Below are 138,223 nucleotides of genomic sequence, written 5' to 3' on the forward strand. Positions count from 1 at the left end.
AGCTAAAATGCGGAAGTCAATGGAGTAAGCCGAAACTGAACCTGAGCCCTGATGCAAAGAGAGCAAACGACTACTAGCCTCCTTACCCTGCAGTGGATGATCAAACACTCTTTGCATTTCAGATGTAAATGACTTGAGTGTGTAACAAACTGGAGAGTCACTGTTAGATAATGCTACCGCCCAAGCGGATGCCTTCCCAGAAAGTAGACTCATTACAAAAGCTACTCTAGACCTATCAGAGGAGTAGGTGAGTGGCTGCTGATCAAACACTAACTGGCATTGATGTAGGAACTGCTTACACATCCCTATCTCTCCTGAGTACCTGCTAGGTGTGGGTATGAAAGGCTCACGAGGCTGAGATGTCAGGGGACCGGTGGGAGCTGGGATCTGGAGATTTGAATCCGCCGCTTGGTCAGGATCTGGAGATTGCGCCTGGTTGAGAGGTTGAAGCGAGGAAAGTTGAGCAGCAACTTCGTTCAGACGACCACCGAGCTGATGCATTCCTGTAGTGAGTTCCTGTAGAGTGGACATAACTTCCTGAAGGGCGACGCCCTGCTGTCCGACAAGCACTCCTTGTGAAACAACAGCTCGTTGGAATCTTTCAGTCTCAGCGAGGACCTGCTTGATCTTCTCTGTCTCTGCGGGGTTCATGGTGGCCAGATAATTCTGCTGTGTTTAACTAAAGAACCCCAAAGCAGAGACAAGAGCAGGAGGCAAGTTGTACAGTTTATTTCACAAACAGGGTGGCAGGCAGTGGAGGCAGGGAGCTGGCCGACGAGGAGCAGGTCACCAGGAACGAGACTCCAGGAGAATCTGGACAGATGAGGAAACTGCATGTAAGCATTATCCCGGTAAGTAAAACACAAAGTGCTTCCAAAACAAGAAGCTCTGTAACACTACCGAACAGGACGGAATTATCTGGCAGTGTGGTGCTGAGACATCCAGGCCTTCATACTGTGGTTGATTAGGTAACGACGTGCAGGTGTCTAGTCTGCAGCACCAGGAGGAGTCAGCCACACCCCCTGCCACACACTGCTCTGCTGCAAAAAGAACACAAAAAGGGGGGAGGGGGACAGCACACAAACCAAATCATAACACTAATCCGTGCACCGTAGTTTCCCCACCTGTGTGCTACAGTGTATTTCACCCGGGGGTCGAGTCCATCGTATATTTCACCCGGGGGGAACTATACTGTAGACATTTATGTAAACACACCAGGTGTTGTTTACATAAATGCCTTGTTAGGTGTGCGGCAGTTCTTCTTCTTCTTCTTCTGTGTTCAATGGCAGTTGGCATCCATGACGCTTCAATACTGCCACCTGCTGGTTGTAGCTATCTATACTGTCCCCTCCGCTCTCGGATGGATTAGTCCGATGCTAACGCATCGTTTAGTTGAAGCATTGCCATGGTAACGCCTCACGAAGCCGTAAACAAATAGACGTTTTTCACTCGTTCTCCGCACTTCAGACGGCTAAGACGTGTTTTTTGAGAGCTGCTCCAGCGAAACAAACAATTGTTTGAGAGAGTTGAACCACTGCACATTCGGTAAGTACTGATAGAAATGATTTACACTGAGCAGGATATAATGTAATTACACCTAAATGACTCAAGTGGCTCGTTTTACACACATTTGATCATGTTAGCTAATATGTTTGTGATACCATGGATACAACTGAGGAATTGGCCCAAAACTTAAACTTTTGGAACATTTATCTAGAAAACCAACACAACATATTATTACCAGAGTCTAATCTGCACAAGGTTCAAGAATCTTCTCCCGCAATGTAACTTGTCTATCAGCCGACATGAAGTTAGCTTCACGTTAGCGCATATTTTAAATATGGCTTCAGTTTTACATGACTTAAAAGATAAGATGTTTGTAATGAGCTCAGCTTGTTGTTTCTGTGTGTGACAGTAGTCAACACATCTGTCATTTCCACAATGTCAGAATATTACGACCAAACCAATCAGGTGACAGTGATGGATCCAAACAACCACTTTGAATTTTCACTGGAGGCTCTGGTCAACCAACTGTTAGAGGCAGAGAACCCTCCAGCAGCGTGCAGAGCCGTACCAGTCCTGTCTAACTACAGTGAGGACCCACAAGACGCCTCCGGTACTGCAGCCTTTAAGTGCTGTGATGGCTCCTCCTAACAGCTGGCAGGCAGTTCAGAACGATGTGGCAGGGACAATTAGTCAGGGACAGGTAAGACACCCAGCAAGAGGCAGGGACAGACGTCCTCACCCGTTGACTTGAACACATTTAGAGAGTAGTCCTGGAAACATCTGATGATAAACTAACAAACTACTGACAGTAAATAGTGATATTTAGTGATAAACATTGCAGTTGTAGTTCACACATATGCGTAACTCTCCCTGTTTGAGTTTAAGACGTAAACATCACTGGACTTTATTTCCACATCAGTGTTTTCATTCCTCGTCATTATCTAATATTATGTAAATGTCAGACGTTGATGTTTGAGTCTACTTGTCTATTGATTGACTGATGTGCATCGTGCTGACTGACACTCACGTCTCCCTCAGCAGGACACACAGTATCAGTGGAGTGTTTATAACGGGTCCTCGGCTGCAGACGTCTTCCTCCCTGCCGCTCCAGTCCTCCCAGTAAGAAACTGAACTCTCCATGTTGGTCTTTGACAGTTTGTTCATTATAGTCAGTAACCCTCACTTCTCCCTCAGCAGGACCCACAGTATGACTGGTGTCTCTGTCACTGTCCCTCACCTACAACAAGGAGGACGTCCCCCCCGGATGTAGACCCAGTAAGATCATTAGTGCTTCCGAACTGCTCCGTACCGCTCTGCTCCGTCCCGGCATGTGTGTGCGGTGGAGACGGGGCTTTTCTCACACATTGTGATGGGGGGAAAAAAACAGTAAAGCAAATTGTAATAAAGGTGAATTTTGTGGTTTTTTTATTTGATAAATATATCAGGTAAGACCTGAAAGGAGAGATATAAAAAAAAATATATATATATACAAAAGAGGTATTGCATCTGTCAATATTTCATTTTAGACTTTTAACTTATATTTGTATTATTGAAAGTTAAACTCATGAGTTTTCTTTTGTAAGTTTATTATTATCAAATATGTGCCGACCTGTGTTTGATTATGTCCTGAACATTTTCTAATTCCGGTTAAATACAAACAAACTAAATGTATTTTTGTTTCTTTGAAGGGACATACTTTTAAAATGGAAAATTGCAGCCTCTTTGAAATGAACACAAATGGACACTATTACATTTAATTTATGACGAATCTGTAGGGAAAACTATTAAACTGACAAAAAAGGCTCGTAATTCATGATTTGTCACCTATGAATGTCTTCAATTGGGATATATTTCTCAGGGAGTTTTGATATAAGGTTATAAAGCCTAATGCAGGACGACTCTCCTCCACTGTATTCACAATACCAAAACAAAAGCAGCAATCTGGTGACTTTGTGAAGAGACGGAGTGAGTTTCCAAACAATTATCCATATAAATGTACAAAGAAATCTCAATAGAATAGAAACAGCCTCCATGCCGTTGCATTAAATGCAGCCCTTTAATGCACATTTTAACAAGTTTGAAAGACGCTGCTGAAGCTCAAATGAGGGCATTTCCTGCGACTGGTGCATGAAGCAGAGAAGAATCCAAATCCAATTAGTCGTATGATTTAAAGTGTGAAACCACCGATGTCCTGTTCTGCAGGCAAAACAGGAGGACAGTTGTCTTTTCTTTTTGTCAGTATTTTAAGTATCGATTTGTTGCAATTTGTTTTTTTTTTTTGCAAATTGTTTATGTACTTTATTGTTGATTTACAAATTCAGTACAGATTTAGATGCATGTTGCATCACGTGCTTGTTAAAAGGTTGAAATCTGCACACAAAGTTTAGATCAGGCTGGTTTGTTTCCTGTTTTTTTTTAAAGATTCATTCACAAACATTTTTTTTTTTTTTTTTAATCTGAGAAGAAGAAACCAGAAACCAGGTTCGATAAACGTTCCACATGCATGATGTTGAAGCCTGCAGGCTGGGGGGGTCCGAGCTGGTTGTGGGTCGAAGGTGTCCTGGAAGAGGAGGAGGAGGAGGAGGAGGAGGAGCATGAGGAGGAGCAGGAGGAGCAGGAGGAGGAGGAGGAGGGCGTGTGAAGGAAGCAGCCCTCTGATTTCCCCACTGACATCTCTTGTACGTTTTCAGTCCGAAACGTCACTTCCTGTATGTCGCTTATGTGACGTCACTTCCTTGCGTGATTTTGCGTCATTTCCGGTCACGTTTCCGCCCCGCAGATTTCAAGATGGCGGCGACCTGTAAATGAGTATGGCCTGATCCACTTCAGTTCAAATCCAGAGCCTGTTATCAAGGAGAAACACCTTCAGGACAAAACCAGCAAAAGCAAACTTACTTTGAGTTGTTGACATTAGTGTGAGGAGCAGCAGCGGGAAGGACAGGCGCCGTCTCTCTAGTCCTGCAGACAAAAAGACACCGGCTTTTCAATGGTGAGGAAGTGAAGACACAGAAACTAAAGAGCTGCGTTCACATGGTTTGATTTACTCACAGTGATTCAGCCGCCGGCTTTTCATAGGTGACGTGTTCATAGAGCGTGTTGACGGGTATATTCTCCCACTGGAAACAAACAACATAGAGTCAGTCCACATGTCATGGTGTCAAAAGTATCAACCTGTTTGTACAATCTGAGTGGGTCACTATGATCTTACTGGGTCTACAGCCGGGGGGGACGTCCTCACTGTTGTAGGTGAGGGACAGTGACAGAGACACCAGTCATACTGTGTGTCCTGCTGAGGGAGAAGTGAGTGTTACTGACTATAATGAACAAAGTGTCAAAGACCAACATGGAGAGTTCAGTTTCTTACTGGCAGGACTGGAGCGGCAGGGAGGAAGACGTCTGCAGCCGAGGAGCCGTTATAAACACTCCACTCGTACTGTGTGTCCTGCTGAGGGAGACGTGAGTGTCAGTCAGCACGATGCACATCAGTCCATCAATACCAAGACAAGTAGACTCAAACATCAACGTCTGACATTTAAATAATATTAGATAATGACGAGGAATGAAAACACTGATGAGGAAATAAAGTCCAGTGATGTTTACGTCTTAAACTCAAACAGGGAGAGTTACGCATATGTGTGAACTACAACTGCAATGTTTATCACTAAATATCACTATTTACTGTCAGTAGTTTGTTAGTTTATCATCAGATGTTTCCAGGACTACTCTCTAAATGTGTTCAAGTCAACGGGTGAGGACGTCTGTCCCTGCCTCTTGCTGGGTGTCTTACCTGTCCCTGACTAATTGTCCCTGCCACATCGTTCTGAACTGCCTGCCAGCTGTTAGGAGGAGCCATCACAGCACTTAAAGGCTGCAGTACCGGAGGCGTCTTGTGGGTCCTCACTGTAGTTAGACAGGACTGGTACGGCTCTGCACGCTGCTGGAGGGTTCTCTGCCTCTAACAGTTGGTTGACCAGAGCCTCCAGTGAAAATTCAAAGTGGTTGTTTGGATCCATCACTGTCACCTGATTGGTTTGGTCGTAATATTCTGACATTGTGGAAATGACAGATGTGTTGACTACTGTCACACACAGAAACAACAAGCTGAGCTCATTACAAACATCTTATCTTTTAAGTCATGTAAAACTGAAGCCATATTTAAAATATGCGCTAACGTGAAGCTAACTTCATGTCGGCTGATAGACAAGTTACATTGCGGGAGAAGATTCTTGAACCTTGTGCAGATTAGACTCTGGTAATAATATGTTGTGTTGGTTTTCTAGATAAATGTTCCAAAAGTTTAAGTTTTGGGCCAATTCCTCAGTTGTATCCATGGTATCACAAACATATTAGCTAACATGATCAAATGTGTGTAAAACGAGCCACTTGAGTCATTTAGGTGTAATTACATTATATCCTGCTCAGTGTAAATCATTTCTATCAGTACTTACCGAATGTGCAGTGGTTCAACTCTCTCAAACAATTGTTTGTTTCGCTGGAGCAGCTCTCAAAAAACACGTCTTAGCCGTCTGAAGTGCGGAGAACGAGTGAAAAACGTCTATTTGTTTACGGCTTCGTGAGGCGTTACCATGGCAATGCTTCAACTAAACGATGCGTTAGCATCGGACTAATCCATCCGAGAGCGGAGGGCACAGTATAGATAGCTACAACCAGCAGGTGGCAGTATTGAAGCGTCATGGATGCCAACTGCCATTGAACACAGAAGAAGAAGAAGAAGAACTGCCGCACACCTAACAAGGCATTTATGTAAACAACACCTGGTGTGTTTACATAAATGTCTACAGTATAGTTCACCCCGGGTGAAATATACGATGGACTTGACCCCCGGGTGAAATACACTGTAGCACACAGGTGGGGAAGCTACGGTGCACGGATTAGAACTGTTCAAATCGATTCATCATAATAACGATGGCGTTCTTTTGGCGTTGTCACGTAATGCCTCGGCGCATTAGCCGATAGCTTCTGGATACAGGCCGGAGGACGTACCAAGCATTGTTGCCAGATCAGATTTACAGTTTCCAGCCCAATCACATCTTAGAACCCGCCCATTGCAATAAAAACCAGCCCAAAACCACAAAGTTGCTTGTACCATGAACCAGACCAATGTATTTTTTTCTGGCCTGATTTAAACAAAAATAGCTAAATTGGGTGGAAAACAGCCCAATCTGGCAACATTGGTACCAAGCCTAGCAGGCGGTGTGAAGAATGTAAATAATGTAAATAAAGAATAGATAGATAGAGTTCAATATACAATATATAAAGAGCTTCTGTTTATCGCATTTATTTTTATTTTATTTATTTATTTTTTTCAGACCCAAGCCTTCACTAGTGCTGGTCTGAGTCAATAATATTTTTATGGCTACAATAACCATGTTATCATGCAGAAATGCAGTACAAAAAGTCTTTAAGCTATGAGAAGAAGTGGACAGACCATTTAGAATTATTTGATAAGTATTCATGGGCAAAATATAATCAACATCAATCTGTGATACAGGTCTTTTTCTTAGGCATGCAGAGAAGGCCTTGCAGGCCCCGACGGCCCACCACTGTCCAAAGTGCTGTGGGTGATTGGAGCCATTCCCAGCTGGTTGTGGGCAAATCAAATCAAAATCATTATTTATATAGCACTTTTTATACAGTGAAGTAACACAGTGCTTTAACAAGAATTAAAAACAGTGCAAAGATAAAATAGATGAATAAAAAGCAAATGAACACGCACACACACATGCAGACACACACCAGAAGTGAAAACATGCCTAGTGATATGAAGACATGGCAGGGCACCGAGGACTAAGGTGAGGAAAGGGCCACAATTTGGGCCTTCCACACTGGGGGTAGAATAGTCAAACAGCTCTCTCTGGCGTTCAGGACCTACAACTGAAACCTCTGTTTTGTCCTGGATGAGCTGTAGGAAGTTTGCTCCCATCCATGACTTGATATCTGAAAAACAGTCAAGAAGGGCATCAATCAGCCTTGTGTCATCAGGAGACACGGCCACATACAGCTGCGTGTCGTCAGCATAGCTGTGGAAGCTGACGCCATGTCTCCTGATGACGTCCCCTAGTGGCAGCATGTATAGATTAAAAAGGATTGGGCCTAAAATGGACCCATGGGGGACTGTAACGAACAGGAAGCTCGTTCCTTTATTTTGATGCACTCACAGCACTTTTTCAGCACTTTATAATGTTCATCAGCACTTTAAGAAGCACACAGCACTTTAAGATAAAGATATTTGCACATATTTAAATGAATTTGCACACAATTGTTGTTTTAACTTATTTATTGAATGGTCTGTTGTCGATAGGTCCGGCCACCTGTGGAGAAACACAACAATGAATAGAGCAATGTGCAACATGTGTATTTAAGAATATCTTATTATTTTAATTGTTGATGTGTGCTGTGAATGTTTGAAGATGTGTGTTGTGTGGTCTGTGAGGAGGTTCCACTTACCTTGTCTTGTGTTCAGGCTGGTGTCCGAGTAAAAGATTCCCCCTGGGATGGACACATTGAAGAAGGTTCCGGGCTGAACCAAGAGGAAGAGCAAGTGCGGGTGTTGCACATAGTTGTAGTAGGGTTTAGGATTGAATTTACTATTTAGGTGTTTGGTTTTAGAGGTATTGGTTAATAGGAGTTTTCTTTCATTAAGTTATAGTTAGGGTTTTGGTTTGGAGGATTTTAACTTGGTTTTTAGACACTAATGTTAACTTTTAGTACCTATGGAGTTTTAATGGTTTCACCCAGTTGAGGGAAGTGGATTTAAGGCGCCTTTTTACATCATTCACTGTTCTGCTGCTGGAGAAGCCACACTCCTCAATCCTCCAATGCATTTGTAGCACGTTGTAAGTTTTTGTTTTGGGCACGTGTGAAAATAAAAGAAAGAAAGATGTGGACCACCTGCAAAGCTGACTCATCCCTGATTTTACTCACTGCTCAAACCGCTCGCCAGCCAGTCTGAGGCCATATCAGAGATCCGAGGTCTAACAGGGACCCCATAGCTGATATCATGGGTTCCTTAGGAATGTGCATCCAAACTTACAAAGAAGTGTTGATCTGTGACATCAGAATTAAACCATTTAAAAACATTACCAGAGACGCCGACCAGATTCCTGAGTCTAGCTAGTAAAATGATCAACAGTGTCAAAATCAGCGCTAAGATATCAAATCAAGACTGTGAGTTGTTGGGAGTCTTGATTGTATCTGATGTCATTTAAAATCTTTAAAAGGGCGTCTGTGTGCTGTGGTTCTTCCAAAAACCAGACTGATGCTTCTCTAAAATGTTATTTGTAAGTAAAAAAAATTTTAATTGAGTAAAAACAATTAAAAATAAAATGTTTTGCTTATAAATGGTAAGTTTGATACAGGATGATAGTTATTTAGAACCTTGGGGTCTAAACTGCTCTTCTTCAGAAGGGCCTCACCACCGCCGTTTTAAAGGCGGCGGGAAAAACACCCGTCTGAAGAGAGCAGTTGACCATGTTCAAAAGCTGTTCCTCAAACAACCCATAAAATGACTTAAAAAGTGAGGTAGGAGTTGGATCTAACAGGCAGGTTGTTGGTTTAACTTGGGAGAAAACTCCACCAAGTGTTCCTGCATCAACCAGAGTAAAACAGTCCAGTGGTTCCTCTGGTGAAGAATCAGTCCAGGTGAGTTCAAAGGTACAGTTTGTAAAGGTGAAACACTGGATCTGATGTCATTTATTTTTCTTCTGAGGTGGTGGGCATAATCCTCACAAAAGGAGGGAGAGGGTTTTTATAGTTTTTATTAAAATTAGTGTTTGTTAAAAAGTCAAAGGTGGAGAAAAAGAGTTTGAGGTTATTTTTGTTTTCACTGATGACTTTTGAGAAATATGAAAATCTTGACTGACTGACTGACTGTTCTATGCTTTGAGGTGGTCCCGGAAAATTTGATAGTGAACCGTAAGTTTTGATTTCCTCCACCTCCACTCGGCAATCCTGCAGTTTCTTTTGTATTGATGAGTTTCCCTGTTTTTCCATGGTGCTGGTGGTTTGGATTTATTGATGATTCTTGTGAATCGGAGCCACCAGGTCGAGAGTTGACTTTAGTTTACTGTTAAAATCGTCCATAATAAAATCACATGGAGCGGGTAAAGCCTCAGCAGGGATATTTTGCAAAATTTCAGTAAAACGATCAGCCACCTCAGAAGTTATGTAGCGTTTCCTCACCGTTCTGACCGGGGCCTCCTGCTGGTTACAACCGGTGACATTAAAAAAAACACAGAAGTGGTGGGACACAGCAGGTCAACAACAGAAGTCACATCGATGGTCAGGCCAAAAGAAATGAGCAGGTCCAGGGTGTGACCTCTGTTGTGAGTCGGCTGTGTGACGTGTTGTTTAAAATCAGACATTGCAAGAGATTTAAAGATTCTGTGGACAATGAGTCCAAGTGGGTATCCATGTGTATGTTAAAATCACCAGTGATTAAAATTCGCTCAAATTTAGTGTGAATAATAGTTAAAAATTCAGAAAATTCAGCGATAAAACTGCTTGAATGATGGGGGTGGTCTGTATATAATGAAAGAGAGGATGGGGGTCTGCAATAAATAAAAACGTGACATTCAAAAGAGGTGAAGCTGTTAAAAGTCACTTTGGATGTGCAAAATGTATCTTTGGTGATGGATGCAGTTCCTCCTCCTCTCTTTCCATCCCTGATAGAGAATAAAACATTAACATTTGGTGAGGAGGCCTCGGTAAGAACAACTGGTGCATCAGTTGAAGGGTCTCCTGGTGGTGACTGTGGGAATGGGGTGGATGGTGTCCTGAGTTTCTGTGAGGAGGGAGGAGGAGTGGAGGGAGGGAGTGCTGTGGTCATGGTTGGAGATTGTGTTTGGTTTCACGGAGAGAAGAGAGTGAGCTTACTTTGTAGTTGGAGTTCTGGTTTACGATATCGTATTGGTTATATGTATATGAAAGCTGGACTCCACTACAGTTATGATAAAAACTCCCAAGTTGTTGGACTGATTTCTTCCTGCTCACTTCCTGCTTTCTTCCTGCCCACGTGGAAAGTCAGTGGTGGACCGTGGTCAGACCCAGCCACCAGGCCTCCTCGGGTGCTTGAGTCCATCCACCCCTCAATAACTTTCTTTTTATGGCTACAAAAACCATGTTGTCATGCAGAAATACAGTTTAAAGAGCCATTGCATCACAGAGAGCTACTTCTGTAGCCAGAATAAATACCATTACAGATGATATAAAGTCTGGAGTTCACAACTCTCCTTCTGCTGCAGCTGCATAGAAAAAGCGGCTGCTATTCCCAAAACTTGTGGGAGTCGAGGAGGGTGACAAACATCAGCTTTTCTTGGTTTTGAAAATAATATGATGACAAATATAATCCAACCTCCTGGCATAGAAGTTGTAGTGAGCACAACTAAACTGCACCTCCTTGTGCTTGGAGTGCTGCGGCGCAACAACCAGCAGATGGCCGTACTGCAGCGTCATGGAGGCCAACTGCCGTTAAACAAAGAAGAAGAAGAAGAACTTTTTTAATTGAACAAGAACATTTACAAACTTTAGTGGTGTAAATATGTCATGTAAAAATGTTACAGATGTGGTTATGTCTGAAAAGAGTTGCACAACGTGAGGGAGATATTTTAATATAAGCATATCCATGATGCTCACAGCTTTATTCATAATATCTAATGATAACGTCATCAGATTGAGGTTCACTTTCAGAGAAAGGCTGAGAACGGGCCTCTGGTCGGCTTTCTTCAGATTTCCTCTAAGTTTTTGTAAACTAAACACGGACAAAGTTACTCGTTCTGCCTGAACTCCCGTCGATTCTGGTGTTACCCGAGAGCGAGATGCCCCATCCAATATGGCGGCGACGCTGCATCACTCTGCAGTGCGGAACCAGGCAGCGACGTTTTAGAACGCCAGGACTGCACTCTTGCTTCCTGTTGGAAGGGGGGCGCTAAAGCGACCAAAGCTGAATGCAAGGCGCTGAGAAACACCGAGAAGAAGAGGGTGGGCGTGGGGGGGGTTCGGTGGTCTGGTTGCTGGGGGAAACAACAACACGCTAGCCATAATGAGGGTCCCTGAAACTCTGGTTTGGGCCTGTTTTCTCCTCCGACAGGTGAGAGACACGGCGTGGAGTTGTTCGTAAACGGTGCCGGGATGTGTTTTCGTCTCATACCAGCACGCAGTTGACATTTTCAGAGCCTCTAAACGTGGTGAAGGAGCTTTAGCTTGGATGCTATGACTGTTAGCTTGCGGACCGTGCTCACTTTTAAATGTTACATTAAAATCTGTGCGGATTAACTCTTCGGGAGCCAGAGCTTTATTTCTAGGAGGTATTTATGATCACGTCACCCAGAGGCTGTAAGAGGCTGGATATAAGTGCATATAACAAATGATAAATCTGTTCATTGTGATCAAAGGTTAGGGTTAAAATTATACAATGAAGACATTTACACAGTATAGTCTTCATTTTCAAAACCTCACCTTCAAAATTAATCGCCAGGAAAGTTTGTCTCACCAATGATGAGTGTATATGCACATTCTATTTGTGATAAGTTACCACAAATGTATTTTTAAAAAAAAAGGTTTAACGTTTGGTGGGATCTTTATTCGGCTCCTCATGGTGTGTGATCCAATTGAGCCATCACCATCAGGATTTCACAGCATCTTCCTGAGCAGCCTGCTGCCGTTCTTTATGGAGACTTTTATCTGCTGTCTCTACTGTCAGTTGCCCCCATCGTCTCCCCCGCTGGTCTGGTTTCTGCCCCTACCCTCGGCATTGGTGTGACAAATCTTGCTGGACGTCGTCAAAGGCATAATATTTACTGTCAGGCAGATTCAGGAAGAAACATACACAATACTTTATCATCAGTGAAAAAAATGTCTGCGGTACTTGCTCTTTTCTACTGTTTCTCCCTTTAAAGGCACTGTGGAGACCCCCGGGGCAATAGGCACCCCGACGTCCTTGGCTTGTGCACATAGAAACTATTACGTCTTCCATATCTAAAGACCTCCCAGAAGTGATGTAGAGGTAGTAACGTAATCTGAACTCAAGTTGTTAACCTGAAACACGTGATATGTGCAAGCGTAAATAGTGGGAAATTATCAGTGATAGTTCAAGCTTTACCTGGTGTGAGATGCAGAAGGAGATCAGGGGTATCACACATCACATCGTTAGAGGGGTCTTGTCCGGCAAAATTAATGTTCTACTGGTTTTAAAGCAGTAAAAATCCTCCCCACACCATGAACGATGCCAGAGAAGTGAAGAAAGTCTCTCCTCTCTCTCCCCGGCTTGTTTCAATTTGTAAAAAGTGTGTTGCTCCAACCAGCCAATCAGAAATCAAACCCTATATAGTGTCATCAGGGGGTTTAGCCAATCACAATCAAGGTAGGCTCCTCCCCTTTGACTCCTTCCACAATCAGGCAGCTCTGCTCTGGCACATGGCACCATGAGAGGAAGTACTTCCTCCTCTTCCCATAGATGGACATGTGTGGGCGGAGCCAGGCCAGCTCACACAGACACAGCAGATTATGCATGCAGCGCCTATGATCAGTATTCTAATGGATGAAAATCAAAGAAAAGCTGGATTCATGGCAACAAACCTTGAATGCAACGTTGTTGGACCAATGAGACGCATGTGAAAGAGTTGAACAGCTGGATGATGTGACCCCTTTGACTTTAAACACACACGACGTCAGCATCAATGCCGTGGTTCTCTGCCATCTTCAGTGAGATATTAAGAACAAGATCACGTAATATATTTAGAGTTTTGGGCCGTTTTATTCAGCACTGTTGCCCAGAAGGTTCCGATTCACACATTAGTGACTCCCTGAGTGTCATGGCGGCATTTATCAGAGAATCTCTGAACAGTGATATCTCACACTGTGCCAGAGAGGCAAAGACAGTAGCAACGTGTATGAAACCTGGCAAGTAGTACAATATTCTAAATGTTTGCATAATAGTATCCAATCTGTTGGTCGTATGAAATGTTGGAAAGAAAAGATGACTGTTTCCTGGACGTGCTGATGTGTTGGGACAGGTGGTGGCAGAGTACGGCATGGCCCACTTCAGCGACGAGGCCAAGGGCAAAGGAAAGGATTACTGCATATTCTTCAACTCGCAGTGGGCACGGCTACCTCAGGACCTGGACAAGACGGTGAGTCGCACCGTCACAACAGCTGGGATCTCTCTTGTTATCTGGCTTCAGTTAACCAGACTTGGAGGAGATAAGCGGCAGTTGGAGAAAGTTTATCAACTCTGGAGGTGAACCCCCGCCTCTGCAGTGTGTGAGTGTCCACAAAGGTCGCATGAAAACACAAGGCCGCTCAACCTCGTCTGTAAGATTGACTGAATTGTTGAAAAGTTGTGTTCTTCATGCTTCATCGACTCAATGTGAAAAGCTCTGCTGCTGCTGATGAAGCCTGTAGATGGTGTTATTACCGTATTTTCCGCCCTATAAGGCGTACCTAAATACCTCACATTTTCTCAAAAGCTGCCAGTGCACCTTATATATGGAAGAATTGCTCTACTCGAGACTGCTATTTGACAGCTGAACAACCAGAAGCTTTTATTTTGACAACTCCAACTTCGCAACTGGATCTTCAGAGCGGACGACACTCCACACAACACCTTAATCACTCATGGTTGCACACCAACATTCTAACAAACCAAAATAAACTAGATGAAATAATTACTCCCTAAACTGGGGAACAAAAACACAGCATAAACACAATCAACACAACACCAAGCCCAACAACAACCCACAATAACCTCCAACAACACAAAACATGAATTTGTCGCTGCAAGGCATGATGGGACATCATGCCTTGCAGCGACAAATTCATCCTGAGCTCCTCAGTGCAGCCGATAGAAACTCCCATAATTCATGCAGCTGTTTGTGGTGTTTTAAATGCAATTATTGGGGGTTATATTTGGTTTGTGGTGTTGGTAATAATTGTATTGTGTTGTGTTTTTGTTGCTTAGTTCATGTAGTTTAGTTTATTACCGGTAGTTGTAAGTTGTCAACCAGCAGTGAAGAAGGTTTTGTGTGTAGTGTCCTCCTGGCATAGGCTGCAGGTAGGACTATCAAAATGAAGCATCTGCACCTCTCTGGGTGCTAGAATCAGTGCAAAATGTAACCTAATCGCTTTGAGCTATAAAGGTTGCTGACCACTGGTCTATTCCATGCGCCTTATAATGCAGTGTGACTTATATATGAACAAAGTTGTAAATTATGTCAATTGATGTAGGTGTGCCTTATACTCCACGGTACTAATGGTGGTGTAAATCAGGGGGCAAGGGAAAGGTAATTAAATATTCTGACATTGTAAGGAAAAGTAAATTATAAAATTGGCCTCTTTTTAAAGATGTTCTTAAGTGCAAAATACAGAATAATTCAATCGTTGAACTTTTTTTTTTTTTAATCAGCTGAAATGTCCACCATCCACTCTGTCACATTACTTTCTTCTTTCAAGTTCAGCCTGGCAGTGTGGAAGCTGGTACTAACTGGCCAGCGGTCTGGTGGTGGTGCCGGAGAGGCTCCGGGGTCACATGGCGTGAGCGCCGACACATCAGACAGATCTGCTTAATGTTACAAGACTCTTTCGTCTCACAGTCTCGCCTGCAGATCTACGACCTGACGCCTTCGGTCCTGTGTTCGCCCGCCGACGTCCCGGAGGGAGGCTTTCCAAACCACATCGCCATGGTGATGAGGGGCAACTGTACTTTCTATGAGAAGGTCCGCCTGGCCCAGATTAATAGAGCCAGAGGGCTGCTCATCGTCAGCAAGGACAGGCTGGTGAGACACACACACTCATTTGTCATTTTATGTATTTTATTTATTTATTTATTCATTCATTCATTCATTCATGGACTTGCACATGTCGTTCTACATTTTGTAAACACTAATTTGGTTGCGTAAGTGTTGTTGCTTTAGGATGTGGTTTATGTTGTTACTATATGAGGTCCCCCCCCCCCCCCATCCACGTCTCCTTAAAAACCCATTGGACGCTAAAAGGCTCTCAAACCTCTAACAGTGTACACCGTAGCACAACAATAACAAATATTTGTTTTGTTTGGGTTTTTTTTGCAGACGCCACCAGCAGGAAATAGGAGTCAGTATGAAGAGATCGACATCCCCGTGGCGTTGCTCAGCTACGCCGACATGCTGGAAATAAGCAAGGTGAGCAGTGGACCAGCACACACTGCAACTTTAAGCAGGCCTGCAGCACACTGACCACAGGTGCTTTACTTAAATGGCGGTTTGCAGCGTCCTGTGCTCCACATCATCCATTGTGGGTGGGCTGCGTGGCACCGGCACCACCAACCAGCACGAGCACAGTCTAGAAAGAGGGAGCACAGCAGTGGGAGGGGCATCAGACTCTATGTTGAAACTTGGTGAACTGGGTCGCCCGCCTAACATTTCTAACTTCTGCAGACGTTTGGTAAAAGAGGACTGGTCGCCATGTACGCCCCCAATGAGCCGGTGCTGGACTACAACATGGTGGTCATCTTCCTGATGGCGGTGGGCACGGTGGCCATTGGCGGCTACTGGGCCGGGAGCAGAGACAGCAAGAAGTACGTAAACACCGCGGTCAGTCCAGGCCCTGTATGTAGAGACACAAAAAAAGCAGCTCGGACCATTCCCCCCCCCCCCCCCCCCCCCCATCCCCCACACACACCTTTTAACTTGCAATTTACAAAACAGGAGAAGAAATCCTTGTGTAAGTCACACCACCCGTTCCGTATGACCCTTCTGGTCCCAGCTCCTCCATTAAAATCAGATTTAATTCACCCAGTGAGTCATTTCTAGACAAAACGAGTCAGGATTTTCTTGGCAAAGACGCACGAGCGTCTGGTTACTCTGACTTTCCTCTGAGCGTGTCGGGTCATGGGTGGCCAACGTGGTATCCCCAGAGTGACGTGTCATTTCCTCCAGTGCACCAGCAGCTGTAGAGCCCATCGGAGGACGCTCTGGGGCGGGGTCACTGACCTGACCTACACCAACGCCACGGCAGTAAATAAACACAAACAAAAGAAACCCTTACAACTCTGCAGGACTGGACCTGATTTGGAAAGCAATCGAATTAGAGTTAATATTGTCATTTACGTCGATTTGATATTTTTGCTAATGTAACATTTAAAAATAAATAAATACAGCCTTTCTCTGAAATCGAAGCCTGTTTGAACGCGTTTCCAGTGTTTGTAATTTGTCCCACTAAAGGCTGCTTGATTTCTATATATGATGAAGACTGGCGCTGGAAGTGTCGTGGTAGATCAGAGCTTTCCTCCAGACACGTGCAGAAGTTGTTCGCCAGTGAATACACAACGCCTGCGATGCCGAGTTAATCAGAGCGCTTCCTCTCCCGTCCCTCCTGCAGACGTTACATGAAGGACAAACGGGACGACGGCGCAGAGAAGCACGACGAGGAGACGCTGGACGTCACCCCCATCATGATCTGCGTGTTCGTGGTGGTGAGCTGCAGCATGCTGGTGCTGCTCTACAACTTCTACGACTACCTCGGTACCTCGAGTCTCCAATCAGTTCATTGTGTTTATTCCTCGCTGTATTTCACTCTCCCATTCAATATGTCCTGGGCTGCTTTCATCTCCTCCCCCTGCAGTGCTTTGCGTCATCGCCGCCTTCTGCATGGCGTCGGCGGTGGGGCTGTACGGCTGCCTGCGGCCGTTCGTCCGGAGACTCCCCTTCTGCAAGTGCCGGTGAGTCCGTCCAGGTCTCCTTCTGTCTCCAGCAAAAGAGGATTTTCCTTCATCAGCCGGTCAGCCGACGGTCGACCCCTCAGTTATTCGTCTCGGAGAGTTCTGAAAACTTTTAGCCAATCTGTCCTTCACTCTTAGTTGCAGCCACGTCTGGGAAGAGTGTTTTTTTATATGTAAAAGCAAGTGAAAGTCAGAGTAAAACTGTGTCTTATTCCCGGACGTCACTCAGAATCTGCCGCGTCACAGACGAAATCTAATAAATGAAGGGGAAACAATAGTCTAGTTGTGAGGACGCTTCCTGTTGTTGCTGACGTAACCGGGCGCCGCCGCAGGATCCCGGAGAACAACCTGCCGTACCTGCACAAGCGGCCGCAGGTCCGCATGCTGCTGCTGGCGGCCCTGAGCGTCAGCGTGAGCGTGGTGTGGACGGTGTACCGCAACGAGGACAGGTGAGTGCACAGATTCTTCCCAGTCCATTTGTGGTCATCCTGAACGGGAGACAAACCTTCATGTGGACATGTTTCAGTATTGATCCTGCACTGGAGAGTATGTGTGGTGAGAATCAGCTTTAGCATCTGGAAACAGAACTTCCCTGAGGCTCTTAGGCCTCCAAGTGAAGACAGGCGGAATGTGAAGCTTGTCGTTGACCGTGGCGTTAGAAGACGCTGGACTGGTGTTGTGGTGTGTTGTTCAGGTGGGCCTGGGTGCTGCAGGACATCCTGGGGATCGCCTTCACTCTCAACATGCTCAAAAAAGTCAGACTGCCCACTTTTAAGGTCCGTCGACTCGTAAACCGATACGGATATTAAAGCACATTTCCAACAGTCTGAATTGACCTCACTCTCTCTCTCTGTCTCTCTTCTTCTTGCCCGCAGGCTTGCACTTTACTCCTGACGGTTCTGTTCGTCTACGACGTTTTCTTTGTGTTCATCACGCCCTTCTTCACACGGGTACGTCCTCACCGGTCCGGCCGCCTGCTCTGTTGCAACGCGTGCCGGTAGGCTAACCGGAGCGTCCTCTCTCCTCAGAATGGAGAGAGCATCATGGTGGAGGTCGCAGCCGGTCCCTCCGACTCCTCCACACACGAGAAGGTGAGCTTCTGTTCAAATCCGCCCTCCGTGCACTCCTTCTCACTGCAGCCGCGACGGAGGAGGAGGAGGAGGAGGAGGAGGAGGAGGAAGACGATCGACCAATGGAGACGAGGAAGACGTACCAGGAGGGTTGAAATGGACGTGGTGTTGCTCCTGGCTGAGGCTCGAGGCTCCAGCTCAGAACGCCTCCGCTTGATTGTTTGAAATTTACGTCCTTGCGTCACTTGTTCAAACAGTCGGATCTCTTTCGCGCTGAAGAAATGCCTTTGTGCTTCCTCACAGCTTCCCATGGTGCTCAAGGTGCCACGGTTAAACTCCTCCCCTCTGGCTCTCTGCGCTCAGCCCTTCTCCCTCCTGGGCTTCGGGGATGTCTTCGTACCAGGTGCCCCCCCCCCCCCCCACCAATCAGCTCATTGTTTCAACGTCAGTGTTCAGATGCGTCACGGTGACGGTGTTGACGTTCTTGTGTTCAGGTCTGCTGGTGGCGTACTGCCACAGGTTTGACATCTTAACACAATCCAGGATCTACTTCGTGGCCTGTACCATCGGTACGAAACACTGTGTGCTTTCCTCCTCTCAAATATCTTCTTTGTTCTCTTCAGCGTTCTTCAAACGGGCTCGCCACTCCTTTAATCCTGTGAAGAATGTTTGAGTAGTTTAAAAACAAATTGTACCAATTTCTTAAGTGTTTTACCTTCAAAACAATGTACTGTTCAAAAAAATGCTTAAAAAATGCTTATTTTAACTGTGTAACGTTAACCAAAGCGCATTATAGTTTAATTCATAAAGCCACAGGTTGCTAGTTTGAGACCCGTTGTATTTCTTCTGCCCGCCCCAGATTTACCAATAAAAAAAAAAAAAAGTATTTCTTTTTCTCATAAATCACTTCATCAACTTTAAACCTTCTGAAAACTACCAAATGTTCAGTAACTTCAAGGATTTCAACGTATTTAATTTATTTTATGCATTTGAGGGTTTTATTATTTATATATATATATAATTCCCAGAAAGTAAATATTGGGATTCGACATGTCTTAAACTAGCAACAATTAAGATGATTACATCATCATATGTAATCATTACAGCACAACATTCAGTCCTTTTTGTGGCGGCAAATGACCCGTCGACTTCCATTAATAAATACGAGGAGTTTTTAAACTATTCATGTGACGTGTGAGGGATAAAGAGTGTAAATCGTCTGCCTGTCGGCGGCCTCTCTCTAACCCCGCCGGTGTCTCTCGTCCCGCCAGCGTACGGCACCGGCCTGCTGATCACCTTCGTGGCGCTGGCCCTGATGCAGATGAGCCAGCCGGCTCTGCTCTACCTGGTGCCTTGCACTGTGCTCACCAGCCTCAGCGTAGCGCTGTGGCGCAGGGAGCTGCCCCAGTTCTGGACCGGCAGTGGATGTGTGGTGAATCACAGTTTATGACTGCCTACTGCGGAGGAGCAAACAAACAAACAAAAGAAAAAGACTTAAATAAATTTTTTTTTTTAAAAAGCCAGAAAGAATCTAGAGTTTGATATCATGCAGATTTAAGGGAGAAGCTTGAAGTTGAGTAAACGGTTTAAATTCCTTCATCTCATGCCTCTTTCTGTTTCACACTGCCTTTGGCCTCACTGTGGGGGGTGGTAGTTTGGCGCTGAGGGCTCAGCTGTCTGTCATTGTCCCTGCAGGGACTCAGTCTGGGCTCCTTCTCACTCCCCCATTAAACATCCTGGTCACACCCACACTTCCTGTCTGCTGTCGTTTGATTTCTGCAGAGATTAGACCAAGTCGTGGGATTCCTCAAGTGGTGCTGATGTAGATTAGCTTTTTTTTTTTGCTCCTTCTCTCATGATTCTCACACGTGTAGCAAACAGCTTTACATACATTTCTTGGGGGGGGGGGTTTCAAGGACTTTAATTTTCTTCTCTCATAAAATGTGACATCCAGCCGACTTTCTCAGACTTTTCTTTCTTTCCCCCTGCAGCCTGCCGTAGACCTCACACTGATCAGCTGCGCTCAGACGTCGGCAGCAGCTTCGTCCTCCACCAAGAGGCCCTCTGCTGATCGCGGGCCAGGGGCCCCCGAAGCTGCAGACCCTCCCCGGCCTCACCCGGCTCAGGAAGCCCCTCCAGAGGAGAGCAAGTCTGAGTGAAGCCTCCTCGCCGGTGAGACACATTTCCCCTCATATTCTGCTTTTTTTTTTTTTTTTTGCACCAACCCCCCCAGTTTATGAACAAAACTAGTAAGATATAGATTTAATTACTGCTGCTTTTTAGGTTTTTAAGGCGAGAATTCCCTGATTTTAGCTGGAATGACAAGTTTTACAGGTTTCTTCAACCAACAGTGATTCTGAACCAGTGGAAACAACCACACTAGTCTTTGCTATTCTATCATCTGTACACCAAAAAAAAAAAAAAAAAGAAGACTCCGAGCATTAAAATGAACAATGATTTTACTCAGTGGAGCATGTTAAATATTTTACATGTTAAGGGGAGTAGACGGCAGTCGGCATGTTTTGACCAGAGCACATTGGGAACGTTAAGTTAAATGTTCCATCGGTGAGTTTAAAAGCCGACTGCACTGAAGCTTCTCGCTTGGCACTCCACGTTTAGGTAGACGTAAACTGCTTCACGTCAACAAGTGTACAAAGTCCACCTACTCTTAAAAAATAAATTTGCAAAAAAAAACAACAAAAAAAACATGTTTGGCGATAAAAATGTACATTTACAACAGAATATTCCTCAAAAATACAAAACAGGTCCGTGTTTTTACAGTATCCCATCATTTCAATGGACGTCTCGATGTTCTTCCTCGTTTCCTGCAGCGGTCCCCGCCTCCTCCTCCTCCGCCGTCCTCCGCCTGCAGACGTGCGCCGCTAAAGGAATATCACCCTCTCTTTTCCTTTTTCCAAGACTTCTTTGGGGAAAGGAGGCGGAGCCGGCGGGCGGCCGTCGCCACTGCTCTGCTTGTTCGTGCTGAATGACTGCGACATCTTCACACGGTGGGCAGAGCCCGGAGCTCTGAAGGTCTCTGCAGAGAGAAAGAGGTAAAGAAAAGAAATAAATAGGAGGAGGAGCAGCCTGTGCACACACCTCGGCACCGCCACAATAAAGGTTTCCCAGCAGGTCGCGTGCAGGTCGAGAGCCTCAGAACTCGGCTCTCGCGTTAAAAAAAAAAAAACCTCGGTTTTATTCAGCCTGATCTAAAATATGGACTGAAAATATTAATTTCGTTCAGCCCCATCAGGGGATGTAAAAAGCAGAGAGTTGTGAAATATCCTCACATGTATTACTGTTCTTATTGAAGCTGGAATATTGAAGACAATCTTTCCAGATACTTTGTATTTTCCATCCGGACCAGTTGAATAAGGGAGATTTATTCCAGATACCAAGTTATTGTCACTGGTCTGGCCTGGAGTGAATTATTTCACCAGAGTAAAATATCACCGTGTGCGTCGCTCATGACATTTTGCTTTGATGTTGAATTCCACCACGTTATTTATTTCATCCGCATGAATACTAGAGTTTAGAAAATAAAACTTTTGATAAAGAGTAAGAAAAGCGTTTGGTGTCTCTGACAACTGTTTTCTCTCGCCACAAAAGCTTTGATCTACTTTCACCAGCGCGTCGCTCTCAAGTCAACGTCGCTGTTTTTTTTTTATTGATATTAGATCAGAAAGAAGATCATCAACAACAGACGTCACATTACATTAGTATTACAAAGTATTTATCTCAAGGTGCTAAAACTCCCTCACTGGACAAGCAGTGCGTCTCCACAAGGGGGCGATGTTCAGCCGCCGAGCATACTAAAACTACTGTGAGGGATGAAGTATGAAACAAGGAGAAATAAATAAAGCAATTTTAAAATAATTTTTTTCTCCCCCCGGTGTTGTGATTTGACGGTGCGTTTAGTGTTTCTGTACCCGAGTGTGAGACCCTGTGAGGGCTGTCGGTCCTCGCCGCTCTCAGACTGCCGCCTTCTTTCCCCGTCACCCGGATGGGAATCACCTCGCTCACCACTATCGAGGCTGCGTGAGAGAAAATACATAAACAAAACAAGAACAAACTGGACGGCTGCTCAACCGTGACCAGCATCAATCTGCTCAATCCCACTGTATGATCCTATTCTGCACGTCACGGACTCCCAACGTTTCCGTGATCGAAAGGTTCAGGATCAGAATGTTGTTCACTGGAGTTTGTTTTGTACAGATATACACACTAGAAGTGGCCTCTAAAAATGACACAAACTGCTTTTAACTGGTCGAATCAATGTGGAAATGAAGCCACTGCGATATTTCTTCATTATAGAAGGTAAGTACAGCAGATTTCACCCAGAAACCAGGGAACTGATGCAGGTTTCAGTGTGTATTCTCACTGCAGAGGACAATATATTTGACATTCCGAGCACATAAAGTGTGGACATTCTTGGTTTGTGATCACATCCGGACACTTCCACCGGTCCACGGGTGTCTCTGACCTGCGCTGTGCGCCCTCTGGTGGGTGGCCTTGGTCTTGGAGCCCTTGTCCTTCCCCTTGGACAGCGCCGCCAGCTTGGTGGGGATCTGCTGCTGCATGCTGGCCGGCTTGTGCACCTGGTTGGCGGCGCCGATCAGGTGGACGGGCTTGGGGCTGATGCTCTCCCTGCGCGGGGGGACCTTTGGAGGAACCTCCAGGGGGGTGGAGTGTTTCGCCGACGAACCACCTCCGTTCATGACGCTCCCCCTGAAGGATGGGTTACTGGAGAGGCTCCAGACCTGCGGGGGGGGGGGGGGGGGGGGGGGGGGGGGTGGAGCAGACGTCTCCTCTTTAATATTGGTTTATTTAACACTGAGCATGAAATGAGTCAATGCCAGTTTTAAAAAGACACGCTTGTGAATTTTCTGGCCTTTTGAAGTAACGGCTCAAGAACAGCAGCTTTCCTACAATTAGTCATTTAATGGAAACTGGGGCTCGATAGTTATCTGTGGTTAGAAAGAGGCTCCAGCAAAAGATTGTCCAACAGCGTCAAATACCAAGAAGAGAACGGAGAAGTCATCTTCCATTTTCTAAGACGTCCCAACACAAGACGAGCCAGTCATCAGAATCTGGTTATCTGCCAAGTGTAATCAGGCCTCTGAGTTAACGGCCCGTTTTAAGGATCTCTGCTCACGTGTGCGGGGTCGTCGTAGTTCCCGGCGCTCGGCATGAGCTTGGCCTTGATCTTGTCCAGCCGCTCCCTCTCCTGGCCGAGGCGCTCCCTCTCCCGGTCCACCGACTGCGTGGCCTCCCGCAGCCTCTCCAGGTCCTGCTGGTAGCCCTCCCGCTGCCTCTCCAGCTCCACCTGCTCGCCGCTCAGCTTCTCCTCCCGCCTCCGGCAGTCCTCCTCCCGCTGCTGCAGCTGCGCCTCCGCCGCCTCCGCCTGCAGCCGCCACTGCTCGCGCTCCTTCTCGAAGCGCTGCTGCTCCTCGCGGTGCTGCGCCTGCAGCCGGCGCAGGGCGGACAGCTCCTCCTTCTGCTTCTCCAGGTTGCGCTGCTTCTCCTGCTCCAGCAGCGCGTTGCTGTAGTTGCGGGCCGACTGCTTGCTCTTGGACTGAAAGGCGTTCAGCATCTCGATCCGGCTGTCCTGGTGCGCCACGATGGCCTGCGGGTGGAACGGTCGGTCACAGTGGTCAGTTCCTACGAAGGGGACGCTGTAGCTGGAAGGTGACCGGAGCGGCGTCTCACTTGTAAGCTGTAGAGCCTCTGAGCCAGCAGGATCACACTGTCGTACACCTACAACAGAGAAAGACCTGGTTATTTCCTCCGTCAATGGATGTCCGTGGCCCCCGAGGACCTGGAGAGTGTGTCACCTCAGCTTCAGGAAAGTGACCGGCGTTAAGGTTTGCATTAGCCAGTGAGGTGGAGTCGGTTTCATCGTCCGCCTGGAAGCAGAATAAATAAAGTCACAATGAGGCATTTGATCGTGGGGATCTTTACTCAGGCCTCACTCACCGACTGTTCCAGGCCTTCGGAGTGAATATCCAGCGGCTTGTGGTCCAAACCCGAGTGGCTCCGGTACACTGGGACCTCCTTGCTCTCGCCCGGGCCGTCGGCAGCTTCGCCGTCTGCGTGGAGGAAAAGGTGAAGGTGGTCACTGATGCGGACGCAGAATCATCTCCTCAAGAGGGACGTGATCCGTGATCCAGTCTGACCGTCGGGAGGCGCTGGGTTTGGAGCAGAGTCGGTGGAGGTGTGGGCCCTGCTGAGCTCGTCCTGCTTCTTGCCGTCATCCAGCAGAAGGCTGGAGTCCTTTATCCTCAGGAAGAGCAGGTTCTGCAGGTTCTCCACTGGAGACAAAAGGAACAGACATTTCGCTTAATCTCCTGAGAAGAGAACTTTTTCAGCCGTGACTGATGGAGGAGGGAACGTCATTGTTCGTAGGAACACGTTTTTCAGTCGTTGTTCTTTTCTATTACAGATCGACATCAGTTTATTTGTATTCATATCTGATGTTTTTGTTTTACTTTCTACTTATAAAGTGACTTGTGGAACTGTATTCATATTTATATAAAATTAGTATTGATTTATGTTGCTAAGTTTTTCAGTTTTTCCTTGCTGCTCCAGTCAAGCATGTTGGTTGGTGATCATTTGTTTCCATTTGTGGGTCAGAGAAGAGTTGAAGGTCCTCTCACCCTCGTCCACGGCGCCGTTGAGCAGCGTCTCCCCCTGCTGGAGGTCGGCGGCGTCTCCTCGGAACAGCAGGCCTTTCAGGGGGGTTTCCCGCTCCGTCACGTTCTCATAAAGAGCCGCGAAGACCTGCTGCTTCTCCGCCAGGCTCTGTTTGATCAGGTCGTCTCGCGCCTTCAGGATGTCTGAAGTCAGTGAAATGAAGACAATCTTTATTTCCTCCATTTTCTCAGCTCCGAGCAACGTGAAGCTGAGGAGATGAGTAGCATCCAAACAGTATGACTGTTGTGTATGAACAGGAAGAAGAAACAAAACAATCCCAGCAAGTGATCATCATTTCAAACCTTTAAGTGCCCGTTTGATTATGTGGTGATGTTTTTTCCGAACTCGAAAGTCCAATTGGTTTTCTAGACCAGTGTTTTTCAACCTTTTTTGAGCCAAGGCCCACTTTTGTCTTTGGAAAAATCTCAAGGCACACCACCACCCGAAAATGTTAAAATGTGAAATTCTGTAGCCTCTATTAACAATATAAAGTCATTCTCATCAAAGTTTTATCAACAGGAATCAAATAAACACAGAAAAAAGTATTTCCCAATTTCTTTTTTGCCTGGACCTGATGGATGAAGAGCTGAGATCCTGGTTCACATTCTTCCTTTTCAAAAACTTCTCCATCACTGTCACTGACACAGTACTTTGATACAAGATGGGAGCAGCAGCAGGAGATTAACCAGACTGACGTCTGTTAAGTTTCATTTCACCAGCAACGTTCTGTGCTGCCATCTAGTGGTGAAGAGTATTGTAGCGATCACGGAGTTGGTCGCTGCAGGGCATGATGGGAGTTCAGGTTATGTGCTGCCGGAGGTTATCGAGGGTTATTGTTGGGGTTGTTGTGTGTGTTGATTTGTGCTTGTGTTGTGTTTTTGTTCCTCGGTTCAGATAGTTCATTATTTCGTCTAGTTTGGTTTGTTGGATGTTGGTGATCAACCATGAGTGAGAAATGTGTTGTGTGGAGTGTCATGCTGTTATGAAGTTCCGGTTGATTGTGTTCATGTCAAAATAAAAGCCTCTGGTGATCAGCTGGCAGAAAATAATCTCGACTCAGAGCAATTCTTTCATGGATACTCGCCACAGTATTCATACACGATTACTCTGCACACTGCTCTCACAGCTGACCGCGGTCGTTAGAGCAAATATTTTTTTTAGAAAAAATGTGAAATTGAATCATTTCCCACGGCACACCTGACTATATCTCGGCACAGTGGTTGAAAAACACTGTTCTAGATGACAAACAAATTTTGATTCGTCCTGGATTGTTGTCAGAAGTTTGTGGGGTTTAATTTGTCATTTCTACTATGAGAATTAGTCCTTTCCTCATCAGAGGGCCTGTTCATTACAAAAACTCTGCTGCTTCACCTTGGAAGTACTGCAGCCGGGCGATCTGCTCCTGGTACAGCGTCTCCTCGCGGTGGCTGCGGCACACAAACATTGGTCTCAGCGCTTTGCGTTCCAGAGGAGGGGAACGCGTCGGGGCGCGGCGCTCACCACTCCACGGCTCCTCGGATGAGGCTGGTCCAGGTGGCGCGCTCCTCCCGGGAGCCCGTGTGGATCTCGTACATCTCGGGCAGGCTGGTGGTGCAGGCACAGATCAGGAACATGGCTTTGTCTTCGTGGGCCACTTCGCGGACGATCAGTCGTTGGAGGGGCACCACCGGGGGCTTGTTGTCCTGCAGCCGAAACAGTGGATCCGGGACGGAAAAGTAGGGCTCCAATCACTGGCATTTTTGATGAGGTGGCAGTCGTATTAAAAATAAATAAATAAATCACACAGTGGATCAGGACTCACCACGGCGGCGAACGCAAACTTCTGGTCTTTCTCCTGCAGGAGGAGCAACATGTCCGACAGCAGCACGGCGTGGACGTCTGCGGCGAGGTGACAAAACAAGCTTTTTGTACGGCGGCGAGATGCAACCCGGACTCTCACCGTCAAGGCTTGTTGATAAACTGGTTCTCAGATCCCTCTGGCTTTCACTCAATTCACTGCCGTTTGAAAACGGAAACTATGAACTCCTGACTTGACGAGCGTTCAAAAAAAGATAATACTCATTAACAGTTGAACTCTTGACCTCCGACCTTTGGAACTATTTCTGCAGTTTAAACACATTTCGTTGCGAAAATATGAGCGTAAGTTGTCGCGTGTGAGAACTCCTGTTTATTTGCCGTATGCAAGAACCAGTGTTCCTCACCCTGGACAAGTGGCGACCGTACCTTTGTGTCTCCCAGAGGACTTCCAGGTGACCGCCCCCTCGTGCAGCAGCGTCCGGTTGCCCTGGATCAGGTCCTCCCGGCGGAGCTGCCGGCCGTCCTTCAGCCGCCCGGGAGGTTTGGGCTCCAGGCGGAGGACGATCTCTCGCAGACGAGCCGCCTTCTCGTTCTCGCTGACCCGAGCGTCCACCTGGCCGATGCTGTCCTTGATCAGCGCCAGACCTTCCACCAGGGCCTTGTGCTCCTCTGTGTCGGCTGTTGAACGCCGTAGCAAAGGACTCGGTCCGTCAATGAGGGGTTGAAAAGGGGCAGCAGATCATGACATCAGTGAACAACGGAGGATTAAAAGCGAGCGAGTGAACCACGCGGTACTGCTGTCAACTTGACATTACGCAAGACATTTTAATTCATTCTTCAGTTACCTGTGAAAGAAAGAAAGAAAGAAAAAAAAACCCACGAAGAGATGGGTTGTTTTTTGTTTGTTTTGTTTTACCCTCAGTGTTCTGTATGATTCGCTCCACCAGGACGGGGTACTTGGTGATGCGCTGAGTCACCAACAAAAACAACTCCGGGATTCCCAACCTCCGCACCAACGGCAGCTGACCGATTTTCTGTGGGGGGAGGAAAGGTTCCATTTTACAAGCTTGATCAAATCCATACCTGCGTTTACTTGCTCACCAATCCTAATAGATATACGATTGAGTTAAACTTAGTTTTGGAACAGACGGCATTAGAGACCTAACTCACATAAAGCTATGCCTCAATATTTAAGACAAAAAGCTGGAACTTTGAAGGATTTATAACAAATTGATGGAATAGCAGTTTGTTATAGGTCAAATTTTAGACAGGGCAGTCTATTTTGTTTATAAATACTATATAAAAGTCATATATAGTGTTTCACAACACCTGCGGTGCGTTTTATATGGTTTATAGAATTATGTGTGTATAGTTTACATGCAATTATCTAAAAGAAAAGCGGTTACAACATATGACTAAACTCCATTATTTCAGACGGTCTTTCTCAGTGCTTTGACACATGCAATGTTATTTGATGGTGTCGGTAGGAGGAGCTGGGTGGTTGATGGGACAGAGAGGAGGCAGCGATGGAGACATGATTTACAGTCGTGACTCCTGCAGGAAGAATACTTTCCTCGTTTGTGAAATTGTTTTGTCAATTTTGATCATCCATTTATTTTCTGACACACCTCTTATTGTCAGTGTCTGTTGCTCAACCGTCTCAGGTGTGCCGACATATAATTACATAGAATTATTGGATGCATGCATCTGTATGCAAATGTACAAGGCGAAGCCCCGCAAATTAGAATATAATAGAAATTTTGGTCTTTATGACTTTAATTGATTCAAAACATCTCAAAATAGTAAAAGATTTCATGGGACGTTTTTAGTGTTTGACTGTTAACGTTCCTAAAAAAAACAACAACAAAAAAACCTTAAGTGTAAAAGTATAAAAAAGTTAAAGTTTCAAATATGCTTTATTTATTTATTTATTTATTTTAGATGGAAACTGAAGATCTGTGGAAGTGAAGCACGAGAGCGAAGCTTTTCAGCTTCAACATCCCGTTTCACATTGCTCATCGTTTTTTTTTAACATTTACTCATTTCAGTGCGGTCGGATCAGTGAGACACATTTGTCTTGTTTTAGTCTATTTTGAGGACTTTTTCTATTTTAACAAAATAATAAATAAATGTAATTTCAATTTTTCAGTTTCCTCATCAGAGTAAAGGCAGTTGACTGCTCCTGAAACATTCTGATGAAATTAATAATCATTTTATGGCAATTAAGGGACGGTGGAACACGTCTGAATGACTTTTTTTGTAAGAAAATCACTTTGCGCTGCTTTTTCATTTGATTTTCTGTAACTAAAGAGATCGACTGAATTCCATGTTTCCAAGGATCTTTACTATTTGGTCTCTCCAGACCTTCTCCCAGATATGAGCCTTGGTGAAGGAGGGCTGAGCCACCGTCTGCATCAATACGGTAAATTGTTTGTTTCCTCAATGACATCATCAGGTGAGGACTTCTTACTCTGTTGAGGATCTGCAGCTTCTTGTTGTTCTGCATCTGGTCTCTGTAGAAGCTGATGGCCTCGTTGGAGCGGCTGCAAAACGCACTGTAGCACTCGATCATCTGTTCCCCGGTTGCACCTGAAAACTGAGACCAAACAAGCAGATTTCTATCTTCGTCTCCAACACGTCACCCGAACGCGTGAAACTCAGCACAGATATAAAGCAGGTTAACGCAACGCCGCTCCGGGAATGTGGCTGTGACACAGCATCATTCCTGCTGCGGAGCGTTTCAGACATACCAGCCATTCCTCTGGACACCTGTGCATGTGCACGCGATGAGACGAGGGCAGAACAAGGTGCCGCCGAGCAGGAACCACAAACGGTGAGGCATTTCTAAAGCAGGCAAGGGCTGCACAACATATACCATATAACGTACTGCATTGTGTGATATATATATATATATATATATATATATATATAAATCACACAAGACCGGCTGAACTCTGATGAATTATTTTCCATATTTTGTATGTAAACATTCATTCAATCAGATTCCTACTGTCTGACAACAGACTGCACTTCACTTCCTTATTTTCACATTACAGCCATCCTGCTGACAAAAGGAATGGGAAAAAATTTATTAATTAATAGAATAATGAATCCTGAAAAAAATGCAAAAAAAAGAAAGAACCGGGCCCAGAAGAAAAGCGATGTTATTAAGAACGAACGTCAAAGACATTAACATCGCCGATGTTTGGTTACCGTCGCCTTATTATTCAACGTGGTCCCGTGAGCTCTTGATACCGTGTGTCTGTGCTGAAGCAAACCTGAGCGAGCGCTGTGGCGTGCAGCTTATTTTCTAAACACGAGGACAGGTAAAGGTCACAGCCGTCAGGTAATCCTGCTGTCGACAGCTGATGTGTTTGATGTCGACCTCGGTGTGGGAACGTAAACAAGCACTGGCAAATACCAGCCGAGAACAGCGAGTGCCTGAATCCTCTCTGCATACAAGACCCCCCCCCCCCCCCCGGTCCACTACCTGTGAGATGAGGACGTCTCCGAGCTGTGTGACTTGGTAGGCGTTGGGGCCTCCCTCCTCCTGACTCCGCGTCTGCTGCTCTTTGAGCGCGGCGAAGAAGTGATGGTGGAGGCTGAGCAGCGTCGCCGCCCCGAAGAAGAGGCGCTCCAGCTTGGCCTCGTCCATCAGCTGGGACTGGCGCAGCTCGTGCATGTAGACGTGCAGGAGGGTTTTTAAGGTGCGGACGTGGTGCATCTCCGTCTGGATCAACTCTGGACATGAAGGGAAGATGGAGACCAGACCACTCGTCAAAGTGTGTTTGGGCCAGACTCTCACAACGCCAGACGTCGCTAGACTCAGACACACAGTGCCAGTGTGGGGTTCCAATCCCACGGCTGACAATGTAGGCCTCCAGGCAGGAGGGGGGGGGGGGGGGTCAAACACGTTTGTCTCAAAGAAGGTGGTTTGTGTTTGTGTTTACCATAGATGACGTCCTGCCTGTTGACGGCCTCTTTGTTCAGGGAGCGCAGGTAGTTGGGGCTCACAGCCAGACTCCAGGACTCCGCCTCCAGGCCCTGGGCGTCGGCCTCCAGCTCGCCTCGCAGCACAGTGTAGTGGGAGTCTGGGTGACACACACAGTCACACTCAGGTCTTCCTAACAAGGCGTGTGTTTTACTGTCACAAGGCTCTGTGTGTGTGTGTGTGTGTGTGTGTGTGTGTGTGTGTGTGTGTGTGGGGATTCACTGCAGGTTATTTTAAAATCTTTTTAAAATGACACATTTCCAATGCAGGTGATTAAAAAAAAAAAAAAAAAAAAAAAAAGGCTGTGCTGCATTTACTAAACAAGGCTTCATCTTTCAAACTGTTCAAACTACAGTCACAGCAACACCTGAACAGCAGGTGTGGATCCCAGGTTCCCCTGCTGGATAGTAACAGTGACGGCAGAATGAAGTCTGGTCGGAGACTGGGGTTTTTTTTTTCCCCCAGGGTGAACTTTAATCATGACAAAAGGTCAGGAGGCTTTTCAGCAGCTCCTCATCCCGCTGACCTTCGAGGTTGATGGGCTCGGCCGAGGAGGGGGCCAGCGACAGCGAGTCCTCGGAGGAGAGCCTCAACCGCAGGCCGTCGGTCTCGTCCATCTGCGCCGGACCGGATCTGGTCGGGACGCGAGGAGAGAAGGGCCGGGCGGGTTACATTTCAAATGTGACGTCGGCAACGGAAGAAAAAAAAACGGCTGCGGGCGTGGCGGTGACCGACCTGCGGCCGGAGCCGCCGAGAGAAGAGGAAGCGGGTACGAGGCTGGGGGTGGCGGGGGCGACGGTCATGCCGGGACTCGTGGAGCTCGTCGGACGGCCATCGGAGGCCGGAGGGGGAAACGCTCTCCCCCGAGCTGAGCCGGGGAAAACAAGAGACGAGCAGAACAATAAACAGAGCGCCTCCGACTGTTGGCACAGTCAAAACAACGAGAGAACAAGTCACATGGCACTTTTTAGGCAAACATCAGGAGTAGAAATATTTGGAAGGGAAACAGTACGAGTGCACACACACATACTGAGCACATGCAAATACCCAGAATCATAAGAATCCAACTAATACACGGTAAAACGCTTAAGAAAGCAACTGGAACAAAACGGAGGGGAACATCTAGTAGGAGTGTTTCAAAACCCTCAAGACACGACATGAATGTTGGTTTTCAAACACTCGTCGTGAAGAAAGTACAGCAAAGTAAAAGGAAGCAAAGCTAAAAGTTAGGGAGTGAGATGAAGTAAGTGTAAAACAGGAGCCCGCAGGATCATTTAAAGAGACAAACATTACAAGTTTACACAACCGTTCACCACCACGACTTCTGAGAGACGCGTCGCTGCAGCAGCTTTTAAAAAGAGCTGCTGTTTTACTGAAATGGTAAAGGTTATCTGTGCTGGATTGGGAATACATTGTGAGTTCATGACGTTGATCGTACAACCAGACAGGAAAACACCAGCTGATCAGCTCTTCCTCATCTCCGTGCCATTTTGAGGTTTAGGAGTCAAGTGTGTCGTCTCGTCTGTGACTCACCTGCTTCATATATCCTTCTGCCTCTCTGTTCTGTGCCTTACGTCTCCCCGAGCGAGACCTGGACACACACAAAAAGTCGCACAATGGGAGAAAATTGTCGTGCCGCGGGTGTCATGGCGTCTGGAGGGTTCAGTCGGACCAGCTCCACACAGAAGCTTCACCTGTGGTGTTTACTAAAAGACGAGAACCGGGTGGATGATGTCGCTTGTGGTGCGATAAAAGCTCCGTGCCGAGACGTACTTCGGCATGCTGACGAGCGCCGTCAGAAACTCTGCAGGTATTTTAATGACACGGATGTTTGAAACAGAAGAAATGGGCCCGACTGTGGTGGAGGAGAGCTCAACTGCTGGACGTGCATGTTAACATTTCTGAAGCCTCGAAACCAGACGTGTCCAGGTTGCAGCACCGAGGTGTCACAGGTGTGACTACGTCCGATATCGTTTCCATCTTCCCAGGATGCAGGTTTCCACTGAATCTTCACGTCCGCAGGCACAAGACAAACTGGTAGAGACTGTGAGGAAGAGGCTCGTTCTTCAAACTCTGGAAGAAAACCTTATACAGTCCACCTTTCACCACGGCGACACTGGCTGAACACCGTCACTGAAACACTGCAGAGGGTGCCGGAGCGCTTCTTTTCCCAGGCCGTTGTGTCACATTACTGTGTTTAACGACTCTCAGTGGGTCATTATCTCTGGCGTGGGAGCACGGTACGGCTGCCGGATGAAGGTGGCGGCCACACCTCGGATGACTCACCTCCAGAGGGCGGAGGGAGGACGGAGCAGTACCGAATGCAGGTCATTCCCCCACAGGAGGAAAACAAGACCAGCCAGTCCGCCGAGTATCCTGCAGAGGACGGAGAGACGGACGGACAGGGGGGACGGGGGGAAGGGGGGGGCTCTGCTGAATGGAGTGTGAGGATTTACTTTCACCTGGGCCGAAAAACAGCAGGTCTAATCACACAACACCAGCAACTGTGAAAACACCACAAGAAAACCACAACGCCAACCGCCATGAAACCAGACCCGTCAACCTGAGGAGGCTGTGAGCGCTGAGGGACACAAAGAGGCCAAGCGACCCACGTTGCTCCTGTTCCAAATAAACCCCGGAGGCGTTATCCGCGGCACGCCGTGGCGGCGGGAAGAATCCGCCATACACAGAAACTCCAGATTCCTGGGAAAGTCGCTCACCTCCAGCCTTGACACACTGGCTTACTCATTAACTCACAGGTGGCGGCGACTTGCAACCGTTGCGGCGTAAACGAATGCCAATGTGCTTCTGTCACCGTGTGAACGCGCCACGAGCTGCAGCCCCGAGTGGCCCACAGCAACGCGCCAGGGAGCCGTCGGCCTCGGGGGGGCACCCCCCCCCCCTTTTTTTGGGGATCTTCAGGCATTATCTGAGTGGTTTCATCCGGTCTGCATTTATCTGCTGGTCGTTTCACGGTACCGTCTGGAGGTCAAGCAGGCCATTCCAGCAAGGCTGGAAGAACTCGTGCAGATTGCAAGTCAGGTGTAGGATATGTGACTCAGTCCCCGACTGGACCAGTCAGTATCTACGTCTTCAGGGATGCTTCCAGAAACAACGCAGGAGCAGCTTAAGACACATTGGTCTGGAGGACACTTTTAAAATTCTCTTTCACGGCACTCATGATCTGGATGCAAGAACCCTGGAAATACAGATGAACGTGTTTGCTTAAAAGCATCCGTTTCACTTGAACACCACTGTGGCAGTGAACAGTATTATCATTAATACTTTACCTTTTTGAAGTTGCATCGCTTGACATTACCTAAAAACTTAAGTATCCACACACTGGAGATATAGAGCTGTCAGACAACACAAATTACATCACAATGTTCCCTTTCCCCCCCAAACTATATCATACTAATATTTTGAAATATACATTAAACTGAGCTTTATAACGACAAAACGTTAACTACAAAAGTGTTTATCTACTTTTTTGTTTTCTGAGAAATCTGACAGTGTAATTAAATACGTTTAAAAGGCAACTAGTCCTTTGCTTTTTTTTTTGAGAAAAGTACTTCATTATATTATATATATATGACAATAATTGGGTGCAGCAGTATTTGTAGTAGAATACAAGTTTGTTTTGGGGGGGTTTTCCCCACCTTTTGGTGAATATGTGAGGAACGCAGCCTCGAAGTGTTCATATTTCCGAGCCTGGACCCGAGACCTGAAGCACACACACAAACACACAAGCAATGCGCACAGGTGCCCGCGGTGCGTTCACGGATCGTTAACCGGTCATGAAAAACAGAACTTCAGTCACCAATTATCAACTGAACACTTGTGGCAGCTATTTCTTGTTGACATATGGAGCTTAGCTTCTCCTCTTTCAACCAGCAGCTGACGGCCAAACTGTCTGTGAAGACGTGAAAGAGAAAAGTGAGAGCAAATGGCACGAGCTTTTAGAGGAACAGCTGATCTGGTGGTCAAAAACTTGTCATGTAAAACTCGTTTAACTCGCTGGGGCTGTTGTGTCGCGCGTGCGACAAGCGAACTCGTCTGTGGAACAGTTAACGACACACACAAAGTGTTTTCTTCTTACCGGGTGTTGAAGTAAAGTGGCACGACCACGAGCCGGCTCGGTGTTTATCTCCAACAAACGTACAGGAGCGACATTAATTCTCTCTGCAGCTTGAAGTGACGAGCGGAGACGCGGAGGTTCCGAGAACAGGAGGAACAAGTGCACAACAAATACAGGCTGAAGCGAAGGGGGCGGGGCAATCGTCAACACAGAGACGTGGATTGGTGGATGAACAAGTACAATGTCGCCGCCATGTTGGACCGGTCAATTCGTTAGGAGCAGACGGCGCCATATTGGACCGGGCAGTTTTATTTCAGATTAACTTTATATGTATGCAACACCTACGTAGCTATTTAATATGCATTTAATTCATTCATACATACGATGTATGAATACATGGAATGTACAAAGAGCACTACAGCTTTATTTTAACCCTATATTTTTTCTTTCCACGAAAGTTTTTTTTTACACAATTGTATTTTTTCTATTGTTTGCATACAAACCTAAATAGAAATAGATTTATTCTGATTACTAAATTTCAAATTTACTGCACTTTACTTTATTAACCTACAGAAAACTGACATGCAATGAACTTTTGTATTTGTAAAATACATATTCAATATCTACTATTACTAAACTTAAAGGGAGTGCATTTAGATTTTCAAAAAGAAGCCAATTGATCGGGGTTTTAAATACTTAACTGATACTGGACGTTTATTACTCATTAAATATTATTGCTTTCATGCCAGAATGATCTTTGCCTGATGGGGAGTCTTGAAAGAAGCTCTGCTTCCTTTCCCTCCAGCTGCCTCCTCCATCTCGTCCTCCTGATTATGAGATTTCAATCAGAAAGGCCTCCTTGGTGTGAGAGCAGGTTCAGATTCTTCCTCAAATCCCACAAAATACGTGATTCAATCCATTTGTGAACAGAAGATGGCAGTCCTGAGTCACTGCAGCCTGTGACCTGTACAGTCACTTTCTTAAACCATAAATTGAGTCATGGCACCATCTTGTGGTATCAACTGGTATTACAGGATTTGCAGGACAAACTACTAAAAATGTCAATTTAACAGATTATTCCGAGTACAGACCATGTAACAAGTCATAATCTCAACAAGGCATAAATTGTAGGAATTGTTGGCTTTTCAATACCTAATTTAACTGACCTGCTCCATGTAAAGACGTTTGACTGGGAATTAAATACACTTTTAGTAACATTTGATAGTTTTTGCATCATATGCAACACATTTCTCAGGAACATGCAGAAAGGAGATATTACTTGTAATGTGTGTTAAATATTGCATTTCATATTCTGCAAGGGATCGTTTTAACTTCAGGATCTTCTGATTGGGTAAATGTTTCCTTCGAAACTGCTTATATGTTATAATCAGGTACTTTATTATGGCATCAGAACATTATTCCTCAATGTGAACAGAGCAAACTGATGTCTCACTTTATATTGTACAGGATGTTGAATTTCTCATCACTATAGTTCAATTGTCAAATATTTCTAGTGAAAAAGTTTTTTTTTTTGGTAGTTTGTTCTCCCTGTGGAAGATAAATCCCCCCCCCCTTTTTAGCCATAATCCCAAAACATGTGTTAGGTTATCAGCATGTGTGACCAGACACTCCAGTCTCCATCCGAGTGGTGCTGCAGCTTTCTTCTGAAAAGTTTCCTCTGATGGTTCTTCACAGTAAAGGCGCTGCAGAAACACAAGTGAATTCAATGACTCCCGACTTTTCTGCGTAAACCTCATGATTCACGTCGATGTCCTGCGGCTCCAGTGAGGCAACAGAGTGGAAGAACGGAAGAGGGGAAACAAAACAAAAACAAAAGCCAGTGGCAGAGCCTCTGCGTGAATGCACCTTGCTGCATTATTTACAGCACTATTTTATTTGATCTTGATATGACGGCCAGACATCTCAAGCTGAAGACGCCACACACTCCTTCTCCGGGGGCATCGTATCGGTAAAAAGACCAAGTGCTGTTTGTTGATCATGAGACCACAAAAAAAAAAAAAAGAAGAAGAAAAAGCTAATTAGTATGATTTTTCTGGATTAGAAAAAAAATAAACATAAGAGACTAACATGTAAAAACAGTTTTTTTTTCTATGACCAGAAAAAAAAAAAAAAAACTCGAGAATGACAACAGATCAGCTATGTACAAAAAACATCAATATAATATTTATACATATATTTATGTTTTGCTTTTTTGTTGTTTTTTTTTTTTTTTCTTCCATTGTCTATACCCACTAAAATATACCAACAAAGCAGCTATTGGTCAATCTGAGGAACTCGTTCGACAACTTGTTTTCTGAAAACAGTTTAAATATCCTTCAGCTGTAAGTGTGAAACCTCAAAAAAAGAAAAGAAAGAGAAAACAGAAAAATAACCAACAGAAAAGAGAAAGAAAGACTGGTAAATAAATAAAAAAATATATATAACCCGACAAAAGTGTGTGTGTGTCTGTATCCTGTGTGCCGTCTTGGAATACTGCAGAGTGTGTGTGTGTGTGTGTAGGGGAGCGAGAGAGAGAGACAGAGAGAGAGACAGAGAGAGAGACAGACAGAGACAGAGAGACAGAGACAGAGAGACAGAGAGACAGAGAGACAGAGAGACAGAGAGACAGAGAGACAGAGAGACAGAGAGACAGAGAGACAGAGAGACAGAGAGACAGAGAGAGAGAGAGAGAGAGAGAGAGAGAGAGAGAGAGAGAGAGAGAGAGAGAGAGAGAGAGAGAGAGAGAGAGAGAGAGAGAGAGAGAGAGAGAGAGGTTCTCCAGTGGATCAGAGTGTCGGAGGGAGCAGAGAGTTTCTCCGGAGCCTTTTCAAGTTCGTGACGAGCGACGCCACAGGCGCGAGGAGAAGGGCACTTTTATTTATTCCGACACGTTACGACCCGGCGATGAACTCTGAGGAAGAGGAGGAGGAGGAGGAGGAAGATGAGGAGGGGACAGTCTGGACTGGTGGTGGTGGAGGGTGTGTGTGTGTGTATGTGTGTGTGAGAGAGAGAGGGATTTCATAGCAGCCTTCTTGTTTGTCAAGAGTTTGTTTCACAGTTGAATTCATTTTCCGCCCAGTCCGTCACAAACTTGGCAACAATATGTACAGTATATAAACTACAATCATGAAGAGGAGAGACGTCATCCTTAAATACAAAAAGTGTCTTCTGAGGTCGGCGTGGGGACTCGCGGTAGCGCTGTAGTGTTTGTGGCATGTGAGGTGAGGGGGAGAAAAAAATAAAGTCCTGAGATATGCACTGAGGGGAGGAGGAGGAGGGGGGTTGTGGTGGTTGTGATAAAAAGTGGGATCTATATATAAAACGATGACCCAAAAAACAAAACAAAAAAACCCCAGAAACAAAAATATATTCAGATCTATGGCGTCTCTGTTTGCGGGCGCAGTGTGTTAGGAGGGGCTGGAGCGCGGCAGGGCCAGTATCCGTCCGTTGGTCTTGCCCCCGTTCATGTGCGTGAAGGGGATGTGGTGCTCCTCGTAGCTGCCCCGCAGGCCCACCGACGAGCCCTCGTCCCTGTCCAGACACTGCTCCCGCTGCGAGTACGACGACGGGTCCAGCGGGATGCTCTCCATGTTCTCCATGTCCAGGTCGAAGTCCTCGCTCTCCGGCGGCTTGTTCTCCTCGCTGTAGAAGAAGGAGAGCTCCTGGAAGGAGGGGTGCAGGTCCTCCCGCAGCATCTCGATGATCTCCTGGAAGGTGGGCCGCATCTTGGGGTTGTACTGCCAGCACATCTGCATCAGGTTGTGTCTGTGGGGGGGGGGATCCTGAGTTACAACCTGCTGTTTGACAAAACTGAGGCGCTGCAGGATTCATCACCTCATGTGTCGAAATGGCAGATTTGTCTTTTTGCAGTGGTGATCATTGAAATACATTTCAAGCATGAATCAGGAATAAGAGATGTCTTAATACGATTATGTGAATATTTTTCTCTCTCATTATATGTCAACATTGTCGTGTTTTCTTTTGATCGTCTTTGAGGACAAAACCACACACTTACCTGATAAAGTGTTCCTCGTCAATGGATTTGAATATTCCCACAACCTCAGTGTCATTTTTACATCAACTCATTGTCACTCTGTCTCAATCTCTATGAACTGCTACGCTATGACCTCAGTGGAAAAAACTAGGAACAGTAGTTACATTTATTGAAAATGTACAGTGAATCTTTTGAACACTGTTCCACACCTCTGCTTTAAAGAGGTGAAAACACACTGAAAAGTAAAAGCCTCTTTGTCATTTGTTGACATTTCTGGTAATGTCGGAACTTCCAGGATCATTCTTGTTTCTGTGTTGGACACGTGATGGAGCAGGTGCTACACATGAGATCACAGGTGAGACATGCTGGGTTACTGTGGGCACTAGGATCAGAAATAATGGAGGGTTTGATCAGAAAAGTGTCAAACGATATGGCTGATAATGCGCCGACATGAATAATTAAGGAAGAAGCAGCTTCAGTGGCACGAAACTAAAAAATATTGTTTGCTTTGTTGTGTGTGTGTGTGTGTGTGTGTGTGTGTGTGTGTGTGTGTGTGTGTGTGTGTGTGTGTGTGTGTGTGTGTGTGTGTGTGTGTGTGTGTGTGTGTGTGTGTGTGTGTGTGTGTGTGTCTTCCTGGGACTCTACTCACAGTCTGTCTGCGCAGTTGTCCGGCCGGTCCAGGGAGTGTCCGTCCATGACGAACTTGAGGACCTGCTCGTTGGACAGGCCCTGGTACGGCTGCTCGGCCAGCGTGCTGATCTCCCACAGCACCACCCCGAAAGACCTGGGACACGTGGAAAACCCTCTCAAGTCACTTCACGTCAAAGTCAACGAGTGAAAACACAGAAAGGCTAAAGGTTCCCGACATGAACTTTCACAATTTCTTGACGGCTCTGTCCTTTCATGTCCAAACAAACAACGTGTTAAAATCCAGACTCTACGATCGGCGGCGGCGACTCGTTGGGAGTCAGCGGCTCATACGACACGTGGCTACGAGGCGTTCACTGACCAGCAGTCTGAATGAGCAGTGAAGACTCCGTCCTTCAGAGACTCGGGGGCCATCCACCGGACGGGCAGCAGACCCTTCCCCCCCTTCCTGTAGTAGTCCGTCTCGTAGATGTCTCGAGTCATGCCGAAGTCTGGAAAGACAAAAGACGAGTGTCGGGAGAACGGTGGAGGGACTCTGGTTGTTCTCATCTTGAGGTGAGGTTCTCCAAAAAGAGCCTACCTCCTATTTTGACGGTGAGGTCGTGAGCGACCATGCAGTTCCTGGCCGCCAGGTCTCTGTGCACAAACTTCTTGGCGTTGAGGTACGCCATGCCGTCTGCGATCTCCGCCGCCATTTGGATCATCTCCTTCAGGGTGGGAGGCGGGCGGCCCGGGTTGTTCTGGGGGACACAACAAACGACGACGGTGCGTTTACATGCAAACGTTTCTCATGTCAAATCAAATCAATGGAAAAAAGTGAAACTCGACCAAAGATGAGCAGAATTCAGATAAATAGACACACCGAGACGTTTAGACTCGGGAAAGACGTCCACGCTTGTGGGCAACGCCACGCACTTTCTATCCGATTCCGTTCAGTTAAAACCAACACTGGTACTGCAGGTACCGAACTCAAGATCGCCGCCTCAAAATGATGCGACTGATTTCCGTATCAGTGGAAAACGCTCCACATGAACCGATCCAGAAACTGGTAAGTCAATCCGTCGTGACGTTGATAGAAAGAGGATAAAGTTTTATACGGCGTGTGTGTTTTTCCTTTGAATGTTTCCTCGAAAGAATTTTATTGTCTGAAAAACCAATAAAGACCGACGGTTCAGATTAAAACCGCCGCGACGTGCTCAAACGTGTTGATAGGAGCAGTGAAGCTTCTGTTGTTCCGCTCTCTGTGCAGAGATACGACGAGACGAGGAGAAACCCCCGGAGGGGTGCGTCATGGCGAAGGTTTACCTCGGCGTCGGGTCGTAGCGAGCGCAGGAAGCTCTTCAGGTCCCCGTGAGTCATCAGCTCCATCACCACCAGCGTGGGCTGACCTTTGGACACCACGCCCAGCAGCCGCACCTGACGGTACAGGGACGGGGGAGGGGTTCAGTTCACCGCCGCCATCGTCCGACTGATCAATACTGACACGTAAACACTCCGGTTTGTGGCCAATCTGGGTGAAACATTCAAACACGATGAAGAGGTGGTTTACCACGTGGTGACAGATGAAGGCCTTCATGACCGAGGCCTCGTTCAGGAACTCGATCCTCTCCCTCAGGCTCGCCGACTCGTTCACCGTCTTCACCGCCACGTGCATGTCGCCCTCGCCTTTGATGATGTCCTTGGCGATGCCCTCGTACACCATGCCGAAGGAGCCCTGGCCCAGCTCCCGGAGGATGGCGATCTTCTCCCGGCCCACCTCCCACTCGTCTTCCTCGTACACTGCAAACACACCTTTTACTTTACTGATGAACACACACACACACGCACGCACGCACGCACGCACACACACACACACACACACACAGACAGGAGGACAGGTCTTACCGTCATTAGCACTGAGGTATTCGGGGTTTGAGGAAGCGTAGATGGGACCACTGGGACCCTGAGTTTGACTGGAAGGAGACAGAAGCTCGTTATTAACGCCGGTCCCACTGAAAACCTTGCAGGTTCGTTCGTGTGGCGGCGTACTTCTTCTTGAACATGACGAACCCGGCCAAGGCCACACACAGCAGCAGCACGAAGCAGATGATTGGCCCGATGACGATCTTGAAAACGTGAAGAGGATCAACTGCGGAGGAACGTCAGTACGCAGAGTGAGTCACACAAACAACAAACAAACAAACAAATCCCAGGCAGCAGCATCAGTTTTGAACCGGCAGCAGGTTTTTTCATATTGTCTTTTAAAACTCCCCGATTTGCTCTGCAAACCTTTTATTTTTGTAATTTTTTAATTAGTCAGAAGGAACGTCCATGGGTTGAAGTGCAACATGTCAATGTGTAAAGAGAAAATAGTTAAATAAAGACGAGCTTCATTTCAGAAAAGCGGGGACATTGTATAAATGTGAATACAAATGAAAAAAAAAAATGAAGTTATGAGACACTATTGACATGACGGTGGTTAGATGTCAATATTGGTCTTCATGGTTTAAAACACTGGTTTCTAAAAAGCGACAATGACAATTAAACAGCAGCACGACAAAAGGTCCTGCTCCTCACTTCCTCATGGACTGGGTTTCTCTCTTTTTATTTTTATGGAGACTTACTGCCGTCTTCCACGTGGAAATACGTGGGCTCGGTCCAAGATCCGTTCCCGGCCAGCGAGGTGGCCCTGATCCTCACCGTGTAGTTCCCAGGATGCATCACCTTCAGCTTGCAGCCACGGGTCACTTTGTACATGTTCCTGGACACACAGTAGTGCAGCTCCTGCACAGGGGGAGGGGGGGGGGGGGGGGGAGGGGGGGTGGAGTTCAGGGGCATAACAGCAGAGTCACAGCTTAATTCTAAATAGGATATTTGGACTCATTTTGCCGAGTCACAGCAGCCAGTGACTTTATTTTTTCAAAGCTTTTCCACGGTGGAAACATCTAAAGCTGAATTTGACCGTTTTTTCCCCCACAGCAAATAAGATAAGACGCGTCTGCACCATTCTGATGTTTGGCCGCCGCGTCTCCATGGCAGCTAAAACACTGGGCGACGCTCAAACGATGCCTGCATTAAGGTCATCAGATAAAATGCCGGGTGCAGTAATAGGAAGAAGCTCGGGAGCACGGGCTGAACTCTGTGATATGAGTGTGTGTGTGTGTGTGTGTGTGTGTGTGTGTGTGTACCTCTGTGTCTCCCAGCCTCTTGTAGTTGACCTCATACAGGATGATCATCCCGTTGGGGGCGGCGGGCTCCTGCCAGGTGATGTGCACCGTGTCCTTGGTCACCTCGTAGCTGATGGGACCCGAGATGTCGTCGGCTTTATCTGTGAAAAAAAAAAAAAAAAAACCCAACATTTCATTTTGATCGGTCAAGGGCTTCACCACACGCGATTCCAAACGAGAGCATTAAACCATCGGCCGGTCGGTCACCTTCGGGCAGCGTGCGCGCGCTGACGTACGCCGCCATGCTGCAGCGGCCCGGGTCGGACGGGTGGTTGCAGGCGTGGATCTCGATCTGGTAGCTGGTGAAGTGGCGCAGGCTGGAGATGACGGTGGACTCCTTGGCGTGGACGGTGACCACCGTCTTGGTGCTCTCGAAGGTCTCCTCGTCCTCGTCCGGGGCGCCCGTGCCCTCGGGCGGGCTGGGGGCGGTGGTGAGGAAGGGGAGGGTCCGGTTGGCGACGCCCATCACGGCGCGGCGCTGCCTGGAGCGTCTGGGCGAGACACACAAGAGGCTGTTTGGAGGTGGAGTCATGAAACGTGGCGCAGCAGTGACAGATACAACCAGCAGGAGCCAGGAAGGATTATGATTATAAGGGATAAATCCAACAAAGGCTGGGTTTCTATTCAATTACACAAAATGGCACGCATTTAATTCATTCATTTATTTAATTCACAACCAATCCCACTTTGACTTGTTTCGTTCAAATAATTCAAAAGGAGATTTCTGCCTTAGGATGAATAAAGAAATCACTTTTTTTAATCTAAAAAAAAAAAATCAAAATCATCAGATTATGAACATTGATAAAGTTAAAAAGGTTATAGAATTAATATCAAAGTTATAATGGTTAATAATACAATTGTAAGATTAGGTAATGTTGTATTTGTCACAAAAGTGAGAAATGTCAGTGTCGCAGCAGCAACGTGGACAGAACGTTTTTCAAACACACACACACACACACACACACACGTTAGTATTAATAGATGTGAAAATGGCAGCAGCAATAGAAACAAATAGGAGCATCAAAAACATGACAGAGGATAACAAACATGAACAACATAGACAATACAAGCTGTGATGGTTAACATTAGGAGTATGAAGCTATGATAAGTAATGAATGTTATGAAGGTTATGAAAATAGTATCAGAAATACCTAAAACATTTTCTTTTATCTCCCTGCATGAACTGGGCCTTATGTAGACATAAAGCGTGACGTGTACGTGTGTTTAATAGCGCCTCAGAGAAAGGCGTTGAATAAAAATGTCACATCAATGGAAAGAAACTTGTACCATGAGTAGAACAAAAGAGTATGTTGGGTCTCTAATGAGTGGAAGTGAAGGACTGAGACACAGACTGGCACAAATGATGCCGAAGATAACTGGTTTAAACAGGATCAGTTATTTTATAATAAGGTTTTTTTTAATAATTGTGAACCGGTGGATTTGCACGTTTGATCGGTGGACACTTGTGATGCAGTAACAATTCAACGTTAAACTGAGAAAGTGTCTGCGTTGATCTTGACGGAGTCACCGAGGACGTGGGGTCGTCCCAAGAGTCTTACTTGATCTCGAAGACTTCGTTGTGCAGGTAGTTCTCGAAGGTCTTGCGATACTCGGAGTCCTCCTTCTCCTTCTTCAGCTCCTTGTCGGTTTTGGGGCAGGCGCAGCACCGCGTCCCCGGACCCTGCTCCTCCGTCTGGTTCCACTTCTGCTCCTCGTCGCTGTCCACCTGAGTGGGAACCCGCGACGGCAGCTTCATCCCTTCAGGGAGGAAGAGTGTGTTCAGATGACAGAGCAACACACACACTGGAGTCCTCGCAGTGTGTGGTGGAGATGAATCAGCAGTGACACGACCCCCCTGAAGACCCCCCATCTTTCAGGATGTGAGGCACTTTTGGGGGGTTAAAAAGAGAAAGGAGCCGGAGGGCCCACTGGTGGCGGGGCTTTGATGTAGGCGGGGCTTTGATGTGGGCGGGGCAGCGACCAAAAATAATTCAACCGAGATAAACATCTGAACTCCTCCTGAACCTGAGACGCACAGACGGAAACATCTCCACTATTCGTCGTGGTTTCTAGGAAAGCTCCTGGTGATTAATTCTTGTCCAGACAAAAATGTCAATCGAGCCAAGTCTGAAAATTAAAAAGCTCCATTAGCGTCCTGAAGCCTTTAAAGCTCCATCGTAGTTAAATAGGAGCAGATGTCCTGAGGCGGTTATCTTCTCAGATCACATCACGGCATCTTAACACTTTGCTTTACAAGACGCTGGGATGAAGCTGGTGACAGGCACTGGGGCTTATGTACACTCACGACGGTTCTCTTTTTCTTTTATTAGTTATTCTTGGTATTGGTAGGAGAGACTCACGGTACTGCAGTGTAGTTTTTAGCATCGTAGCAAAAGTGAGGGGTGTGGATGAAAGGGTGGAAACCAAATCGATTCAAATCACTTTTGTTTCAAGAAGCACTGAAAACCCGATGATGGAGCATCTTCCTCCTCGCTGATGTAACGTCCTAAGGTCCTCCTCCCAACTGGCATTTTGTCATTTTGAACACTCGAACAAACAAGTGTGATGAAGTCCGCTGCCTTGCACAACGCCGACGACAATACAACCGCTTGTAAGAGAAGGGGAAGTTACCAAACACGAGCACTTACCCAGTAAATGGTCAAGATAAACCACATGCACCCTCTGAGGGTTCGGGGGCTTCGGCACAAGCTTCTGCAAATATTTTCATCAAAGCTCTTTCCTTCCCGGGCCTCAAAAAAAAAACCCTGACCGCTTTCCAAAGAAGTGAAACGAGGAGCCGGAGGAAGCCGGCGGCAGACGCTCACCCTTCTGGCAGTAGTCAAACTTGTAGAGCTCGCTGGCCTCGGGCTGGCGCTGGCAGAACACCAGGTAGTGGGTGATGTTGCCGTTGGGGTCGTTGGGGGGCTTCCACTTGAGGATGATCTGCGAGGAGGAGTTGGAGGAGGAGATGGGGTCCAGGGGCACGGAGGGCTCTGAGGGAGACAGCAGGCAGACGTGGCGGGTTAAACATGGAGGAGTCGGTCTGACCGGCAGGGAAACACCGGACTTGTTCCTGAAGTAAGAGTCACAAAGAGGCGGGTGAATTACGTCTGCTTTAGTTTATTCATCTCCAGGCCACACGTCTGTGTCCACCTTTTATTTCACTTTGTTCTTTATTTTCATTCCATTGCCAATTTTTACTTTATCCAATTGCTTTGCTGTTGTATTTTACACATTTCAGTTGAAGAGTGGATCTAACATGGTTTCCTTGTTATATATGTTCTTACCTATAGAAATCCCTCATCTGCTGTTTGTTTCTGTTTACATCTGCTTCAGATGCAAATAAAAAAATAAACACAGTGTATTTAATAGTCCCCAGGTGCAATTTCGCAGGTCACCTCAGCATTCACAACAGCATTCACAACCCGCAAAGCGTCCCGGTGACGTGAGCTGATTGAAGGAGTGTGTGAAGCTTTCACTTGTGTCTGTTGCTGCCAGGAACCCAGTAGTGCTGCTGGTGGACAAACCGGTTCTGAAGGGAACACCGAGTATCCTCACCGTCCTCATCTCATCACTTAAAAGTCATCATGTTTTCTTCTCTCTTTTTTTTTTTTAAACGTTGAGATGCATCCAGAGACCCGGGGCACAGCTGTCTGAGAATGGAACGCTGGGGGGGGGGGGCACATAGAGCTCAGCTGGGCTGTCTCAGTGCGTCACATCGCCCTGCTTGCTGCTGTGCCACACACACACACACACACACACTACATTTCAGCACTAACAGCTTATTGACACTGACAGTTATGCCCTCCTGAGGAAGTATGATGGTTGTATATGACACAGACCTGAACCACGTCTGTGTGACGAACTCACATACTAAAAAGAACCCCATGAACTTTGATTCACTTCAGTTAAACTCCACCAGTATTCATATGAATCAAGTGGTACCGTTTGTTTATTTAGCATTATTTGGTTTATGTTTGTGTTCATTCCTGAGTATTTAAATTCACTTGTGTTTTTATGTTGCACCTGGAAATACACTTTACTTTCTTATTAGAGTGTCTTTGTGTGCTTCTCTGTCTGTCTGTCTCTCTCTGTCTGTCTCCCTCTGTCTGTCTGTCTCCCTCTCTCTCTCTGTCTCCCTCTGTCTGTCTGTCTGTCTCTCTCTCTCTCTCTCTCTCTGTCTGTCTGTCTCCCTCTGTCTGTCTGTCTCTGTCTGTCTGTCTGTCTGTCTCTCTCTCTCTCTCTCTCTCTCTCTCTCTCAATCTCTCTGTCTCTCAATCTGTCTGTCTGTGTCTCTCTCTCTGTCTGTCTCTCTCTCTCAATCTGTCTGCCTGTCTCTCTCTGTCTCTGTCTCTCTCTCTCTCCGTCTGTCTCTCTCTCGGTCGGTCAGTCTGTCTCTCTCTCTTTCTGTGTCTCTCTCTGTCTGTCTGTCTCTCTCATCTGTCTCTCTCTCTGTCTGTCTGTCTGTGTCTGTGTGTCTCTCTCTCTCTCTCTCTCTGTCTCTCTCTCTCTCCAGGTCGGTGATCAGCAGCCCCGGAGGCAGATCCTGCCACCTGCCTCCCTTCTCCTCGCCCAGTGCCAAGGACAGAAGTGAGACCGACATACTCGCAGCACAGACTCCCACCAGTCAATAATAGTAACACCACAACACCAACCTATAAATAGCTGCAGGACAGGAGAGGAGCTCAGACTGGGTTTCCATGTTTGGGCGAGTGAAGTGCAGAAAAGAAGAAATGAAGTGACCGACTTTACAGTCTTGTGATTGAGGCCCAATAATCTCTGGACAACAGACCCAGAGCTCCAGTTTCTGTCCTTTTGGAAGCCGACGTTCAAACAGACTCTGAAATGATTGTTTCTTTAGTGCAGCAACAAACACTCTGGTGCTAATGGGCTGATAATACATGAACAGAAACCGGGGGAAAAGTCCTGCTGCACATCTGTGTTGCCGTTGATGTCAGTAAGAAGGGAATTTATGCCCACCTTATGAAACGCAATGTCGTGGCCAAAAGACGAGAAACATCTGGTGAAATAATAAAGCGCCAGCTGCATGCTACAACCACAAAAATGAATAAAGACTGACGTTAAGACCTCTCTTAAGCCGCACCAAAAGTGCAGGGAAGGAACGGAGCGGTGCGGCGCAGTAAGGCAAAGCTGCCCAGAGACAAGTCTGGTGCCTTTCCTCTGCAGAAAATGGTTCAAATGTAGGCGGGGCTTAGCGCTCTGCAGATTTGTGACGTTGCAACAGATCTGGACCGTATGAATCCTCTGTTGTTGTTTACATCCTCCGCTTTGCACTGGTTGTTTTGTTAACTTTGTTTGGGGTTTTTTTGCAGCCAGCTGCAACTTCCGTGTTGGTTTCCAGAGAGCGAACGCCGGTCGGACCGGCTTTGTGCCGCCGTGTGTGGACGCGGTCCGAGTACGACGGTCGCGTCGCATCCCCTGCTAGCGGAGCTGCGGCCAGCGACGTGGAGGTCTGTCCTCAATAGGACATGCAAACATGCTATGCTAATAAATTGAAAGTGGAACGAACACACCTGGATAAAGCCACTGAAAATGAGTGAAATATTGCATGTAGACTGAACTGATGCTTTCTGGCCTTTTTTTTTTTTTTTTTTACTTTTGCAGTGGCTTTGATAAGTTGGGCCAGATATACCGAGCAACAGACAGTCAGCGGAGCAGGTGGACGTTCCACTCGTGTCCCGGATTGTTGTGCATCTTCAGCAATGTGCGTCAGACGGGCGTCACGGGGGCTCGTCCCCGCTGCCTTCCTCTCGCCCTTCATACCTCGGACGTCAGCAATCAGACAGATCTGCACAAGTATTCTGACAACTCTGCCGCAAGTTGGAAGCGTCAGAAAGGGCGACGTGGCGGAATACAGAGCGACTGCAGATTACTTGGTTGCAGGGTGTGACGTGAACCATTTGCAGCTCAAAGTCAGGAAAACATGAGGAGCGGGTTACAAGCACAGAGCCAAAGTGGCTGAAATTTTAAATAAAAAAACACTGACAGCTTCTACAACACCGGTGAGGGGCGCTTCAATTTTCTGAACAGACTTCGATCCTATTAGAATAACTTATTATTAGAGAAACTTTAACATGCATCTTTACAGACACTTTGCTCGAGTATTTGTTGAACCAAAAAAAGAATAAAAAGCTCACTTTAGGGAACATAGAGGAATCCAGGAGGAATAAATCAAGACAAAATCCGTGGTTCTAATTACAAGCCCCATGTGGACTCTGTGGGTCTTACTTGTAGCGTTGGTGCGCACGTAGATGATCTCGCTCTTGGCCCCGTGCACCTGGTGCTCGTCCGAGGCCGACAGCTGGGTCTTCACCATGATGGCGTACTGCGTCCAGGGCTTCAGGGGCAGGATGAGGTGGCCCGGTTCAAACTGCTCCTTGTCCCCATCCGTGGCTCGACGCGGCGGGTCCACATCAGCGATCACCCAGCTGTTCGATCCACAGGCATCCTGCCCGTCAAACTCTGTCACGTTCTGAAACGGCCTGTTCAAAAAAAAACACAAGAAAGAGGAAGCGAGCAAAGTCATTTTCCTGTTGGTTTATTACTAATTTATCCCAAAACATTTCAGGTAAATGAGAGAATATCTAGGATATTGTAATGTTACAGTGAATCTCAGCTCATTTGAAAATGCGCTCAACGCTTCAATCGATTTTGGTGATGTCTTTGCTCTCCACACCTCTTAGCCAATCCGGGGTTTTAGAATTTCCCCACTCTGGGAACCATGTTAAAAAAAACAACAACCTGTTTACAGACTTCTAAAATGCCGCCTCATGTGGATGATTGGCTAAAAATGGCTCGTTTCAGTGAACCTGCATTCTCGTGTGGACGACGCCCCCCCCCCCCCCAAGACTGAAAATGTGGCTGTTAGCATCCTGTACTGCCATGTCATTCAAAAGTACGACTCAGCTCTTCACTTCCCAACAGTAATTGCCGAGCATTTTCAAGGATTTAACAGGTTTTTCTATTCAATGTGCATATTAACTACCAAAAGAGGAATTATTGTTTCACTGCACATGGATCCCCAGAGCCGTTAGCAGTAATAATTCATAATGTGAAAATGAGGAAGTCCAGGATAAAATCACAAATTCCTCTAAGTCGTGAGACAAGGCGCCGATTGGGGCAGTTGGAGAAGGGAGGGCTAATCCTCCCCTCCTTCAGAAAACCCGGATGTTTCTTTGATGATCGTTAATTAGTGTTTTTGTGCATCAGTGAAGCATGATTTAATTCCTAAACAGCTTTGGTATCTTAAAAATGCCTGACGTCGATCCCCGTCTGATTGTGAGCGACTTACGCGTCCTTGTAGAGAACCATGAAGCCCAGCAGGTCTCTGAAGTCCGGAGGCCAGAACGCTTCCCACTTCACCATGATCTTATCGCTCATTGTTCGGATCTGCGTGAACTTCAAGACGTGGTTCTCGCCTGAACGGAAACGGCAGGACAAATAAAATCAACATAAAAATACAACCCGAACATTAAACCTGGCCATGTGCATGTTAATAAACAACCTTCCACTGTTACAAGTTCTCCTACAACCACTGGGGGGCTTAACAGAGGAAAACCTCTCACAAAAATACTTTATTAAAAGAAAAGCTGAGAATGTTTTGTTTTGGCTCAGTGCCAGTTGTTCGCAGCTGTAGCTGGTAGCAGGAGTCACACTCTGCGGTGCAGAGATTTGGCTGGTGACATTTGAGAAGGTAATTGCCGTCTGTGGTTGCAAGACCGTGACAAGAATTGTCAGCAAAGCCCTCACGCTGTACGACACAAGACCAAAGACTCTAATGTGCAGTCAAAGGTGTCAACGTGGTCGCCTGTCTTCTGTCTGGGAGAGACAAAACCACACATTGTATAAGGAGTTTTTAATATATATATATATATATATATATATATAGAGGTCGCATTTAACTATAGACCATAGAGAGAGAGAGAGAGAGAAATACACAATCTCCAAGGGTTTTTTTTTAATCTCTGTTGATAAAGTATTTTATCGGCTATTTGCCATTTGTGATTCTGAGGCGGCGGCGGCTTTACGTGATGCACCTGAACGCATCACTCTCGGCCGTCGGCTGCCGGAGCTCTGGACCACAGAAAGCGGTACGGAGAGCAGAATTATCACTTTTTGGGGCAAGTTTTTTTTTTTTAAATATATGCAGAAGTAGAATCTGGCAGCATGAAGCCTGTTCGCCCGTAAAAATCGATATATCAGTCGTGTCATTTCATAAGCCGTATGGTTCAAAGCCTGTGGAAAAAGTAGCGTCTTGTAGTCCAGAAATGACGGTACAAGGTTATAACTCTTCTGTCAGTCACAGGTCTGCAGGAGGACATTATGAGAGGTGAGGAAACGACTGTCACAATAAATAACAATGTTTTGCTTGTCTTACACGAGGCCTGGTCCCCGTTGGTCTTCGAGGCGATGTCGTTCTTGGCCTGCCTCTCCTTGGTTCCCGTCACCTCCTCCATCTTGCGGATCTCGGACATGCAGAGTTTGGAGTTGTAGTGGAAGAAGAGGCGTCCCTGCAGGATGCTCAGCTTGTGTTTGGACCAGTCCCAGAGCTGCCGCAGATTCTGGTTATCCAGGGCATAGAAGGAGTAGTTCCTGCAAAAGCAGCAGAGCACACTGCATGAATACTTCTCATGATACGTGACAATTTGTGGAGAGCATAAAAAGCCTCCTGAACAACACGAGCCGAAGACTATTTTAGCACTTCAGGGTTTCAATTTGCCGACCCGTCGCCATTTCTACTGTAAGTGTGGCCCTTGGTGCCGCGAGCGCTTCAGTGAAGTCTCCCGTACGACTTGAGGATGTCTGACCAGAAACAGCCGCCGCAGAGAGACGTTTGGAAAAAGGTCATCCCTTTCCGCTTTTAACTCGTAATTACAGGAGGAGGCTCCGACATGCTGAGGAGGAGGAGATGGGCACGGAGGACGGGAGTCTCACCCGATTTCCTGCTCCTCTCCACGAATAACACGCAGCTTGCGGAAAAAGGAGAGGGACACGAGGGCGTAGGAGCGTCGCACTGTGAGGTACCCAGTGATCTCCTCCAGCTGGCCCAGACTGGCCTCCAGCTCAGCTGCAATGTTGTCTGCAAGAACAAAAACAGCTTTCACAGACATTCTGCAGCATCCTTTGTACACAAGACAACAGCTCTCTTCACTATTTCAACTGTTCGCCACCGGTGTCTTAACTTCAGTACCTCATGGGATTTCCTAATATTTGTTCAAACTCCATATTGTTTATCGTCAGGGCTTTCTGGGCGCACTTTTATTTGGATTTCCTCTGAATCTGACTGTTTGTGTCACTGTGCGCCCCAGACGTGTGTTTGTGGCTTCGTGCAGTGTCAACATTCCCCGTGTTTGCTGTTCTGCTGCGTTAATCTTCCGTCAACTGCGATCTGATCCAAACACACTCACTTCCTCCCCGCAGGTTGATGACCAGGCTTCCGTTGAGGACGGTGCAGCCTCTTAAGGCCTGCGCAGCGGTGACCGAGTCCACTGTATTCAGGCCCATGCACACTTTGGGACAGAGTCCTGCGCAGGGAGTGCAGTTCAGGCTGGAAAACAAATGGGACGGACACACACACACACACACACACACACACACACACACACACACACACACACACACACACACACACACACACACACACACACACACACACACACACACACACACACACACACACACACACACACACACACACACACACACACACACACACACACACACGCACACGCACACGCACGCACACGCACGCACGCCAAGATTATTAGAATAATTCAGGAACCATCAGCCGAGTGTCCAGGTGTGGAAGCAACACATTCTTTAAATGTTATGGCTCAAAAGTCGTCTCTCAAGAACGTTTTGGGGTGTGTAAAATTGAACATTTTTGCCACATCCTGTACAGTACGACTGTCATCAGTTATCAGCGAGCAATTCACCCCAAATGTGGCTGCATAGAAACATAATATGACTTTTTGTTGTTCACATTACGGTTGCACCATAAATTACCAAATATATTTGGATCACACTATGAACATGCGCAGTTATATACATGTTGTAAACGACTGACTGTACTCTGAAAAATTATATTTCCATGCACTGTGCATTCATCTTTCGTAAATGTAAAATATGAAGGGGAGGAAAAAAAAAAAAAGCATGATGATTGTGGATTTAGTGGAAGAAATCGAAAGAGGAAACTACCAAGTGAACCAGAACCTCCCTGACAACAGATAAAAGGTCTGTCCTGGAACGTGATCCGGACAATCCCGACACTCGTAACACAGCAGGTGCAACTTATAGTCAGAATACCAGAGATCACGACGCTGTGCAGCTTTTGAGATCCACAACCTGGCCTGCAGCACAGACACCTGCAGCAGAGGTTCAAACGCTCTTTAAAGGAGGGAGATGGAGGAAAGCTCACAACAATGACGGGCTGTTTGGCCCGAGATTATCAACCTCGGTATGTTTTGTACGTTTTAAGAGGTGAGGAGGATGTTTAGCAGCGCTCGGGAACGAGGAATGTGCCAAGCAGCACAGCTGAGTCACTGCGACGGAGCGGCGTATCACAGCTAATCTGCAAAATGCTCCATAAACACAGAAGTGTGTGCACTGCAAGTTGTGCTTGCGAAAGAGATCACAAGCAGCTTTCGACACCATAACAAGCCTCCTTTGTGACACAACAGTCCGCCAACGGCTGAGCGGTGGCCCACGTCCTCCACCAGCTCGGGTGACCTCTTCACCTCCGCGCTGCCATATCTGCACTTCCAGCCAAGACGCTCATAAGGCCTGCGAGTGCGCTGCTTATCCTCAAAGCACTTTCATTTCCACAGCTTAGTTTGAAGCCAGCAGCGGGAGGCGGGGAGATGTCGGAGGGAGGAGATGAGCCCCCCCCCCCCCCAAAAAAAAAGGAACAAGGAGGGAGTCAAAGGGTAAAAACGGGCTGAGTTTCCAGTACAAGTGGGTTCACTATAGGTCAGCAGCCGCTTAAAGGTTTAAACCCACGTCTCCGGGTAGGAACGATCACATCTGCATGCTGGGGAAATTGTTTCAATCCCAAAATCGCTGCAAGAAGATGGAGACGAGTGCAGCTTTCTGGATGACTTCTACACATCAGCTCAGAAGGAAATCAAAAATAAAGTGGTACATCTGCGTCTTAAACTGTTGATATTCAGTATGCGGCTGTTCTTCAGTATGACGGTGCGTTGTGAGAAGCTCATGTTACAAATGTGTGACGCATTTGTGACACTTGTCTGTGATGCATGCAGCAGCACAGATCCTGAGGGCCGCTGTAACGAGATGCACGAGGGAGAAAAGCTCCATTTCTTTGCGTTCTGACAGTTTTTGAACGTTCTAGACGTCACATGGTGTGAGAATTATAGTTATCTTCATTTAAACAGAAGCAATAATAGCTTCAAACGTTTGGTCTGGAAGCCTTTTTTCCAAATATGTGCTCTGTAGAAGAATGTTGCACTGCTTGAAAGCTTACGTAATCTAGAACGTTCATCCATACTGACAGTACAAGTACGGTAAAGTCTATTATTTAGCCTTTACTCCTTATTAATTTTCTATTGGTTTTACAGCCATGTCACATTTTTTTTTGTCAAAGGGGGATTTAACATTAGCATGAATGTAAAAATGTAAAATCTCATGTTCATCCTGCACTGACCTGTAACTGGTACCTGTAGCCATGTATAACTACTTCTTTTGTCCAAGTCTCTGTGCAGGTATGTAAATATACTGCTACCACCAGTACCTTCTTCATCAATCCTGCTCACACAACATTGAGAGCAGCTTCAAGTCTCTCTTTGCTCGTAAAAACGTCGAACAGGAACTTAATGACACGGGGAATCAAGCCACCAAATGCAGACGACGACCTGCCGGCACACCTTCTCTTCTTCTGTTCTAACGACCCTCCACCTGCAGGAGACCATGTCCCTCCCCTGCTTCAGTGCACTCGGGCACTTCACCTCCACCGGCGTCATGTTTGCTCTCTAAAGCTGTGAGGTGTGAACGTGCAGCATGTGAGCAACTCCATGAACAGAGAGCCACATGCACTTCAGATGGAGATGACTGCTATATTAGAAAAGGCTAGACAGGCATGATGCAGCAGCCACTTTCACTCATCGTCACTCCTGTCACTTTGTCTGCCTCTCCGTCAGCCGGGGGGGGTCTCTGTGCTCTGGTGTCTCACAAAGGACAACATGTCCCAAATGATGCAGCTGCTTTTACAACCTCTGGCCGAGCGGAGACCCATTACGGCCGGCGCTAATCAACGAGGGGGGGATGGTGTCGCCGGGAGGAGGAGGAGGAGGAGGAGGAGGAGGAGGAGGAGGCAAAGGTCAACTGCAGGTCGGCTCGACTTTACGGCGGAAAAACCGCGGCCACAAAACACAACCAGCTGTAAATAACAGGCATGAAGAAAAGAGAAGGGACACTGCAGAGACACCAGCTGCTGGTCAACAACCTGCAATTTAGTGCAACGGCTCGGCGACGCGCAGGACAGGGAGACAAATTCAGGCACACTGGTGTGCCGGCCTTCTCATTTCTATTCAAATGAGTTTTATTTATATAGTGCCACATACAACACAGTGATCTCAGGGCACTTTTACAGTGAAAAAAACCCCCGACAGTTCCACTTGAACAAGCACAGGCGACGGCAGAAAGGGAGAAAAACAAACAAACATGTTCACAGGAAGAAACCTGCAGTTTGTTGTTCTACTCTAAACAGTGAAGACAGAAATCTGTGCACAGTTCAGTGTCTTTCACGCCAACACCTCCAGCCTGAGTCACCGGGGAGGAGGTCGAAGAGTTCATTGGCAGAGCAGCAAAAGATAACATTTGATTGGAAATGACACAAAGACACAGGATCACATGTTAAACCTGAGAAAACAGGAAGTACTGGGGAGGTAAAGGAACGCCGAGAAAAACACAGTGAAACTTGCGATCAATATAAATCAATCCCACAGTAATGTTAACATTTTGAGCCTTTTTTTATTTCATCCTTGACGGTTTAAAGCTTATAAATCCTGCAAATTGTCTTTGACCGGAGGACACAATCACCCCAATTTAAATTTGCATGCAATAGATGTAGAAAATAATTGTTACAGCTATATTCTAATTTGTTAACTGCTCCCCGTACATGCCCTTTAAGTTTCCTATAATTTTTGGACTTGGCATTGTGAAAACGGGTTTGCAGTTTTAGCCGACAAGGTAACGATGTGGCAGAATTCGACGGGTTTTGAGAGAAATGACCCCTCGGAGTGGACATAAAGAGCGTGGATTAACGCCCTGCTGTGCTCCGTGGGTTGAATCTGGCGGGAGTTTACTTACGAGGAGGCGTTGACGGTGGTGTAGCCGGAGGGACAGTCGGGGATGCAGGCGCCGTTGTGGATGACGTACTCGTGGCAGTCGGGGCTTTTGGTGCGCTCCTTCTCCCGCTTGCATCTGTTGTGCAGATCTTGGCAGAAGGCGAAGGAGACGCAGCGCCAGCCCTTGAAGATGAAGTGGTTCCTCGGGCAGCGCTCCACACACGACGCCTCGTGCTGGAGGCCGCGGCAGGCCACGCAGTGGTCGGAGGAGTGGGGCTTCACACAGCCGCCCAGGCACTGGTCGTGGCAGCACTGGTCGTCCTGGGTGCAGGCGCGGTGTTTGCACTGGACCGGGCACACTGTGGGGGGGGAGCGGAGGATCAGGTCAGGCCCTTGAGTTGACCCCTTTCAGTTCGGTCACCTTTTGTTTTGATGTGAAAGCCAAGTCTTCTCCACAAACATACAGGTAAACTAGCATCATTAGCCGCTGAAGCGTATTTGAGATGCGCCACATTAATTGAGCTGAACAATAAAACTTCCACCTGCTCGTGAACTGGCACAAGGATTTTTTCTACAAAAGGCTGGAGTGCTGCAGTCGAGCGGTCAGGTGAGGGTGAAGGTGAAGGTGAAACAAGAGCTGATCCTGTCCGGACACATACGCATTAGCTCAGCTTCCCAGATGACACAGACAGATTTTAAATCTGCAGAATACTTTACTTCTCTTAATTCCTTGAACACCTCATGTGGTCAGGTCTCTGAGTGAGCTGCAGTTGAATCCCCTCTGCGACGCTGCGAGCCAGACAATCCAAAGGAACCATCAACCACTGACCAACACACACAGCAGGGATCCAACACACGCTGACGTCCAAAACATTCAACCGGCTTGAACCAGGTTCACGACCGCCACAGAGGTCACAAGGAGGCTTTAACTTCTCAGTTAAAGCCTCGTCAAAGTAAAACCATAGATCTGGACCCCCTCCCCATTTTCACAACAACACAGAGGAGCCACTGGTTAACAGTCGGGATCTTCCCATTACAAGAAGCAATTTGAAGGTTGGCATCCAGAGGAAAATGGTAAGGAAACTCCACCTTTAAAACAAAAAACAAACAAAAAAGATATTTCTTTACTTTAAATTGACTTCCCCTTTCTGATGATTAAAAAAAAATAAGATTTAAATAAGCCATCTGAAAGTTTCTTCCAGCCATTGCTCTGGTAAACCTGTCGCTCATGATACAATACATCAGTGGTTCTCAACTTTTAGGTGGGCGGGCACTGAGGTGTGGTCTGGTGCCCAGGTCTCTTTTTAATAACCTTATGCTGAATACGAATTTCATGACAACTACTGGAGCAGTGTTTTTTCCTTTAGTCGAGGGTTCTTGAACAATTGTTATGTGATGGAGATGTGAAGGCCTGTCGGATGGATGGAGCCAGGTTTCCTCCACGGTTAGACAAGGGGCACAGTTTTAACCATTTAATTACACTTTGGCGCTGCTCTGATGGGCATACTGATACATCATGAGCAGCAACCAAGCATCCTTAGCATGGCAGGCTCACCTGGAGCCACCGGGCTGTTCAAATCCTCGCATTACTGACTCTCCTCTTCCACGTACGACTTAACAGCACCGACTGCAGAGATATGGGTCAGCCTCTTAGCCTTAACAGAGTGCAAGACAACCAACCTCTGAACATTTTCATATTTCTCTTTTGTATTAGTTGGCGTTGCTCACAGAAGACGCTGCTTTTGGCAAAGATTCTCATGAGCCAATCATAATGGGAACGTTTTCAAAAAGCACCGAGGACAAATCGCCAACTGGCAAAGGCCTAATCCACCCAAGTATTATTCCCAGTAAAGCCACTCGGGGCATCTGTGTTATAATCTGCTTAAATATCTCAGAGAGTAAGAAATATGTCAGCTCAGAATTAGTCGAAGGTTTGAACATTTATAGACCGTGTTAAGACCGTATTGTAATTGCAATGATCTTCGCAGCATAAACACCCCGCCATGAGGCAAAAGTTTCCAAAGCTTTGGCCTGAAACGGCCATAGAGCCAAAGCAGCGGGGCCTCTTTCAAGCACGCTGGGAAAACAGACTCCTTGGAGAAATAAACCCTGACGGAAGGAGAACAGCGTCCCGGCGGCTGCACAAACACCGCGGACTAAAGTTCACGGATGCTTCTTGGGCGTACGGGCGATCAACTGAGGACAGAGGCGGCAGTTTGCAGGCTGCCTGCCTGCTTGCGTGCGCGCGCGAGGTCGGCTCGTTACGCAACACCGGGCCGTGCGGAGCCCGAATGCGTGTTGTTGTTGTCTGAACGTAGGTGTGAGGGCGAAGGTTACGTGAAGGATTCTCTGAGGTAAATACAGCAGGCTGACCGGCACGCCGAGATTAGCCTCTCGTCCATGACGGCCAAACTAAACCTGATGAGCAGCGGGGGGAGATAATGAGTCGCGGAGGTGAGGGGCAGGCGAGGGGTCACGCCGTAAACAACTGCGCCTTTCACTCGGCCGCACCAGAACAATAAAACCTCCGCGGAAGAGAATTTTACTTTGGAGGGGGTTTTTTGTGAGTTTCCTCACCGGGCGCTCGTCTGAAACGAAACCCTCATTAGTGTCATGAGGCCGGTCATTAAACAAACAAAACAACACGGGCTGACCCTCTCCGTCCTCCTGCATTAATGAAGTGAGCTCTTTAAGCGCCAGGAGATTGTGTGTTTGCAGAGGGCAGCGGCAACATGAGAACGACTGTGAGGGGGGGACGCTAAAGGGGGCACAGTGCAAGAAAAACAAATGACATAACCACCTCTCGTCAACGTCGGGCCGCTGCTCTGTTCATTTCATTCGCGTCAAAAAGGCTTTAGGGAAATATTCAAGAGTCCCGTCTGCCTCTTGAAGTGAGGTTTTCCTTCCTCGTCTGCTGCAACTTGTCCTTCTACATGCAGTCGCACACATGCATAGATGCACTTTTACACAAAAGCTCTGTGTGTGTGTGTGTGTGTGTGTGTGTGTGTGAGTGGGTGGCTCCTGATCCGGCAGCAGGGATTCCATGCCGGAGCACATAGCCAGCAGCAGATCCACCCTCAGCCTTAGCCAATGTGTTGGCTAGCTGCAGAAGCTAGCCATTCAACTGGCCTCTCCCATCTCCAAGGAAGACAGGCACACAGTTTAACCCCTTCCAGCTCTCTCAGTCATTCTCAGACTGCAGCAAGAGAAGGGACCATGCAACAACAACAACAACAAAAAAAAACCCCAACCCAGCCACACACAGAGAGAGAAAGTGGGCTGCATCGCTCCACTCGTTTTCCTGGCAGCAACCAATGAGCTGCTCTCATACTTCTCTGAAGCACAGGTCAGTGTTCAGAGCAAAGCTGTGCAGTAATGGAGGCGCTGGAGCCTCGGATCCACCTCAGCAGCAGATGGAGGTCAAGGGTCTTGCTCAGGGACGCAGTGGCGACACGTCAGCTGTAGGAGTCAAACATGCAAACGAACTTTCCCCACATCACCGATATTACAGCTGAGACATTACTAAAGTTTCAAAGTCCTCAAGATATGGAAAAAAAACTAATAACTCAATAAGACCTATTTAGGGGGCGGGGGGAGGGGGGTAGGCTGGCTCAGGCGGTTGGAGGCGACACGCTGCTCTCAGTAGTACTCTATGGTTAAATATTGTTCTATTATGGTTAAATGCAGGTTGTAGAACCCTGGACTCGACCAGCTCGTCTCAGCTTGACAGAAGATTTCTACTCCTCACTTCTGAGACTATTTGACTTGAACTATCGGAGCAAGGCCAAACTCAGCGCTGCTCGCTGAGACTGTAGTATCAGTTCCTCTTGCACACTTGTTTTTGCGGCATCAACAGCGGCGATCACGCTGAGGGAGATTGACTCGTTCGTTGTGCGCTTGTCAAAAATGTTTTGAGGGCGGGGACCCTGAGGTCCCGTGAGAGAGGGGCCACCCCAATCATCTTTGATCTCCCCGATCGAGGAGGACGCCGAGGAGGCTCTTTTGGAGGGAGAATTCTTCATTCTTCTCTTAAAACATGCAAATCTCCACACACATGCCTGCTTTTTTTTTTTATTATCACCAGTGTCATTAAGCCTGGAGGTGGAGCGGCCTGCAGAGAGCAGAGGGTCTCGCTCAGTTTGAGCTGTGTGGATTAGATATGCTCAGCTGGAGTGTGGTGTCGTCAGCATCTTCACTTCTTTATCTTTGTATAATCGCTTAAACACATTAAATCAATGATGTTTTGGGGTTTAGTTTTTTTTTTATTTGGGGTAGGAAAGAGCCAGAGCCAATTGGACTTCAGTCGGTTACGTTTGTCTGCAGCTCCTGTCCTTCCTCCTCTTCCTCCTCACCAGTGGGCTGCTACTCTGATCTCCTGTCATGCAGTTTGTGTAAAGTACGGCGGGATCACACTAAGCCTGGGAATAATGCCGTAGAAATGCCGGGCTCTTTATCTCATTAGCCGAGGTTTCACTTGGAGGGCGGCGCGACACAATGAGATGCTCAATGTCCCCGGGCCCCGAATGGACGGTGGCAACAAACCCAACACGGCTCCCAGGGGTCTTTGTGTAACCGAGTTGAATGCTACCCGTCAGGACTGTGCCAGCTTGGAAACGAGCAGAAAGAGCGGCGTGCCAGCCGACGTCGAATTTTGACAATGTGGGGCACCGGTGGCCAAGAAAGAAAAGAAATCACTCACACTTGACTCACAGCGTTAACAGCCGGTCAGTGTCCGCTGTCCTCGGGTGCTCTGTGCCGTTCCTCCCACCACTGAATGAATAAATGCAGGGATGGCACTGAGCTGAACCTGAACACCCAGCGACTTCAGCCTGAAATCATAACCTCTGTGACTCTCATTAACCGGAAATCCTCCACAAAACATCACTTTGCAGCGAGTTTTTCCAGGTTCCTTTTATGGCGGCAGTGAAACTATTGTACATTCAGGCGCCTCGCGTTGAGATCATATTAGACCCGAGGAATGTGGTGGAGCTCTGGTTGATCATTTAAATTCCACGGCCACGGCAAGAGTGGTATTTAGCTTCTTTATGAATGAGAGGGGCTTGTTTTGTTTGGGGAGGATCCAGGCAAAGCCCAACAGATGAGTTTTTAATGTTGCACTTTGCACAACAGACGAACAAAGCATCAACCAGGATCATGCCAGTAAGAGTAACTTGACCTGAAATAGTTAGACCAGAGCATAGCGAGTGTTTGTGTTTTGTATTAAGACTGGCAGAAACAGTCTCTCTTGTTCGTTATGGCCACACACAGGTAGGATATATTGTTCAATGATTGAATTGAAACGCGATCGGACCACATGAGGCACTATATTTACCTGAAGCACTAGATTTGTCGCCATTGTGTGGAAACTTCCTGTCTGGCTCAACCGTCTCTGTGCAATTTGACAGATTCTGACACCAACAGGATTGCTGTGTATTGTTGGTGGGGAGAAGCACCGAGCTGGAAACACAAGCTTTGTTTACGATAGCCCACCATGATATTGAATGTAGCTGTGTGACCACACCTAGTGGAAAGTAAAGGCGACCTGTGCACAAAAGTAATGGCTTATGCACTACTTTGCATTACTTGGGGGGGGGGGGGGGGGGGACTATACTTCTTCAATCAGAGATGTACAGTTGAACCGACAGAAGCCAAGGGGAAATTTTGCATTCAGTTTTATTTGTGATGCTCTCACTGACTCGCTGCTGAGGTGAAATGTCAAGCGGTACCGGCTGTATCGACTGGCATCAGTCATCAACATCCCCGCATTGAAATTAAAAGAAAAAGAAAAAAGAAAGGATCCAATCAGAGCAAATTCGCTGCTTCTCTTTTTCATGCAATAGCACAAAGCCTTAATTTCTATATTTTTGAGCTTATCATCATAACATCTCCTCCGTGGCAACTATTACCTTTCATTACATTGTTCTACCTGATGTCTGTCTGCATATTCTGTGCCCTGGGGACTGCACACTGACTTTTAGTGATTGAAGCCACTTTCGCCCGTCGTCAGGTGGGACCGGCTTCACCGCCACATGAGCCAGAGTTGGATGAAGCCCTATAGCAGACGGGTGTTTGGGGTTTAGACAGCGTTTAAAGCTTTGCTACTTGCTTGTTGTGCCACTATCTTTTTTTTTTTTCCACACTACGTCTACCTTTCCTATACGTTGTAGTAATGATGAACAGTCGGACACGCTAGAAGATCAACTCGTTTCCAAATAGATGCGTTTGTCTGTGACTGTTCTGTTAATATAATACCCCAATTAGTTTTTGTCATTGAAAACACAATTAAGTTCAAATGTAAAATGAGCATAAATATCCTCTCTGTTCCTTTGAAGGCACCTGAAGCCGAGGTGGAGCAGTGACTGAGGGTGCACTGGGTTGAAGGTGTGACAGAGGTGAAACAAAAAAGTTTACCACTATTTTATAAAAAGCGGAGGCTGCTGGTTGTGTTTCATTTGTCTGATTTTCCCCTGGTAGCCCTGCTGCTGGCTGGTCTGAGTCAGCGGCGCTCTGGTGGACAGGACTCGGGGAGCAACAGGAGCCGTAAACAATTTCATTAACGGAGCCCGGCCTCCACTAATGGAACAAAAACACATAAACAACATGGAAAGGCACTTTTTGTTTTTAATGTCGCCCCCCGCCATCTGAAGGCAGGATATCCAGTCCGTCCGTGACTGGAATAGAAATGATGAACGCTGTTCCTTCATTGATGGGCAATTACGCCGCCTGTTTGACAGGCAAATGACGCACGCCACAGCCTTGAATCTTCATTTCCTTCCAGCGCGCGGCGACAAGTGGAAATCATGACCTCTGTGATCAACCCGGGTACCTGCTGTGACATCAAAACCATCCAGGGCCACAACACGACGCCTCATCAGCTTTTCTCTCTGTTAAAATAGCAGCCAACAACAGCTTTTTATCTTCTCACTTGGGAAAAGGAGTCCAAAGTGAAACCATTTTCTTTTCAACACATCCCTCATTCTGAGAATATTTTGTGACGAGAGCCCCTCATTAAGTTGTGGGTTAGGGTTAGGGTTTGTGAAACATCACAAATGCCGACGCGGCGCAGACGCTCGTCGACTTAGCGGATCCGTTTCAGTGCGAAAGAAGCAACGAAAAGACGATTAAGCGAGCAAAGACGCAAAATAAACTTGTGTAGCGCGACACTTGACGTAATCGGAGGCGACGGTGCAGAGAAGAAGAAAGATGGCCGCACAGCGACACAGGACTTGAGCTCAGGCCTATTTTTAGCCATAGAACTTTGGCGTTCCCCGTGTCGTCAGGCGGTCGTACCAGAAGTAGGTGAGAATGTGAAGTGAATTACAAAACCAAACGTCAAAATGTACATCCAGAGACACGCCTCCAGAGCAACCTCGTTGAGTTAGTATAGAAATAGTTGACGCCGCGGCTCTGTGGATAAAAACTTCATCATAACGCAGGCGTCTTTGAGCTGCACATGTTTCGTGTTTCCAGTGGTATCAAAAACATATTGAGTGAATGTGAAAAAAAAAAAAAAAAAAAGTCCAACAATGAGGCGAGTCAGCAAAGTTTTCAGAGCACAGCCGACGACCATCTGCTCAGAGAAAGGAAAAATACAAAAGCATCATCTAACACGAAGGCAAAAGACAGGAAAAAAAAAAAAAAAGGCAGCGAGCTCAAGGAAAACCACAGCAAATTATTCAGCTGGGGAAAGTGGAAGTTATTATTCTGTCACAATTTAAGAAGCTTTTGTTTTGGAGCTGCGTGAGAATTTCAGAGCGGAATCACAGGAGGCGCCACGACGTCATGGTTTAGTACATCTACGTCCTTGAATCAACCCGGGGGGGGGGGGGGGGGGGGGGTTAAATAAATAAATAAATATAAAAAAAAAACCTGTGCAAAATAGATCAAAATATTAGAGCCTGGCGCCGACGCATCGGTGCCACTTTATGGACTGAGGTGTTATGATATTATACAACCATGTTATTTAGCCACACTGGAGCGAACACACACACACACACACACACACACACACACACACACACACACACACACACACACACACACACACACACACACACACACACACACACACACACACACACACACACACACACACACACACACACACACACACACACACACACACACACACACACACACACACGTACGAAAGGGCACCATGACAACACCAACTTTATTTACCCAAAATACACGATCCGTCTTATTTGCCAGCTGAAGTGACACGAAACCGCGAGAACATCTGGATGAAAGTTTGAATGTGACCTTGTGCGAGCAGATAAAAAGAAACAGTCGTCGAAACGAGCAGTAAAACAGCAGTGGGCCGCTTTGACTCCGGCGGCTGTGGCGAGGGCGAGCGCGTACGGCGGCGGAGAAACGCCTGTCGGCCCAGCTTTAACGGATGCCTGACATGTCTGGGATTCCACGGGAACGGCTCCAGTAGCTGAACGGCGAGGGTTCGCAGGGTGCAGCTCCACAAGACCGAGTGCCAGAGCAGTGAAGTCAGCTCAAAGAACAAGACTCGTGGTGTGTCAGTGTGTGTGTGTGTGATAATGATTTGAATGATTAGTTACTTTAATGAGGACGAGACAACAACAAAAATGAGAAAATAGTAGGTGATATATATATATTCTATAGTGAGCCCGTTTTTCATTCCTGACTATAAACCCAGGTTTTGTGGTTGGAGTTAAAAGTAGTACGTATGGGAATACAAGTTGTCAAGTTGCACCATCAGGATGTGCATTTCCTCTCGTTACTCGTTTCTAGTGACTGTGGCCTGCGACCTGTTGCTAACACACTCTGCTGGGGTGCAGTTTGAGCTTCGCCGTCGCCAAGTCAAACAAACAACCACTTCAGCTTGGCAGCTTAAGTCACCTCCTCTGTTTCAAGACGGCTCTGGAGTAATGCCAGCCCAATTAATGTCGCCGCATTAGCTCTTTTTGTACATTTGCTTCTTTTTAAACCTGTATTTAGGCATTGCATTGACTCTTGTGTCTTAAAATAAGGCTTCACTTTTCTGCAGCGTTAAATAATGAAACATTAATCTGCGGCGGGCAAACATTACAATTACATGAAAAACTAAATGCTTAAAAAACAACCAAAGAGCTCACAGATGAGTGGAACGAAAGGGGCAAAAAGAAAAGATGCATAAGAATTCTCTTTTCGTCTCTTAACCTGCAACCAACGGTTGGCCACCAATTTGAGTTTAGAATTTCAGTTTCAGGCCATCCGAGACCATTTTCTAGTTCATTTTATCCATATTGCCTGACGATGAGTTCACACGTCCACGTTCAACAGTGTTTGGATGATGGTAGGTGAATTGCGACATGACATCACTGAGCACTTTCACGGGACACGTGGTTTTGGTGGGCTCTGGCTCTGGCTCTGGCTTATTGACAGTAAATGCGCATTCTGTCAATAAGCTTGGAACACTGGCTCGGCCATATGTGCCTCCACAGTATATAGCAGCTTAAATGACATCACTGAACATAATGGCAGCAATGTTTGAGAGGAAGTGGTGACAGGAGATTTGTTTTGCTTGTGAGTCGATTACATTTGTCATAACCGGTGTTTCAAAGCCGTCTTAAAGCCATTTGCCCACCGCCAGGACGTCACGCCTTCTGCAACACGGAAGCCTGGATTTTCTGCCACTGTTGTTTTAGCCTGAACACAATTTAATTCTCTGCCTTGACCAAGGGGCAACCACTGATTTAATCTTTAAAGTTTAAGGTTAAGAAGAGCAGTGGGACTGTACTGAAAGCGCAATGATGTGCAGCACTGATTTTTTTATTAATTTTTTTTATGGGTAATGCTGAAGGAAATTAATCCATACAGACTGTCCTTGTGTCAACATTGCATGTTTGGACAACAAATGTGTTGATTTAGTGATTTGTGGGTATTTCTTTTTAACTTTTTTACGTTAATAATCTTGTAGTGTGCAACCATAAAAAGAATAAACGTAAAAATTAGCTGCTACAAACACTTCATTGCACATTTTTTCTGTAATTAATTCATCAAAAGCTAAAAGGTTAAAATAGCAGCCCAAGTACGTTTCAGTGGGCAACCAGGAAATAACGTGATTATTGCGACTCCACAGGTCCTGATTTCTTCCATGTGTTTAGAGATTGCCCAGAAGTTAAAACTAAACCTTGTGCTATGCTATTCAAAGTTTGTCTACAGTTCTGGAAGCAGAAACCTGGTATTCTATAGGACACCAGCGAAGTGAACTCCATTTGCACATTATAGCCTTTATTGCCATTTTGTCACACAAACCTCAAACTCCCCCGTCTGCGTTTGTCGAGTTGGAACGATTAAACATGCACTCACGTATTTAGATCCTTGGCTCAATATAAATTGACCATTAAATTGAAAGCCATCGTCATCCATAAACGTTGGGTCGTGGTCTAAAGAATGACGTGACTGATGTCAGTGGCAGGATGGTGGACGACTCGCCGTGGAGCTGCTCCTCCTCGGGCATCTGGCTCGGGTTCCCCCCGGGGGTGATCATGAGTACCAGGAAATGTGGGAGCGGTGAGTCCAGAGGAGCTGGAGGACGTTTCAGGGAAGAGCTGTGCTTCTTTTTTTTCCCCCTCCTTGCAGCCATGAGAACGACAGGACGGACTCTCGTCACTCCGATCTTCACGTGACGCGCCAACAATAGCCTTTCATTCATCCCCAGGCAGCTTCACTGGCAGTAACCGAGCCGCCCCCCGCTGACCTCCGCTGGCCTGCAATCGGGGATTTTGGTCTAAAAATAAATAAGTATAAAAATAAAATAACTGTGTGGTGGTACGGCGTCCGGGCCTCCGGGCCTCCCTGTCCATCCAGAACCTCAGCGAGGAAGCTGGCCACAAAGTCCGGAAACAATCGGGAAGAAACCTCTGTGAACTTCTACAACTGCCATTGTTTGGTGGGAAATGGACGCCGGCGCCGGCGCCGACCTGCTGAGCTGCACCAAGGTCAGCACAGGAAATATCTGAGGGCCACGTGGAAGTGGATTGTGTCTCCTCGCTTACATAGCGTACCGAAGGCCTTGCTTTTCTTTCCGACGTGGGCCAGGTGAATGACTGATGTGTTCATATCCATGATTACACACACACACACACACACACACACACACACACACACACACACACACACACACACACACACACACACACACACACACACACACACACACACACACAATGTCAGCGCACCGTTTCCTAGCAGCAACACTAAACAATAGCTGCCCCCAGAGGCTATTTTCCTGTGTGATTTATACTCTATTCCTGTATTACTGTGACACACGTAGTGACCCTGACAAAGAAAGCTCTTACGATTGGTGGCTGGATATATATATACTCGACAGGAGCCAAGAGTAAATTTGGACTCTCCATATCAAGAAAAGGCCTGACACAGGGGCCTGGCCTGACCTGCCCCCGCACTTGATTTACAGCAGTTCTCGAAATTACGAGCGTGTGCGCAAATGTGGCGGTTTGTCGCCGTGCGTCCCGCAGACGGCGGAGACACACGCATGCTGCACGTGTGGACGGTGGCAATCCAATTCGGAGGCCCTTTGCAAAGGAGCCCCCCGCTCCATCTCACGGGAGCTTATTAAAGATGCAGCAGAACATAGAAGCCCTGGTGAAAGCTGCCGCTCTGGGAGAGGAAGAGCAGGACATCCCCCGGGTGTCTGCTTTCCAGCAGAGGGGAGATAATTAGAGATTATTAACATCACTGGTAATAATGTGTGTAAAATGCAGGTTCGCCGGGGAGAAACGGGCTCATTTGCCGTGTACTCAGGATTAATAAACAAAAAGTTAGGATGAAACTTTTAAAAAGTTGAATAAAAAAAAAAAAAAGAGCAAATATTGCAACTACATTATAAAGATGCTGAAACACAATTAAAGATAATGAAGTTTCGACACAAGAGAACAACTCAAATGTTTCTCAGCATGCTAAAATGAGGTTGACTTTATCGCATGAAAAACTCCGCAAACCAGGTCAAAATCCTGGGAAAGCGAGTTGAGAGAAGCAGACGTGGGATTTGAAGTTCCCAGGTTTGAATCCCACAGCTCACAGGTCAAAACTCTGGGTTCAGCACGTGACCCTTGACCCCCGGCAGCTCTCCTGGCGCCATACTGTGGCAGCCCACTGCTACTAGAAATAGGATGGATTAAATACAGATCAATGAAGTACCCCCACCCCAAAAAAATTTAAAATAAAAAAATCACTATAAACACACTTTAATAAAACACAATTATAAAAACACTTAGTATTTTTTTTATTGCCTGATTAAGGTGCAGTGACCTGGGTGAAGGAACAGCTTCATACGTTTATAGCCACGCTCTGTAAATGTGACTATAAAGTGGGTCATTACACATGTCAGAATAGATCCACTGTGAAAGGCCAAGGGCTATTACAGTACTGACCACCAACCATAATGGCTGTGGTTGGAGTCTGGCCACCTGCCACCGCCACATGTGATTCCTCTTTCCACACTGGCCTCCACTCCCCTCGGCACAGTCCAACGTCTCACAGGGACGTGTCACACAGACCCAATAAGGGAAAGGAGATAGTATGAAAGGATCAATTTGCTCGGACAGATGGGTGATCTGACAGTTGTGTCAGTGCATTACAACAGAGGAGTAGCGGTTGGGGGGAAAGGGGGAAAAAAAATTGAGAAAAAAAAAAAAAAACTACTCCCAAGTGGGAAACCCCTGATTTCATTTTCCCAGCCGGAGTTCTCGGCTGCCAGCTTCTAACGGGGACTCGGCTGAAGCTGGTCTCCTCAAGGCAAAACAAGCTGTGCCACATCACGGCCGGTCTCAAAGCATAATCAAGTGGCCATTATCTACAAACAAGTCCTGGCAAGGAACGGTACTTCATTAACACCAAACACATTGACTGGTTGATAGGTTCATTTTCGACGGCCTGTAATTTCTGACTGGAGGAAATGAACACTGTGGCCATTCAATGCCGCGGCAGACGTAATGCAGTGACCAGGGGTCAGTTTATGAACAAACCAGAGTCAGAGGGGAAGTTGCTTTTCCTTGCCTGAAAAGTCATGAAAAAAATAATAAAACATTTCCTCCCCAAAATTAAATTAGAGGCCAAATTAAAAGTTCTCATTTATTCCCACAGCCAGACAAAATGTGGAGCGGACCGATGTTGCTGATAATCACTTCAGGGAGGTCTTTACTCAGCCCCATTTGTTTTGGGCCGTTTCGCAAATTTTTTTAAAGAAATAATGATACAAAGAAATCCTTTTTCAAGAATGGAATTTACTGAACGTGGATATTAAATCCTAATGGAAGAGCTACAGGAGATCTAACATAATGCTGAGTATTGTGATATGATTAACATTAAATTCAAATATTTAAAGAAATGCCGGCTGATGAGTTACGTTTAGCGATGACGAGAGGAAGATAGACGTCACATCCTTTTACAGCAAAAAAAAAAAATCTTTTTAAAGTTTGACAATTCTGTTTTCCAGGTGGGGATAAATAATACAGAAGCTCCTGTTGCTGTGCAGCAGCTGCAGCAAGGAGGCGGCGAACTCCCCTGCTTGTTATTGACTGCTTGTCGTCTTAAAATGTACAATTTAGATCCAATTTAAATATGGTAACAAGTCTGCTGGAGACGTTCGTTGACATGATGCATGTTTGCTTTTGCTAAATGTAATCAATTCTGGTAATGTGCATCCTCCTGCGACCTTGTGCAAACTCTCAATTCGGGATAAATTAAAAAGTTAAAAAAGAGGAGGAAATTAGCAGCAGCTGCCTTTTGGAGAAACACAAATTACCCCGGTTGCAGAAGCAGGGCAGGGAAATGGGTTATGACTCCAAACATGGGAGCCGGGCCAAGCCTGCTGGTTCTGCAGCTTTGTTTTCTGTTGGTGTGCAGATCACACAAAACTTTGACCACATCTATCCAAGGCCAAAACTTGTTTGAAACATTAAGCAAAACAGGAGTGAAAGGTTTGTTTTTTAGGAACACCATTTCTTTCTTGTTATAAAGTATGTGGGATGTGAACACAACAATAGCAAAAAACCTTCTCTGTCAATAAATAAAGATGGGAATCAACAAGAAATCCAAGACTTACTGGCAAAAACCATTGTGGCAACCTCCGGAGGCCTAAACTAAACCATATTCACCTTTCCACCTGTCCTGTACACATAAAAATGCCAATATTGCCCAATGTTCAGTATCAAAAGAGAAAAGACTTATAACAAGTCTGAAGGTTGAAGAGGACTAAGAATGACTTCCTGAAATGTCACATCAGCATTTTGTCTTCTGTACATAATCCTGTTTTGGTTTTTTTAACCACAGCTATGGTTCAATAAAACAAACCACACCCTGCTTCTCGTGAACCACAAACGATGCAGAACATCATGACCAGCGCGACTCAAAACAAACATACACAGGTGTGGAAAGAAGCGGTAAGAAACTGGCACCGATCACTCCATCTTCTATACGACCTGATTCAACTCAGGGTTGTGAGAATGACAACAGACCCTGACACACTATAGATGACACCAGGTATGCGACGTTCAGGTTTTGTGCGTTTTGCATTTACACAGCAACAGCAGGAACACAGAACAATGTTTAATCGTTGTTATGTTGGGCCACGAGTGTTTTGTTTTTATAATGTAACCACACACGAGCCTGGAGAGAACAATACGCTATAAACATTAACAATGGCCATTTGTATGGACAGACGATGGAGTTGGATGATTATTACGGTGACTCAACTATAAAACTCCCAAGAGAATATGGACTCCGCTCTGGAGGAAGCATTGTAGTTATTCTCCATTTGTTTGTCGAGAAACAATATTTGCAATGTGTTTCCGTTTCCACGGAAATTGAGTGTTTTCGAAAAGTTGTGCCGTCAGTGGCTCTAGGCAACAATGTTGACGCCTAAAACGCAACAAAGGTTTTGAATTTTCACGTCAAAAAACGTTGTTGCATATAACGGGCCTGAAACTGCAAGAAACCAACACAAGGTTCATTTAAATGAACAAAATGGAAACAAGTGTTTAACCCACAAAACATACTGAAACTTTATAACGATCAAAAACAACAAAAAAAGCAGAACCATCATAAAGGAAATGACCTGAAATAGGCCGTCATGTCCGATTCCTCCCCCCTCAGCTGCCCTACATCAGAGTGCAGTTCACACCACAGACCTGCAGACGTTGGCCTACTTGAGTAAAGCCAGCACATGACACAGCTCTGACATTTCCACAGGAAACAACGAGGACACCAAGGACTCCTTGTCAAATCTGCTCGGCGGCTATTTGAGGTTCACACGGGCACCAACAAAGGAGTGCATTTGTTTTTGAACAGCGCCCCCCGTGGCTTTCGCTTGATCCGGGAAGGATCAGTAAAGGTGAAGCCCGGTGAGGTCCTGGTCGGACGCTGAGGGGAATGGAAACAAGCATGTGTTGACGGAAAGTGGCTGAGAAGGTGTCAGGCGGTGTTTCTTATCTAAATACAGTGGAATGGAAATGTTTTTTCATGTAATGACTTTGATAAGCTGAGCATGGAGGCAAAATATGGGGCGAGCCGAGCAAACCCCAGCTGCTGAAAGACAAACAAATCAACTTTGATGTCAGGAGGCATCAAAGCTGCTATTTTCCAACAGGAAATGTTGGCTCTGTATACAAACTTCCATTATTAGTTTGAGTGTTTCATTTATAGCTCGCCCATAAAAGTTACTCATAAGAGTCAGCCATAAAGACGATAATTCGTATTTTTTATTGTTAACCTGCGTATAGAAGGACTTAAATTCTAGCATGTGTTTTATTAGAGATTCTTATTATTGTATCACTTTCTTCTTGTTAATAATTCATAATCCTTTAAGATTATAATATTTTATTGTCAAATATTAAAAACAGAACATCGCACTATTCTAATATGAGGTATAATATCACATAATGAAATATTAAACAGTGTTTTATCTTTGTAGAGCTGCTCTGATATCTGAATTTCTCTAGGTGGGATGAATAAAGTGTTATTAAGAATCTATTGGTGAGAAATCTAAATTTTCACTGCAATACACATCTATGGGGATATATTATGAATACATATGTCAAATTATAAATGTAGTTATCATAATTATTACAAATAATAATGATAGAAACAATAACGAATGCCATAATATTTATATTTTCAATCTCGTGTTAACTATGATTTTTCTTCCCCTTTCTTTGTTGTTCATTAAATTATTATGTTTTTCATTATTATATCAGGTACTAATAAAACATTATTGTTCCGGTTTTATTATATGAAGCAGAAATCCAGTCCAGTCAATATTATATTCAAATATTGTTGTAATTATTCGCTTGATTAATAATTTATCTATGTTCTTGTTTATTCAATGGTGTACGGCCTTGCTTTAGAATTACGACACTTTCTGAGCCATTGACGTAGAATATTTGTACTCGAGCTGAATTCCCAGCAGAAGCTCTTTGCTTCAGCAGTGACGTTGCTTCAACTACTCTGCTGAAACACTTTAGTTTGAAGGCTAAAAATTTGTGACAAACAATCAACTGCAGGAAATTCGTCCGGCCTTGAGACGTTAGTGACGGACATCTAACAAGCAGAAACATGTTACTCACTCATCGACCAGCACTTTTTGGGAGTTTCAGCAAATGTGGAACATTTAGGCTGTGCTTTTCAGTGTTGATAAAGGTGAACTGTATCACACGTCACAATTATATATGCATTTTATAGATTTTACCCATTCTGAAGCCTCTCGTTTTAATTCATGTCACTATTGATCAACAACCAATTTTCAGCAAACCTTCGCATTATGAATAAAACCAGCTGTGAAGTAGCGCTGGTCCATCAATCTACTCATCTTGAACACACTAGTTCAGGGGACACTGGATCGGTCAGCAGTCCATCATGGGGCAAACACAGCGATATACACAATCACGCAGACGCCTACAGGCGGTTTGACAACGCCAATTAACCTGACAAGTCATAGATTGTGGGAGACAATCTTCCCAGGAAGAACACGTCGTCTGCTGTTTCAAGCAACTTGTGCACCGTTACTGAAAGATATTTGAACACAATGTCAGGCCAAACTGAGGGTCGAAAGACCAATGCTGACATTGGAAGGCAAGACACTCCAGACCACCAGAGTCCAACCTCGACTAAGCTGGGGTCAAAGCACTTCCAAAACTAGAAATACTAGCGCTCTACATTCAACACTGTACCTGAACGCAACATATGTGAAATGGCCCCGAAGACCAGCTTCTGACTGAGACTCCTACTAAAGCGGTGTCCGCTGGTGGATTGACTGAGAAACCTCATGGACGCGTGTCTGTATCAACAGTGGCGTTAAAACCGTTTCAAAGAAAAATATCAGTCTTGGTGCCTATAGTAAACAAAAATAACCCTGTCAAGACACTTAAAGGACTGCTTCTAATAGTAGAAACGGTTTTTCCTAAAAATACATCTAGAGATTTGGCCAATTCTATTGATCCTGTAATAGAATCCGATCCTGAGTCATACCAGACTGGAGCCGCAGGCTGCAGGACTACGGTCCTGCCATCAAGAGTCACATCTCACACATATTCACACAGACTCAAAGTGAAAGTGTTCTTACTTCTTTGGCAGTGGTTTTGCGTCCAGCAGCGCTCGCTGAAGTGTCCGTTGATGGTGGTCGTCTGGCAGGTGGTCTTTCCGAGGGCGGTTCCCGGGCAAACGTCCCCACACTCTCTGTCGTTCTTGTTAGCCACGATGTAGTTGTCCTCCACCGAGTCCAGGATCTTGGACCAGTCCAGCGTGGAGAGGTAGCAAAGATCCGGGTTCTTCTCAATCCGCACTGCCCCTCTGGTGATGTTCATCAAGCTGTGGAGGCCGAGCTCTCGCAGCTGCAGCATCTCGAACAGCACCAGGGCGTAGTTGAAAAACAGGTTGGTGCCTCGGATGACGGTCAGGTTGGGGAACAGATCGCTGAGGGTCTCCAGGCCATAAACCCGGAAGAGGAGCAGGTAGTCGGTGACCACCATCAGTTTGGGGAAACTGAGGCCGCGGAAATCCTCGGGCTTGGTCCGGAACATGAGAAGGATCTTCAGGTGGCCTTCGATCACAGTGCAGTTCTCCAAGGTCTGCAGGTTGGTCACATTGTTGCGGATGTCTTTGCTGGGACAGACTGAAAAATGAACAGGGAAAAACACAGAGAGGTTTTTAGAAACCAACAGAGGAACCAGGCGTACCCACATTGTCTACTGATCAGGGCAGTCGCCAAATTTAGAAACTTGGGCGAACTGGGTGTTAAGTTTAGGATTATTTCTTAGAATACCATAAAGCCCAATGTGTTCTCATAAAATTGTTGTAACTTTTCCCAGCTGAAATAATTCATTGAGGATATGAAGAAATGTGAACTTGATTAACTGTAATTTACACTAAAGACTACAACAAATATCCACCCAAGAAGTGTACCAAGTAGTTTTCTTTGTACATAACACATCGTATTGTAGAACTAAATGACATCTAAACAGTCTTTAAGGGGGGCTAAAGTCCATTTGGAGAATTTTAAAACTCAAAATGGTGAAATGTGTGTTTTTCCATCTTCTTTGCAGGTATTGCAATACAGAAACAACATTCAACAGCACATTCAAACTGGGACATCGAAATATTTTTTATCAAGACCCAACATGGTATCGACCAGTAAATCTTCATACAAGTCACATGACCAGCCAAATAACAAAAAACAAGATGAAGTGCAACTTGCAGTCCAGAAAATGTGGCAACGTGATTCACATCAAAGTTCATGTGCTCATTTATCATCCAGAACTTTTCCCATCAGTTAATTCAATCCTTTGTCTGCAACTCTTGGTTATGAATTTCAGGGCAACGATGAAGACAATCCGTCTTTCACAGTTTTTAATAAGCATCTCTCACATCAATTCCGAGATTAAAACAGTCAACGAGCTCGTTGTAAGACTGAGGAGTAGAAAGTACAGTAGACAGTATATATGTTCAATTGTATTTAGTAAAAATAAACACTCGATCACAGACCCATGAAGGGTCTGTGATCTTAAATATTGCAAGAAAGCACCTGTCGTTTCCTACTTCTGGAAACTAGACATTGTCAGTTTGAGGTTGAAATGATAAAAACATACAAGGAAAATCATATACACAAAACCTTTTAAACTGCATAAAAACATTTTTTAAATGAAAAAGGAAATCTCCCAAAAGACTGTCTCTCTTGTGCAGGTGTCTGCATCTGCTGACCGCCTGGTGCAAAACTCTGAACGTTTGCTGTGTCAACGGGAAAATCAAGGTTTGAACACACAGCTCTCAAGGAGGAAGGGGGGGAAAAATAGATCTCTCAATGATTAGAGAGAGTATTTTACAGAGAAATGTGTGGTAATGTCTCCAGCTTTGATGAAGGCCAGACCGCCGCTGACATTTTGTTTAGCAACCACATATCTGGCGGCGAGCCGCCAACGAATGCGGAGCGCCGTCGCCGTGGAGAGGCGGCGCTCGCCCTGCGATAAAACACATGATCTAATGCTTTAAGAATATGGAGTCTGTGAGGAGCACTGAGGGTTGCGTTGTTGCTCCAGAAGTGGATCTGCAGCTTCGCCAGCCTTCACCCAGACACACCATCCAGCCTGATCAGGTGTTCAGGAGCTATGCTGCCGCGCCGGCGGCTCACGTTTGTTGACCGTCTCGACTGTTTCCAAACTGTACTGCATCACGACAGTGAAGCAACACGGGAGACAACAGCCAGTATTTCCACATAGCATTTACTGTCTGAGAGACGCGCACACCAACACCCGGCTGTCTTGTTTGCCGTCGCAGTCCGAGCGACACACGAAACTCTCCATTCAATGAGACAATCGACCTGCACAGCCGCTTTGTCGGACTCTGGTCCCGGGGTGCTGGGGCTGACCTCGGCTGAAGGCGGGTCACACCTGGACCGGTGACCAGTCCATCGAGGGACACGTTTAAAAAGCTGAGTATTCTCTCGGCTGACGCCAAACCTGCAAAATGTATTGAAATTAAAAAAAAATTTGAAAAGCTCCACATGACTGCCCGGTGCATCGGGTCCAACTGGTCAGCCGTGCACCTCTTGATGGCAGCGGCTCATTTCACACCTGCTGTTGCATCAGAGTGTAGCGCACGCACAAACACAGTGTCCAGTCGCCGGGTGTCTCAACAATAACCCTTTCATTCCCTGACCTCGGCCCACAGAGCTCATTCTGCAGCGACTGTAAATAAATACCGACCGCATGTACCTGTAGCCTACTGACCGCTCTAAACATCCCTTTCTCAAGGCACCATGTGAATAAAGGTATGTATGTATAAGTATTTTCTTATTCACAGAGTTTGTATTTCTGAGCGTAGGTGTTCTTGTCAACTGTGTTACAGTTAAATTCTTCTATGCAACTACATCTAAACTTACCTATCCCCAGGTGAGTGTATCATCCGAAACTATATTTTAATTAAGACGAGCCAATTTCTTACAAAAGAAAAACACTTAGGAAATATTGCCAAAGTTTAGAACAAGTTATAGTTACATGCTTTTAACAGTAACAGTTTGACAAAAAAGCACTCTTTAAACAAATGTGTTTTTGTTATTTTAAGCAAGTCAACCAGGATCCTCAAACAGAGCTTAGTACAAATTACACTTGCACTCAGATCACAAGAAGGAAGTGGAGAAAAATGTGGACTATATACTTAAATAAAACAGATGGTTGAACTTCTTCAAAAAAAAGAAAAACTTGTGAATAGATGTCGTGTTATTCTGCGGCCAGCGATTTTCATGTAAACTGCCCAGTGCAGGCGAGTGTCCTCATGTTCTCTGCTATAAAAATCCGATGAAGCTGGCAGCCTCTCTGTGTACCTCTCAGACAAGAACCACTGAGCAAACACAGCTGACGTGTACTATATGTAAAGGGGGGGGGTGAAGTCAAACAGTGACCCTGTGGAGAAGGCGGACCAAGGCGGGGCTCTATCAGTGTACACTTTCAGCCGCTTCAGTATTTTTAGCAGCACATTCCCGATTGAGAATCTAATACACTCCGGCTGTGGCACAGCGGCTGGACACGGGGACGGGAGCACGGCGGGGCTGGTGTGGAGGGGAGGGACGAGGGGCGTCAAAGCACGTACAAGCACAGACACACGCCCCCAAAACCTTTTTGAAACGGCACCAGCAAAAGGTCGATGCAACAGATTTCCATGGACCTAAAGAAAACGGATTGTTGCCGTCTTGTTTCGTGGCTCACAGGAACATACTCCCGGGTCGAGTGCTGTTCAGGTGGGCCTTTTTCCCTGCAAAGCCTGCACGTAGTTCCATTTGTGACTGTTCCAAAATGTGAGGTTTTGATCATTTTGTTCAGTGGGTGACGGTCTAGAACAGTGTTTTTCAACCACTGTGCCGCGGCACACTGGTGTTCCGCGAGATATAGTCAGGTGTGCAGTGGGAAATTATCCAATTTCACATTTTTTTCTAAAAAAAAAAACCCTTGCTCTCACAGCCATTGAGAGCAGTGTGCAGAGTAATTATGTATAAATACTCTTCGCCACTAGATGGCCTCACAGAACTTTGCCGTTGAAATAGAAACTGACAGACGTCAGTCTGGTTAATCACCACCACTTGCGCTGCTCCCATCTTGTATCAAAGTACTGTGTCAGTGACAGTGATGGAGAAGTTTTTGAAAAGGAAGAATGTGAACCAGGATCTCAGCTCTTCATCCATCAGGTCCAGGTTTCACACTGAGTGAGTCAAAATAAAAAAAAGAAATTGGGAAATACTTTTTTCTGTATTTATTTGATTCCTGTTGATAAAACTTTGATGAGAATGACTTTATATTGTTAATAGAGGCTAAAGAGTTTCATATTTTAACATTTTCGGGTGGTGGTGTGCCTCAGATTTTTCCAAAGAAAAAAGTGCCTTGGCTCAAAAAAGGTTGAAAAACACTGGTCTCGACTACACAGCAATGTGAAACCCTACTAATTTGCAAACCTCTTGAATAATTAGCATCAACTTGTGTTGTATTGAGCAGTATTTCAGAACACTTCTTGTGTTGGCTTCCCAACAAAAAAAAAAGACAGAAACAGAAATGTCACTGCTGACGACCAAAAATGGCCGAAGTAAAGAATGCAAACAATATCCCATGACACACTTCACCTCTCGTGATAATACTGCTGGAAGTGTTTTAGGCCTCAGTAAAAAACAAATAGAATATTGGACAGCTCTGGTGTTATCTTTAGCACAATGATTCTTAATCAGTAGCCAGGCTTCTGCAATGGAGGCAATAAGTTTGTCATCTTTTGGGATGAAATGACGCTTCGTCACCTGCGAGTATTCTTGACGGTTAGTTCTGACAGAAGCACTTGTTCGGACGAAACGCACCGATGTTTTCAAGCACGTGTCTTAACAAAACACTTTCATGTTCGTAATCAAACTGGATGATTGTCGGGAAGAAAAGGATTCAAAGAGGCAGGACGACAGGAACCAGCAGAGTAATGGTTGCAGAGCGTGTTTCTGAGCCGGGGCAGCTATTCCCACCGCACCACTGTGTCTGTATTTAAAGCAGCGCTGCCCGAGGCGTCCAGACTCGGCCTCAGTGGGACGCTCTTTTTATATCCAATCAGACGCTGACCTGTTGCCGGTAACCTCATTAGTTGTGCGACGTTCCATCAAGCAGCATTTTTTTTTTTTTCCTTCTTCTAACTTTTCTACTTCCTTATTACCTCTGTTCAAATTTTGAATATCCAGGAAACGTTCTCAGGTGAAATATTTGAGTCTGTCTGTACTATTTTTTTATGAGCTACATATCGTAATATTTGTTCTTTTAAAAGTTGAGCACTCTGATTAAATCCATGACGACACAAACGTCCTCAAGCACAACAAATCGGGACGCACCCCTAAATTAAAAAGCCCCTCATTTTGTCCAGGAACCAACAACAACAAAAAAAATGTTTCTATAGCGACAAGGTCAGCGCCAAACATCTGATTCAGAGCCAGACAAGACCGAAACCACCGCAACGGCGCTCTCAGTCGACAATTAGGAGTCATCAGGGGGGCGGATTTCGATTGGAAGCCTCTGTGCCTGCGCCTCGGAGACAGACCATCCTTTACAGTTAATTAAACGGGAGCAGAAAGATGGTTTACAATTTCAGGGACACAGAGAGAGTGGAAAAAAAAAACACTGAGCAAGAAGAAGCACAAAAACCAGACTGGAGGGAGCTGGACAACAACAACATAGAGGTTGTGCCTCCTCATTTCCACTGTGAGCAACAAATTCAATAGACACAGAAACGCATGAATGCAGCAGATTTAGTCATTCACTTGAAGGACATTTTCATTTTTTAGGATAAAATCGGGCTTTAATAACACTGACAAAGCAGGATTACTCAGAGGATGAAGTCTCGTCGGAGGTTTTGTCCTTATTCAGACGTCACTTCAAAACTGTGTTTATCCATAAAACCTCATTAAGAGGAGGAGGAATTATCAGATCTTTATTCATTCAGAAGTGCTCAACCTATTTTCAGACAGATGCTACGTACAGCCGGGGTTGATGGAGCTGGAAAAGGCAGCCAGGGCTTCCTGGTCCGCATTAATCGTGATGCAATCGAAGTCAATGGGCCATAAATGAAATCCGATAGCTGCCGAGACTTGTGACCGTGCTTATTTACGCATTTCCACATCACAAACACGACCCGGGAGGAGGACGAGCTGCAGACGGCCAGTTGTGACATGCTGCTGTCCTCAGAATAACTTTCAGGCAAACGCCTCGGGCAAATCACGTCCCCGTCACAATAATAAAAAAAAAAGATCTAAATTTAAAAACCAGACACACCGACCTTCCACCTCGCGGGGGGGGGGGGGAGGGGGGGGGGGGGGGGGGGCGTTAATGTAGGAAACAAATCCTGCACATCGCTGAGCAGGTAAGGACCCAAGAGTCGCAGTGTTCAATTTGCAACTCGGCTACACAACCCAACAATTCCACTGCACAACAAGCATCGACAGGCAGCGTCTGGTCTTCAGAGGCCGAGCAGGATGGACTGGGGGCCGGGGGCCGGGGGCCGTGAGACTGACGGCGTGTATTTTATCGCTGGGCCTTGGAGAGAGCTGCCGAGGCCTCAGCGAGCGTTCAGGAACACAAACACTCGGTGATTGCAACACTTCCCATGTCAAGATTTCGGCTCCGTCGTTTTTTTCTCTCCACCGAGGCTCAAAAACTTGAGTGAAGACCCTCAAAAGTTCCGTGCAATACACAAAGATAAGAAATTATTTGTACGACCAGTAAGTAAAATGTTTTGGTTTTTGAATCGGTTAAACATTGGGATATTTCATAATGAATTGAATTAATCTACCTTTTTGAGAGACGCCCCAAAAAATTTTTATACAACGGGGGGAAAACCGAGCTATAATGCAAGTCAAATTGTGAAACCTCCATATATTCATCCCACAACCATTTCAGATGGATTTACTGTTATATTCTCTGTAAATTTAGCATTTCAAGACTTAAAAACTGGCATTACAGAACCTGAAAACATTTATTTTTATTACTTCAGGTCACAATTATGGCATCAATTTAATGTATTTGAAAATATCTAAACCGCTTAAACGTTAACCGGTAGAGAAATGGACTTGAACTTTGCCAAAGTATGGCAAAGAAGACACTTCTGTGACTCGCGGTAAACAGTTTTAAGGTACCATGGCACAGCATCAAGCACAAAGTCATTCATTTTAGCTCCAGGCTACGTTTAATAAGTTGGCACACAAAACCTTTCAACTACAAATACTGTCAATGACTTACTTCATCATCCTTTCAGGTATACACAATACACCGTGGTTAATTGGTGATGACTGACTGAGACGGAACGACTGACTCGAGGCCGGTGATGTGAAATTAACAGTCTTCGAGGGGCAACGTGTAAAGATGACAGCCTTGGAGAGACGATGACAAACATGGAAACTTGGCGTCTCATAAGTCCCCACTCGGCTTCAGTCAAGCTTCTGTGTTTTTATACATCTTTTCTGGTATTTCCAATTATTATCCTTTGACCATTTCGATAAATGCAACATTTTGCATTCGTCTTTTTAATTTTTTTATTATGACCCCATATGGTGGGTGGCATCTCCACTGTGGCTAGGCAGAGCAAAGAAGTGATGGCAGGTGAAAGTACACAAGCACAAACTACGGTGAGCGTACTTTGTTAATACGCACACACACACACACACACACACACACACACACACACACACACACACACACACACACACACACACACACACACACACACACACACACACACACACACACACACACACACACACACACACACACACACACACACACACACACACACACACACACACACACACACCCCAACGACAGCCAGGCGAATAATCCATCCATTAGGCGCAATTTGGGTTTCAGTGTCTTCCAGGAATACTTCCATAACTGGACAAGTTGAAACAGGAGGATCAAATTACCAATCCTGGGAACTCCGATCCAGAATCAGTTTGGCCCTCAAGGTTCTTTCGGTGTGTTCTGCTTGTCGAGTGTAAATGCCAATTCTAACTTGTATAACAAACTCCAATAAAAGACAATATAAAGGGGCCATCCACGACCCCACCATGTCACCTAACGCTACTTTTGGGTGTCACTAATAATTCCTCCTTAGTCTCACAAAGGTCTGTGAGGGACAACAAAGCCAGACGACCTCTGTGACCAATGTACCGGCGCAAAAACGGTGAAAGAGCACAGGGAGAGGGCTACAGTTTACAACCTGATCCTCATAAATGGAAAACAAAGACAGAAAACAAAGCACGCAGACAGGTAATTATTACCTCTACCGGGTACACAATAGCAAGAGCACTTCCCTTCCGCCGTAACACGGTGTTGAGGCCAAAGAGTGAGCACGACGACGCCTCTTTGTCGACTTGGCGTGGACCAAATCACAGTGCACAGGTGTGACAGGTTCCTCTACCTTCCAGCTGTATATCATTTACCAACGTGAACTTGTCAGCAGAGATTACACAGCCATTGTCAAGAGCGACAGGTGAAATGATTATTGTACGTGCGCCAAAAAATGTGTTGGTTTGTCTGCGAGGGAAGAGACGACGGCTTCATTTGCCATTTAATTGCTGCACCCGTCCCGAGTGCCGAGGTCGTCGGTGACGAGGCTCGCCTGGACCGAGGCGGCGTTCGGCAGCAGGGCGCCGGTGGCGTTGCAGGCAGCACGCGCTGGTGGTAAAATTGACGCGTTACCATGGCGATAACAATAATGCAGCACAATCGGCCACCTGAGACTCCCAACAGGCCAGCGGGAGGTGAGACGAGTCGGGAGGGATGCAAGTTGCAGCAAAGCTCAGTTTGGAGAAACTTTTCAGCAGGGAGAAGAAAAAAAAAATAATAAAGAAAAACCACAAATGCCGCCTCACTGAGTTTAGAATATAGACACTATAAGCAAGGCTCCTTCGGGTAAAGTCGCAGCATTTAGCCCATATCTGGCTGCTCGAAGCTTTAATGAAAATACAAATCAACAGTCTTTTAGATGTTCTTGTACAGTAGGGGTGTCCAATCCTGGCTGTGGAGGACCTGGACAGAGTCCTGCATGTTTTAGACGTCAACCGAGCTTCAGCACAGCTGAAGATAATGGTGGTGGTGTCATGATCAAGCTGGTATGAGCCGCTCGGGGGTGCTTCCACTGGGACAGATCTAAAACATGAAGGACGCTGTACGTTCACCCAAAACGGGTACAATTATTTCTGGTTTTTTTTTTTATTAAATTTTTTAAATAATTAATACATAAATATCACTTCTTGTCTTCAACTTCACTATTGAATGAGGAACTTAAATATGGTTACTTTCCCCAATACTGGGTCAACCTGAGCTGAAGCCCATTGAGACGCTCCCTCAACAAGAAAAGGTGACAAATCTTGACATTGATTTTGAAGTCTTGTTTTTAACAGACAAGATCTTTTTGCATATTCATCATGCAAAGGTCTCGAGGCCCAACATAATGGCAGGTACGTGATCTCGAGTCCATCGCTTTCAGGCAGATTTTTCAACCGTTGCACATCGTGACTGATCTCAGAGTCACGGTTATGGTGAGCATATCAGCCAGAGGTGTTAAGAAGGTCTGCTTCGCTCCGTCCAGCCCGGCTCCAAGTGTCCAATATACACAAAAACAGGCCCGTTTGTGGCGCCGCGGAGGACGTGGCTGAGAAACCGTTTGAGCGGGCCGCTCGGCGCTGCCTGAATGAAATCACTGGGCACAGCCACGAAAACATAAGCTTCCATTATTAGGAGAAACTTTCCATCACGCTGAGCTGGAGCGCGACCAACAAGTAGCCCAGAAGACTTCCTGACTGCAGCGCGGGGTTCGGTGGGCCTCATGAAATCGGCCAGTGTGAGGGTTAGAGCCCCCCCCCCCTCCTCCACCAAACCACTTCTTCTGTGGCTCGCTCCCGAGTCTGACGGAGGAGGAACGCAATTACGCAACTTGCTTCTGATTGATGTCCTTCAACATTCTCGCTGAAACTGGTTGGATGACAACGCCCCCCCCCACTGAAGTCTGGCGAAAGGTGACGTGGTTCCTCCTCCTCTCAGTTCCTGTTGCACCATGTGCAGCAGCAGCCAGTTCTAAAGTGACCCGGGGGCCTGAACACACAGTAGTACAGCACTAATGTGCCATACCGTATGGCAGGAGGAGCGGCTCCTCATCCGATTTAAGGAACGACCAATATGCAACTTTTGCGTACGAGTATTCAACCGTATTTACAAAGGATGATCTAAAAACATTTATACCGAACATGCAATCTATGTACTTTAACTATTTTTAAAGGAACATTCATCCTTGAGCCGGGATATTTTAAGATGCGTTTTTTTTCTTTTTTTTTTTGTGAAACATTTGTTTATTCAGCTGTTAAATAATAATAATAAAAAATAAAAAATAGTCGAGCTAATTATAGACTGAGGTGGTATTTTTGTATTGAGGGAGTGTCAACACCTTTGCTTTTGCAAAGCATCTCCTGTTCACAGTTAGTACACCGGTTTGGCTTGATTTAAAAAAATATATATATTTAACATTAATGTGACAGACTGCCTAACGAGTCCTTTTTGTGAACAGATTGTATCGCAGGACAGCATTACTCCACATTATAGAGGCAGACATTAGGTAGAAAAGGTCAAATATCTATGATTTTAGTCAGTTTTGCAAAACTTTGCGAAAGGTTTTATTGAATTTTTGGCACCTAATGTCTTTTTAGTCTTGATGAATGCAAACAATCACCACCAATTTTTTTAAGAGCTGAATTTTTAATGACATTTTATGATTTGTGAGTGTGGGTTACATTTTAAGTCTTTATAAATAGTCATATATTTACTCATAGAGCGCCACTTGAAAGCTATAAACCGCATTTTGCTGGATTATCGACTTCTGTAAAACACGTTTGACAGTCATCTCGTCACGTTCACTTGTAGTAGCTGAAAGTATAAAGTGTGTACGATCAGAGTTGATATTCTTTTAGGAGATAACGCCGTCCGTATTAAGTGCAGTGGTGTTTCAGCCTTGGAGACGACGCTCACTGAATTACAGCTCGTGACAGATGCTGGAGCGCAGTCTGGGGGTTGCGAGGCGACTGGAGTGCCGGGGGTTCGGTTTGCGGTCCTCCAGCAGGTCCTGAGCAGCCGGGACTTGGAGGTGGACGGGTGAGGGTGCGGGGGAAGCCTGGTTCTCAGCCCCCTGGGATGTTTTCGCCATCGACCCGATTACTTTTCTAACCTATTTTCTCCGCTCAGCGACCCACTGAGGAAAAGACTCCGGCTATTGGACACTCCATAGTAAGAAACATGGACGTTTGACACACCAGGGACCGTAGGGGAGCGTGTCCCAGGGGACAGACGTCGAGTGGAGTGTCAAACTACTTGCTAAAAGCAAATATACACACAACAACAACAACGTTATCCGTGCTGGCGGCTAACTTGTCTAAGAATACAAACAAATTCATGAGAGTCTCGTAGTCTTGACAACCAAGAGTCCAGACCAGGACTTACAGTCTCACCGTCCTCTCTGATGCTTCGTCTCATCCGTCACCCTCCAACAGTCAAACGTATTTGTCCAGTAGAGACCGTCTCTTCCCATTTGATTTAAGACAGAAGGAATTGAAGTTAATCTCAGAAAATCAGTCAAAAATCAAAACTAATGAAATCTCTACCAGTAAATGTTGAACCTTTTATTTTCCATTTTACTTTTGAACACAACGATGAAATCCATCATTTTCTTTGCTGTTGGTTTGGAAGAAACTCGACAAGATGTGGAAGTTGCCAGATATGATCAGCAGTCGTCTGCTGTACAGATGACACTTTTTTTCCAGAACATCAAGCTTGAACAAATTTTAAATTAACACGTGGTGATGAAAATTAAAACATGAACCTTCAATAAAAAAAAGTGACAGCCGGTGTCGTGACGTCTTTGGTCGCAACTCACAATGTTTAATCTGCCGTCCGGCGCCAGGAGTTCACGGGCGGTTTTGTTGTCACAGTCGTATAATCGAGACAAAAAAAAACCTTGATCAAAATAACAGGAAAACACCAGTGAGCCGATTCCCAACCTGGTGGAACGTTGGCCCATATTCCTGCTGAACTTTACCCTCGTGCAGAAATGCTCCGAGAACAACTTGGTTCTGGGTGTCGTTGTCTCCTGAAAGCAGTGCAGAGGCTACGGGATACTCAGGGTACGTCGCAGAGGTCGTCGCCTCAGAGTCACACAGTCGTTCTTACTGTTCTAACAGAGTTTATGCAACCCGCGCTGCGGTGCAGCGCCTCATAACAAGAATAACACCACCTTTTCACAACACGGCACGCAGGAGATTCACGGCTGCCTTATTTTAACACTCGATTTGCTCATTGCGGCTGTTTTTAAATCAATACTTTGTGAGTAAACCTCAGCGATGACAGATCGCCGGTGTTGTTCCAGCCGGGCTGAGGCCAGACGCCATTTCACCAGGTTTTGCTGGAGCAACAGCAGAGAAGTCACATGAGGACTTAGCAGACAAATAACTTATCTTCATCCCGTCTATAAATTGCAGATAACCTCTTGAGAGTTATCCCCTCTGATGAAAAAAATAAATAAAGACTGCTTTTCTCGTCCAGTGTGTGGAGTGGGAGTGATCTTGGCGACTCCGTCGCGGCTTGTACAGCAGCAAGCAGTCCCACATTCCCTCATTTCTATTACCAATATTTGCTTCAAGTACAGATGCCAGCAAAGTAGCAAATGAGAACATTTCTCCGGGCGATCGCATCCATTCATTCACTCTCATCACCGGTGAAGGTAAGTGGGCTTGTCAGGCACGGCAAAGAAGGCTTATTGTTGCATTCCTGCTCCGGCCACAGCCACAAGCAGAGGATTTACATCTACAATAACAGCCAATTAATACCACTAAACTCCCAGATTACTTTCTTTGCCCGGGACAAAGCACTTTGTTTACAGTTCTGTGCAGACTCACGCAGCCGATAAGTGGCAACCTTTGTCCCCTCAATACAGTGGCGGTCTACGAACAGCACTGCGACCTCGCCAACAAAACAAATCAAAACAAAACAGGACACCAATACTGGCACACAGGGTCATCAGCATGTCCATCATTGGGTCTTCATGCAAATACAAGAAATATCTGCTGCCACTGTTTTGGTTCAGTGAATCACCACAAATGCCTTCAATGTCACTTTTCTTTTATTTTGTCACAAAATGAAATGTCGAAGTTGGAGCTTCGATCAGAATATCATCAAAAAGCTTCAAGCTTCTTTTTTTTTTTTATCTTTCTTTTTGTGTAATATATTCAAAATATGTAATTTTCACAGTTGGATGCATTTTTTGGGCTACCAAATTCAAATTATTATTGAAACTAAAACTGCATTAAAAAAAATATATATATATATATATAACTCACTCATAACTGAATCACTGAACAGTTATTTTTTTTAGTATCAAATGCTCGTTAACTCCTCTCACCAGAAAAACAATATTTATTAATAAGCATGCTTATATTTGGAGACACTGTATTTTTGATGGCCAAATAACATTTTTCGAAAAAAACCGAAAACAATATTGTTTTATATGCATTAAATTTAACTGTTTGATTTAACTATTGGGTGAGGGAGCTTTGTTATTGTCGTGTATATTGCCGGGTATGTAGTTTCTTTGCATCTCTTTGAATATCAGTCCATTGTAGAAGTTGTTGTCAAGTTTCATTTGTGTTTGTTGCAGATGGCAAATCAAGGAAAATCTTCTGAAGTCATGAAATATTCAAACATGAAACAAGTGTCTTTTTTTTTTTTTGAAAAAAGATAAATTAAACGATGTTTTAGGAAATAGGTGAAAAATACAGAGTTGGGGGGGGATTGCCATTAGAAGTAAAAGTTTTCTGGACCTGGACGTCTCTTGCAAAACAGAGAAAAGTTGCACAAGAGCAGAATCACTTTCTGCGGTTTGTTGTTGGAGCTCCTCGTTGCACAAGTCTCACACCGCGTTTGTCCCACAAATAACCAGATCTAAAATAAATGCGATCGGGGGGGTGTTTGAGTTTAATAGCGATCGCTGGAGTTACTCACCTTCTCCGCTCGCTGGATGACAGCTCAGCACCCCGCAGAGAGCGGCCACGGCCAAACACACAGTCCGGAGCCACATCACTGATCCGGGGGGGGAGAGAGAGAGGGAGGGAGGGAGGACTCCCAGCAGCGTCCCGTCGGAGCAGTAATCCTCAGGCTTGGAGCTCAAGTTCTCAAGTGGGGATGGGGCGAGCTTCAGGAGACTGGTTTTGTTGTGCGGCGCGGGCCCACGGGTAAACAAAAATAAACAAAAGACATCCCGGAAGATGGGCGGAGGAACGAGTCCAGCGTGTTCACGTGAAAACACGAGCCGACGCCGCCGCGGCTAAAGTTAGCCGCCGCGTGGAAAACAACACTTAACGAGGCCCGGGGCGACGCGGCGCTCTCCCGGCGGGGGTTTCCAGCCTCTTTGTTGGGCTAGGGTTCAGTTTGTCCGCGTTGTTGGGGGGAGAAAAGCGCAGATAAACGAGACGTGTTCTCCCGAGCAGGGGGAGGGGGGGGAGCTAGCAGCGCTGCTAGCGAGGCTAGCCGCTCCGCCAGGCCACAAGTCAAGTTTACTCTCAGCGCCTCCCCTCAATTAAATCCAACTTTTAGGGAAACAACACGCAGGTTAAAGTGTGGCTGTTGTCTGGTTTGTTTGTTTTTGTTTGTATTTTTTTAATGCAAGGAGGCCAGAGCCGCACGCGGGCCGGTCGGAGCGACCTTTCAGCGGACTTGAGGTGATTTGTGGCTCCGCTGCTGACTCGATGGCTGAGGCATGCGTGGCGTCACGATAGCCGAGAAAAAAAAGAGAAAAATAAAATAAAAATCCTCTCCAAGTCCCGCACAGATAACAACGACCACAAAAAGTGCCCCCCCCCCTTTTTAAGAGTTATTCTCAGAACAAACAAACAACAACAAAAACAGTTTTCTTGTCCTCTCTTCAGTCAGAGCCGAGATTTGAAGTGAGATCAGCGCCGTGTCGGGAGCGCTGACGGACGCATGCTCCGCTTTCTCGCTTTAAACGAGTTGTTTTTAAAAAAAATGGGAATACGCCGAGACAGAGCCTGCGTGCATCCGACGGAGAGGGAGGCAGGGCAGCCGGAGTACGGAGCTGTTTTTCTTTTCTTCCTCCCTCCTGTTGTCGCCGCTCAGACAGAGGTAGGTGGTGGAGTCTCTCCTGCAGGAGCCCCTTCTTCTCCTTCACAGCCAGTAAACAAACCCTGCCAGAGAGCCAGACGGGCTCGAGGGGAAACCCGGACTGGAGCGTACGTGGACCGAACTGATCCCGCCGTGGCGGACGCCAACTCGGTTTCTCCTCTCCCAACAACAGGCGCGTTTGACCACAGAGCTCTGTGCCATGTGGCCCGAAGGCAAACTGCACGATCCAGTGCTCAACCACACTGTATTACACTGTAAACCAGGACTATTCAACTATATTTTTGGGAGGGCCACATTTTCAGAAAGCTAAGGACCCGGGGGCCGGACAATTCCCTGAGCTATTATTCCTGATCTCAACCTGACACGATGCTCTGCCACATTCAAAAGTGTTTTATTGTGGTACCTGGCAAAAAAGTACAAATCACTGACTTTATACACATCATACTGTTTTTGTTTTGGAACAAAGGCTGTTACAGCCCCATAAACACATATTTGAAACATCTGAAAGATTATGTATGTCTTTCTGAATAATTTTGTAAATTCTGACATCTCTACTTGTAATACAAATCCCTTTCTTTCAAGCAATCCACAGGAGAGAGCAAACAGGTTATCAGAATTGAAAGATTAGCTGAACTTGCCAATGGACTTCATGTCACACAGTAGCTGAAAATGTTGAGCATCTGACAACAAAAGCTGTTTATCGAACAGACCACAGCTTTTTATTTTTATTTTTTTTTTGTTTCGTTCTGTTTTTCCTTTTTTTTCTTTGTTTTATGTCCTTTTGTTATAATTGTTATGATTATTTTGGTTTTTGCTCTGTTGCCGCTCAGGCTGGTTTAGTCTCATGGCAGTTGGAAAATATTTAGATCACTGTGATTACTGTATTATTAAAAAGAAAAAAAATGTATGTAGCACTAACAAGGGTATTGTATGTATCTCCCCATCAAGTCTTTCCTTTCCTCTCCTCTATCCTTTCACCCCAACCGGTCTGCAGAATGCCGCCACCTCTGAGTCTGGTTTCTACAAAGTTTCTCCCTGTTGGGGGAGTTTTTCCTTTCCACAGTCACAAACACACCTGCTTGCTCATGTGGATATGTTGGGCTTTTCTATTTTCTCTATAAAAGCAAATTGGAATGACTGTAATGTATTTAAAATGTCTTTCTTTTTTTTAATAAAAAAAAAAAAAGTAAATAGAACTGATCTGCGGGCCGGTCTGATGTCATCCGTGGGCCGGAGTTGGCCCGTGGGCCGCCAGTTGAATAGGCCTGCTGTAAACGATTCATCCACCACAAGAACGGTGCACCTTGAAGCAAAACAATACAGTGGAAAGGTATTCAACTCAAACAACACATGTTTGTAAGCCTTTTCTTTATAATGCAATTTTGCACTTGTGGGAGTAATATCTGTTTATCTAATATAATAATTTAGTCACACACACACACACAAAGTGAAAGTCAACAATGGATTGTTTCCACGTTCAGCAGGCGGATGGCCTGAGAGAAGAACTCCTTCTCTTTCTCTCTGTATTTGCCTTCAGGAAGCAGGAACGTCGCTGACAGCAGAGAGCAGCCAGTCTGTGATGGGGTGGTTGGGTTCACTCGCAATCTTCCTGGTCTTTAACCTGTATTGTTTGAAGAAGAAGAAAAAACTACAATTTATGGACAAATATATATATATACAGACACACACACACACACACATGCAGGTACATCTAAAACATTGTTTACACACTAGAAGCGGTATTATAGCTCAAACGGCGACTTGTTAAACATTTGAAGATTCCCAGCCTTCTCTTTGTAATTTATTTCAGATTATAAGTCATGAGAATTAACAACACAGTGTCTCAAATTGTAATATTTCATACGAGGAGACTTAGGAGATCGTGAATACCACAAGATAAAAGACAAACTACTTTAATGAGACGAGATATAACTGACAAAACAACGGTTGACTTTTGAAGATTATTCATTTCTGTACAAGACACAGGGCAACAATCATCTAAGTATATCCCATGATGAATGATCATGAAGCTGCATGGACAAGAATAAATATACAGATACAGCTCATAAATCTTTAATACAATGCAAAGTTGTATTTTCCCATAGCTTAATTTGAATGGTGAAAAATAAATCTTTGTTATTTCATCTTATATTAGAGTGGTCTTTTAAGTGTCTTAAGAAATTAGAATATATTCAGACGCCCAGTGTAACTAAAATTAATGTAAAGAAACACCATAACTCAAGTAAAAAAACAAGAAGAAATTACATACATAATAATGAATGGTTTATTTTTCCCTTTATGCAATCTAAACAGTGATTCATTAAAAACAAGAGGCAAACATTTGAAGCTGTAATCTGTAATTATTTCAGCTTAGAAACAAATTCATTAAATATCAGAATGTTTCCATTAAAATAAAGAAAAGAAAAACAAGTTTCAACTGTAGGTGAAAATGATCACAGTACAGCTTTTTAGTGTTTGAATAACTGACAATAACACTTTTTACACTTATAATTATCGTACAAGAGGCACGGTAACAGTTATCCAGGTAAACAATGACATAAGAAAAGTAAGAACTTGAACAAAGGTATACATTCACCTTTTTTTTCTTTTTCTTTTTTTAAATGAACTTGTAAAACACAATTTCTTTCAAGAAGGAAATGATTGAGTGCAACCTCCACTGTTGACATGATCATGGTCCTCTTTCTACAATCTCCCCTAAAATGTCCAGCACCCCCTCCTCAGCTTTGAGTTTTACCTCCTTTTTTTTTTTTTTTAAATGACAGGATGCTTGGCAGCCATGGTCACAGTGGAGGGATGCATGGGACGGCCAATCAGAGCACAGGGAGGAGCGCCTCTCCACGCGGAGCCAACGCAACTATATAAAGATACACCACGCTCCCTTTTTCAAATATAGTAAAAGCCCGACAGGCCTCAACACGACTGACACTATATCGCCGTGACTTGATTTTGTAGCCTGAACTGACATGAACCCATAAGGTACCGACTTGTATTCAGGTTAAAAATGCATCGGTTCAGTTTGCACGGGAATAAATCTGCTCTTTTGTGCGTCACCAGAGGTGTCAAGCATGTGGCGCGCAGGTCACAGAGGGTTTGTTTCAGCCTGCAGGATGACAAAATAAGATGAGATGAGATTAAACAAAGAGGAAAAATACACACACGTGTTAAGGCCTGAGTTTGTCACAAACTTAATCAAACATGCGTTTAACCCCCGCCGCCATTGGCGCGTGTGAATGTGATGAACAGCGTGAAGCAACTTTCGGGACTTGCTCAAGCGGTGGAAAAGCACTTTTTAAAAAAAAAAGTGAAATCCATTTACCTGATCCAGAAACATATATATTAAACTGATGTGAACTTTCCCTTATATTTGCATTTTTTTTGAGTCTGGTTTTACACAAGGTTTCCCCCTCTGAGTCTGGTTCGACAGGTTTCTTCTTGTCAAAAGCAAGTTTTTCTTTTCCACGTCGACAATGTTTGCTGCAGCAGAAGAGTGGGGGTTTTCCTCTGTAAAACTGGGACGTATTCGGCACATTGGAAATAAAGTTGAATTGTTGGTTTTTTTGGTTGATTGTTTTTTTTAGAGATAATGCTCATTTTGCTCTCCGAACCCATTTGACCTGCTCGTCGTCAAACGGGGACACAAAAAAGCATGGAGATCATTTGGCTGTTGTCTTCCTTGCAATTAACTCCGGGGTCTCATGCTATCATCCATCAGGGACAAGCCCAAATCATATCCGTAATTATCCCCTGGACCGCATCCAGGTCATTCTCGCGTGCGTGTCAGGAAAAAAAAAACCAAAAAAACAACAGAAGATTCTTTGTCTATTTTTGTAAAGTGACGGAAAAAAAAGAAGAGGAAGCAAAGTATTGTTTTCAAACAGAGCTTGATTCTCCTTTTGATGTGGCCGTGTTCTCACACTCAGGCAGACCGATGGAAGGGGGGAAACAAAAAACAAAAAAACATTACGATTACCTGTTTTACATTGCAGATATGCGAGGCTGCCTTTCCTGCTGTTTGTCCGTCTCCATCACGGCTGCTAATTCAGTGCCTGTTGACATCCTCCATCAGGACAGCGGCTTGTTCTCTGGAGGAAAAAAAAAACATGTGCGATCATTTGTTTGTGAGGCTAAAATAGAGTTTACTGGAATACGGGAAGCTGTGTTGTATAGACGTGACACATTAGCTGAGCCGTCATCACTGCGCGGGTCAATCTAATGGCCGATTCACTAATTAAGTTCATTTGAAGTCACGTCAGTTATTGGGAGGAAGACGCCGTCTAATCCGGAGGTGACTGGGAGGAAGATGCTTCTGGATGGTGGCACTTCTTGAACGAAGCAGTTCCATGAAGTGATTACAACAAGAACAAGGAGCAACAACAAAAAGAAAAAAAACAAGCGGAGATCAACTACAGACATGGAGACGGTTCATAAATAAGGGTAACGACTATGTAGCCATGCTAATGCTATTGACTGAGAGGAAGATGCTAGGCACAGCTATTTAGGATACAGTCAATTTATAAGCTTTATAATTATAATGTTAATCATGGTGGAACATTTCTCATGTTTCTATTATAGGGATAGAGTTCCATCATCATCGCCGCTCATCACCCCCCCAGTAAACAGGAGTTCAGTGAAATAGTGAAGCTTTGGCTAATATCAGTGCGATAGCACATCTTTGAGAGGTCATTGCTTTACATACATATATATATATATTTTTTTTTTCTTTTTTTTTTCTTTTCAGAGCTGCATTTGATAAAAGACGATAGAAGCAGTGGAAGGACAACGGAATCCGCGGGGTCAAAAGGCCACACTCACCGGGGCCCAATATTTAGCCGTGATGAACCGACTGCCCCGTCGGGCACCGCTCTGCAACGCCTCGCCCCGTCACCGACACGGTAAACTGCACCGCTGTGAATTCCGTATCTTAAAGCATAATCCCGCATTGAGCGTGCCGACCTAACGAGATTAAAGCCTCCAGTTTGTGGGCTGCACAAAGCCAGCGGCCCACTTCCCATTCGGGAAACAACCCGGCGTTTTTTATTTTGGAGTTCAACACAAATGTCACACAGAAACAGGACCGACGCTGACGCTTCATTTCATGTGCTTTTATGCGGATGTAAAGCTGAATTCAGTCCGGCCTGTGACATCACTTGTTAAAGGTAAACATGCCCCCAAAAAAGACAATTTAACATTTTGAAAATAAATAAATAAATAATAATAAGTGCCGTTTTTGGTCTAGCAAAATAACGTTTGCACCAAAGTGATGCTGTGAGAGTTGGATTTTGAAGCACAACAGCAGCTCAGATGTCCGACTGCACTCACATTTGAATCTGACTCCATGTTTTTTAAGACAATTACAGGTTGTTCAATGTAAATTATGTACAAAGTGATTTCAACGTGAATCATTCCAGGATGCACTAAATGTTTTGTGTTGATATCAAAAGGGGAAAAAAACATTTGTCAATTCTACTGATTATTTTGGTATAATTTTCTTGATCTAGTCAAGCCAAGATCAAACCAGGATTTCTGTGAACCAGAATTAATTTAACAGCCCTCCATCATTTTTTTTATTTATCCCATCATGGAAAGATTAAAGTTGAACCGAAAACACCTCTTGTTAAAGGAGGAGGAAGTCATTTCCAGTACATTCTGTATTCATTTGCAGCGCCGTGCGTACCCGACTTTGCTATTTTGACCAGATTAGAGCCATTAGGGCTCAGACCTACTGGGGCTGAGATGAACCAAAAAAACAAGTGACTCATAAACACACGATCTGCAGGCTGGACGGCCTGTTGCCGGGGAATAGAAGCGCTTGTTTTTTTGAGGCCGTGGCGGTTTTGACCACCTCCTAATCCTGACCTCTGGCTTCAGGGTCAGGCTGCTGTGAACTGAGCCACATACCACACATAACACGCCTGCAGTGCCTCCAGCTGCAGGTGGAAGCCGGCGCAATGCGGCTGAATCCCCGGGGGACTTCGAACTTCAAGGAGGGACAATAAAGTTGAACTGCAGTCGCATACGTGAAGAGGTATTTGTACCAATTGCGTAGAGGTTTTGAAGACTTTGAGTCCGTGTCTAGTTTGGAGATGGATGTAGGCGCTCAATGATAATAGCAATGTTTCCATGTGCGGGCTCTACAAAGTGAGCCAGTGAGCCAGGGAGCCCCTCCCAGGCTCACTGGAGTTTCCATCGCAGTGCACCCCTCAGGCCCCGTTTACATGATGTTTCAAGTAAAAAATGGATCATTTTAATGTAGTTTTGCCTGAAAAGGTCACTTAATGGACCTAAAAATAATAATAAAAAAAAAAAAACCTCCAAAATTGCCTGTAAAAAAAAGTTTGCAGATTCCACAAAATAGACTAGTATTGATGAACAAAAATACAAAAAGAACTTTGAGTCAAATCAATTAGGCTCATTAAACTAGCTGTAACAGATGTGTTAAATTGCCAACTGTGTTAATCCTGCTTTTAAAAATTACGTAACTAAATGGCTACAACAAAATAATGAGAAAATACAACTTTCATTAATTAATGTAGTCTTATTATTAGGTACGTTTGAATGTGTTTTCTTGTCGTGATCCCACTTGTGGAAGGATCTCTTCCTGTGTGTCGATTTCAAAGAATCTACAACATCGGATATTTACATGCAGCACTTCCAAGACAACACTGTTCGGAAATGAGTCCTGGAAGGCGAACAATAATCAAACATGGGATGTCCTGGAGAGGGCCTGGAACTCTGGCACCAGCATCAAAGCTGCCTATGAGCGAGTATTTCATTCAAACACATTTAATTGCTGTTAAAGAAAGAAAGAAAGAAATGGCCTGCTGTTATTGGGGGTCCCTCTGGTAGGCAGACACAATACGTCTGTATAATTGAGCCAACACAATTTTCCTGCAATATTTAGAAGTTTATTCGCTGGATTACCTTGAATAAACTGCTTCCGATTGAAATCGACTTCAAGAAGAGAAAGAGTACCGTTATTTGAGACGTCAACCTCATATTCATGAGTGACATCACCAATGGCGTTCCTATGCGAGATTATCACATGACCAGCCAATGTGGGGCAGCCATAGCCTCCACCCATGAAGGTCATGTGCGCCAGCGCTGTGGTGATTGATTGTGAGCTATTCATAGCGTAACGCGGTGCCACATTTATCCATTAATCTTTTATACCCGCTTTACTTGAGCGAGGGTCGCGGCGATGGAACTGTTGGCTGGAAGCCAAAGGGAAAGGGAGAGGCTCTGTTAGGGTTAACATGCTGACAGATGTGTTGCTCATGGCGAATGTTTCATTTACCACTGTGCAATGCTCGTGTGACAATGATAAAACAACATGGCTTCCTCCGCGTCAACGTATCGAGCCTTTTCAACCGACGTTCACCAGAATCATTCCGTGTCCACACGACACGAGCCAAAACGATCTTTCTTTTTCTCCCCATCGTTCTTAAAAAGTGTCCCACCATAAGAACTGCTCAAAATGATGTAGCGCATCTGCCAGGCCTAATAGGTGATGCTGTAGTGCCGCCACAGAAATACGCCAGAAATGGAGAAGGCGGCACGGCGCACGTAAAAAACAGCGAAATCAACAAATCCGACATATCACTATTAGCATCAGTAGCTTTTGCAACATGATCCGGAGCACGTAGTCCACCATTGTGTGTTAAATGACGTCGCAGGGAAGATCGTGGGGTGACGACGTCATCATTTTCAGTAAATGTGGGTCTTGTCCATCCACACATCAAAGCCAACCTAACCTCCAAGTTGCTCATGACTGATTTTCACACCTCAGAATTCAGACGCCGAGGAACCACCCAACTGTGAAACCAGAATTATCAGACAACCCGGAGCGTACCATTTAAAGAAGTTCCACAAAGTCATGCTTCAGACACGTGGAGTCATAACTGATGCTATAAATGTTTGCGGTAACAAACAATATTCTAGTTTAGTTTCATCAGGTATTAATTTTGAAACAAAACAGAGCATTTGGGAACCTCCCACCGTCTCTGTGGGAAGTTTCCAGTTTGATCTTGTTCAAATGCATTTCCCCAGTTTGAAGTGGGCTATTTCCACCCATGACAGTTAGCTGACAGATTAAAACCTCGCTGGGATTATTCGATTCAGGTTTTTCTCTAAGAGCTGCCAAGGAAACGTGCTACCAGTTTCAAATGAGGGGAAAACACAAAAAACAAAAAACGAGTGTAGCGTCCAAAGCTGCCGACCTTCCAGCCGGCCTGAGGAGGCCCTCAACCTTTCCCGGAGTTAACGGTCAGCCAGTGCTGGGACGTCACGTGAGAAAGCATCGGCGGTCCGCTAATAGAACATGGGAACGTGGCAGAGGTTAGACCTGTCCGACTGGGGGAACAATGAGGTTCACACATGATTCATCCCGGGGCTCTTCCTGGACGCCAGCGTGCCGTGGCCGCTTGGCCGCAGGAAAAGATGCGGCCGCGTTTTGACCGGATCGAAGCGGGACATCCACCGTCCGGGCCAAACTTCCCCTTCTCCCGAGGTCCACGTCTGTCAAGAGGGATGTTTTCCTGCCGCCGTTTCCACTCGTCAAGACAATACTTGAACCCGCGAGGCAGGGTTTGATGGATCGCCGCGTCTCAGAGGTCAACGGTGGGAATTTCATGTCACTCTTGGCGTGGACAATGAATTTCTGAGGGGGTGGAGAACTTCTACTACCATCACACATTTATAAAAAAATATATATAGTTCATGATTATTTAACAACCGAGCTGTATCAGCATCTCTACAACAAGCAAAATGTATTAAAATTATTTTCTCAATGTCGGAGATTAGTTCTTTTCTCTTTGAAAAGTGTATTTGAGTACCAGAAGGTTTAAAAAAAAAAAAAAAAAAAAGGTTCAGCAGCAGGGATAATGAGGGGGTCAGGGGAATGTCTTTTAGTTTGATTTTTAACGAGAGGTTATGATAAAACAATATATGGAGTGAAATTGTTATTTATTTCATTAAAACACAAGACTGTCAGGAGAAAAGTAGACTTTTTATCAACTTATAGGTTTTGATAGTTGTTGATGCTAATATATTATGTGAAAAACATCATGAGGTTGAGTATTCAACCCACAACTGTGTGTGTGACAGTTGAGACGTCTGGTGTATGGCTGAAAATGTCAGCTTCAAGTTGTAACCCCAGGCTTTAGAAATATAACGACTACTGGAGATGGAAACTAAGTCCAAAACCCTTTCAGTGTTTGTTGTGAAATGTTGAATGAAACAAACAGTGCGTCTTACTGACTGGATGGAACTCCAACGATAAACTGGGACAAGCCGGTTGATGTGCTCGTGCATTCCATTAAGAAACCATCTTGGTTGGGAGATTTAATTCACAGCTGTTACGAGGCTACAACCAGGACCAGTGGGAGAGGTTCTATCTCTTGGGGTTGGCCCGGCTGCGATCGTCTCAAGGAAACTAAGGGCAGAGAGATGTCCGTCTTGGTTCTTTGAGTCTTGCGTCTGTAGTTAAGGGTACTCTTCTGAGGAAATGACGTCTCCTTTGTTGGCCCGGCCAAGAGGCTCTGGAAGACGTCGTCTTTAAACACGAACGTCTTCGAGCCATCGGTTGGACTGAGCAGGTACAAAGACACATGGATGAGCATATTGTGTTTTTGATTTAAGATTTAGAAAGTAGTGACATGGTAAAGGTCTGTATCCACTGAAAACACATTTATGCACCTACATGTATTCTTTGTGAACGGTTGAGAAGCTGGGCAGGAAGGTAGACCCCCTACGCCTACACACTAAAAGGAGACGGTCGAAGTGTTTTGGGCATCGGCTCGGTATGCTTGGATACTTTACATTAGACGTGGACCGTTCATTCCCAACTGGTTTGAGGCCACAGGCGTTTTAAAAGATTATATCTCCAAGATGGCCTGGGATTGGCTGAGGGTCCTCCCAGGGTAGTGGGAGACAGTTGAAGGGGGGGGGGGGGGGACACGAGACGAAAGAGAGAAGGAACTTTGGACAATTATTGTGGAGGGATTCCTTTTTCTGGGAGGATAGGGTCTTCAACCCCCTGGACATCTCTCTCCCCGTGGCTTCTGCCGATGTCTGAGGTTAATGGGCACTCAGGTTTATTGCTCTGGCACTGCCCATCGCCCATATGGCCTTCAGCCAAGTGCAGGAGGCCAGCGTTTCAAACAAGTGAGCGCCCTTCCACTCTCATGCACCTAATTGAAGCCTGGAAAGTAAATGTGCAATGACAGCGACTCTGCATGACAATACATTCCAGAAGCTACCCCAAATAGTCACATGGCCTCTTTCCACCCCCTCCCCTCCTATCAACACGAGCACAAATACGGGGGAACACACACACACACACACACACACACACACACACACACACACACACACACACACACACACACACACACACACACACACACACACACACACATGCACGCACACCGACTAGAGGGGCTGTGGAAGTCCTCGCTCTTACGCCTGGGAAGTCACCGGAGCAGCTTCTCCAAAGCACTCGGGGAAGTCGCTCCTGTTAAAACATGCCCGACGCTTTCCCTGCCAGAGAGCTGCTAATCCCGACAAGGCCCTCGGCCTCTAATTCCCAGAAAGCTGGAACCTGCCGCTCGTCGTCTTCCGTCGTTACGCGCAGGCTCAAGCGTCAACTTGCCTTCGCACATAGCCACAAGTGTTCCGCGGGGATTGAGTCGGCATGTAAAACAGACCTTGGAATAGGTGGAAGAAACGGGAAACCCGCATGCGGCTTCAGAGGGCATCGCGGCGGAGCCGACATGCCTCAGTGTGCACAGCGGTCTGTGATTATCGGCGCTCAATGTGAGACCCCCATTGTGCTGATGAGTCCGTCGTAACTAAATCCAGCGCAGTTCATCACACAGTTAGAGGCCTCGCAGGGAAACAATGGGCAAGGATTATGCTTAAGAGTCTTATTATTATCTCTTTCATCCTGGGTTAAGACCACGTAACACCTGCTGCTCCACTTGCACACGTTTGCGTACATCATCATATTCCTTCAGATAGACGGAAAGTGCAGCCGGGGGTGGGGTGGGGGTGTAAAGGCATCATTCTGCAGATGAAAAGGGGGGGGTGGTGAGCCGTTGAACAGACGGTGGCCAACGAGTAGCCACTGCTCACTTTTCACACGGCACTCTCGTCGCGAGTGGCGTGGAAACACCATTAACATCTTATAGGAGCAAGTCCACGCATGTGAGGCGTCGGCGAATGAGAAATGGTGTTCAGGAATTTATTGAGACGAAAAAAAAAAAGCTCCCCATCTGATCAAAAGTGCCTCCAGCCGTCGCTCGCGGGCCACTCAGGACGGTGGTTTCTGTCTCAAGGCAGGCGACATTCACACTGCAGGAGGAACGGCACTCATCTGAACTTATCTGAATAATTGTTAGTAATTTATTTGATTTGTGGCATTTCAATATGAACCAGATGACTTTTTGTATTTCTGACTTTAAGAATATCAGATTTTTATGTAGTGGATTTTATTATTTTTGTCGTTAGGAATAGTGGACTTGTATGATTTCTGTAATAGCTTTTTTTTTATTTTTACAGAGCAGGCAGTAAATGTAGTGAACATTAGTCGGTATGGCCTTAAATCTCTGCACAGTAATTTAAATATGGTGATATTAGTCAACAGTAGAGAGTTTGGGTGTGAAATCACTTCTTTGATAAATCCCAATTAAGCACAAGTTCAGTTGTGTTTACGTTCAGTGATCATTTATTCCCGTCCTACGTTTCCTGACACGTTTCTGAAGAGGTTGTCGTCAGTAGTTCCTGTTAATCCCTCCTGATAAAACAAAAACTTTGCAGATGTCGTCCATAGAGCACAAAGACTTTGGGACCCTGCACTGACCCCTGCGGGACGCCACACGTCCAGGCATTCACAACATTTCCCTCCTGCTCTTTAAATAACGTTTTTACCCAGTTTAAAACTATTCCAGTTGGATTCATATGTTACGGTTGATTGTGTCAAAAGCTTTGAATGAATATTCCAGTTGTGTCGTTTGTGATTCAATCGGTTCTATTAAAGCTAATGATGTTGTACCGTTTCACATTAATAAGTTATTTGTTGTTTTTCTATGAGTTTGCTTAATCTGGTACTGAATTTTTGGCAGAATAAATATGAATAAATATGAAACAGAATCGTCCGTCGCACCTGAGTGATTTCAAACGGGTTTGAAAATAGACACCCTGTTCTATTTATGTAGCACCAAATACAACTAGTCATTTCAATGCACTGCTTCAAAGGGGGAAAAAAACAACATGACATGAAAACGGTTGGGTGGAATCAAATAAGATGTACTCACCTTCTCCCTCCCCGTGACGGCTGCAAGTCCTGGTATTGGTTATGCAGTTTCTCACTGAGGTTGCAGATCTTCCTGCCTCAACAGGTCCGTTTCCCTCCCTGGCAACATCTATCATTTTTTTTTGATTTTGCTTTTCTGCTCTGCTCAATTTTGGCTGCAACACAAAAGATGGGAAACGTCTTTGATCAAGTCTGTGGTTTTTATTTCAAAAGCAGCAGTCCGACCATCAAAGTGACCCCAAAACATTTAAGTTTCCAGATTCCCCGAGGAGGAAAATCATTATCCTGATAATGTCCATGTTCTCCCTCTACTTCCACACTGGACCTGTTCCTGGATCATTGAAGCAGCCGTCACCAGCAGGGCGGTCAGACTTACCGTTTCTCTCAGGTTTATAAAGTCCACATCATAGTGTAGAAATAAACAGAAAATTGCTGAACTCTGTATAAACAAATCAAGTCTTTTTTTTTTGGATGGTGCCGTTTGAGCCATTTTCCTCTCAACTTCTCTATAAAGGGATTAGTCATTTCCTCACCATTTTCCATGTTTGTATTAGTATTTTGAGCCACATGTTCGTATTTGACTGCTGCCTTCTCGTCTTCAGTCAAACGTACACAAACTGCACACATTCAGGGACTTTGGAGCAATCCCAAGTTGAATTTAATTGAAATCTAGGGATACTGGGCTTTCGGGTGAAAATCCAGGATGAACCTAAAACCCATTCTAACCTCCACAGGTGAGTTAATTAATGTGACCTTCTGGAAACGTCCAACTGTTCAGTGTTTCACTACTTTGTACACGACAGACACACAGAAACAAATCATTGTACAATAAACCTTTAATAAATAGTTTGTCATTAGTTTCCCATATTTACATAATAACCACCATTTACTTACGTTGCCATACTCATTTCTTGGCTAATTTTAGGCACACAGAGAGGGGGGTTCAGGCCACAAACCACACTGTACTAAAAACTGGAGTGGCGAGCAGGTAAGTCTGGAGAAATATAGAATAATAATTGCACCATACAACCGAATAGACCAAGAGGGTGGCCGTCTCTCCTTGAGCGATAACTATTTACACCTGCTGCACACGCGCAGTGGAGTTTTTCTACATTTACAGTCGTCTGCGCGGAGGCCTGTACGGGTGCACGTGGGGCTGGTGCAGAATCTTTCCAATTCACGGAGGATCTGGATTCATGTCGAAAGTGTTGGTCCGATCGATGCGAAATTAAACGACAACGCGGCGAGCTCGCCAACCTCGATGGCCTCCCATTGTAGCCAAGACCCCCTCTGAATTAAAATTCAATAAAACTAAACAGGGTGATGAGGGTGAAGCGTGGTCCACAACTCGACTCAGAAAACATTCAAGTGACTTCTGATCTACTGAGAAATCATGTGTGTGGGAAACAAAAGTCAACAAATGTAACCAACCACGGTGAAATGCTTGTTATTAAATAAAGACCGAGACTGAAAACAGGCAGGTGGACCGTTGATATTTTTACCATCTGGCAACAATGTTGAGTCCTAAAGATGCCTGAAGTTCTTAAAAAGCTAAATATTAAAAAAAAGACAAAAAAACCCCAAAAGCATTAAAAAAAATTTACATCTTCAGCCAAAGAAATTAAGACAAAAGAAAACAAACAAAAGAAAACAAACAGCTGAGTCACGCAAGTATACAACCACACACGTGCGCACAAACAAACACAATACAAAAAAAAATAAGAAACCAAAGAATTTGGCACAAAAATGCGACGCTTCAGTCCAGAGATATCGAGCGGCATGGAAGCTGCCGTGAGCTCCAGTGACCAGACCTCCAGCCCAGAACGAAACAGGATGTGCAGAGCCGCGGTGCAAATACCACCACCTGCTGGCAGGACCATGAACTGCAGCAGTTACGATTCAGTGCCCCACTTTTTCCCCCCAGACTGTTGTTTGCTGCATTCCAGATTACGTGTAATGACGGTGCTGAATTTAATCTTGAAAGTAGTTTACTTCATTTCAGTTTGAATATTACTTTTGTCCATTTATCATGATGCATTTCTGGAAAAGCATTTCAATGATACAAAAAAAAAGAAGAAAAATCTACAAAGACATGTCACATAACATGCAGTCCCTTTCCTTGCCAGTAGGTGGAGCATTTGTTCACCTGTAGTTCCCAAGAGCCACATCAACAGTACGGCGTTTCTAACCTGAACCCGACACCGCCATGTATACACCCTGGACCTGTCAGTTACCTTACTTTTAGAAGACAAGACTCTGATTTGTATCTTTCCCTGAGTCCAGGCAGCTGGAAATGTCCCTCAGCCATTACTCTCGCTGCCTGCAGGGGGCGACATAAGAGAATCAGATTAGATTTTCCTTTCTTCTTGAGGGCGGCATGCTTTGTTGGGTCCAGGACTGACGGAGCTCTTTTCCCTGCCTGGCGAGACCAACGCTCACTTTCCTTGTCTGCAGTCGTTTTCCTCCTGTAGATGGTGCCGTTTCACTTTTTTTTGTTTTTTTTCCTTCACTTTTTTAACTCTCTGCACGTATTATCAAACACGCCCACCAGCTCTGGGTCAAAATGAAACTTTTAAAAGATGCACACACGCACACAAAAAAAAAAAACAAGGCGTTGACCGTCTGTTAGTTGGAGAAAACGTGCTGCGCTTCTTCACAGCGGTGTCCTAAATGTCAGGGGTCACTAATGATTCGCATCCGTCCTACTACATCACGTCTAACCTTTTGAGTTTTCTACGGCAGCAGCACGACTGATATCCCGTTAAATGATATTAATGAGGAGACGCTGCGGCCGCCGACGGCGCAGCTCCGAAAGGGTCTCGAGGCTTTGAAAATAAAAGCGACGGCTCCGCGAGCCCCGACGGCGATAAACCTTCAGGAAACTTAGTAACTGGGAAGGGGCGTGAGTACAAAGGAATAAAAAGAGTGTAACGGCTCCGATGGGAGCAATAGCGCAAGATTACAGAGCCTTCTCAGACCAGGGTCTTCATACAGGTTACGTAATGTCTCTATATAGAATCATCTGAAGTCACGTCAAGGCAACATTTGTTTCTTGAATTAAAAACTTGAGGCGCAACTAAGCCTTCAGTTTGAACGGAGGGAAACTATACAACCCAAACGGTGTTACTGATCTGGAGGATGGCCGGTAAACGTTGAAAAACAGCTTCAGCTAATAAAGTGGTCTCTGGTCTCCCACCTGTCTTGGGGAGAAGTGTGACATTGAAACCAAGCGTGGTCCGAAACAAAGCTTTGATTTTTTTTTTCTTTCTTTTTTCCCCCTGTAATATCGACCGTCCGTCACCGAGGTGGGGCGGCGTCTCTCCCAACGCTGCTTTGCAGAGGCTCCTCCTCCTCCTCCTCCTCTTCCTCACGCGGCCGGCGGGCGCAAACGGCGAGGCAATGCTGCGCTAGCGCTCCACTGTTTGTTACGCAGCCACCGGACAACTGATGATGAAGATTATCCAGAGCCACACAGGGATTCAGTGACATCAGAGACGTAAACCCCACCCCGACTCGTACTCGCAAACCAATATCACAGCCGGGGTGTGGAGGGGAGGGGGGGGGGGGGGGGGGGGGGGTGTGGGGGGTTGGTGGACGTGTGCTCCATTCTTTTACAGCTTTTTGCTAAACCAAAGACTGGAGTCCAGCTCGCTCTCACACAGACACACAGTATAGCACAACCACACACACAGATTCCACTGCAGCCCGAAAACACTCACACACACTCTTCAGAGTCCTCACATGGCCTGTCTCAAAAACAAACAAAAAAAAAAGGGGGGGGGGGGGGGAGGGCTGCTGAAGGAGTGCCCACTTTTGTGCTGTGGACACTAACGCAGACACAAACACCCCCTCGTGGCACTCGAGGAGGCGTGTGCGAGCCCCCCTGTGGTGAAATGTGTGCATCTGTCCGTGACCGCGGGGGCTTCCCTGGGTGGACCGAGGGAGGAGGCGGAGTGGGGGGGGGGGGGCCCCACCCCCCACCCCTACTCCCCACCCGTGAGCTGAGGTTATACGCTGCTGTCCTCCAGCAGCGGCTCCTTGCCCTCGGCCCCGCTGCCCTGGGGGCTGTGGGAGTGGCTCTGCGCCCCGTTGCTGTGCTTCTTGTAGGCCCCGGGCCTCACGCCGGGCCCCGTGTGCTCCGGGATGAACAGCGCCACCAGCAGGGAGAGCAGCACCGAGCAGGCTCCGAAGAGGAAGGGGGGTCCGGGGATGATGGCACTCTGCAGAGGAGGGACCCACACACAGTCGGTCGGTGAAAATCCCACGAGGAAACCAAGGAAACAAGAAAACACGCTCCCTCTCCCAGATGTTAAAAAGCCAAACAGACGATCGTATTGAGAACCCGTCACGTGAACATGACGGCAGACGCTTTCCAATTGAGCGCTCACCTCGTCCGTGGGGTTGACCATGTTGGGTTTGGCACCTTTGCCGGAGCCATCTGTGTCGGACAGCTCCACGTGGAACAAGTAGAAGACGAAGCCGTAGAGCGCCGGGCCCAGGCCGTTGCAGAGACCCCGGATCCCAGTGATCATCCCCTGGACAACACCTGGATGGGACGCGGGACAGAAATTAATTAATACGTCACTTAAGTCTTTGAAACCTGGCACAATTACACTAATATTCTTTTTTTTTTTTTTTTATAAAATCACTTGTGAATGAGGACAAAAATGCTCACAAAATGAATCTTCTTTAAAAAAAACTAAAACAAAATTGTTGGCTGGTTTAATAATAAGGTGTGTGTGTGTGTGTGACATATTGTGACTTGGAAGCAGAAAGGAGGCGGGGGTGGGGTGGGTGTTTCACCTTGCTGGTCAGGGTCTGCATTTCGGGACACGATGGCGCTGATGGCAGGGAAGGTGATGCTGGACATGGCTGCAACGGCTCCAGCGGCCCACATCATCCTGCAAGCAGCAACACAGCAGGTATTGACACAAACAACACTTCACCAGGCCTTACAAACACAGGATTACCGTTGACCTGGTGAAACACACTGGAAGTAAAGCCTCCAGTCCAAAACCGGTCGGCGGGGAGGAGAGGTTGTTTTTCCTCTTGGCAGAGCAGGTGGAGGACTCTGCCTTTAATACACCTCAGGACCAACGTGACCTTTATTTAACTTCATTTCCGATGTATTGACTGCAGCACAGAGCAGCAGAGAGGAGACAAGGGACTGTTTTCTTCCACGATCAATAGATATTAGGGTGGCTCCTGCTCCTGCTGCTCCTCCTCCAGGCCACAACACCCAGACAAACTGAACCTTTACACACACACAGGAAACTGACGACATGTGTTTCTACCATTTATCAGATTCTCGGTTTTAAAGTAAAACACACACAAAACGATGTGTGGTGTGGTTGTTAAACACTCAGGAGGAAACATTAAAAGGTCTTTTATAAAACATTTGCAAGTATGAGACAGTCTGATGCAGAGATGAACTGAGGATTCTCTGTCATTCACTTTACATTTGAACATTAAATAAGGTTTAATGCTCAAGCCAGCCTGCTTGTCAACGTGAGACGAGGGCCGAGTTCTGATTTGACTGGAGCTATGCTTCCCCCTAGTGGTCTAATTTGGCAGTGCAACAACAAGTAACGTCTCATAAAAAGGTTAAATAATGCTCCATCCCTATAAATAATAACCTCAACTCATCATTCAAACATGAATACAAAAACTGTTTAGCACGAACTTATACGAGCCTATATACTAAATTTGGGTGGTGCAAGTTAACAAATATACCTTTCCTGCTTTTCTGTTTATCACCTTGAGACGCCTTACAAGTTGGTTTCACTTTTCTTAGAATCTGAGGCAGAATTTTTAGAATCTAACAATCAGAAACTGGTAACACTTTTCAGTAACTCTTCTTTTCCCTCTCTCTCTCCAACATGAGAGCGCAGCGCCACACGCCGTTACACCAAGATACTACTGAGCGGAAACCCCGCCTCTACAAAATAAAGTTCCCCATTGTGGCCATCAGTTAAGATCATAAGAAAAAGGAGAAAGGAAAAGCGTTTCAGAAGTGTGTTCGAATGGAAAATAAAGTTTGGAGTTCCTTGCTGAACTCTTCACCTCCACCATTCTATTTTGGACAATCAAAGTATTTATGTTGGACTTGTTTATTGAAGTTATTTATTTCTTGTTTTCAAAAAGATCGAGTGCAGTACAACCCTTTATTTTTTACTACTAGATTACGAGACATTTTTATATATTTAACAGGAGTCTTCTTTTTTTATAAATGCTGTTCCAAATTCAAAGACATGATCTGTTGCTACCTACCAGGGCTGAGAGCCGAAGCCGTACCAGGCCAGTTGGAGGATTTGGAAGCCGAGGCCCAGCAGGATCGTGTTCTTGTTCCCAATGGAACGCATCAGGATGCCCAACACCACCGTCTGAGGACACAAGTGGCTGTTAGACTGTTGGTAGATGGGTTTTGATCGGTGGAGGAAATTAATCCCACTTGAGCCTCGCCACAAAAATCTTTTACGAACAAGAGAACAAACTAAACTGAAGATCCAAACTTGCGTTCTGAGACACTGTGGAGATCATTTTTTGACTTCTCCTCCACATTTCAGAGACAATTAATACATTTAACAGAAGGTCACAGGCGGAAAAAATAAAGTCCATTCAGTAATTAAGTTTTCAAAATGATTTCTAGGTATGGCACCATCGTGATAACAAAATTAAACTGATTTCTAAACGTTTGACCTAAAATTGCCTACAGGAATATTTTTATTTCTTTATCAAATGCAGGTCCTGACACCGGCACATAATCATTGAAAAGTCAACTGTACTTAACTTTTATACAGTAATAACATAAAGTAAAACGTTTCACCTGTGATTTAAAACCAAAAAAGTAGGAAAAACTTGTAACATTATGAAATGCTGCACTTCAAAAATCCAAAGAACAGACCAAAAAGGGTCGAATTATATACATTTATGAGTAATAAATAACTTTACCAAGTCTCAGTAAGGGTTAGGTTGTTTTTTTTTTTTTAAACCATTGCCTCAATAAGTCTGATGTATTTGTTGCAGCTTCTCCATAATACCAAGCAGGTGCAGATAAACAGGGCTGCTTGAGTCCAGAAGCAAACTGAGCAGAAAACCCCCCCGAAACCCACAGCGGTAACAAAACAGAAAGAGGGGATTCACAATTACGAGACGACCGATTCAACCGGAAAAGCCGGTTTTCTCTGGTGTACCTGAGCCAGTATGGAGAGGATCCCCACCACGGCGATGAAGGCGGCCACCGTCTCTGAGGAGAAGCCGATGACCTGAGGGGCGACGCATGACGCAGGTCAGGACACGACCCACAACAGACAAGTGAAATAGAATGAGGCTCTGCGACGACACTGTTAGGAAAAACACCTTGTCTTGGTGTATCGGGGTCAGACGCGGTAAAGGGAGGAGCAGGTGTGGCGCGGCTGGGTGGGCTTTTCATTTAACACAATGGACAAATGAAAAAGCCGTTTCTGGCACGAGGGGGCTGCGATGAGTGAAGTTTGAGCCTGTGTGAGTCAGACCTGCTCGACGGGTCCACCTGAGACTGTTTACAGAGATTAGAACTCGTAGTTTGTCAAAAAGGAGGAGATAACGTCTCCTAATGTTGATGTCAAAGCTGAAAACCGCTTCTCGACGCGATGATATTCACGATATTCACACATAATGTGTATTGTCGTTAACCGACGCTCTACAGCGAGGAAGCGTCGGGGATCTGAATGATTACACGTCAGGAAAAGAGGACCGGTCATTTCGTGCTGGTGTTTGCTCAGACTGGTTTCACTCCTGCGGCCAAGGAGGTGGTTTCCCCGACGCACTGAGTCATTCGAAAGAGAAACGCTGGCACGTTGCACAAACGTCACCTGAGGTTAATGACAGCTTGCAAGATGTGATTAAAGTCATTAACCGCATCGGGAGGAGATTGACGCAGAGCACTGGCCAGTTCTCTTACGCAGCAGTGACGTGGCCGTCAGGTACATCGTGGCCCAGAGTCGCTGCGGAGATTTTTCATTTCATAAAAAAAAGGATCAGAGCTGGCAGCCCGTTTCAGTAGCAGGGTCCGGGACAAGGTGGATCCGTTGAAAGCCAAATGGGAATTATGGAGAACACATATTGTGCTATAAATCAACAGCCACGAGGCTCCGGGTCCAAACCAGGGCAGTTCCTTACTTCTTTTGATCTTGGAAATATAGGCCGCGTCAGAAAGATGCCGTATCAGCACTCCAATGGAGTGAGACAGTGCAGGAATGCTAAATTAAAGAATCGTGGACAAAGCAAAAGTGCCTTGTACTTTAGCAGCATTAGAAAACCTGATGAGGCTTTAAATGTTGACCGTTTCCTGAACTCCTTCCTGTTTGTGGAGTCGTCACCTCGCGCCAGTGCATTTTAATTGAAGTGGCAGAGAAAGTTCTCGCCGGGAACGTTACTAAAGATGGTAAACCCACAGTGACAAGCGTCACAAGGGACCAACATATTGTGTGGATACACAAAGGTCACGTTCACCATCAAAAATACTAAGTGAAATTTACTTTTCAACTTCAGTACATCTCAGAAGCTGAGCTTTTATGATTCTCTTACATACTTTTCACAAAAGTAATTGTACTCCTACTTAAAGTCATTAGCAGTGTAACCACCTCTGCTTGTTCATAGACCTGTTCATCTAATCTCAACACAAGGTGAGCAAAGAGTGTTGATTCAGCAGTAGTTGGTTTCCCCCCCCCCCCAGACTTGCAAATCATCCTTTAATTTACTTAACAAATGTCATGAATGAACGAGACAAAAACGAGCCCATGTTGATACGGGGATCAGTGACGCCCTCCAACAATTCAGCGGCCACGTTTCGCCGAGTCGGGTGTCTTCTGTGTCGCTCGTTATGACGGCGGTCAGTGAGTGTGGTGTCAGCGGTACCTGTCTGAGATAGAGGAAGAAGCTGGAGTACTGGCCGGCCTCGGGGAGGTAGGAGAGAAACACTGTGATGCAGATGAGGAGCACCGTGGAGTCCTGGCCCACTTTGCGCAGGGACTGACGGAGAAAAGGAAAGACAAGCCAAACATGAACGACGGCCACGGCGCAAAACACAACTCGTGTTTCTCTTTGGTGACTTTTGGGCTCCGGGAGTCAAGAGGGACACGGGCGCGTTTTATTCTTATATTATCCACCGTCGTCTTGGAAACGGAGACGACCGTTAAGAGGTTGCGTTGAGACGAGGACAGAAACTGGGAGAGGCCGCCCTCAAGGTGTCAAATGACATTTTCAGCCATATTTACAAGGGAAACTTGCTGGTGCTGGAATGGAACCGGCTTCAGCGCCCCGCAACCTCCAGCAGGAAACCAGCGGAGTAGAAGGTCATGTGTTAGGATTCAGTCATGTGTTAACATATTAGCTGAAAAAGCCATTGTATTTAAACACCTTCATGTGTCACCAACACTCCAGCACTTTCACAACCTTCGGTCTACTTTGCAGCGGAAACGTCTGTTACGAGGTTCAGAGGAGCACGAATATGAAAGAGCTACAATTTTTCAAGTTTGGAATCGGAGCAAGAGCTCTTTAAAATCATCTTTATTTCATCTTTAAATCCCTCAACATCTTTAAAACATGCCGAATGCTAAATATGTGTCACTGTACACGTTTCCTTTTATTCAATGTGCTCATCAGGGCCGGTGAATATTAAGACGAAACGGGCACAAAAAGTACAAACTACAAGGTAAATTCCACTCGTTTCAGTGTCAAGTTGCAGTCAGTGTTCTGTCCTTAGGATTGAGTACAATTAACAATTACATTCCGGTTATGAGCCATCTGTTGCTGCAGTGCAACGACCCAAATATAAACATGTGCTTGTCTCTTTGGGAAAGGAGCAATTCTCCTGTAGGTTGTGTGGTTTCCTTTGCTGAGATGTTTTTTTTGTCCCCCCCCCCCCCCCCCCCCAAGATGAGGCTCTATAAAGGCAACTGGTCTTTAATCGCCTGAGAGGAAATTATTTTTCACCGACCATCAATAAACACAAACAGCTTTAATACATGTATGTGTAGAAAACAAAAAAAAAGAAGATATTTTTGCTTTGATGCAGATGCTAATTTAAGTATAAACTGCTCATTTGAATGCAAGAGACACATTCATTTCTTACGATTTACAAAAGATGTAAATAAAAACAAACGAGTACGACTGATTGTGTGACACAGTGAGAAACAATTTGGATCATTATTCTCCTCGACACAGCGATAACATCATTTGGAGACAGCTGGAGTTCACACAGGTCTGAAATGTATCCGCGACGCCGCTACTCACAGCGAAGGGGTCGGCTTGTTCCCAGGAGATTGGCGCCCCCCATGACGCCGGCCTCATCTTCTCTGGCAGCGACTCCGGCACCGCCACCAGGATGAAGCAGATGTCGAGCAGAGCGATGGCGGTCGCCAAGATCACCACCAGCGTGTCGCCGTAGGCCACGGACAGGTAGGCTCCGATGGCCGGGCTGGTGACCAGGCTGGCGGCGAAGGTCGCCGATACCTGGGGAGGGGGGAGGGGTTGTCGGGGTCAAGCAGAGCCGAGGTGAGCCGAGCGGGAATCTGCCGGTGGCTCGGTGCCGACGACGGTTTCATTGGACCACATCCTCACCAAGCCGTACGCCGTGCTCCTCTCGTGCTCCTGCGTTATGTCCGCCACGTAGGCAAAGATCACAGAGAAGGTGACCGCAAAGACGCCGGACATGGAGATGACTGCAAAGTACCACCTGGAAAAGGAAATGGGTTAATCTTGTGAGAAGAGAGGAAGTCAAAACCACATGCCTGTCAAACTATCGGACATAGTTCCAAGTTGAATGCAGCGGCTGAATCACTGCTCTCAGTAGGACACAATCAAGCACAGGTTCCAGTTCAGAACGAGTAAAAACGTCTCGGGCTGTACGGCGCACCCACCATGGGCTGATCTTCATCAGTGGAATGGGTGCACACGTGAAGAAGACCGTTAGCAGCAGGAAGGACTTGCGTCCCCAAACGTCTGACAAGGCCCCGATCAGAGGAGCGCTCAGAAATGACAACAGGCCCTGGAGAAGGAGGAGACAAACGGAATGAGTGTCGTGTTGCATGCGTCAAGATTCTTTTACAAATTGATAACATGCACATTGTTGACTCTAGTGGAGCATTAGAAAAAAATGATTAGGATAGACAAGAGGTACCAGGTGACATGTGATGATACTACTCTGCTGCCAAGCAAGAACTATAAACTGGAGGATTAAAAAAAACGGCATAGTTTTGCTATGTTAGATCTGCGATTTAACATAATTCAACATGATTCCTTGGAGAAGGTAATCGCGTCTTTCTCTGTGCTTCCTGATACGTCCCATCAGAGCGTCTCCAGGAAAGCGTGCGGTCCTGGACCTCGGGTGGGGAACCAATGATCTATCCCACAACATTTCTTCTAGAAGAAGTCATTGACCATGTTGCTGCTCATCAAAGTGCCCAAATAAATGTGAAGCCGCGCTCGACTGCATCCTGCTTGAAATAAATCCTCGAAACCCGAGACGACAAAACAATAAAGGAGCACCTTGAAGCCAGCTGGTGTGTGTGTGTGTGTGTGTGTGTGTGTGAGAGATGGATTCGCTGGACAGGTGATTCCATTTTGTTTTGTTTTGTTTTTAAAGATGAATTTATCTTTCAATTGAATATTACTGAGTAGTTGACACGTCTGAGACGCTCATGTTATAAATGTGTGACACTGCCGAGTACTGAAAGTCTTCTGGGCCACTAATGACAACTGTGGTGTAATACACGAGCTCAACGTTCTAATTTTCTGCTTTCTAATGGCAAGTCTTTGTTTTTTTGTGTCTGGGACTGATAGTTAGGAGCATGACAAGTCCTGTGAGCTGCGGCGGGATAAGGCTGAACCAAACCTCCTGGTCGGAGGGCGAACTTGGAAGCGTTTCGGTGCACACTGAAGTTGCCGCGAGTGGCGGACGGCTTGCAGGCGTGTCAACGTGCAGCTGCACAAGTGCAAAGCAGGGCGTCACGCGGCAAGTGCATACATGCTCAGCAAGTCCTCCGCAGGCAAACAAGAGCAGGGCAGAAGGATGTACGTCGTCAGCTGATGTGGGATCTTATTGTGTGGCCGCACAAATAGAAAACTATCATCGGGTGCAAAAAAAACCCCCAAAAACCCCCAGACTTGATGCTGAAAAACAGTTTGAGAGGACAGGTGTCTTACCTTCACACCGTGAATGAGTCCATTCATCAGGAATGTGTGTTGGGGGAATGTCTGGTGTAATACCTGGAAAGCAGACACAGTCAAATTAGTTATTACAAATTAGTCAAATTAATTATTATAGTTTACTGGAAGCATATTGAATGAAACACCCGATTTCTACTCTTTATCCACATGACTTCACATGAAAAGTCTCAAGAAACTTGACTGCAGTGAAACGATACTGCACATGTTTTGAGTCGGGTTTGTTTTGGCACACAACTACAGATAGTTTCCTTCCTTGAGAAAAAAAACAAACAAAAAAACAGAGCATAAACTGGATAGAGGAAGAAGCAGAGGAATTTATAAACACACATCTACTTTATGGTATCACTTCACTTGATTGTCTGCTTTTCGTCCACGTTTTCAAAAACTGGAGAATGTTCCAAGTAACGCAGATCAAACTTTCCACCTCTTGACAGGATGGAAAAAAAAAAAAAAAAAAAAAAAAAAAAAGAAGTACTGCTCTGAAACATTGTGTTTTTATCGAGTCACTGAGCCCAATAAGAACAGCTTTACGAGACACATCAGTGCTGTTGGATGTGATAAACTGGAATTATAGAATCCCGTTATGCAGAGACATGATTCCAACGCAATAACTGAACTGGGGTTCTGTTCTTTTTATTATCAACTAACCATGTTCTCCACTTCCAACTCTGGCTTTTCAGTACAGCTCATCACCTGGAAAAGTAGCTGCTGTTGGAGATTGCAGAGTTTTTTGTGTGTGTGTGTGTTTAACATTTGACTGTTCGGGGTCAACATACAGCAAAACTGCAATTGAAAGGTTCCACCGTCAACATCATAAAAAAACATGTCAGTTTGTTTAGTTTACAGCTGCTGTACTCTGACAACAAAGATCATTGGAGGAGCGCAGAAGAGAAACAAAGTGACAGCGTGTTCAAACAGTGAGTGTGGAGTCCAACGTCCACGGTGGGGGCCGCGTGGAAACTCTGGTTTAGTTTCAAACACGTCGAGCCCGACGGGTGGATCTGGTTACTGTTCAGAGAGGTGAGCTGACAATCTCCCCACTTCCTCGAGGCGTTGCTCACCACGGCACACGTGCAGACTGTGAATGCTCGGAGCAGGCTGTTGCTGGCGGATACTAATGAAGCAGCCCCCCCCCCTCTCATCTTCAGGCGGCCTCTGATTAGCCCAAAATGCAAATCCGGCCTCTTCCCGGGATGGCAAGGGGGCAACGGAGAGCCGCCGGTAATTAATGCTGGGCGGTCGCGCCCGCGCAGCCGCCTCCTCCTCCTCACAACGCCCGAGTTGCATAAGCTCTTCTGGCTCCCGTCATGTGGCGTGCAGATGTTTACTCAGCATTCGCCGAGATACCAGCTTCTCCCCACAGTAGATACTAGTTGGAGGGGGGGGAGATTGTGCGAAACAGTTGGGACGACTGAAAAGTATTAATAGATGCCTGGTTTCTGGATGAAACGAGGAGGAGCGACGCCCAGGAAACGCTTCCTGTCGCGTGTGTAAATATGAAGCTCTCCAACAATGCAGCCCGAGGCCGAAACACTTCAGCAACGCTGGTTTACACTTTTCTGATGTGCGGAGGGCAACGTGTGGCTTGGCGGGGTCCGGCCAGCATCCGCACCGCGTGTGACGGCGAACCCCTGCCAAAGTGTCGGAGCGCACGTGGAATCCACACACGCCAATATGAGAGAGGCATGAACTGGTGAAGCAAGTGGGCAGAGACAGTCGTCACCGAATCCTGACTTGTGATTGGTTCAAATCCAGTGGCTGTGGCTCGTGTGAAACTCTACTGAAGTTTTCCACCAGTGGCTGTGGAAATTTTTTATTTTTTTTTTTTTAAACCCAAACTGCAAAACTTTATCTTAAAAAGGTAAGAAATATTGCAAATCATTCAGTTCTAAATAATGTATTAATCATTTAGTCATTATTGATACTACAAGTATCGATTCTCATCGATTAGATAAACATAGTCCAAGTATTTGTGATTTCAGTAGCTGTATCACAATTATGAAGGGCATGCAAAATTAAAAAAAACCAACAAACAACCTTTGAGAAATCTCAATTATATAAATTGTGAAAAGCACGGCCACCTTTTAAAACAGGAGTACAATTTCCAGTGCTCATACAGTGGCACAGATGGCCTTTTTTTTGGTACTGTTCAGCTCATTAGTGTCTCGCTAAACATCTGTTGACGCACACAGCCACAAAGGAAACTGCGTCTGGCTGTTCGTGAGCTCAATTGATCAGCGGCTCAATTATTCATAGACACTGATGGTCGGTGATGTGCCACTTGTGAGCGCGAGGCTTTCAAAGGAGAGAGGATAGCAGTGTTGTTAGCCGCTACGTCAGATTACATAACAGCACTTCCACAGTGAGTGAGTGAGTGAGTGAGTGAGTGAGAGTGAGTTTTACCGTGAGCATCGGGGTGGTCAGGAGACCCCACGCGAAAAATTCCAGGAAGATGACCACCACAGCATGGTACACACTGGGCTCGCCAATTCCCTGGGGCTGAAGGCAGAAGCACACAGATAAAAAAGAAAAAGAAAAAAAAAAGGTTGTTAGTTGAGGAATAACAGCAAATTTCAATGTGCACCTGAGCTCCTGTTAACACATTAACAAGAGTCAACCTTAAGCTGGAATCTATTTCAAGCCGGCATTCGAGTAACGATGTAAAGACTCTGCAGGGCCTGATCCTGTGAGGACGACTCCACTGATGGGTGAGAGCACAACACCCGACGGAAAGGAATCTGGGAAACAATGTCTGGCATTTTTCTATGCACACAATTAATGTGGAGAATGCAAACAGAAGACGGAGGCCTAATTCTGAGCTCAAAAGGAAGTCGCTGGTCGGCCCAGCTGTATCCCGCAGACCGTCGCGGTAAAGCACAGAGGAAATTAGTGCAACATACAGAAAACCTTGTTGCACATTTATCACAGTCAGAGTGCTCCGGTGGAAAAAAAAAAAAAAAAAAAAAAGAGAGAGAAGAAGAAGCTTGGTCTGCATTTTCACGGGCCGCATTTCATCGAGCTCACACGACGAGGTTTTCAGTGCATCATCAAAATCTTCAACAGGCCGAGGGTAATTTACAAGCAGGGCTTAGGATTCATTAATCCAGTCACACCTTCTCTACTTAAGACCTCAATGAGGGCAAAACAACGCTGCTGAATTGTATACTTGACATCTGTACTCTCTGCTGTGTTGCTTTACTTGGACTAAAGATACACACAAGTCGCTGGTTAAAGGTCCCTCCAGCGTGACCGGAAATATTAGTAGCTTGTTTCATCCAACTATGCACTCCTCAGCCATCGTAAAATTCTATAGTCGATTCCTGCAGCTTTGAAAAAAAGCACAAAAAAACCCCAATGCTGACCAGAGCAAAAATTGTAAAACCTGCGAAAAGAAAACAGTAACAAAATAGTCCCACCAAAAGACCTAAAGAGGCTTAAACAGTTAACATTGAATAAACTGAAACAGCTAAGAAGCCTAAACAAGTCAAAACCTCCACAAAAAGTAGCATAACTTCCTGTTTGAAGCGTCGCCGCTGCAAGACTTCCAACAGGAAGCTCTGAGACGAAGTGTCCCCTGAGCTGAGTGTCATCGGCAGGTTGGACAGAGAGACTGGACGAATCACATATAGAAATAAAAGTGGATGTCCTTGTGCCACATCCCACACCGATGACGGCTCCATTGTGAACAGAGCCCTGCGGAACCAGATGATGAACGCCGGGAACGTTTGATCGGGGTGTCGCACCAGACCATTGGAAACCCTTTACATCACCGTGCTCCACGACCCAACCACGCCACCAGGCACAGGCACCCTCATCATCACATGGATGAGATTTGTGGACGGTACAGTGACAAGCCCAGGCTACCTGAACAACATTCATCCAGTCATTGTGCTCCTGCGTGAACAACACAGGCCTGATTTCATCTCCACGCATGAGCCTGAATACCTGGCGCTGGGATGCTAAACTGGAGAGTACAGTTCAGCATGAAGTACCTCGAACAAAAAAGATCAGGCGAGGTTTAAACGGTTTAAGCTCTTATCCTGCCCAATCTGAGAAGATCTTACAGCTGATCACAGCGGCAACGTCACGAGATCTGCTCCCACTTCACTTCCATGACGTTACAGTCGGGCCCAGAGATGCACAACTTGAAAGTACTGCACGGAGCAATGTTGTATCGTGTACTGCATTTAATATCCAACACAATATCATAGTATATATGAGTTTTGACTCATTTCCTTTCTTTCAATTAGTCAGCTGCTAAACAAAACAAGTCACCATCTTAAAACAAAATTTAAAAACCTCTAAGCAAAATCAGTCAGTTATACGTTTCTCCTCCATACTCAAAAATCCCTACATGACTCGTGTACATGAGAATCACTTTCATTCCAAGTCATAGTAAGAGTATCCTCACATTACCTGCCACTTAAAAAACAAGATGAACAACGTGCTTCGTTTTGCAGCTTCTATAAAACTGAAACACAAACAGGTCCTGCATTTAAGAAATGTGCATCGTCACACATTAGTGATCATGTCGATCTATGACTGTTATTGCTGGAGGTGGAGAGTAAAACCTTAATAGCCGAGCGATCAGAAGAGCAATGGTAAAGCAATAGGAAGAATCCGAGAGATTGCTTGGAGCAAAGCCACATGGTTGCGTCACTGGAGGAGATGTTTACAACTAACACTCAACAGCCATTTACCATTCTTCTCATTAAGATTACAACTGGGCCTTCGTATGAACTTCCCGTGTGTTTGGCGTTATTGCCCAACTGATTACATAACCAGCACTGATGCCTCACTGCATTTATAACAATCCCACTATACTCAGTCTCTGCCAAGAGTCTGATTTGGAACAATCGCGGCTCTCGCTGTATAATGAATCAAAAACAACGAGAATCCCTGACATAGTGAAGTGTGTGTGTGAGAGCTGACAACTTAGGAAGTGGCTAGTTAAAGATGATTTTATCATACCATTTTAAAAAAATTTAATAAAAGGCGCCACAAAAAACAAAGCCCGAGTAACAAAAGTACACGAGGGCCCTGGTTAATTTCAAGATGAAACAAGCTGGAGTGACCCTGCTGCTGGTTGAAGCTCCCCTGATGCATCCAGCAGCCCTCTTCTCCTTCCTTGCTGTTAGTGTGTATTCTATTTCATGTTTAGAATAATGGAGTCCCTTCCTGGCTGTGGTTTCTCCCTCTCTGCAGGTATCTACTGTCTCTGTTGGTGCGGTTAATGACCCCATCGCACTGCCCAGTGTTTCCTATTCACCGCCTCTAAAGAGTTCCTTCCTGTTAAAACAGTGATGCCAGATACGTTCTCATATGTTAAATCATTGCGAGTGGTTCACTTGATTTTATTGTAACTTTTCTGTCCAGTGATTCCAAGTAAAACTTACTCAAGTGTTAAAACAACGCTGATTAATAGGGAAACATGGGGACGAATAGATAAAAGCACGTCGTTCCAAAATAAAGAGAGTACCTTACTGGGATGTAAAATGTAAAAGGGCTGTAGTACTTCCGGAAATTAATGAAACACTTGGGAGAAATTTCACGCGTCACAATCCGAGCTGCAGCTAAACAGACACAAATACAGTTGGATCACACTGCAAACACGATCTGACCAGCCACCACGTTTTAGCCCCCTTTACAGAAGTGTAACGAAACCGCATGCAAACAACCCGAAATGCATTTTTAAGGTTCAGTCCTGAATGCCTGTGCAATCCAACCATTGCTGCAGTTGTAGGTTTGCTAGTTATGTCAATGGCGTGATCAAAATATTACATTTCCAGTCAAAACTACCCAATAAGTAAACTCATGTCTGATCACTTCGAGCAACACTGATGCAGATGTGAGGACAGGATATTATGGGGGGGTTACATTTAATTGTATTTGATGAAGGTTAGCGTTTCGTTGCCTGATTTCCAGGAAATTGAAACAACAGCTCCCAGGAGCTCCACTCAATGTTTTTATCCGTCTGGAAGTGCCGAGCTTGTTCGCAACCAAAACCACCGCCTCAATATAAACACTGTAGACATGAATAGGTACGAGGTGTGTAACACATAACCAAAGCCTCTCTTCTTGTTGTCGCTCAGATGAACACAAAGTACCTGCGAACTTGAAGGTATCGTCTGTTCGTTCCGTGAGTGGTAAAAAAAAAATAAAAAAAAACAAGCCCAATTAAACACATGAGCTAGGAGGCTAAACTGGACGACTTACTGCCACACGCGGTTTTACACGAGACGTGGACACACGTCTGCTCGGACTTGTTTTGAACAGTGGAGGGGGAAACGTTCCGGCTGAAGTGTGTTAACTTCGCGAGCAGAGTCGACGTGAGCCGGCCAGCGTTACCTGAGCTGACGTGTAAACGACCACTAGGCCGACGCTAGTCCGCGGCTAGCCGCGTTAGCCACTTAGCTCCGCGGCCGCAGCCAGCGTTAACGGTCAAATGTCTTAGCCGTCCATACCCGCCAGCCGGCCGGGGGGACGCCGCCGCTCCCGCACAGCCGTGTTTTCGTCACCCGCCGGAAAATTGTACTCACCAAAGACCCGGGAGACCGAGAACGAGTTCAGACAACGTAGGGAAATAAATATTTAACTCACACTTCCTCCATCTTTTATTATAATTTTCTTTGCAAGAAGAATGCTGCGGTTCAGCCGCTTTTTCTTCTTTTTCTCCCCCGTCATTGTTAACTTATGTCCATTCTTGATGTCAAAGGGTCATCGTTGCGCCGATCCGAGGTGAATTAATGTCGTAATCTGGATGGTGAGACCATGACACTCCAGCCCCGAGCAGCTAGCGGAGAGCGCTAACTCAACGATGATTTCTCATCCCCACCTCACTTCTTCTCCTCTTCCGGGACCGGGATTTGTCCCGCCCCCTGAGTGCAATGCCACCCAGCGATTGGTTGTTCCGCCAGCACGCGAACTCACAACGCGCATTTGATTCGCTGCGTGAGACTCGATCGGCGAAAATCACATAGCGGGTTAACAGAAAGGAAACGCCTTATAAGGAGCGTGGTTGTGTTTATAAAGAAAGTGTACAAGATGTTCGCTCCTCCATGAACTCAGTCCTGTATTTGAGAGACATTTGTTTTCACGAGTTTACACCTTAAAAATCCTTTGTGATCCACGCATCCAGGTAATGTTTCATACAGGATGACTTCCAGAGAGGAGGACACTTGGCCTGGCTTCAAGATACTGAAAGTTTAGTCAAAGTCACCGCATAGTTTTATTGGATTCAAAGTATTATTTGTTTACAACATTGAGTTATGTAACAAAAGTAGCATTCCAAAACAACAGCAAAAAAAAGAAAAGAAATTCAGATGGTACTCAAAGTTCCATTGGGACTGAATTAATCTTTCTTCCTCAACCACTGGTATAAAAGTAACTTGTAAACATCTGGAATCAAATAGTAAAAAATGCCTCTTCTACATAGAAAATCAAAATAGAACAACACAATAGGTCTCTTTTTATGTCTTACAGGTGAAATTAATAAAAACTATTCTGCTTGAGCAAATACAGGTTTAATATCATATCTCATCCTGTTTTTTTCCCAATATAATACTCCTAATAATATTAATGATTTGTTTTACTCATGGTTTGTGAGCAGACTAGAAGCAATGATGCTCCTTCTATGGGTACCTCTACAAATATATTGACATTGCCTCGCGTGTCTGATGGCAGCTTCAGTTAAAAATTAAGACGTGAGAGACGTCTTCATTTTTATCCATGTCAAATGTCCGAATGAATGGACTTCGATACCTGCAGATTGTACTTTAACCAGCTGTGTCATAATTAATAGTCGGGAGATGTGAACTGTGGAACCTGACTTCATACAGCGAGTTGGGATCTGCTCCAGTGACTCGTGGGAAAAGCGCTATAGAAGTAGTATTTCATTAAATAAATACTACTTACCAATATGAGCAAATGTTTTCTTGATTCAAGTCATATATCCTTTTTGGAACTCCGCACAACTTGAAGAGATTTTAGTTCTGTGTAATTGTCACGGCAAAAAACAAAGGAAACGATTTCCATTTATTTCAATTGGTGACACATGGCCACACATTCAGGAATCTATATGTATCATTAATTCCCCATACAGAAAAACAAGCATGCAAAAAAAAAAAAAAAAGTAGTTGTATGAACAAAGGTTTACTTGGTGAAGCTGCACCACTGTGCAACAAAAAAAATTAAGTCAGTCAGTGTAAAAAGCTTTACAGTCATACTAACCGAGTGACCACTCACAGCAGATCGTAGAGCAGGAGACACGTTTTAAATGCACAATGGCGTACCCACAGTCTGATCTGCAGCCTCACGCAATAAAGAGTCATTCATATGTACAAGGCAGGAACGTCTCTCAAGTTGTCGTCTTCTTTTCATAATACACATCATTAGCACAACTTTTATATGATCCACAGGGACAATGGCACTCCTCCTCATGTTGTGTTGTTCTCTCTCGACGTTGACAAACAGAAGAGCCATACAATTATTGAAATATTGCTTTTAAAATGACACAAACAAGGAACTGATGGAAATAACATGACGACTTCTCAAGAGTTTGTATGAAGACCCCGAAGAATCGGTCTGCAGCTTGTCCTGTTAAATACAAATACACTCGCAGAGCACTTTGTTTTCCATAGCAGCACTGACACGTGGAAAAAAGTGTACACGACAAAGTGCTCCTTTCACTTTGCTTGAGAGAACACATACTTGGGAGTATTCACATCACTGCAACCGGTGGCGTCCGTCTCAGCCGAGGTCGTCGTCGTCGTCGTCGATGTAAGGGATGTCCAGGTCGTCGTGGCTCCCATTCCGAGTCTGCACGTCTGAGGAGGGGCCGTCTTGGCTGGGGTGAAAACACGTGGGTTGGCTGTCGTCCGTCTTTGGTTCTGAAGCGAGCGCTCCCTGCTCAGTGGCCGTCTGAGCGATCAGTCTTCTGATTCTCTGCGCCAGGCCAGGTGGTTTGTACGGAGTTTCGGGCCTCTGCATTTTGGACTGTGCAGCCTTCTTGCCTGGTGATGCAAGCGTCAGATTAGTGACCGTATCACATGTGAACAACCAAGGTGGCGGAGTGGCGAGCGCTGCAGCGTCAGAGCGAGAATATTCCAGGGCCTCCCCCGCGTACAGTTTTGGGACAGCAAGCCAATGCATACGGAGAAGCATGACGCTTTCAAGTGATTTGTGTGGTGATTTTCTTTTCCAAGCAGAGACACCAGCGAGCGATAAAGGCAATGAGGAGGAAAATGAAGAGGAAGCGGAAACTGAAGATGTGTCTTCGATAACAGAGGGTGTTACTCCACGCCTGCCTCGATGGAGAACGGCCACTACTACCAACTTCAAGGGAATTTCAGAATGAAGGGGATCAATAGATATTATATCTCATTAATCAATACTCCAAGCTTCTTCTTTTTATTATTTTTTAAGAAGATATACTTGAATTAATTTCAGAGCTGTCAAATCTGTCTGCTTTACAATGTGAACCTAAAAAAACATTCAACATGACTGAAGAACTAAAGCACTTCCTGAATAGTGTTTACTGTTAAATTTACCACATGCTGTGGCCGAGTGTCTAAGGGAGCTGACGTCATGACTCTTAATAGATGGGAAGCCTGTAAGAAATCCCTGCACTTCCAACAACAACAACAACAAAAAAATGAAGCAGAAACACGGGCTCATCCAGATCCACTGTACAAGATCCGGCCACTGGTGGATCATCGCATGTCACAGTCGAAAGCGATCCAACTGAATGAGAAGCGTGTTGTTTGATAAACAGATGCTCCCGTTTGCTCCCAGTGAATGTGGCAAATTGTAATGAACCCTAAAAACTCCATGACGTTGAAGTCACAACTATTCTCTACACACACATCCAGTGGTTTGATGTATTTTCTTGCCCATAGTTCATAGTTAACCCGTGCTTCTGGGTAGAGTCCGATGTTGAGAACGTTGAGTGGTGGTCTCCTCAAGCCCAGAAGAAGCGAGAGTTTTTTTACCTCTTCTACTGACCTTCCGAGTCCAGGCTATCTAACCGATCCTCTAAGCTGTCTGTGCTCATCGACGAGGACGAGTCCATGTTGTCGTCGGAGTGTTCCTGCTCCAGGTCCGGTAACCTGCAGGCCAGGTCCACCCTGCAAACCACGACACAATGTCAAACACTCCAACGTGATTGCGGGTCCAGCGAGACTGAAAGAGTTCCTACTCACTTCTCTTGCTTGATGGATTTGATCCTTTCCATGAGGGTCCGTTCGTCCGTCTCATCAGGAATTCGCATGGGGAGGTTCAGCACGCTGGGCTGTTCAACGACCTGCGCAGTGTTTACAAAACCAGGTTAAAGAGCACATCTCTGTGAGCTCCAGATGGATATTGGTCATAACTTGAGTATCACTAGGAGATGCAGAGCTATACTCACCGTGTTCTGCCTCTTCAGCTTGAGCTGGTTCACAGCCAGCGCCTCGGCGTATTCCAGCGCCTGGATGTTCTGCATCTTTTCATTGTAGCGCCTCAACTGCTCCGAGATCAGGATCTCCACACAGCTGCGGGCGACAGAGAACCGGTTTCCACAAACCCACCGGGGCCCCCCGGTAAGAGCGGGCGTACGACAGGAATAAAGCAAATTGTTCAAAAAGTTGCATCGGGGCGGTTTACCGCGTGGTCTTGGACACGTCCCTCATGCCGAGGAAGGGGTCGTCAGAGTCGGGCGATCGCAGGATGCAGGGGGCGAACACGATGGCCAGAGAGCTTGGTGACATCTTATTGTTAGCTTCTTCCTTTGCAACCCTGAAATGCACAAATGTCTTGACATCTCATGCAACTTTTACTGTGTTAAAAAAACAAAACAAAAAAAAATAAGTGAAGTCAAGTTTCCTACCTGACAAGGTGAAAGATAAGCCGCTCCAGCGTGTTGTAATTAGCAGGAGGAAGTTCATCAACCTTCTGGTACACAGCTCTTATTCTCTCACATTTCTCCGGCATTTCTGAAGGAAAACAAGATGGAAGCGTACAGATCTGTGTGGACAAGTTTGAGTTGGTGGAAGATTTGAGTTTCTCTCATGTAACATATGATTTCAATTGTGTACCACATGTATAAACAGACTTTAGTCTTTGTAATTAATCCATTATTAGTAATTATTTTGTAATTAATCACATATGCAGGACCTGCTCAACATAAACACTGACAGAAACAGACCACCGCCACATATTATTCAGTTATAAAGCAAAAACCTCCACTCCAGACGAGCCAGGTCCTGTAATAAAATTTTTATATCGATTCCAGACAGCGTCATCCCATCAACAACATACATCTTATATCCATGTTTTCCCGAAATACAAAACAAACCAAAACTCTATACAGGGGAATGAAATCACACTCTGGTTTCCCCCACAGTCCAGAAAACATGCACTGGGGGTGCGTGAGCAAGACCCTCGGCCCCCCAAGCTCTCTAGGACACGCTTGTAAAAGAGATTATTAATCTCAATGTGATTCTCCTGGCTAAATAAAGGTACAAAAAAAAAAAAAAAAAGCATAATGTCGATTAGTAAATAAAATGGAATGGAATACTTATGCAGGTCCAATACTGTCCAACATGTGGTGCTGCAGCTTCTCTTGGCCTCGTAAACAAACACATGAAAATACAATCTCACAGAAAAAAAACACTTTTTCTTTAAACTACAGAATGCAACATGACCTTGTAAATGACTACTAATTGGATTTCTGGTTCTCTTGATTATGTTTTCATTATTTCGATTGTCGGTCTGCTCAGTCTTAAGAAGCCTTAACAGAATAAAGCATCTGTAAAAAAAAAAAAAAAAAAAAATAGTAAAAATGCATTCCATTTATACTTCCCTCTGTTGAGATTCTTACCCACGGCATGCAGAAAGTCGCTGTAGAGGGAAAAGGTCATGAGTGGATCAGGCAGCTCCCTGAGCCAGCGTTTGAGCAGGCCTGTGATGGTGTGGATGGGGTAGTTGTCTAAATGTGCAGACTCGGGACCTGACGGCACACGACAGAACACACAGAGGGAGAACTACGTCACTCATTCCTGAAAGTCTGTTTACTTTACAGATCAAGGTTATCAAGGACAGACGTGGGCACTTCTCACGCCTATTTGTACAGGACCTCATCTTGTGGGACTTCCTGCTGTGACGCAGACCACAGCTGAGAGGATTTAGAAGATTCTAAGACAAAGGGGGGGGGGGGGGGGGGTTTGAAGGGAGAATTTCCTCACAAGCTTGCAGGATCTGGTGGAGCTCCCTCGCTCGGCACGCAGAGCCCGACTTGCGGTAAATGCCCTCAATGTAGAGTCCATTTAGCTCCACGTGCATCAGCAGCTGCTCCACCACTTTTGGCACGGGGTTGGCTGTGCTGGTGAGGACGCACACCTCCACCCCGAAGTGGAGGGAGCCTGGTAACCGGTCATCCTGTCACACGTGCAGAGAAGAAGTGAGGGAGTCATGAGGAACGGTTACTGGGCCTACTTGACTTTGAAAGGCCCGGTCGTTGCTCACCTGTCTTGCACGCCGGGTTGAACAATCCGTGATGATGTTGCTGAGACATTTCTTGTGGCATATTAGCTTGCAGGCTAACGTAATAAAACAGAGGAAGAGATTAGAGGTTGATCGAATCGCGCGGTTCTAAATCGTTGGCCTGAAATGGTAGCAGAATCGCTTGTGTTTACGTGTGGAGAGTTGTGGGTGTGTGTCGTGTCATAGAAGTTACAAATTAATAAATACTGTCGAGAAAAAAAGAAGCGCTAAATCAAGCTGTAAAAACCCATCTGACTGAGGCAAGGCTGAATACAGAGACCTTTAGGAGTCCTTGTAATTTCTTACAATTGCCAGTATGCACATATCACATGCACACATTTTCCAACATGCACACAAATCTGTGTATGCAAAAACTGGATCACACATGCATGGACAAATCGAGATAAACGCACTCGCCTCTCCACATACAATTTGATGGATTTAAGCGCTCCGGTACTCACCGCTGCACATGTAGGCTTTCTCCATCGCCCAGATGTAGGAGCCACACAAGTCACATGACTGCATGATGTTGACCAGGTACGTGCTGAACAGGTGATCCAGAGGACTGTCGGGCTGCGGTCAAACGGAGGCACAGCAACGCACAGCGGGTATTTACATGAAGTCACGGTGAAGAGATTTACTTACCGTATTTTACAGACTATCGAACGCACATACATATAAGCCGGGCACGCAAAATTTAAAAAGAAGAAAAAAAAAGTACACATATATAGGCCGCACTTGGCTATAAGTCGCAGGTGTCCATGTTGTAACAGGGGCAGGACTTTCACTCGGGGAATACAGGGATCGCTCACGTTTTCATCAATTTGCTAAAATTCTCTTTCATAGTGCTGGAAATTCCTGCACACAACGCTGTGTGTGTGTGTGTGTGTGTGTGTGTGTGTGTGTGTGTGTGTGTGTGTGTGTGTGTGTGTGTGTGTGTGTGTGTGTGTGTGTGTGTGTGTGTGTGTGTGTGTTTGTCAGCCACGGAGTCCAGCAGGGCGGCGTTACATGATGCACCTGAACGCATCACTCATGGCCGTCAGCTGCTGGAGTTCCGGGCCACGGAAAGCAGCACATCGTGAGGTCGCCAAGAGCAGAAAAATCAAGTTGAGGAGAAGCAGAGGCGCTAAAAACAGCATGTATCTACATGCGGAAGTAGAATCTGGCAGCATGAAGCCCGTTAACCCGTAAAAATCCATAAACGCGTATGGCGCGCCATTGTATAAGGTTCAAAGTGTGTGAAAAAAAAGTTGCGGCTTATAGTGCGGAAATCACGGCACATTTCACTTACGCATTTATCCTTTTTTCTTCGCTTCTTTGTTGACTTTGTAGCCTGAGAGAATCAACAGGTTAGACAGGCAAGTCAGGGGAGCGCTTATGATGATTTAACCTGTCGAAGTGCAAAGCTGGCGCCGTCACCTTGGTGGGCTCAGGCACCCCTCGCTTTTTCTCGCGCCTGATGAAGCCGTCCAGCACCGACTGGAACAGGTTCACCACCAGGGACACTTCAGACTTCTCCTTGGGGCCGGCCAGTAAGTTCACTTTGTTATGGTAGCCCTTCATCAGATCTTTGTAGGCAATCTTAGGCTTCTGTTGGTGGTGGTGGTGGGAGGGGGGAGGGGGGACATTAATAGTTGGGATACTTTCCTCTGCTGCACAAAGGTTCTGATTATTTGCTACTGAAAGGTACCAATCCTCCCAGGAGAAGCTTTGACTGACCTGCACGGAGTACATGCCCTTGATGTTGTCTCTGAACTGCATGGTGGCCGTGAGGAAAATGCTCTCAGTGGGAGACAGGTCTTTCAGTCGTGATCGCAGGTCATTCACCTGATGGAAAAGGACAGGACACTTTCGGGTTTATGGAGATCAGCGGTTTTCAAACTGTGGAGGAAACCTCCCCGGTAGGGCACCGGGGAATTTCAGGGAGGAGCAAGAAAAACGTGGGGCCAGGGCCGGTTTTTCACGTTCACTTTTGAGAAGAAATCCTGATTGAAAGAACTGAGCTGAATGGTCGTTGTGGACGCGAAACCAAACAATTGGAGGATGGAGGGAGAACGATTATAGACTTATAGACAGGAAACGCCCCTGAAGAATCTATTAAAGACACAAGCAAGGTGAAAATACTTTCTGCTGGTGATCAGAGACCGATGTTTGCCTTTACACACGACGGCTTCACACCCGATGTGAATATCTTAAAACAGTTCAGGGTGAAGCGTCGACTTTTCCCGCTGCGCTTCACGTACTTTGCTGAGCACCTCACCTGATTCCCCAGGAACTCGTCCAGGTTGCGCAGTTCGCCGGGGTCGTTGATCTCTCGGTCCAGAGACGCGTCCCACTGCTGCACCCTTGTGGCCCGGCTGATGCGGATGCTGGGGTTCCGGGGGGGCCTCCTGCTGCTGGACGAGTTGTAAGAAGCTGGAGTGTAGCCGCTCAAGGTGACTGGGGACGGCAGACACAGACACAGCTCAGTCACTACACATGGAAACGAAGGAGCACGTCAGTTAACTGGGACCATTGGTTTTTAAGAGTCAGGCAAAATCTGTTTGCATACAAAAACAAACAAAAAAGCAAGCAGATGTTGAAATACAGTTTTCTTTTCACCTTCTTTTACCCACTCTCATAAACTATTCAGTATCTAGCCTTTGTGTGAGGTTCAGGAGGCCTGCCATTATAATGGGATATTTTCCTCCAATTAAATCTTTCTTTAGAGATTCATAAAAATCGGATTTATTTGTATTATTATTATTATTATTATGTTAATATCAATGTTCTCCTACAGATACTCATTTCATTTTTAGGATATTTTGCTGCCGATGATAAAAGGCTTTTGTAATAAATAAAAAACTTTTTTTTTTAAATAAATACTTAATAGATAACTGGATTAAATGGGTCAGAAATACAAAACCTAAAAGAGAAGATATCTCGGAAAATGTTTGATGTCTGGAAGTGCAAAAAAAAACCCTTATATTTGGTTTAATTGTATTTATTATTATCTGCTTGACCCCCAGTCAACCTGCTATTTCCTGCACCTACAAATGCTGGACACAATACAGATGACTATATTCTGACTGTTATATATATATATGTGTGTGTGTGTGTATATAAGCCTGAAATTGTTCTGAATGAAAAGAATATCTGCAAAACAGAGGGAGTAAGTGGAATTTCACTGGCATATATATTAGAGTAAATCATGTATTTTCACAATTGAAAGTAAAAACATCCAGTCAACATGAATTAAGGTGATGAAATAAACCAGGGATTCCCAAAGTACTGGAGGATCTGTCATATGACAAATAGTAATTTAAGGTTCAAACTCTTAATCTAACTCACCCATTCTTCCCAGCAAATCGCACCCTGCTTCATGTAATTAAACCTTTGTGAGTCTGAAGTATCAGTACTGTTCATTACAACACGACAAGGAGTCGTCATTCTGAAAGTGCAAGTTACCAGTTCTATCAGAGTGAGAGTCGCTGCTCGGGGGCGTCTTGGCGGGCCGCCTCCTCAGGAACTTACTCAGAAACCAAACTCTGTCAAAAAAAAAGAGAAACAAAGCACCAAGAATCACGGAGCAAATTCACATCACATTCGAATGGGAGTAAAATGAAGGGCTAACGGAGGAAACTTTTTTTTTTTTTACCTGTCTGGGGAGGTGAGCTGTGATTGGTTAGAACCACGCTGCCCTGACTTCTCAGTGGCGGCCCCGGCCGGGAGGCTGAACCTCGCGCCGTCGTGTTCGGATGGTAACTGCAAGAGGATTGACACATTTAGCCAAATGTGGAGCGTTGGGGGGGGGGGGGGGGGGGGGGGGGGGTGGTATGTAAGCGTGAGCCCCCGTTTCCCCCCCTCCTGCAGAGGCTGGACCAGTCCAGAAGGATTCCCGCAGCTCGTCCACCACCACCACACCGCATCCCAACATGACAGCAGCACCGCGGGAGCGACTTTTACTCACCATGCAAAGAAACGTTTGACCCACTGACAAGCCAACGCCTCCCGTTAGTTTGTTTGACCAACTTTAGTGAGCATGTTAATGGAATACGGTCATTTACAAACATTTAAATCATACTCCTAGTTTAATCAAGTGAACGATGAAAGAGTATCGCTATGAGTAGCAACCTATTTCCCAGATTTATTGTATGTCTTGTTGTTAGCATGACTGGTGCATCGCAAATTATATGAATATCTCTGGGGAATAATAAAAAAGAAGGAGCTTGTTATGTCAGTTATTCAAATGTAAATTGTGATAATATGACCTGTGGAAAAAAATAAGCGATGAAATACTAAATTAAATTTCATTATTGATCAGGAAAAAAAAGAAGAAAAAAAAATATTGGAAAAACGTGACAGAAATCACTTGAAATATTTCAGTTTAACAATTTATGGATACGTGGTTAAATTTGGGGAAACATAAACTTTACTTTTGTTTTGCATTGCTTTGAGAAGCACCGGTATTCCGCTGGATGGATTGAAGACGATGTTAAAAGAAGAAGCCAAAAAAATAAAGAAATGTTCAAAAGTGAGTAGGTGGAAGGGAAACTTTGTTTTTTGTTTTTACTTTACTTCTAATAACTTCAATTCAGACTCTTAAAGGTCTTTCAGGTGACACATCCAGATATTCACAGAGCGACACTAAAGATTGACAAACGTTTACATTTAGACTTCAGCACATCGGTCAACCGCAACCGATTAATTGCCTTGTTTGTACGTTTGAAAGATTATTCAGATTTCTGATCAAACTCAACACACAAACGGAGACCGTCACTAAAAACTCACAGTGAAATTGAATTGTTCCTAAGAGCGCATCGGCAACAAAGCAGCGAGCTGAAACGCCGATATCTGTTCTTCACCTGGTGAGCCTGCTGTTCATTTGGCTGCAGCCGCATGAAAAATGGATTTTCTTAAAAAAAAAAAATGGCTGCTTGAAAGCAGCGCCTCTCTGACTGTCCTGAAGGAAGCAGAAGTCTCAGGACAATGGCAGCCATCCAAGCAAGTCCACTTGACAAATACACATGGAACCAATCTTTTGCAACCAGAAAACTGAACCCAAATTTGTAAATATCCTTACTTCCCAGTCAAAAGAGGAAATTTGATGCAATGAAAGTGAATGCAAGACAATGAAGTTCGCAGGGTTGGAGGGGAAACTTACTGAATTTTCTAGATCTCTGTATTAATGTTTCAATCTAATCTAGGTCTCGGTCAAGTGCCGTCACATGTTTTGATGTTTTATTTGTGTATTAATTAGTTGCAACGTTTGAAAAAAGTGTTTAAGAAGTTAAAAATCAAATTCGTCTACTTTTTACAGTCCTGTATAATACGATATATACAATATTTGCAATACAATGTTACATTTTGAGAAATAATTGTACATTTTTTTAAGACAATTTGAAATGGACCCTAGTTCATCTGAGCTTTGGACTATTATCATAGATTGTTTCTGGTATAGAGCAAATTAGAAAAAAAAATCCAGAAAGAAGAGGAACATTCAGGAGTGTGTCACATTTGTAACAGGAGCTTCTCGGGACAAAAACATATGAATCATTTTAATGAGCTATAAGAAGCATACTTTTTAAAATAAATCTTTTACGATTAGATAAAAAGGAGGTTAAAAAAACAACCAAGCAATTTCCCATAAACACATGGACAACAGGTGAAATTGCATTTGGATTAAATGCAATTTCAGATTGAATTCCTTGAATTTCACATTGAGCGAAATTCGATGTCCAAGTTCAATCTCAATTTAGTTTCATTTAAATTCAGCTTCTGGTGCGTGAGATTTCTTCCACACAGACACATGCGTGCGGCCTGCATGCAACGGAGACTCGTGGTCGGGGGGGGGGGGGCGTCCCTTCGGTCAGTACCTTGACCTGGGATTTGAGGGCGCGGACGTCCACGCTACTGGCCGAGCTCTTCAGGACGAGGCCGGAGGGGCTCATGGGGGGCAGCGGAAAGCTCCAGTACTCGCTCTCCTTTTTGGAGCCCATTAAGTCCATCACCAAGCCGCTGCGGGCGTAGGCTAAGCGCCGCTTGCGTTTTTTCTGTTTGCGGAGTTGCACTTGGACCTAATCGGGCCCCGGGGAAAAGGTGATGAGGGGGAGAGGCTGAGGGGGGCTGAGAGCCTCCATTCATGTGTTTGTCGGCACAACACGCTAACAGTAACAGCATATTGGAAAGAAAAAAAAACTACCCAAACAACAACCACACTTGTGTGTTTGAATGATGTAACGACACGTAAAGGTTACCTCCTTGTTCGGGGGTGACGACTCGGAGCCCGACGAGCTGATCCGGGACAGCTCGTCTACAGACATGGACTTTCCTTTGTTGCTGTTTTAGAGACACACACACACAAGAGGAGTCAATCGAATTTCATTTCCTCCGTGCCAAATACACCACAGCCAACTGAAGGCACTTTAACAGAAGAAAACCCAAACAGTTCCTCATTAGCGAGCGAAGGGCTTTGTGCAGAATCAGACGTTCTGCTGGTCGTTGGGGTTAAAGGGTGGAAAGAGAGGAAGCTCTCTGGCTCTGAAAGCCACGCACAATAACACACCATTTCAATATTTGCATGTTTTTGTGCTCGTGTCAAATCCCATTACATTATAATGAAAACTGAGCGACTTACGGGTATTCGTCTTTCTTGTTTTCTCTCCTGTGTCTGATTTCAGGACTGGAGTCGTCCGTGGGCTCCCCTTCGCTCTGCCTTTCTTTCCACTTCACGGCCTTCTCCTTGATGCCCCCCATGTCCTTGTAGCGCTGCAGCGAGCTGGCCTTGGAGGGGCTGTCGGGGTCGCTGCCGCCAACGCCAACGCTGGTGTCGAGTGGCAGGGAGAGCGGCCTGTTCAGCTGCGCCCTGTTGGGGCTGACCTCCACTTTGCTCTGCCTCTTCAGCTCTCTTTTCGTCAGGCTGGGACGCAAACAAATAAAAGCATGCTCTTCAGCTGTATAGAATAGTGGACAGATGCACAACAACTACCTCAGCTGTCTAGTGTTTAGAAACTTGTGAAGGGGAAAAGTGCCGTTTCCAGTTAAAACGGAGTTCTTTCCATTGAAATTGCCGTATATATGGGGTTTAACATTGGGCTCATGGTGTTATGCCGACTTCTGCCAGCTGTGATCAGTGAACAGAGACTTGGTGATCATATCAGAGGGAGAAGAAGCTCCCTGGACACTGTTGTTAACAAGCTTTTTGAAAAGCATTACTGCAACCAGGAAGCAGCTGACAAGTTCAAACACTGTTTAGTGGTGTTTGATTCCATGTGTTTTCATTATCTTCACTTCAGAAAAAAAGTGATTCCAAAACTGAAGGTGGGCCGTGGGGGACAAATAGCAATACATTTAAAGAAAGTTATTAATATTCAATGTTGGAATTTATTAGAGTGACGTCGTGGTACGACACAATACCAGTGCAGGCACGCCAGCGGAGCCCAGCATGTGTACCTGTCTCGTCCAGGTCGAACCTGGAGCTCATCCTTGCCCGTCGCCTCCTGCTGGTGCTCCGACCTCTTCAGCGAGGTCCTCCATGCCGCCTGGATCACCGTCGCCGCACGATTCTGTTTCTCATAAAACTCACGCCAGCACCTCTGAAACAGCATCGAGTATTTTTGGGCAGTTTTACATTTTGCTACACGCTGGAGCAAGTTAGCTAAACCTAAAGTAAGAATAGCAGTTACTAATTAGTGTGTTATCATATTTCCAACACTGCAGTGGGTCGGCGACCACGGCGGAGCTGAACGCACCTGAATGACCACAGAGGCGTCTCTCCGTTCAATGTAGTGTAACTTCATGAGACAAGCACGGAACCAGCGCTGCAGGACGATGATGTGGCGGATCACCTCTTTGTTGTGAGCGTCTTGGAGCTGTCGACGTTCCTTCTGCTTCAGAAGAACCTGAAGGACGACATTCAAACCGTGACTGAAAATCCACATTGGTCCAGTGGACTCTCTTTTTTGTTTTTTGTATTTTGTTTTTTTGGCCCTTTGCAGAAAGTTGGCAGTTTCAGGTCATTTGTGTTTTAGAACGCGTCAGAAGGAAACAGATGCGACTGCACCCTGCCATCAGTGACAGGCTTTATCCTGCAAGAGTCTCTAACTGGGACTGCCAGACTGTTTACGATATGAAAAAAAAAACAAATAAAAAAAGCATACAGAAAGTATGTCTATACAGAGTCATTACATTTCCCCCAGGACATCACAGTATCGTCACTGTAATATTGAAGAACTGCTAGATATTTAAATTCAACTGACATTTCAGTCATTGGACACTGTTAGCAGATTTTACAGCCAGAAAATGTTCGAACAACTAAATAAATATCCTGCTCATCTCATCATGTCAGTTTGGATTGTGCAGCGCTCTTATCGAGGAATTGCTGATTTTATTATACCCTCAAATTCTACCCATAGTCCAGACCAGGAGCCAGAAACCAGGAGAGTCTCAGACCAGGAGTCACATACTGGATAGTTGACCCCATAGACTTGTACTTGTGACCTCCATTCATTGCATCTTCATCTTTCCACTGGCCTCCCTCCAATTGACACGCTTGTATTATATCTGGTCTCGACAGACTCTACACGACCACTTCACTTCTCTCCTCTCCAGGACAGGTATTCCACCTCCTGCGTTTACATTCCACTTTCAGATTACAGCGTCATCTGCAAACCTCGTGGTCCACGGAGCCTCATGTATCATTCTGTATTTCACCACTGCAAACACAAGAAGGTTCAGAGCTGATCTCTGATGTGATCTTACACTGAAGCTATTTGTCTTTCGCCATGGTCTCACCATGGCCACCACTTATTGTATGTCGTCAATCGATCAGGACGGTCTCCTTTCTCTTGTTTGTCCACCGGGTGTTGCACTGCTTGAGTAAGATTATCAGACAAAACAGCAGGATGTCCAAACCCAAACTACGAGGGTGAGTTTGTCAAACAATGAATGAGTGAGTGAGTTCTGAGAAAATGACAGGTCTATTTCCAGCATTAGTCTGAAAAGAAACACTGTGGACGATTTTAGCGTTTGTCAAAAGTGCATCAAATGTTTACATGTTGAGAATAAACTTGTAACTTTTTTGGGTCAAAATAAACAAGAGCTGTTGCTTTTCTCCATAATAACGTCTCATCATTTTACTGGTCTGGCGGACGTGAGTGACGCTTCAACCTGCTGCTTCACCCATGAAACATTTTCAGTGTTCGCAAAATTCCTGCACGAGACTGAATTTGATATAAACAGTATGTACTGTGGAAATATGGGAGATTCAACCTTGTTTTTTCCGATCTGGTAGGTGCTCCTTTCCAACTGCATCCTCTCAAAAAGCGCCGTTATTTGCTCTGGATTTACGGCGGCTCCTCGTGGGAATAAAATCCTGAATTTCTCAAAAAATTCCTGTCATGAAAACAAGAAGAAAGAAACGAGAGAACAAAGCTATGTCAACAATACTTCCCGAATACACCATATAAATCAGACTTTCATGCAATATTCAGTAGGAGTCTGAAGAACCTTGAATGTGTATTTGGCGCTGTAGCCAGACTTCTGCATCTGAACAATCTGCAGGATGTCCATGTACTTTATCTGTTTTCTAACAAGCTCTTCGTCAAAATGGAGCTCCTTCTGCAAACACGCACACAAAAACAAAAACATGTCGGCAGTGAAATATTCAGCTCAAAGTGCAGAAAATCAACTGGAACGATCCACAGGTTGAAAGATGACTTCACCTTCTCAGCGTTGGAGCGAATGCAGAAAATGAAGAACAGCTCGGCTTTTTCAATGGTCTGCTTCAGCTTCCCGAGCGACGCCTACTCCACAGAAACAGGGTCGTATTCATAATTACAACATTTTTTCATCATTATGAAATAAGCAGCTCGCAAGTTTATGACGACTTTTCTGCAAGACTCATCAAACGTAACCAAAACATTTCACAGACAGGCGAGGAAACACATTACGCCAGGGGGAGTCAGCGTGTGGGGAAGCCTCCTCGAGGGGGCGCCAGAGAGGTTTGAGCGGGCACAGTAGAAGCAATTAAAAATGTGTGAGTTAATCAAGAAAAAAAGGATAAAACTATTATGGATTCATCGAAACACACAATGTAGGACTGTATTTATTATACGTGTAATCGGGATGAAATTGAATTGTAATCCATCCATCCATCCATAGATAAAAGGTTTCCAACTATTTTAGACAGCAGTTTCAAGTTAAATGAATAACTTAGTCCATATGGATCCAACAGCTGCAGCAAAATAAGTGGTGGTTTTTCACAGTAAGCACAATGTTTCACAGCATTGACAACAGCTAAATATTGAGGCTTTTCTGGCGATATAATCTCATTTTCAGAATAAAACAAGAAAAAATAATAAGAGAATAAAACATTTTGTAAAATAACTCAAATTTGAGACAAGTCATAGTGTTCAGCCATAGCTGGCACTGGTGTGGCAACAAATAGAGACTCTAAAGGTCCTGGGAAATGGATTAATTCTCCCCATTACTCATGAATTGTGACTCATGTGTTTCGCAGTGATTGGTGACTGTTGTGCCAAAACAAACTCCAGCGCCCGTTCGCCCCCAAAGTACAACGGAAGCTGGCTGTAGCCATGCAAGGCGCCGTCCCTCCAATGGGAGCAGTTTGGGGTTCAGAGTCGACAGATGGACGACATTATGGGTAGTTCATTTTATAGACAGCAAAATGTGACGTTTCCTGACCAAAGAGTGTACGTAACGTAATACAAACACACTGACGTGAATCAGGAGACAGACCTGAAACTGTGCGCACGCTGTCGGGGGCTTCGCCGTCCGACGGGGGTGGAAGATGGACTTGCTGGCTCGGCTGTGTGCCGTGAGGCCCACTATATGTTGTAGCGAGTGCAAGTTCATCAGGTTCTGTTTGAGAAAACACAAATACTGCGGTGAGCCGACTTCAAAGCACATAAGTAAAGCTGTACGGACACTTCACCTTGGGAATGAGCTGCTTCTGGCGGCCGGTTTTACTTTTCCTGCAGAACAGACGGAAAATAAAAATGACCCACAGACGTTCAGAAACACACATGCGGGGACATATACGCTCACTTACGTTCTCTTTTCATAGTTGGCAAAGATATCCTCAAACACATCCAGAGGATGTTCATCAGAGCGGTCGAAGGAGAAATCCAGAGTCGTGCTGTTGCTGTAAGAGTCGGAACCAAATCTCAAAAGTGTAAAGATGCACGTATTGAAAGGTACAGTGGAGTGGACGTAGTATGTGACTCCCCGAGACAGATGTTGCTTTGTTTCATTCACCTGGACAGTCGATCCATTTGACTGCTGCGCTGTTTCATCTCTTTGAGGGGCTTGCGTGAGTTTCGTCTTGCCTCCACTGTGGGGACGACACACACACACAAAATATAAATTTTTGATCAGATTTTGGCAAAGTGTGATGATTTCTAATAACAGCACAACACATAAACTGACTGGTGAGTGGAATCTGCAGCTCTTCAGCCTCTCCGCAGTGTCTCCCTATAGTTTTCACACAGTTCTGTGTGAATAAACATCTTTTACTTTCACAGCTTTTACCTTTCAAATGGATTCTTATGTTTCAATTCAAGGTGACAAATGTGGCATTTAAATGATGCCAACTGTGGCTATTATCTCATCTTGTCCATATTTCCGTGTCCTTGGGGGAAGAGACGGAACCGAGATTCTACTAATGGTGTTTGAGCACCGTGCATGGCAGCTGCCGCCACTGACGGTTCATGTGATAACAGTGCAAAGTGCTTTCAAACGGCTGAAGTGGTGCAAACCTGCCGTACAAAAAGAGTCCGTTTACATTCGTAATAACAGAATGCCTCAGTACTCAACTAAAACATGCATCACGTTCTAGTTACAGTTTTGCCACCTGAAAACGTGCCATGAAACACAGATCGGGTCTTTTGAACACACAGGCTGCAGATCTCTAAACTGCATCACTTCGAAAAAAAACTCGATCAGAGCGCAGCTCGATAAGCAGTTGAAGCGTCCTACTCAGTTCTGCCCGCTGGCGTCCCAAGTGCTTGAACATGGCGACGATGCGGATGGTTGCTCGGAGGACGCCCCATCTGAACAGCGCCTCGGGGCTGGAAGCAGCCAGGTGGTGCAGGAAGGAGAGCTTGCTGCTCCGCAGCAGCGATGTGACCTCAGGACGCATGTGCTCAGAGTTCTTCTTCAGGAAATCCTGAGGTAAAAAACCAACGATCACTTTATGGGGGTTTTCGAAACGTCGGAAAGAATTAAAGTCATAGTTAAAATCAAAAATAAAACAAGAAAAAAACTGAAGCGATCACGTAAACTGATAATTTGGCGATAAAATAACAAAGCTAATTATATTGCAATATTTTCCACACTTGTTTGTTGATGTTTGGGCAGGTCATACGACATAAAAATAAAAAAAACTGATAAAAAAAAAAAAAAAAGACTTCAGATATGTGAGAAACTTGTGAG

General features: G+C 45.5%; 5 protein-coding genes across 8 annotated transcripts in view; 1 reads left to right on the forward strand and 4 right to left on the reverse strand.

Moving 5' to 3' along the window:
• The first annotated feature begins 11,528 nt into the window (after positions 1 to 11,528).
• sppl2 (signal peptide peptidase-like 2) lies at positions 11,529 to 22,112 on the forward strand. Of its 3 annotated transcripts, none has more exons than XM_080503402.1 (16): positions 11,529 to 11,614; positions 13,539 to 13,655; positions 15,114 to 15,296; positions 15,591 to 15,680; positions 15,936 to 16,075; positions 16,879 to 17,021; positions 17,122 to 17,218; positions 17,551 to 17,667; positions 17,913 to 17,994; positions 18,094 to 18,168; positions 18,247 to 18,309; positions 18,592 to 18,691; positions 18,783 to 18,857; positions 19,560 to 19,720; positions 20,280 to 20,460; positions 21,208 to 22,112. In XM_080503402.1, the coding sequence occupies exons 1-15, from the start codon at positions 11,567 to 11,569 to the stop codon at positions 20,445 to 20,447; spliced, it is 1,659 nt and encodes a 552-aa protein (XP_080359528.1). In that variant the 5' UTR covers positions 11,529 to 11,566; the 3' UTR covers positions 20,448 to 20,460; positions 21,208 to 22,112. The 3 variants fall into 3 exon arrangements, with proteins under 3 accessions (XP_080359528.1, XP_080359527.1, XP_080359529.1); XM_080503401.1 differs by having other exon boundaries at positions 21,120 to 21,260; XM_080503403.1 differs by lacking the exon at positions 21,208 to 22,112 and adding an exon at positions 21,070 to 21,153.
• On the reverse strand, positions 20,663 to 34,974 carry LOC308135420 (rho guanine nucleotide exchange factor 18-like). 2 transcript variants are annotated; one of them, XM_080503399.1, is made up of 21 exons: positions 34,869 to 34,974; positions 32,303 to 32,360; positions 31,505 to 31,637; positions 31,296 to 31,402; positions 30,729 to 30,869; positions 30,269 to 30,519; positions 29,249 to 29,374; positions 27,695 to 27,812; positions 27,205 to 27,456; positions 26,783 to 26,859; positions 26,482 to 26,663; positions 26,353 to 26,408; positions 24,945 to 25,124; positions 24,465 to 24,599; positions 24,265 to 24,377; positions 24,123 to 24,194; positions 23,998 to 24,045; positions 23,444 to 23,914; positions 22,772 to 23,048; positions 22,218 to 22,322; positions 20,663 to 21,325 (listed from the first exon to the last, which is right to left on the reverse strand). In XM_080503399.1, exons 3-21 carry the CDS (start codon positions 31,570 to 31,572, stop codon positions 21,171 to 21,173), a joined length of 2,934 nt encoding a protein of 977 aa, XP_080359525.1. In that variant the 5' UTR covers positions 31,573 to 31,637; positions 32,303 to 32,360; positions 34,869 to 34,974; the 3' UTR covers positions 20,663 to 21,170. The 2 variants fall into 2 exon arrangements, with proteins under 2 accessions (XP_080359525.1, XP_080359526.1); XM_080503400.1 differs by lacking the exon at positions 32,303 to 32,360 and having other exon boundaries at positions 34,869 to 34,948.
• Positions 34,975 to 36,569: 1,595 nt separating this feature from the next.
• insra (insulin receptor a) lies at positions 36,570 to 88,690 on the reverse strand. The gene is made up of 21 exons (XM_080503398.1): positions 87,595 to 88,690; positions 73,617 to 74,165; positions 56,043 to 56,379; positions 52,124 to 52,263; positions 51,651 to 51,795; positions 51,094 to 51,308; positions 50,008 to 50,134; positions 48,945 to 49,198; positions 45,521 to 45,688; positions 44,255 to 44,453; positions 42,903 to 43,186; positions 42,657 to 42,796; positions 42,093 to 42,252; positions 41,518 to 41,617; positions 41,374 to 41,441; positions 41,039 to 41,268; positions 40,795 to 40,905; positions 40,070 to 40,229; positions 39,851 to 39,980; positions 39,491 to 39,625; positions 36,570 to 38,612 (listed from the first exon to the last, which is right to left on the reverse strand). The coding sequence occupies exons 1-21, from the start codon at positions 87,668 to 87,670 to the stop codon at positions 38,255 to 38,257; spliced, it is 4,086 nt and encodes a 1,361-aa protein (XP_080359524.1). The 5' UTR covers positions 87,671 to 88,690; the 3' UTR covers positions 36,570 to 38,254.
• A 13,190-nt stretch (positions 88,691 to 101,880) lies between these two features.
• On the reverse strand, positions 101,881 to 120,066 carry mfsd14a2 (major facilitator superfamily domain containing 14A2). Its single transcript, XM_080503404.1, has 12 exons — positions 119,873 to 120,066; positions 115,676 to 115,771; positions 113,249 to 113,311; positions 111,964 to 112,091; positions 111,665 to 111,779; positions 111,338 to 111,556; positions 109,961 to 110,074; positions 108,256 to 108,327; positions 107,333 to 107,445; positions 105,866 to 105,963; positions 105,451 to 105,608; positions 101,881 to 105,282 (listed from the first exon to the last, which is right to left on the reverse strand). The coding sequence occupies exons 1-12, from the start codon at positions 119,954 to 119,956 to the stop codon at positions 105,070 to 105,072; spliced, it is 1,473 nt and encodes a 490-aa protein (XP_080359530.1). The 5' UTR covers positions 119,957 to 120,066; the 3' UTR covers positions 101,881 to 105,069.
• A 428-nt stretch (positions 120,067 to 120,494) lies between these two features.
• LOC308135547 (unconventional myosin-IXb-like) overlaps positions 120,495 to 138,223 on the reverse strand; it is a 35,481-nt gene continuing 17,752 nt past the window's right edge. Inside the window, 29 exon segments of the mRNA XM_080503596.1 lie at positions 120,495 to 122,283; positions 123,275 to 123,396; positions 123,472 to 123,572; positions 123,678 to 123,801; positions 123,914 to 124,045; positions 124,137 to 124,242; positions 125,130 to 125,258; positions 125,494 to 125,686; positions 125,774 to 125,847; positions 126,253 to 126,364; positions 127,083 to 127,124; positions 127,211 to 127,381; positions 127,511 to 127,618; positions 128,052 to 128,230; positions 129,239 to 129,318; positions 129,429 to 129,535; positions 131,647 to 131,847; positions 132,028 to 132,109; positions 132,408 to 132,689; positions 133,223 to 133,365; positions 133,522 to 133,671; positions 135,041 to 135,163; positions 135,278 to 135,388; positions 135,493 to 135,573; positions 136,529 to 136,651; positions 136,725 to 136,764; positions 136,842 to 136,934; positions 137,048 to 137,123; positions 137,768 to 137,957. Coding sequence (XP_080359722.1) covers positions 122,021 to 122,283; positions 123,275 to 123,396; positions 123,472 to 123,572; positions 123,678 to 123,801; positions 123,914 to 124,045; positions 124,137 to 124,242; positions 125,130 to 125,258; positions 125,494 to 125,686; positions 125,774 to 125,847; positions 126,253 to 126,364; positions 127,083 to 127,124; positions 127,211 to 127,381; positions 127,511 to 127,618; positions 128,052 to 128,230; positions 129,239 to 129,318; positions 129,429 to 129,535; positions 131,647 to 131,847; positions 132,028 to 132,109; positions 132,408 to 132,689; positions 133,223 to 133,365; positions 133,522 to 133,671; positions 135,041 to 135,163; positions 135,278 to 135,388; positions 135,493 to 135,573; positions 136,529 to 136,651; positions 136,725 to 136,764; positions 136,842 to 136,934; positions 137,048 to 137,123; positions 137,768 to 137,957 — 3,738 coding nt within the window. The 3' untranslated portion in view covers positions 120,495 to 122,020.

The sequence above is a fragment of the Blennius ocellaris genome, assembly GCF_963422515.1.
Source record: "Blennius ocellaris genome assembly, chromosome: 10".
In the NCBI taxonomy this organism is placed as follows: Eukaryota; Metazoa; Chordata; class Actinopteri; order Blenniiformes; family Blenniidae; genus Blennius; species Blennius ocellaris.

What these genes read in the sequence shown, in the direction of transcription:
- insra (XM_080503398.1), bottom strand. Translation starts at nt 87,670, where the DNA reads ATGTGGCTCCGGACTGTGTGTTTGGCCGTGGCCGCTCTCTGCGGGGTG. An exon ending in GCAAAACCACTGCCAAAGAA is followed by an intron (nt 56,380 to 73,616) that starts GTAAGAACACTT and finishes CCCCCCCCACAG; the next exon opens with TGTGCCCGGTCCAGTGCAAA. An exon ending in ATGGTTCTCTACAAGGACGC is followed by an intron (nt 49,199 to 50,007) that starts GTAAGTCGCTCA and finishes TTTTTTGAACAG; the next exon opens with GCCGTTTCAGAACGTGACAG.
- sppl2 (XM_080503402.1), top strand. Translation starts at nt 11,567, where the DNA reads ATGAGGGTCCCTGAAACTCTGGTTTGGGCCTGTTTTCTCCTCCGACAG. An exon ending in GTGTACCGCAACGAGGACAG is followed by an intron (nt 17,668 to 17,912) that starts GTGAGTGCACAG and finishes TGTGTTGTTCAG; the next exon opens with GTGGGCCTGGGTGCTGCAGG. An exon ending in TCAGACTGCCCACTTTTAAG is followed by an intron (nt 17,995 to 18,093) that starts GTCCGTCGACTC and finishes TCTTGCCCGCAG; the next exon opens with GCTTGCACTTTACTCCTGAC.
- mfsd14a2 (XM_080503404.1), bottom strand. Translation starts at nt 119,956, where the DNA reads ATGACGGGGGAGAAAAAGAAGAAAAAGCGGCTGAACCGCAGCATTCTT. An exon ending in GACTCATTCACGGTGTGAAG is followed by an intron (nt 112,092 to 113,248) that starts GTAAGACACCTG and finishes CTCCTTCTCCAG; the next exon opens with GGCCTGTTGTCATTTCTGAG. An exon ending in TGGTCAACCCCACGGACGAG is followed by an intron (nt 105,283 to 105,450) that starts GTGAGCGCTCAA and finishes CCTCCTCTGCAG; the next exon opens with AGTGCCATCATCCCCGGACC.
- LOC308135420 (XM_080503399.1), bottom strand. Translation starts at nt 31,572, where the DNA reads ATGACCGTCGCCCCCGCCACCCCCAGCCTCGTACCCGCTTCCTCTTCT. An exon ending in GTCCTCTGGGAGACACAAAG is followed by an intron (nt 26,860 to 27,204) that starts GTACGGTCGCCA and finishes ACCTCGCCGCAG; the next exon opens with ACGTCCACGCCGTGCTGCTG. An exon ending in ATCCGAGGAGCCGTGGAGTG is followed by an intron (nt 26,409 to 26,481) that starts GTGAGCGCCGCG and finishes TGTGTGCCGCAG; the next exon opens with CCACCGCGAGGAGACGCTGT.